Source organism: Pseudorca crassidens, chromosome X (assembly GCF_039906515.1).
Source record: "Pseudorca crassidens isolate mPseCra1 chromosome X, mPseCra1.hap1, whole genome shotgun sequence".
NCBI lineage: Eukaryota > Metazoa > Chordata > Mammalia > Artiodactyla > Delphinidae > Pseudorca > Pseudorca crassidens.
In genome coordinates, this window is record NC_090317.1 from 94,804,417 (window position 1) to 94,928,202 (window position 123,786).

Here is a 123,786-nt window from a genome sequence, read left to right on the forward strand (position 1 = left end):
ACATTCTACAAACTTCCTTGACTAGGGTCTTCTAAAATGTCAAGATCATGAAAGTAGAGGCAAGACTGAGAACTGTTCCAAATTAAAGGAGTCTAAAGAGACAGCACAAGTAAATGCAACATATGATCCCGGACTGGGTCATTTTGCTAGAAAGGACATTATTGGGACAATTGGCAAAATTTGAATGGAGTCTGAGGATTAGATCACAGTTGTGAGACAACATTAATTTTCTCATTTGGGGGGGCTGTATTGTGGTTTTGTAGGAGAATGACATTGTTCCTAAGAAAGACACACTAAAGTATTTGGGGGTCGTGGTGATGGGACATCGTGCCCACAATTTATTCTCAAATGCTTCAAGGAATAAAAGGTTCTTTGTATGTACTTGTAACTTTTCTGTAAGTTTGAGACTGTGTAAAACAACATAGTTACAGAGAAAAAACCACCTCCACTTTTTCCTGATTTGAGATTCACCTTTTATCACATGGTAAATTTCCATATGCAACTGAATCAATTTATGCAATTCCATTCCATTGAGCTGTGGATTATATAGTTCATGAATTAATGCCACTCTGTTTTAATCATAGGACCTTTTCTACTGTTAAAAAACAAAATTCAACTGAGTAAATTTAAAGATCTAATCGGCTTTATTCAATGGTTCATGAATTGGGCCAATATTATAAAATATTGGCTGTATTCCCTGTGCTGTACGATATATCACTGTAGACGAGAGATTTTAATAAAGTAGTAGGCTATAGAATAAACATACAAAATGAAAGTCCTCCATTAAAGAAAACAATATTATATTCAAATATATAATGAAACAAAAGACCTCATTCACAATAGAAAAAAAAATACCTAGGCATAAAATTAACAAGACACATCCAAAACCTATATGAGTAAAATTACAAAGCAGTCTGGAAATACACAGAATTCTACTTGATTGAGTAGAAAAATATATCATGTGCTTGCATAAAAGGAGTCAACATCATAAAAATGCTCGCTCTTCCCAAGTTAATTTTATAAATTTAACAGATTCCAGTAAATCTGTCAGCCCCCTTTAGGGGTTGCCTCAGCTGTTGAAAGCCGCGTCACCATCCCCAGGCAGCCCACTACCAATGGAGGATGAGGCAGGAGTACAAAGGCCTGGCCCCTGCTCCAAGGGGGAACAAGTATGCAGGGCCATTCCAGTCCCAGAATTCCCTGCACAGTTGGCTGAACCTTCCACTGGGACTGAATTACAGGTCAACTTCTCTAACTTCCTGCTTCCTTCCTTTCCCATCTGCAGTCCTGGATCCTGAGAGCACTCCCTAATAAATCTCCTGTTCACTAACCTCTGTTAAAGTGATAAACACCCTGATGCCTTGATAGCTTATGTGAGCAAACTGATACCTAACTCAGTTCAGGCAGTTGTATCCAAGAAATGGAAATTCAAGAACAACGAATCACAAACAGTCAGCTAGGCTTTTCCAGATAGGCAGCTGCTTAAGCTCTAGCCAATCAAATAATTCCCTTGCTTTGCTTCCTTCTCTGATGTGTAAAAGCCTTGCGCCTAGCTCCTGCCATCCAAGTGCCCTCCAATCACTTTCAGTTTGGCGCTACTCCATGCGAATAGATTTTTGCTCAAATAAACTCCTGAAAATTTTAATGTGCCTCAGTTTATCTTTGAACACCTCTATTTCAGAGTCTGTTTCCTGAGTAATCTAGACTGTGACCGAGGCTGTTGGATTTGGCTTGATCTGTGAGGACAGAATCCTCAATTCTTCATGCTTTGGGCACAAAGCTGGTCTCTACCCCTGAAGAAAATTATCTCAAACTCATTATGATACCACTTAGGTTCCTGAGGAACGGTAAATTCCTGCAGTGTCTCTAGGTTGCCCCCTCTCATAGAATATTTTTCTTCCCTTGTAGATGTGGGTGTCTGACTTAAAAAACATGATGATGCTATATATCTTCTGAAGAGCCCCCCACCAGCCTCGGCTGTTGGTCCACAATTCTGGCTGCACTGCCACAGACAGATGGATCTCCATGTGTACTGCCAAACACCATATTCATTATGTAATATATCTACTTAAGATATATTATTTTATGTGAATAGTTATAATATATAATTAATTAATATGGCCTACATTAATATATGTATATGTAATATATAGTTCTATGATTATATTCAGTCTATTACTATATATTTCAGAGGTATGCTCGGGTTTTCTACCTTCTGTATTACATTTCAGGTTTTTGTAGTAGACTGCCCAATTCCCGCTTCACTTATTTTTACAGTTGTTCGTAGTTGAAGCCCCTAATGGTCACAACGTCCACAGTGAAGAATACTTTTTTCCTTCTTTAACACCTTGATTTCAATCATTTTGTATAAAGTGAATGTCTATTGCTTAGAAGAGTTCAAGCAGCTCAAGCTCCAGCTATTAGCATCATTTTGTAATGTGTAACCCTCTCCACCAGGAATATGTCTTGCTGTGATAGCCGTCTATGAGGGGAGATTATTCAACACAGGACTACAGAAAGATAACCAAAGGATTGATTCTGCATCCGTGACCTCACACTATGAAATGAGAATCATATAAATAAGAATAATTAATTTATTCAACAACGAATAGTTAGTATATGGTGGGGCTCTAATACTCATTTCTAATTTCTTCTTCCCCAAAGAATCGGTGAAAACCCTTAACACGGTGTTCTTGGGAAATGTTCTGAGCTTCTCTTCTTCCTGAGCTGAATAGTTTGCAGTTTGCTCTTCCCCTGTGTGTCCCCTACAATCCTTGTCATGTCATCTGATACATCACCCTTTGTTTAGGAAACTTTATTGTGATTCACAGAAATATTCTTAGTCTCGACATACAGTCGTTGTAAAAAAAAAAACACTTTGGGTCCAGTTGGTTTAGCACTTATGTTGCAGATAAGATTTGTTTTTCTTCATCAGGCTCTGCAACATGTCTAGGTATGACCTCTGTCTTTCTGAAGCCTTGGAGCTTGGTGTTTTGGCCTGAGGCCATATGTTCTGGGGCCCACCCCTCTGTGTTGTGCCCCTTTGTCCCAGTCCTGTCCTGTTGTGGCAATGCGGTCATAGAGGAAAGAGCCATCCTCTGGTTCCTTGGGCAGGAAGAGTCATTTCTCTTTCCTCTCAACCTTGTGTCTATGAGCCAGCTCAGAACATCCATCTCACTGCCAGCCTGTTAAGGGCAGTCGTGAAGACCCACCTGTCCTCTGCCTTGTTCTCTGCCAATTCTGCTTTGATCCAGTTCCTGACCAGTCCCCTGTCCCTGGGGCAGGTCTTTCCTTTGGCATCTCAAACCAGCCTGTGGACTTTTGAGTTGAATCTCAAGCTTCTAGCCCAAAGTCCCGTGAAGGGCTTTGACTTTGAATGAAGCTAGGCTCCCCCAACTCTCTGGCTGCTTGAGGATGTGATTCCCCTCTAAGCAAGTCCTTGAGGCCAAAGGTAAGGTCTTGGCCCATCGAAAATCCCCTACTGCCTTTTTGTTGTCCCCAAGGAGGGGGTTTAGACGCTCTCAGATTAGGATCCAAGCTGATGATGGATTTTTCACTGGGCTGAACCAGAGGCCCTATAATATTTAACCATTGTTGTTAAAATTCCTATTTAACATTGTTAAAAAGCAGCGATGGCTGAGACCCTTTCATCATTTGATACTTCCATGTATATTTTAAAAAAAAAGATTAACAGAGAAGTTGGGAAAAAGAAACTGGTAAACTCTAAAGAATCTAATTTTAAAACAAAATTTTCTATTTCCTGTCAGGCTTCCAGTGTTCAAAAAAAAAGTGAAATGTACAACTTAGATAATATCTGGTGAACTCTGTTCTGCACAGACTGCCTCTTTATTGAAACCTCCTGTGGCATCATAAGAGACTCACCTAGACATCTGTTAATGAAAAGCTGGACTGGCAAGAAAGAAGTAATAAGGACATTTTATCTCTTTGGCAGTCTTCTAATAAAAAAACATGAAAGGAAAGTAAGTTCATTTTAATTGATGAAAGAAACACGGATTTCATCAAGTTGGAAAAGGCAGATAAACACTGCTCGGGGCAAACAGCATTCCTCTGTGCTTCTTGTTTAAAGATGCTGAGCATCGCTCTACTGGATGAATTAGGTTCATGATAATTATCTGTTTTCATATTTGGTTTTCCTAGGATTAGCATCATTTCTGATCGATAAGGGAATATATCCAATGATGAGCACAGTGCCTGACACAGAGCTGGTGTTCAATAAATCATTCTGGAATGGATGAATAAAAGAAAATGCAAGATCTCTTCCTGCAGGAATTTATTATCTACTTGGGAAGAGAAACACACACACACACACACACACACACACACACACACACACACACACACACGATGCTTCCTATCATTTTCTTCATTGTTAATATTTCACTCTTATCTTATTTTTCATTATTAGTTTTGTAGTGTTTGTAATAAGTCCTAAAGGTGGTCAAAAATGTTCTCTGTAGGGCTTCCCTGGTGGCGCAGTGGTTGAGAGTCCGCCTGCAGGGGACACGGGTTCGTGCCCCGGTCCGGGAAGATCCCACATGCCGCAGAGCGGCTGGGCCCGTGAACCATGGCCGCTGAGCCTGCGCGTCCAGAGCCTGTGCTCCGCAACGGGAGAGGCCACAACAGTGAGAGGCTCGCGTACCGCAAAAAAAAAAAAAAAAAAAAAGTTCTTTGTATCCTGGACTGTGTCCAATTTTTCCAAGTCTCCAGCCTCAAGCTTTCCTCCCAACTCTGCCTGGAGTGCTCATCTTCCTCGGCAGTTGATTAACTCCTCTTCATCCTTCAAGGCTCAGCATAGTTGATGTTCCATAAATGCTTGTATAATGAACAGACATCTTATCATTAAGATCACCTTGAGATAGGTCAGGGGCTCTGGACCGTGGAGCTGGTTCTGAAACTGATGGGGAGCAGAGGCCTGGAGAAGAGTGGAATGTGTTCAAGGTGTGTGGTCCACAGACAGCAGCACTGACATCACCTGGGGCTTGTTAGAAATGCAGCTTCTCAGGCCCCATCCCAGACCTGGGTGATTTGTACCCACATCCAAGTTTAAGAAACACTGCTTTTAGGGAGGGCTTCCCTGGTGGCGCAGTGGTTGGGAGTCCACCTGCCGATGCAGGGGACACTGGTTTGTGCCCCAGTCCGGGAAGATCCCACATGCTGTGACCGCTGAGCCTGCGCGTTCAGAGCCTGCGCGTCCGGAGCCTGTGCTCTGCGGCGGGAGAGGCCACAACAGTGAGAGGCCCGCGTACCGCAAAAAAACAAAAAGGAAACACTGCTTTTAGAGGCTTCATTTTGCCGCATGATGCCAGGGGAGAAGATGGACCTTGGCAGTTACCCCACCTAGGAGGCTGAGGACCCTGAACAGGCCTGGACAACTGCCCAGATGTGTCTCTAAAGGCTCCTGTTCCCTCCACAACCAAGGCTTGAGTTCAAGCCATTTTTGGCCTCGTAGAGCACAACGTAACTGATTACTTTTGTCTGGGGAAAATGCTGTTTGCCAGTGAGTTTTCTCCGTAAACACCATGGAACTGCAGTTCCTCTCCTGGCCTTGCTGCCCGTTGAATATCGAGAAAGGATAGTCAACCTTCATTGGACTCAAAGTTTTATATGCCCAGGCCTCTGGCTGACTTTGCATTGCTGGAACCAAGCAAAGGACATTCCAAGCAGATCTCACAAGCATCCTTTCCACGCATCCCGTCCCACCCTCCTGGATGTGTGATTCTCTTGCAGGCTAGGTAAGGGGACAGAGCGTCCACAGCTAAGGAGCCCACAACTTCAGGGACCTGTGGATGGAAGTGGATGAGTAAGACTTGACAAGGAGGAGGCCAGCACAGGCTGCCTGCTGGGTGAGGCAGTGGGGATGTGGGCTCAACATTCAAACACAAGAACTCAAACACAAAAGCGTGAGAGATGGAAGTTTCCAGAATTTAGCTTAGAGTTGGACCAAGACTTTCTCTGCCACCAGTGACTTCTTAGTCACAGACATGCCCAAACCCTCTTCTAGCCTGAGGGCAGCAAGAGCTCAGAATTCTTTGGCAGCAAGTGGATACATGGACTGGGGTGGGATGAGATAGAGGTGTACTTCAGGCTTCATCAATTCACCAGACCTGGAGCCAGGCCCCCATCAGGCCCACAGCTTCCCTATTCTGAACAGAAGCACTTCACAGTTATTTCTTGAAAAAGCCACACTACACTGCTTCTTTCTGCTTTTGGTTCTCAGAGGTGGCTTTCCGGGTGGTATGAAGAAGTACACCTCTGTATTACTTAGAGCTGCCTCAGCTTAAACATCTGTCATCTCGTTGAATCATCCTGCGTTTGGCAAAGCCCAGGCCCATGTCCCAGGGCCATAACTAACTCCCCTTGCTGATTCAGGGAGGCCTCTGAATTCTACCCTGACCATCCAAGGCCTCACCCTGACACCACCAATTTCCTGGCTTCCTGCCTCGGCAGCTCCCACAAGGGACACACGGGGTTGCTCAAGGAGCCGCTGGCTGTTTTGATCACTTGCAAACATGAGACTTTTTAAGATAAACTTTAGGTGTTGCATTTGCAATACTAGGGAAGAACCTGCTTGAGTTCACCGTGGGCATAAGGGCAGGGAGAGTGGGGAAAGAAGTGGGTATTCGGAAGCAGGTGAGAGGGGTTGGCAATCCCACTCAAGTATATGCCAAGGTAATGGCAATACTGTGTGGTAGATCAAGGTGGGTCTTGGAATCTTCCTGGCTTTTTAGAAAAGCATTATTTCTGGCTTTTAATCTTGCCTTTGCCCCTCGCTAACTACTTTATCTCACTTACCTCATCTGTAAAATGGGCTGTTGTAAGGTTTAACTGGGAATTACGCATGTAAAATGCTTAGTACGGTGCCTGGTACCAGAAAAGCCCTCATTTACTGTTTGCTATTCCCTCTACTGCTCCTTTCCAGGGAGTCACTGGGGTGCTGGAGGAAGACACCCAATCTGCCATCCTCCCAGCCCCCAAGCTGAACAGCGCACCAGGGATGCTGATGGGAAAATACCGTGCAGCGCAGAAGGCCAAAGGGTGGTGGTTCCGGGCATGGACTCTTGGAGGCCCTAAGTGACCTCTCTGCTCCGGCGTCCGCCCTCCCCAGGTTTGAGCGGCGGAGCTCCGGGCGGGGTCGGGGGCGGTGCGCTCCAACCAGGCCGGCGCGTAGGCGGGCGGGCGGGGCTCCGCGACCCGACGCCCTCGGCCGGCAATATAGCCGCTCGGCTGAGGCGCTGGTGCGCGGGGGCAGCGCAGCGGGCGGGGGCCGCGATCCAGACACCGGAGCAGCTGGCACCGAGGTGGCCCGGAGAGGGACGAGCAACATGAGCAGCAAATGCGACGTGGTCGTGGTGGGGGGCGGCATCTCAGGTCAGTGGCGGCTGCGCGCCCTCCTTCCTCCTCCCGGGCTCCGACAAGTGGCCGCCCAGGGAGGCACGCAGGGCGGCAGTGGGGCGGGGTGCCGCCAGGAGCCCCTAGACCCTCCGTGCGCCCGAGGGGATCTAGAGGGTCCCGAGCGCGCACACGGAATCCTCCCTCGGGGGAAGGATTTGGTGCGCCCCTGGACAGAAGCCGAGGGCTGGAAATGTGTTGAAGGTCTGGGGCTGGACTTTGAACTTTCCCCCGGACAGCTGCCAAGCCTGAGCTAGCTGGAATTTTCAAATCGCGGGGGAAGAAAATGGGCAGGGGACAGAGCCTTACTAGGGGGTGGCATAAAGGTCAGTCACTTTGTTGCAGCCTGACCTGGGCACTCTACATCCTTACGTGGAGCAGGCGCGCACCACTGCGTGTTGTTATTCTGGAACCAGGAAAACGACCTTGAACAGCTCCCAGTTCAGAAAGGATTGGACCCTGGGGCAGTCGATTACCAACGACCCTCCTCACCCTGATTCTTTGTGGTTCCACGATTGCCATGTGTCTGCCTGGGGCTGCAGGGCCTTCTTGTCAAGTGCCTCTTCTCCTCTCATTCCCTCCTCCCCCCACTCAGTGGCGGTGGCCAAGAAGCCCAACAGGGATGGGGACAGAAACTACCCTCTTAGACACGGGGGGAGAAGCAGGGAGAGGGGCCGTGCACACAGCAGGGCCCCCAAAAAAACAGAAGCCAGAAGAGGGATGGGGTCAGTGGGGGAACCCACCCTCTCAGGAGGGTCAGGCTGATCCTATGGGATGGAGTCAGTGGAACTAAGCAATGCTTCCAAAACAGCCTGGCTAACAGACCCCTGGCGATGCTTTGACCGAACCCGCAGGACCTCCTGGTGCTTGAGCCGTAATTAGGACACCTCCGCAACCCGTGAATGTGTTGGCTAAAATGTGCCCTAACCAGATCTCAGGAGCGGGGCTCCACCTTGTTCCCTGTGGGGCGGGCAGGGCAGAGGTGCTCTGACTCCCTTGTGCCAGGTGAAGAAACCAAGGTGTTGGACGTTGGGTGCTGCTCTTCCACTCCAGCCTACCTCACCTTTGAGTCAGATCTCAGGGGTTACCACTTCTGTCTGCCCGGTTCCTCCTGAGCTCACCCATGCCAGGCTCTGTGGCCGGAGCTGCAGGTACACAGGTACATAAGCACAACAGCATGCTGCGGTAGGCTAAGGCTATATAGATGCCATTGTCTTTCAGTATTTTTGACATCTTCTCTCCTAGAAGAACTTGGACTCAAAATCATATCTACCTAGGTGTTTTAGAAAATATCGCTAGGTGCGCCTCCACGCTGCCTTGCACAGCGCCCCATCTTAGGGAAGCTGAAGCCTCTCTTTCTAGGTCCCCAAAGTCCTTTTCTTGCCCAAACTATGTCTAACGGGTTCAGATTCTTCTGTTTTCCCTCTTATTTTGGCCTTTCTGATTCATACTCCAAACCTTCAAGCTCACTCAAATTATTCATGTTAGACTCGTATAGGAAAGATAGATAAGGTTTTAGCTATTTTTTCCAACAGTGATGAATCTCTACTCTGACCCCCAAACTCTCCAAACAAGGGACTGGTGAGTAGATCTGCCTTTTCTCAAGAACCTTACATAGAATCGGCATTGTTCTACATGAGGATAACACCAACTAGTCATAGCTAGGTTACAAGGTTCTTGTGAAAGGTGAGTGAAGCAATGTGTGTGAAAATGGCTTTGCAAAGTCTGACATATGTATGACACAAGGTCTTGCAAGAGTTTTGCTCATTTATTCAAACAGTAGGCATTAGGGCCAGCTGCGGTAGAGGATGCAAAAATGGGTCACATTGTTCTCGTCCTGGAAGATTTGTCCATTCAGGAAGGGAGGTGAGGTATCCAGGCAAAGACAATACAAGGTAGAAAGCGGCAGGTGTCACAAGAGGGGTCCACTCATTAATTCATTATCCATTCATTCAAGGAACATTTGCTTCCTGTCCCACATCTTATCCCAAAGGGAATGAAAGGTGAATTAGGCAGAGCCATTGCCCCTGGGGTAGTCACACGCTGAGGCAGAAGGCAGAGTCATGAACAAGTAAAACTAATGACCTATGATAGATGCCTTAGTAGCAGGAAGTTCTAGGCAAAGTGCGTGTCCAACTCTGCCTGAGAATATCTGGGCAGACTTCACAGAGGAGGTGACACTTGAAGTCGATCTTAAGGAATGGATAGGAATTCACCAGGAGACTAGATGAAGAAAGTATTTGAAGCTAAAGAGCAGCTTATATAAAATCACAAATATGTGAGATGTTCTCATGCTTAGGAAACATAAGAACTTCAGTGTGGAGTGTTGGGGGGACTTGTGAGAGACCAGGCTACGAAGGTGGGTTGGGAGCCTTGTATGTCATCCCACAAAGATTTAGTTCCTTCTGAGGTCAGTGAACAGCCACTGATGATTTTTCATTCACAGAGTGGCATGTGTCAAGTGACAGGAATATGGTGATGCAAAAAGAAGAGCAGACTTGGGGGAAAGATGCGACATCTAGAGTTGGAGGTGCTGGGTGAATTCCCAGGGAGAGATGTCTAGCAGCTGGAAGTGCAAGGAACAAGTTGGGCTGACAGAGTTGTGTGACAGAGACATTTTAGTTGAAGCCACTTAAGTCCATGAAATGACCCAAACCAAGAGCAGAAAGAGAAGAGAGGATGCCTGGGACAGAACTGGACAAGGGCGTGCTTCCCTCCTCCACTGGGAGGAAGATATTGCAGTCATTCTTTTTTCTTTTATAATAATAATCTTTTTTAAAAACTAATTTATTTATTTATTTATTTTTGGCTGCGTTGGGTCTTCATTGCTGCGCGCAGGCTTTCCCTAGTTGCAGGGAGCTGGGCTACTCTTTGTTGCAGTGCGCGGGCTTCTCATTGCAGTGGCTTCTCTTGTTGTGGAGCACAGGCTCTAGGCACACGGGCTTCAGTAGTTGTGGCACGCGGCCTCAGTAGTCGTGGCGCACAGGCTTAGTTACTCCGCAACATGTGGGATCTCCTTGGACCAGGGATTGAACCCTTGTCCCCTGCATTGGCAGGTGGATTCTTAACCACTGAGCCACCAGGGAAGCCCTACAGTCATTCTTTATAGTTTGATGAGAGAGATAGGAAACTGAGAAACTGAAAAACACTTAGTTAACCTCAGATCTTAGCTCAGATGTCATTTCCCCGGGGCAGCCTTCCCAAATCCCTCTAAATGGGATTAGATGCCTTTGTTTAATTTTCCTCTGCCATCTTGTTCTTTTCCATGAGTTTTTCATTGTTCATATATTAATGTCATTTCTTGTTCAATATCTTTCTCCACTAGGCTGTAAGCCTCTGGAGCCCGGGGAGGTGTTTCTTTTTCTCCCTGAGAACCTCTAACCCCAGCTCCAGAGCTCTGCCTGGCCCAGTTAGCACTCAAAATGAGTTGAATTAATGAACTTTAACTTTACACCAACAAAGCAGCAGTTGATTGGATCTGATATTCACATCCATTCACTACCAATCCTTTTGCATGTCCTGCCAAATCATATTGAGAATGGGAAAAGTGGTAAAATCAGAATTTGGGGATTAGTCGGTGACTGACACAGTGGTTTAAAAGAGTCTGAATTAGGGGCTTCTCTGGTGGCACAGTGGTTGAGAGTCCGCCTGCCGATGCAGGGGACACGGGTTTGTGCCCCGGTCCGGGAAGATCCCACGTGCTGCGGAGGGGCTTGGCCCGTGAGCCATGGCCGCTGAGGCTGCACATCCGGAGCCTGTGCTCCGCAACGGGAGAGGCCACAACGGTGAGAGGCCCGCGTACCGCAAAAAAATAAATAAATAAAAATTAAAAAAAATAAAAGAGTCTGAATTAGACTCTGTTTTTTTAACTTTGTTAATTATTAAACTTGGGACATTCTGGTCATTCTGGTCATTCTCTGATAGTTTGCAAAGCTGTCAGCAAATTTTAATCACTCCCTTTGGGATAAACAGGTGTACTGGGGGTACAGCTGGTTAATATGTAACTTTCTTTTTTAGTGTTTGAAAAATTCCAAGGCAACTATAGAACAGCTTTTTGTTTTTGGAAATGTGTGTGGTATACAAGTGCACGCCTCCTGAAATCTCTTTCGCCGGAGGAGCAGCTCATCTCTGGAGACTTGGCAGAGTAAATGGCATTTCCCCCATGGGGCTGGACAGCAGCATGTGGTTTCTGTTCCGAGTCTTGGTTTTAAAGTTTGGTTTGGTAGAACCATGGAAACTATCTTTTGCAATTCTGGAATGACTCTTGCTCAAGCCTCAAAATAAAAGCTAAAAAGGGAAACTTGAAGCAGAAAGGAGAACTTTTTTTTCCCCCCAGGCTTGAGAGAGGAGATCTGGTCATGTGAGGGTGGCAGGCACTTGGCTAAGAGTCTGGAGGAATCAGAGCCAGCTTTCCAAGTGGTAACCAACACTTGGGAGGTGATCTGCGCGGCCAGGAGGGCCAGCTTGTTGCTGGTTGGCAGGAGTGGCCTGGGCGGGGGCGTCAGAGAGGGCTCACGAAGGATCATGAGTTGAGGGACGCAATAGGCAGACGTGGCCTGTATGTTAGTGGCAAAAGCCCCACCTCACCTTTGATGAAGAAAGATGGAGAACTTCCCTGGACTCCTATGACCCACCTGAATGTTCTAAAAAATAGTAATCGGGTAGAAGTGCTTGGAAATTTGTATATCCTGGTCAAGGACAGGATATAGAGAAGCAGTATGGCAATGTTTAAGCAGCATACATCAGACATCAAACAGACTTGTTATGAATCCCACTTCCTACACTTACCTATTGTGTCACCTTAAAATTTCCCTCACCTCTCTGCTCTTCAGCTGCCTTATCTTTATTTTTTTTAATTTATTGTGTTTATTTATTTATTTATTTTTGGCTGCGTTGGGTCTTTGTTGTTGTGGGCGGGCTTTCTCTAGTTGCGGCGAGCAGGGGCTACTCTTCGTTGTGGTGCGTGGGCTTCTCATCTCGGTGGCTTCTCTTGTTTCGGAGCATGGGCTCTAGGTGCACAGGCTTCAGTAGTTGCGGCACACGGGCTCAGTAGTTGTGGCTCGTGGGCTCTAGAGCACAGGCTCAGTAGTTGTGGCACACGGGCTTAGTTGCTCCACGGCATGTGGGATCTTCCCGGACCAGGGCTCGAACCTGTGTCCCCTGCATTGGCAGGCGGATTCTTAACCAGTGCACCATGAGGGAAGCCCCCAGCTGCCTTATCTTTAAAATGAGACTCCTAATGCCTTTATCGGCAGAGAGGTTGTTGCTAGGATTAGAAAGAATGCACATGAAGGACTGTACACAGCGGTCATTATGGTGTCAGCTTGTACCTTTTGAAAAAGACATCTTTTTTAGCTCCTAGGGTTTTTTAATCTGTGGGAGCAGAGGCAGGCACCTCTGTGTAATCACATCTCCCTCTTTACTAACCAGTCATTTTTCTTGCTGTGAGGCATTTATAAGGTGGCAACAGGATGCAAGGTATATACGCGGGCATGGTTCCGGCCTCATCCTGCCCCACCCCCATCCCTTCATTCCCTCTGGTGCGGAGCCTGAAGAGCTCAGGCTTACCTTGGGCTTCAGAGCCACTAAACCCACTGTGTTCCTCTTCAGAAGACATTTTAAAAGCACTAGATCTGTATCTCATCACTACCCCAGCCTGGCTGTTATTCCGATTCTGTCCTGGTCCTCATTTTCAGCCACCCGACTCCTGTCTTAATTATAAGCAATAGTAAATGGGACTATTATTTATGTCTTTAATAATATTAATTATTTAATAATAATAAAAGAACCAGCATTTTGCGTGTTGTCTATATGCTAAATTGAGTAACAGTGAGGTGATCCTAGTATTAACATCTGCTGAGCACCAAATGAATTCGAAATCTTCGCGTAGAAATGTGTTCTGTGTTTAGAATTTCTGACATGTTTATCTCTTAAATATATATTAAAAATAATTGGAGTTTAAGATTTTTCTTTCAGTTTAGCTGCTGACTTTCGTATATCGTCTGAGTTCGTAAATCACATACAAGCCAAGAAAGTAGGGCTGCGAAGCAGCATCCCTGTGACAAGATAATATTCCATGAGTGTGTGTGTGTGTGTGTGTGTGTTAGGGTGTGTACATGCACAGCCACTAGCCATCCCCTCAACCCAAGGTTTGACAGTGGAGTCGACTGGCACACTGCCATTTCAGATCCATTAGTGGTTAGTGGCCATGTTGTCAGCCTGATTAAGAATAATAGCCAAGGTCTACGGTGTGCTTGCCAGATGCCAAGCCCCATTCCAAGCACTTCACATGCATTTTCTCTTTTAACCCTTTAAACTGCTTTTTGAAGTATTATCCCTACTTTCTAGATGAGAAAACTAAGGCATGGAAAGGTTACCAACTTTGCTTAAGGTGGCACAGCTGGTTAGTGGTGAAATCACAATTAACGCCATGCTCTTAACCTCTATGCTCTACCACTGCTGATTTCTTCTGCTCCCAGAGAAAATGTCACTGCAGGAGCAGTTAGTTCCAGCCTCTTAACCTTTGCCCATCATCAGAGCAGCCATTTCCTCTGTAACAATAACTTAGAATTTGTTTTGATACAATTTGTTCACGCTGGAACAATAGAAAAGACATACACACTGAGTAATACAACTGATATGTATGGCATCAAAGTTTGAAAGTCAGCTGGTTTAACAGCTCATACAGCTTAATATTAAAAAAACAAACAACCCAATCCAAAAATGGGCAGAAGACCTAAATAGACATTTCTCCAGAGAAGACATACAGATGGCCAACAGGCACATGAAAAGATGCTCAATACCGCTGATTATTAGAGAAATGCAAATCAAAACTACAATGAGTAGTTGACCTCACACCAGTTAGAATGTCCATCATTAAAGAGTCTACAGACAATTAATGCTGGAGAGGGTATGGAGACACTGTTGATAGGAATGTAAATTGGTACAGCCACTATGGAGAACAGTATGGAGGTTCCTTAAAAAACTAAAAACAGAGTTACCATGTGATCCAGCAATCCCACTCCTGGGCGTATATCCAGAGAAAACGCTAATTCGAAAAGATCCATGCACCCCAATGTTCATAGCAGCACTATTTACAATAGCCGAGACATGGAAGCAACCTAAGTGTCCATCAACAGATGAATGGATAAAGGTGTGATATATATATATATATATATATATATATATATATATATATATATATCTTATTCAGCCATAAAAAAGAATGAAAATGCCATTTACAGCAACGTGGATGGACCTAGAGATTATCATACTAAGTGAAGTCAGACAGACAAATATCATATGATATCACTTATATGTGGAATCTAAAAAATGATACAAATGAACTTATTTACAAAACAGAAATAGACTCACAGACATAGAAAACAACTTATGGTTACCAAAGGGGTTAGCGGTGGGGAAGAGATAAATTAGTAGTTTGGGATTAACATATACACACTACTATATATAAAATAGATAACCAACAAAGACCTGCTGTATAGCACAGGGAACTATATTCAATATCTTATAATAACCTATAATGCAAAAGAATCTGAAAAAGAATATATATATGTGTATATATATACATATATATATATCTGAATCACTTTGCTGTACACCTGAAACTAACATAACATTGTATATTAACTAGGCTTCAATTAAAAAATGGTTAAGAGAGGGCTTCCCTGGTGGCACAGTGGTTAAGAATCCGCCTGCCAATGCAGGGGACATAGGTTTGATCCTTGGTCCGGGAATATCCCACATGCCGCGGAGCAACTAAGCCCGTGCGCCACAACTACTGAGCTTGCGCTCTGGAGCCTGCGAGCCACAACTACTGAGCCCACGTGCCTAGAGCCCGTGCTCCTCAACAAGAGAAGCCACCACAATAAGAAGCCCGTGCACCGCAGCGAAGAGGAGCCCCCACTCACCACAACTAGAGAAAGCCCGTGTGCAGCAACAAAGACCCAATGCAGACGAAAATAAATAAAAAATTAAAAATTTAAAAAATGGTTACAAGAAAAAAGAAAGAAAGAATATACACAGATATATGGATTATCACTGAAAAAGAAATCTGCTTTTTTTTAACATCTTTATTGGAGTATAATCGTTTTACAGAGGTGTGTTAGTTTCTGCTGTATAACAAAATGAATCAGTTATACATATATATATATATATCCCCATATCTCTTCCCTCTTGCGTCTCCCTCCCACCCTCCCTATCCCACCCCTCTAGGTGGTCACAAAGCAGCGAGCTGATCTCCCTGTGCCATGCAGCTGCTTCCCACTAGCTATCTATTTTACATTTGGTAGTGTATATATGTCCATGCCACTCTCTCACTTTGTCCCAGCTTGCCCTTCCCCTTCCCCGTGTCCTCAAGTCCATTCTCTACATCTGCATCATTATTCCTGTCCTGCCCCTAGGTTCTTCAGAGCCATTTAAAAATCTGCTTTTAAATGCAACTGATAGGGCAAAAAAAAGAGAAAGAAAATCAGCTGTTTTGATGATTTCTGCATTTTTGACAGTAAATACGCAGGTGGCCTCTGACTCAAATTTATCCTATGAACTTGAAGAGATAATTTAGCTTCTAACTTATTTCTCTAATATTTTGGGCCTCAGTAGCCTTTTCATGTTCTATGGACATGGTAAAGTCAGTATAATGTTCCCGTGTCAAGTATTTCTCCAGATATCATTTACCATGTTTAATGTAAATTACCTGTTTAAGCATCTGTGAACCCTCACTTGATCATAGCCTGCTCAAAATCAGGGACTTTGTACAATATATCTCCCTATCTCTGGTGTTTAGCAAAGAACCCAGCTCACCCTAGCCCCCAGAAATTGATAGAATCCCTTGATCAGGATCGTGGGTCTTCTCAGGCTTTGGACCCAGAGAAGGTAAGCCTTACAACAAGAAATCTGTTGAAAGAATGGACCTAACCTTTCATTTCCTGGAGGAAGCAGGGTAACACAGAAGTTAAATGCAAGGACTCTGGGAGCCTAAGACTTGGGTTCAAATCCTACCTGTGTCCCTAACTATATAGCTTGGGTTAGTAACCTACTTCCACAGCCTCCAGATTTTCACTCATTAAGTGGAGTGATGGTCCTGGGGCTAACTTCTGGAATGCTCAATCAATATTAACTCTGCTGTTTTTACAAAAGTCAGCAGGCAGTACTTAACTGAGGGGATCCTGGAAACGTATAAGATCAAATGCACTTGTAAGTCCAAAAAGTGAGCCAAATTGAGAGGCCCTGTTCAGAATGAGTGTTTTTGTCCCCATAACAGAATACTTTGGAAGTTTGCTGAGGTGAAAAATGCAGCGTTAACATTTGGCAAAGGCCCCAAATTTGTTGGGCTTAGCGTTTTAGGACTGTTTCTGAATAAAAGTCATTATTTCCCTTGAGAATGGTATAAAATTCTTTCCTGACTTTGACCATCCAAATCCCGTAAATTCCTCCTGAGCTAAAAAAATGTTTGCTCTAGGGAATTCCCTGGTGGTCCAGTGGTTAGGACTCCATGCTTCCACTTCAGGGGGCACAGGTTCAATCCCTGGTCTGGGATTTCAAGTTCACAAAATGGGTCCATCTTCAGTCTCCTCTGTTAACTCAGTAAACAAAGGCACTACAGAAAACCAAGTTCCTACCCTCAGAAAACTTAAAATGCAATTGGAGACACAAGAGCAGCACATATAGGCAATAAGAAAAGATTAGAAATAATAAATAATTGAGTTCTGGGGCCTTCCCCAGCGGTTCAGTGGTTAAGACTCCGCGCTTCCACTGCAGGGGGGGCGTGTTCGATGCCTGGTCCGGGAACTAAGATCCCACATGCCACGCGGCGTGGTCAAAATGATAATAATAATAATTGAGTTCTGTACTGGGGGAACCCAAGAACTAAGTTAGATAGAGGAAATCACTGAAGACCCCAGGAGTTGGAGAAGTTCTCCTTAAAGGAGTGGAATTTGAACAGTTCCTGAAGAACAGTTAAGGTTTGGGGTCGGTAGAGAAGAAGAGAGAGGCTTTAAAGATGGGAGGAATAATAAAGAGGCAAGTCTAGACTAGTAGGATGGGGAGATAATGGGTAATAAAGTTAGAAGGAGGAGGGCAGTATCAAGCAAGGAAAAGCAAAGTGAGTTGGTTACGTTTTTCTGTGGTTGGAAAGAAGGAAGCATTGACCATTTTTACTATAAAGATAAGATGGGCAGTTGTGTGCCTGATAGGTGAAAGAGGGCAACCCTAGAGCCAGGGCAGCCAAAAGATGGGTAGTAATTCAGGAATAGGTTGAGAGGTGATCAGCTGTGTATAATGGATTGAGTTATCCTGAAGCTCAAGGAAGGTTGCAGGAGAAAGGGAGGGGAGACAAGAATGGAAAGAAGTATTTCAATGGTACACTCTCCTTTTTTCTATTTTGCTGAGAACATGCCCAGAAAAGAAGTATCACAACAAATAGTATTTCCCCCCTGAAGTTTTATAATTGAAATGGAAGGACTTGACTGTATTTTTAAATTTCCTTTTTTTAAAAAATAAGATCAAAGAGGTTTTCTTCCTAAGGGTTGTGACCCAGCTTACTAAATGACAAACACACATCTTGGGCAATCTCAAACACAAACTGAATAGTTCATCCTGTTTTGTAACATAAAAGCTGTCATTGAAACTTGTTGTTTTGTGAGAGAGAGGGCAAAATCAGAAAGCAAGTTCAGGTAGTTTTGGCCTTTCAAATGTTAGTTATGTTACCACAGTCTTCTTTTAATGGCATCTTAAATGTCATGTTCTAGTTAATTTCAACTTCATGTCAGAAGTTTACACTCTTGATCTCATGTCATCTCATCCCTTACCTGGGCCATTTTTCACTCTGGACTCATCATCATCATCAACATTTATCAGAATTCCACAACAGTGAAGGTGTCCTTCTAGGTCCTTAGTTTTATTTGCTCTCCTTCCAGCCTGAATAATCCCCCCTTTTCGTTTACCTTGCAGACATGTCCAATGATTCTTTTATAGTGAATTTGGAATCCTGACCTCATCTTTTGGAATTGGAGCTACTTTTTATTCCTGTGATCCCAGTTGTGTTTCTGTCTTAAATTGTTTCTTTATAATTATGTTTAATTCTATCTCCCTTCTTTGGGTTATTTTCCAGTTGAAGCAACACGCTCTTTGGAAAAGTTTTGTTATCCAACACGGCTCCCTTTCAGATAACTTAGGGTAAAGTGAAGAATTAATAATCAAATTAATAACCAAAGTTCCCTCGAAAATTTTTAGGACGAAAGGCCACTGATATAAATGAAAGATGAAATCACATTCCTTCTTGGTTATTTACAGCTTAAGGAATTTTTTTGGAGATGTGGGAACATTTTTTTAATAAGGTGAATTGCAGAAATAATATATATTTATTGTGAAAATCTGTAAGTTACAGAAAGAGACAGAAAGAAAATGAAAATCATCTATAATTGATTCCCCCCCTACACACAAAACAGCCACTGTTACTATTGTCACCTATATTTTCTTTTTGCAAACCATCTACTGTATTTACTGCACTCGCTGGTAGTTCTTTTTAAATAAATAACATATTATGAATGTTTAACCATGTCTTAAATGCTCTTCTTCTATACGATCTTGATAACTTTATATTATTTCATCTGATTATATTTATTTACCAATCTTCTATTGCTGAACATTTGTGTTGTTTCCAAATTTCTGCTATTTTAAACAAAGCTATTATGAATATCCTTATACCCAAACCTTTGTGCATAACTCTGATTATTTCTTTAGGAAATTCCTAGAAATAAGTGTTGGGAATCCTTTTAAGGCATTTAGTAATGATTACAAAATTGTCACTCCAAGAAAGTTTCATCAGTTTAAGGTGGAATTTTAATAATGGGCTTCTTAGTTACTTCACTAGGAAACCAGTATTTTTCCCTCTCTGACACAGCACAGAGAAAACCATCATTCTTCACCAGCTCAGTGTTGTAATTTAATGAAATTGTATGTGCTAGGTTTTGTAAATGATCTTTAGTCTTGTAAAATTTCAGTGGTGGCAAGTAATTCTTGCTCTCTACGACATGCAGGCAAACCACTTTTGCAATTAATGCTCTATGCCTACCATGATTTACTAGGTCTTTATATATTTTTATAGCGCTTTATAATTTTTTGAATACCATTATCCTGTGCTTCTAGAAGTTTGAGATCATTAATTAGATAATTCTGTTGCGTTTCAGTGCAGAAAAGAAAAAAGGATAGTCCTGTAGCAAACCATTTTCTATGATTATTTTTACCCGTCTAGATAAGACATGAATATAGCCTTGGTCCACAGTCTATTGTAAAAGCCGATCAACCAGCTGTTTCATGTTTTACATTTTAATTTCCTCTCTAGTTTGCATTCAAATCCTATGATAGATTTTGGTTTATTTAGGAGTCCTATAAGATACAGTTGATTGTTTTCAGAATAGCCCTTTTATGCTATGCCAGTTAAAGAGAAACAGCCCTTGTTAAGTACTGATGATAAGCACACGTAAAGGCATACACTCAAATGAGTTATCCTCATTTCATCAAACATGTTTTCTTATTTTGTTGTTTCTGCAGGGGAGAAAAAGAAGTCAGGTTTGCCCATTCGTTGATTGATTCATTCATTCAATAAACCCTTATCAAGTGCCTTATTTACCAAGCATTGGGCTAGGCGTGGGAATATGCAGATGGGTAATCCATGTTTCCATCTTTGAAGGGTACACCAAGCAGAGGGAGGTGCATGCAGCCACATACAGGTGAATTCTCTGAGGGGTGGTGTGTGCTGAGAAAGATAAGTTCATCTGGTTCTGATGACACAGAGGCGAGGAGGATGGCATCTCACCTCAGGGCCTCAGAGGACCCAAAGGAAGACTTGGTGATAGGATTTATTAGAGAGATAATTAGCCAATTCAAATATTCTGCCATAAAATATAGCGTTAAGTGGTTGAAATTTAAATCTACATTCTAATATACGCATGGCATTGAAATTTCAGGTTTGTTCTTCTTGCCGTTGGCCTTAAAATGGCAATGTAGTGGATGCTGTAGTGGGCTGCCCAAGCCCCCTTTAGGACAGTTATTCCCCCATCTGCTGAGAGTGTTGGCTGCTGCTTTGTTCACAGCTGAGTCCCTCTCTGGAAATTGCCCTTGACTGGGGGGAGCTGACTTCCTGCAACAGATGTGGGGATATAGAGGCCTGGCCCCCTTGCCTTGCCCCTGGCCATCTCAGCTGTGGAGCCCCCTGTAGGATTGACTGAGGCCTATGTTGTGACTGCATTTCAGTTCAACTTCTTCTTCTGTCCAATCCTGCTTCACTTACATTTTTACCCGTGTTGAACCCTGATAAAGCTTCTATATGCAAATCAGGTTCAGAAGCTTCTTGCCACAGACCCTAATTTAGTCAGACAATAATTGAACAGCATTTTTGTTCTGCACATCACAAGATGTTCTAACCACGAAGCTTCAGTCAGTTGGAGGTGGAGGCCATTAAAGGATTTGGCCCTTTCCAGGATGCAAGATGCTAACAGGGCCGGGGAGGGTGGTAAGCCTCATCAGTTCTGGATAATCTCTCTTAGGTGTCCTGAGAGTCCCTGGAACAGGGGTGGATGGTGGAGGCTGACCACTACACTGGCCCATACAAGCTCTGGGGAATTCAATTCTTCTCTCACCACTCTGTGTGCTGATTTACAGGTGAGATTCATAGGCTCTGATCTGGACTTGCTACAGATGTGGATGTCTTTCTTTATTGGAGAAATTTGTGGCAGTGCAGCCAAGGCATAAATTATGAAGCAGACACCCCTAGTCTGTGAAGACGATTCAGGTCAGGAGCCATCCATCTCTCCCAGGCTACCATTTTGGATCCAGCTCAGATTCTGGGTTATTGGCAAAATGGTGCTGTTGGTGTCAACCTCTGTTCTTCCCCTAATACTACAACCATTTCATGCAGCTTCCTGTAGGATTTCTTATAGGGAATTGTAGATACTGAAAGTGATTCTAGAAATGGATGATGGAATCCCAGAAGGAGAAGAGAGAAAGTGAGGCTGTGAGGGAGCTGTTGGTAGGATTTGAGTGGAAAGGTTCATAGATCGAGGGTCTTGGGTTAAAGGACATTGATGTGAGATGGATTTGAACGAGTGAACTAGAAGGATAGACGATCGTGATTGCAAGGGAGGGTGCTGTAGAGTTTGGACAGGTAACCTTTTGACTGTATTTCTTGGAAATGACCATTAATAGCATTTAAATGAGTTGCAACATTTTGAATCACCATGTCCAGAGATAGTATTCTCTGTGTGATTCACCAAACAATTTAAAGGCCAGAAAAATGAATGCCTTTTAAAAAAAATAGTAATCTGCTCTTGGTTTTACAACTGGGCAGAGGACACAGCTATTCATTAAGTCCAAGTTTAGGGATGACTTAAGTCTAAATTTAGGGAAGGCCCATCTGCTGGATTGAGAAAGGCAGGAATCCTGTGCTTTGGGTCCTGAAGATTCTAAGCAGAGGTCTTTGTTCAAACTGCATGCACATCACTGAAAGGATAACCCCTCAAATGCTGATTGTGTGTGACTGATGGACACAGAATAGGGAGGGGACCCAAAGCAAGGTGCCCAAGGTCTGGCAGTGCAGAGCAACAGGGAGACAAAGAAAGACTTTCCCTACGAGCTTACTTATTTGAAGATGATTGGAAAAGCATGGAAAAAGGCAAGGGCTATATATAATTCAGCATTACATAAAGTCCAATAGGAACAACACATTGTCACATTCCACGGCAAAACAGAGAGAGGAGAGAGAGAGAGCCGGTCCTTCCCATGCCCCGCCAAACCAAAGATTATAGAGCTAGACTGTTAGTATTATGATGACATTGACACTTTGAGGATTCTGTTCTCTGATGGAAAAAGATGAAGCACATTACTTATGGAAATGTCTGTAAAAGGAAATTGTGGGCTAGTTTTTAATCCTGTGATTCAGCCTCTTCTGTTTACTATCTACTGAGAAATCTTGTCTGGCAGCATGCCAATCTTTCTGTCCATCTGCTGCTAGCCTTTGATTGAGAAAACATTGAGGGCCTTCTGCGTGCCAGGTGCTAGGAATGAACAATCAGGAGACAGTTCCAGTTTAACACAGGCGCGCACACACAAGGAATCACGTTAAATTACATTTCTTGTGCCTGTTTATTGTTGATGCATGCACAAAAATGTCGAAAGAAACCTCCGTGTACCTTTCAAGAGATCACCCTTGGACCAAGTTAGAATAGATGCTAAGATAACTTTGGTTTGGGTTTCCAGGTGTTGTGTCCTCTGTTACCTTTTTTAGTCTTACTCATAGATGGTGTGATACTTCTGGGCTTAGGAGGGGTACGGAGAACATCACAAATGCCTTTTCTGTCGTCAGAAATCGGGTTGCATGCGGGAACGGCCACAATCTGAAAGGAAATCACATGGGTCGCCCTAGTCGATAAAAGGCAGAACATCCAAAATACACTGCCTGTGATCTGCTTTTCTCCCCTTGTTCCTTTCTCTCTGATTTCGTGAAGAATATGTCCAGAGGGAAATGAGTTTTCTGTAGATAAATCAGTCTGCTGGTCCACAATATTGCGCTTCTAGTGGACAGGTCTGAGAAATGCGGAAAAGTACAAAGAGGTTGAGCTGACTGCAAGGCAGGCGAGGCAAAAACATTTTATGTGCAAAAGAAAAATCATCTGGGGCTTATGCTTGCTTTATTTCTGGACTTTATTTGTGAACAGAATACTATGAGAAGCTGATGGAAATGAGAGAGCATTTTTTTTCTCCTGTGTTCTTTTAAAAGGTGTATTTCAGTAAACAGATATTTTTTAAATATGGCTTCCTTTCCCATAGATGAATTCCTTTGACAGGAATTTATAGGTTTAAAGATTGCATGAGAGCAAGTTTAAAACCAATCTCTAAAATTCAAAGCATTAGTGAATTGTAAATTTCCAATGAATATATGTGTGTGTTAAGATATTTGAATACTTTTTCATAGAAAAATAGGGGTTTTTAAAAGTATGAGCAATTAGAATTTAAACCACTCTTCAAATCATGCATTCTATATATAAATTCTTGGCATTATTTTTCAATATTTTTTAAATACAATGGATGAAGACCTCAATGACAATGAAAAGTGATGCCTGCATTTTTCAAGCTACAAGTAATTTGTAAAGTGAGAGCTTATTCAATCTTGCCACTAAAACCTTTGCATCTGTGTGAAGAACACGTGCAAAATATAGTAACAAAAATACAGTATCTGCCTGGTATTTCTAAAGGACCTTGGTTACATATAATTCCGTAAATATAAGAAAGGCAATATTAGGGGTTTTTTCCCTCCACAAATATATCCTTCCTATAAGGTGGTATGTGCAGTATTGATTTGTACAATTTTACATGAAGCGGAAAGTCAGAAATAGATGGAGCGTGGAAACACATTGAAAGCTTTTATTTCTCTCACACTGTTACTTGTCTGGTTGAGTATTGTTTCCTCTGTCTGGCATCTGAGCCTTGTGGTACAGCACAGTATAAGGGTGTTTGGGTCCTATAACCTGTTATTTAACTAATACTGTTTTCTAGAAGAATTCCCACTAAGATTTTTCAGCTTCTCGTGCTATGTGTTAACCAGGCATTTTAAACCATCACTTCTCATCACTCCCATGATCCCACCGTTTCATGCTTCCCTCCTCTTTCTCTAGCTGCTCCTTCAGCCTCCTGTGCCAGCACCTACACGCTTCACCTCCAGTGTTCCCTGTTTTGGGAAACAGAATCACCTTCAGACCAGTTTTCAAGTCAAGACCCTTGACACTGGTAGCAGACATTGGAGGGGTCCCGCCATCTCCCCTCGGCACCCATTCCCATATACAGGGACCTACGGCTACTGAGTGCTGCAAGTCTATGCCTGAGGGCTTTCTCTGGCCACTGGAACCCATAAGGGCTTCCACTCAGGACAGGCCAGCAGTGGGGCGGGGTTAATGCCCCCAGGAACAGCCGTCTTCCTAAGACTGACATGATCAACCAATCCCCTCTTAGTTGGAATCACTAAGGTATGTTCTGCACAGTCTCCCAGAGGTCTCGAGTGGGATCAAGCCCCAGTTGCCCACAATAACAGCCTGCTAGATGCTGTGTCTTTACTGCCTACCTTCCCTTCCTTGTTTCATCTCCCCAGAGTCCTACCGGGGCTTCTTTTAGGTCACCTCCCAAATAAACTAGTGGCATCCAACTCCTTGTTTCAGGGTCTGCTTTTGGATATTAGATACTTTCTTCTTTTCTTATTCCTAAAGTCCTAGTTGCAAAATATAGCTTGGATCTGTCCACCTCACCGTCTCCGTGTCCCTCCAGACCTGGGGTTCCACACGTGGGACCGCTATAGTTCTGAGTCTGCTCGTTTAAGTCCCGTCATTTGGTCCAGCCCTTCTCCAGTCCACTCTTTTTCTTTTTCCTTTTTTTACTGTGAAAAAATATATATGTAACGTAAAATTTACCATTTTAAGTGTACAATTCAGTAGCAGTAAGTACATCTATATTGTTGTGCAGCCGTCACCACCATCCATCTCCAGAATTTTGTCATCAACCTAAATTGAAACTCTGTCCCCATTCCTCTCTCCGCTCAACCCCTGGTAACCTCCATACTACTTCCTGCCTCTATGAATTTGACTACTCGGGAACTTCATATAAGTGGAATCATACACTATCTGTCCTTTTGTGTCTGTCTTCTTTCACTTGGCATAATGTCCTCAAGGTTCATCCATCCAGTCCTTTCTTACACTAAAGGAAGAATAATTTGTTTTTAGTGGGGAAAGCACAAATTTGATGTTTCTAAGTTACAAAAATTTATTGTCAGAAGTGATGTAAACAAAGTTGTTCAATGACAAAAGCTAACTACCCATCGGCCTTTATCCCATCCCAACCCTTCTGAGGTGACTTGTGTTGACAGCCTGGCACGTATCCTTCCAGACTTTTCTCCTGGAAGGATCATCTTTCTAAAATATAAATCTCATGAGGTTACTTGTGTGCTTCAGACCCTTTAGCAACCTTCCATTAAACCCAAGATCAAGTCCAAAATGATGACTGTGGCCCAGACACACTGCAGACCTGAGCCCTCCCTACAATGGAAGCCCAATCTCCCATGACTTCTTCTGTTCACTGTGTAGCCACACTGGCCCACCTTCAACTTCTCAAATAATCTACCATGTTCTCTATGGTCTCTGGCCTTTGCACTTGCTCTTCATATGGATCTCTTCCTAGCTCTCCTACTGTTACTGAAAGTGGGGTCTGGCTGCTCACCTCTCGAAAGCCAGTAAAGAGGTAAGGTTGGTGGAAAGGAAAGTTTGCTTTATGTCGGAGGCCGGCAAGCAGGGGTGGGAGGGAAGGGCAGAGTCCTGTCCAAAGGCCGACTCCCCCACCACTGACAATCAGGGGGCAAGAACTTTTATAAGCCGAGGGAGGGGGCCACATGCAGAAACAGCACAGTCAGCTCTGACAGTCATCTTGAAATTGGTCATGCGGTGGTCTGACCAGTGTGGTCTTGATTGTTTTAAGTACAGTTAGTCTTTAGTTCCAAGGTCGGTTTGTTCATATATCTTTGAGGCCAGCTCTCAGAATTGTGGCTGCTTATGTCATGGCTCCAGTCTGGTCATCATGTGGTTAACTTCTTCCACCTGTTGGGGGTTTGGTATCTATAAGACAGCTCAAAAAATATGGCTCTGAATATTATCTATAGCCCTTGAGGAGGAACTTTAAAGGTCCTTGACTATTTTTAATGACTAGACTATTATTAGTTAGTCTTGTTGGACTGTTTTCCTTTGTTTCTGCATTTTCTCACTTCTCTGACTAAACTTATTCTTTGGCTAAAGTTTTTCCACAGACAAAAGGCAGGTCGAGGACATGGGGGTCATGGACCATGGGGTCCTGCTCCGTTTTCCTCCTTCCTACCTACGACTTTGGTGACTCTTGATCATCTTTCAGAGTTTATTTTAAAACTTACTTTTTAGGGTGAGGGTCTCCTTATCTGATAGCTTTTCCCACAAACTACACTGCACCCCCAGTTCTTCCTTCCTGTGGCACCTTGTCTTATACCTTTCCTGCCCTCCCTGGGATAAACTCCAGGAGTGCAGACACTCTGTCTTTTTCACCACCTAGCACAGTGCTTGCACCTAATAAGTTCACAGTAAATATTGATTGGCTAATTAAGCCTTTCTTTGAGAACCAAATTTAGAACTTTGGGTTTTAAATTTCATTTGGACCCCTCTGTGTTATCCCTCTTTTCTGAGTTACTTTAATGTAGTTATTATGATGGGTTAGTAACTATTTTTTCCCCAAGTAACAGGGTTCATTTTTTTTCCAGTTATACATATATGTGTATCTATTCTTTTTCAAGTTCTTTTCCCATTTAGGTTATTACAGAATATTGAGCAGAGTTCCCTGTGCTAGATAGTAGGTCCTTGTTGGTTCTCTATTTGAAATATAGCAGTCTGTACGTGTCAGTCCCAAACTCCCAATCTATCCCTCACCCCATCCTTCCCCCTGTAACTATAAGTTCGTTCTGTAAGTCTGTGAGTCTGTTTCTGTTTTATAGACAAATTCATTTGTATCATTTTTTTTAGATTCCTCACATAAACGCTATCATATGATGTTTGTCTTTCTCTGTCTGACTTCACTTAGTATGATAATCTCCAGGTCCATCCATGTTGCTGCAAATGGCATTACTTCATTCTTTTTAGTGGGTAAATAATATTCCATTCTATACATGTACCACATCTTCTTTATCAATTCATCTGTCAATGGACATTTAAGTTGCTTCCATGTCTTGGCTATTGTAAACAGTGCTGCAGTGAACATTGGGGTGCATGTATCCTTTCGAACCATGGTTTTCTCTGTATATGTGTCCAGGAGTGGGATTGCTGGAACATACGGTAGTTCTATTTTTAGTTTCTTAAGGACCCTCCATACTGTTCTCCATAGTGGCTATACCAATTTACATTCCCACCAGCGGTGTAGGAGGGTTCCCTTTACTCACACCCTCTCCAGCATTTATTGTTCGTAGATTTTTTGATGATGGCCATTCTGACTGGTGTGAGGTGATACCTCATTGTAGTTCTGATTTGCATTTCTCTAATAATTAGCGATGTTGAGCATCTTTTCATGTGCCTCTTGGTCATCTGTATATCTTTTGGGGAGAAATGTCTGTTTAGCTCTTCTGATGATTGGTTAGTAACTATTAAACCACTGGCAAAATTATATTTTTAATGAAGGGAATGTCCTCGTTTTCCCTGAGTCTTCTTGTCCCATTTTCAACATCCATGTGCTCAGCACTTATTTGATGACAGCTATGACTCTAATCTACCATAATATAGGCCACAGTCCCTTATCTGCAATTCCCAAACACCCAGAGCTCTGAAAATTGAAAGTATTTTCAGGAGCTTTCAGTAAAAGCTGACCAGAACTGATGTGTCTGGTTTGCTATTAGTCATATGTTTTACTGCAGACATAATAATGCAGGTGATCTCAGAGTGGTTGTCCCAGTTGTCATTAGGACTATTACATAATATACACCTACGTACTGTTTTGTCACTCTAAAATCTGAAAAATTCGAAGTTCTGAAATGCATTTGGTTCCCAGAGTTTCAGAACAGGCCTATCTTTAAAAATATAAACTAGGGGGCTTCCCTGGTGGTGCAGTGGTTAAGAATCCGCCTGCCAATGCAGGGGACACGGGTTCGAGCCCTGGTCTGGGAAGATCTCACATGCTGCAGAGCAGCTAAGCCCGTGCGCCACAACTACTGAGCCTGGGCTCTAGAGCCCTCATTCCACAACTGCTAAGCCCGTGTGCCACAACTACTGAAGCCCTCCCACGGGCCTAGAGCCCGTGCTCCGCAACAAGAGAAGCCACTGCAATGAAAAGCCTGTGCATAGTAACGAAGAGTAGCCCCCACTCGCCGCAACTAGAGAAAGCTCTCATGCAGGAACGAAGACCCAATGCAGCCAAAAATAAATAATAAATTAATTAATTTAAAAATATATATATAAACTAGGAGGATGGTATACTTTGGAAAATATAATACTAAAAATGAAACAGTCATACATTTATTCTGTTCATCATGAGGTTTTAGTTTGTTAGTTGGTGGGTTTTTGCTAAGGAACACAATTAGTTCATCGTTCTCAGAAACGACCTGAGTATTCCCACCAAACTTTTCAGCAAGAATTCAACATGTAGGAGTACCAACAAAGTTTCCAATTTTAAGCTTTCAGTACTTTGGTGGCAGTGCTTCCATGGCGTCTGCTGTTCTGTCCCTCTGAGTAGGGCCATCATGCTAACTGAACCCCAGAGGACAGTAGGGTTCCCTACTCACCAAAACTTGGCTGACTCTGGAACCTTCCATCTGCTAGTCTCTGCCAGCTCTAGTGTCCCTGCTCTGATCCCCTGAAGCCCTTGCTGCTGTTTCCATGGACTGGACACGCTGCAGTCGCCCCATCCACAGCACTGCACTGGGAGGTGCTCCTTCTACACCTGTAGGCTGAGGTCTCAGAATCCTCTGGTTGGAACCCCAGGGAAGACAGTGGCTCCAGAGACCCCTGCTCCAAAGGCCACCACATTTCCCATGCAGCCTGGTATGTAAAGATGGGCTGTAGTTATTATGGCAGTTGAAGGAAACTCGGCATTATTTGTAAAACCGAGTCAACAAGATCTAATTCTAAATCTATTTCTGTTTTTTCTTTTAATAACTTGACCAATTATCATCATTCTAGATCTTTCTAGTGGGGCAAGATATGGCTATTGTTTGAGAAGGGAAGAAAGGGTAGCATGTATCTTGGCTTGGGTTCCCCTAGAAGCTGACCCTAAGACAGAATGTGAGTGCAAGTCATTTATTTGGGAAGTGATCCCAGCAAACCCCAGAGGGGTTTGGAAGCCTAGAGGAGGTAAGGAAGTCAAAAAGGATGAATTTTCAAGCCTGTTTCCACTGTGAGTGACTGGAGCTCAATCCTGCTGGGGACCCCGGGGGAGACAGTGGAGGATACTCCTCATTTATCCCCACTGAGTTGTGAGGAAGAGTCAGTCAGGGGCTTAAGTAGAAACGAATGAGGAGGGGACGTAGGGGGGTGGGGCATGGACAACACCTGTTACAACATCTTTCATTAAAACCTCAACATATGGAATATTACTCAGCCATAAAAAGAAACGAAATTGAGCTATTTGTAATGAGGTGGATAGACCTAGAGTCTGTCATACAGAGTGAAGTAAGTCAGAAAGAAAAAGACAAATACCGTATGCTAACACATATATATGGAATTTAAGAAAAAAAAATGTCATGAAGAACCTAGGGGTAAGGCAGGAATAAAGACGCAGACCTCCTAGAGAACGGACTTGAGGTTATGGGGAGGGGGAAGGGTGAGCTGTGACAGGGCGAGAGAGAGTCATGGGCATATACACACTAACAAACGTAGTAAGGTAGATAGCTAGTGGGAAGCAGCCGCATGGTACAGGGATATTGGCTCGGTGCTTTGTGACCGCCTGGAGGGGTGGGATAGGGAGGGTGGGAGGGAGGGAGATGCAAGAGGGAAGAGATATGGGAACATATGTATATGTATAACTGATTCACTTTGTTATAAAGCAGAAACTAACACACCATTGTAAAGCAATTATGCCCCAATAAAGATGTTAAAAAAAAAACAAAAAACCTCAACATAACTTTAAAAAGGAATGATAATAATTGTAAACCTTATCGAGTTCTAAAATTTCATCTTCTTAAAGTTTTTAAATGACAGCTTCGTTGATATATACAATTCACATACCATACAATTCACTCACTTCCAGTGTACAGTGTAATGGTTTTTAATATATTCACAGGGTTGTGTAATCATGACCCCAATGTAACTTTTGAGTTTTTTTGGCCCCACAAAAGGAAATCCTGCACCCATTTGCAGTCATTCTCCATTCCCCATCACCACCACCACCATCACTACCCGCCTACCCTCAGCCCCTGGCAACCACTAATCGACTTTCTATCTCTGGATATTTGCTTGTTCTGAACATTTCATATAGATGGAATCATACCATAAATGACTTTTATGTCTGGCTTCTTTCACTCGGCATAATGTTTTCAAGGCTCATCCACATTGTAGCATGTATGAATACTTCATTCCTTTTTATGGCTGAATAATATTTCATTGTATGGATAGACCACATTTTGTTTATCTCTTCATTAGTTGATGGACATTTGGGTTGTTTCCACTTTGGGGCTATCGTGGATAGTGATAGTGCTGCTATGAACATTCATGTACAAATTTCTGTGTGGACAAATGTTTTCATTTCTCTTGGTTAGATACCTAGGAGTGGAATCGCTGGGTCATATGGTAACTCTATGCTTAACCTTTTGAGAATCATCTTCCTAAGATTTTTTAAAATTTATATAATATATATCATTTATAATGTATATAATTTAACATATATATAATATATATAACATATATATTATATATATAACGTGTTAACTTCTGCTGTACAGCAAAGTGATTCAGTTATATATTCTTTTTCATATTCTTTTCCATTATGGTTTATCACAGGATATTGAATATATTTCTCTGTGCTGTATATACGGTAGGACCTTGTTTATCCATTCTATGTATAATAGTTTGCCTCTGCTAATCCCAAACTCCCAATCCATCCTTCCCCTACCCCCCTTGGCAACCACAAGTCTGTTCTCTATACCTAAGATTTTAAAATGTCATCTTCAGTGATTTTCTGGATACAACGTAGTGGATGCACCTAGAAAGATGGTATTTTGTGTTGCCTTCTGGGAAGAGAAGTTGACTGTATTAGTCCAGGAAACTGGAAGGAGACAGGAGGGGCTTGACCAGCTAAGCTGCCTGCTTCTCCCGTATGCTTTTCCCAGATGGTTGGGACTGGAAGAGATAGATCCTTGGGGCAAAATGCCCCAACATTCACAGGAAAACCCTGACCAAAGAAAATACTTACTGGTGTATTTAAGTATATGCTTATATATAAAATGTGTATATTTACATGAATATATTTATGTGTATATTTAAGTATTATATTTAACATATAATAAGTATTTTCCTTAGTAGCAATTTTCCTATGAACGTTGGGGCATTTTAGTTGGCCTGTGAGCCTGGAATACAGATCTTGATGCCAAATTCAATCCCTTAATGGGTGAGCGATAATTGCATTGTATTCGTCAGTTTAGAAAGCACAATATAAACAATGTCATTAAGTTCCAAAATTTACAGGGTAATCTAATAAAGATGTATTGGTGGTGTTCAAAGAAAAAGCAATTAAGGGAAACAGCTCCTGAGCCTTGAAAAAATAATGTACATCCTTCGCTCTTTTCCCCACTGTCATCATTAGGTTGTAATTGAAGTAAATTTCATAAAACTTCAAGTAGTTGAGTTTATTTTTATTAGATTTGATATACAGCTTTGGGAAAGCACTTTTGTCAATTTACTTGCATACAATTTTTTTCTGAAATAGGGAAGGTTAGTGACAATATAAAGGCAGACTGATTTACAGAGAAGTTTTGCAATTATGTAACTCTAAGTGCTTAATTTTAGGTCTCTAAAAAGTATAAATTTATAACAAAAAGTCAATCATTTATACAATGAATCCTGGAAATAGCCCAGTAAATGAAACTACTCATCACAACTAATAATTTTTTTTTACTAATTCTGGATGAATTATTATCATAAGTTTATTTTCAAGTCTTATCATCCAAAGACAACCACTCTTAACATTTGGGTATATTTTATTTCAGCCTTTTTTCATGCATTTTCTCTGTGTGTGCGTCACACATTTATATTTATAGTCATAGAACAAACACAATTTTATATCTTTTCACCTGATATTAAAACATAAGCATTTTCCACATTATTACAGTCTTTATGAACACAATTTAATATCAAATAAGCTTACCATAGCTTACTTAACTGATACCAGATTATTGGACATTATGTATTATGTGTGTGCACTGTTATTATAAACGACACTGCACTAAAGATCTTTAGGAATGATATTTTTCCACATTTGATATTATTTCTTGGAATTGAATCATAAAGTAATAATTTCAAATTTAAAGATATGGATACTTTAAAGTTTTTGACAGATACTGCCAAATTGCTTCTCTCAAATGTTTTACCAATTACTATTCTAGCCAGCTTTGTTTCATCACATTGTTGACAGCCTTTAATATCATCCTTTTTTTTACAATCTTTCTCAGATTGCAAGTGAAAATGGTATTTCTCAGTTTCTCAAATTGAGAGGTGAAAATGGTTGTTTTTAATTACTAGAAAGTTGAACATTTTTCTTGTGTGTATTAGTCAATTACATTTTCTGGGAGGGCTATTTTTATTTCTCTTTTTTCTTCATTTGTGGTTAGAATCTGGGGTGGAATCTATTCTTCTTTTTGAATAAACCAGTATTTACATGTTTCTTGGTTACAGTTAAAAACTTTAACCAAGATGTTTAAATGCTCTTTGAGAACGATTATGCCCTTCTAATGCAGGTAGTCTTCTGTGAGCTTCTCGACCCCTTCCAATGTACAGATTTCACACCCAGGTGTCTGGCCAAAAGCCACGGGATGATTCTGATGCTGCAATTAAAATGGTTTAGTCCAATAAGTAGACTTCCTTGAACATGTTTTCCTTGTGGTATTATTCTATGCAAAACTTGTATTGTGATTCTGCTACTTTTACAAACCCCCAGGGGAACGTAGCAGTTTCAAACTTCACCTGTGCTAAGATGACTCCCAAATCACTTATGTATTTCCAGCCAAGGTCAACAGATGGGAAAATAGATAACTATTGGCTTTGTAGTTGGGTCAGTCATGAGAGACAGAAGGAACTGGGGAAGTGTGAGATACAGATGGACATAGTAAGACTAAGCTAAGAACGTACATGGAGACCCACACAAGGATATACACAGAGTAGAGGAGCCCCAGAAATAGACTCATTGAATCAAACAGAAATTCAGCTGGACAAGGGGGCACAGAAGAACAGAACATCACAGCATAACTTTCTAGATTGAGAATTTTGTTACTAAAGGCTGTTAAATGTATATTTGCAATTGTGGGTGTAAGTGTTGACATTGGCATTTTCAGTTCCATTTGCTCCTTTGTCTAGGAGGAATTTGTCAAGGATCAGAGGACCCCCAGGTCTGGATTACACCTCCTTTTAACAAGATGGAAGCCACCTCTAATGAGAGGTGGTTTCACCTTTCAACTTGGAATGCAGATTGGTATTACAACTTGGTGCTATGCCCAAAGCTTGTGAGTACAGAGTTTGTTTAAGGTAGTTAAACACACACACACACACACACACACACACACACACACACAATTTCAGCTAGAGCATAATATTAAAACACATTTAATGTATAAGAAACTTCTGTAAGTAGCTGGTACAACATAGACCAGGTACCTTTCTGTTCCACAACCTAATGGTGCAGACTTAAGATTTAAATGCCCCAGAGGAATTCATAATTAACAAAGCCTTTAAAATACCTTTTTAAAATATCAGATGCTCAAGTGATCTTCGGCTGAGGAAATAGTTTAGTTTTCTGATGGGTGCCCAGACTATGTTATTGATTAAAGGAAACTCTGTAGCCTTTAGATGTGAGGCAGGCAGGTTGTGGAGCTGACATTGTACTGTTGATATTTGGAGACCTGTATGAATCCTTCTCCAGGTGGAAGACTCCATTTCTATGTTGACACTTTTTTCCTTGCAAATTTTTTGGAATAAGTTTGTAATTAAAAAGATATTTGGAACAGAAAAGTTGGGGTTGAAAATTTTAAAGGGCACTTGTGATCAAATGGTCACACTGACATTAAAATAAATTTTGTGATACATCAGATTTTGAGTAGATATGCATTCTGATGAACCCACTAGAGTAAGTTCTTTGCAAAATGAGCCCCTGTTCATTCTTTGCAGCTGAACTAGTTGACTTGTCTGAGTTGTTTCATGCCAGCAACAAATATTTATTGAGGCTGTCTACATGTCAGATATTCTCCCAGGTTCTGGGAATAAAGTAGGAAACAAAACAACTAAGACCCTGCCCTCACAGAGCTTATAATCTAGTGAGGAGGATCACACAGTAAATAACCAATAAATCAACCAAATAAATACCTACCTACATACATACATACAAAGTACTACCAGTGGCAAGTAATCCATGAAAAATAAAATAGATGGTGTGATGGAGCAGAGTCAGGGAATACCTCTTCCTTAGAGGTGAGGTATAAGCTGAGATCAGAGATGTTGAACATGTAAATATCAGGGAAAAAGGGTATTACGGGAGATGGGAACAATTGATGCAAAGCCCCTATGGTGGGAACAACTTTGAAGTGTTCAAGGAAGAGAAGGAAAATCAGCATGGCTGGAGTGGGATGAAATGGGTACTAAGGCAAGATACGTAGGCAAGAGTGAATTCATATGTGGCCCTGTAAGTTAAGTAATGAGGTGGGATTACCTCTTTGCAATGTAAGTCGCTGGAAGATTTGAAACAGGGAAATGTCTTGAATTTGATTTTGCTTTAAAGGATATTCTACCCTATGTAAATTGAAAACAGAGAAGTAAGAGTGGAAGCAGTTGCAGTTGCAAGGCTATTGCAATAGTCCAAAGGAGAGATGCTTTCATCTTAGACCAAGGTAGTAGCAGTATGGGTTCTAAGAAATGGTTGTATTCAGGTAGAGTTGACTTACTGATGTATTGATTGGAGGGTGGAGTGGCCAGGGGGAAAAAAGAACAAGGATAATTCCTGGATTTGGGCCTGAACAACTGGGTGAAGTGTGGTACCATTACTGAGGTGGAAAAGACTGCAGAAGAACTGGTTTGGTGGAGGGGACTCAAGACCTCTGTTTGAGATATGTTAAGTTTGAGATGATTATTAAATAGCTGAAGGCACAATTAAGTAGGCAATTTCTATATCAAGCTTGAAGCTTCAAGTCTATAAGATTGAGTGAGATCACCCAAGAATGATTAAAAAAAAAAAAGAGAGAGATCCAAGAACTGAGTCTTGGGGCTCTCCAACATTTAAAAGCTGGGAAGAGGAGAAAATCCAGCAAAGGAGTCTGAGAAGAAGCAGAGTTAGAGAGGAAGAAACCCAAGGAAGTGTGTGGCCCAGAAACAAGTGAAGACAGTGGGTCAAGAAAGAGGACAAGGGAGTTCCCTGGTGGCCTAATGGTTAGGATTCTCAGCTTTCACTGCCTTGGCCCAGGTTCGATCCCTGGTTGGGGAACTGAGATCCCACAAGCTGCACGGCGCGGCCAAGAAAAGAGACATTAAGGCAGATCCTACAGACATTGTAAAGAGAGAGAGAGAGAATAAGAAGGAGGACAAGAGGAGAAGCTGCTAAGAGAACAATTAATCTAAGGACCCAGACTGGACCACTGGGTTTGCAATATGAAAATCACTGACATCCTTGACAAGAGTAGTCTAGGTGGAATGGTAGGGATGAAAGCCTGACTGAAGTGAAGTGGAGAAATAGAGGCAATGGGTGAAGATAACTCTTTGAAGAAGTATTATGAAGAGATGCAGAGGGAAGGGGTTGCAGCTAAAAGGAGATATTGGGGCAGTTAGGTTTTTTGAAGATGAGAGATACCAGAGCAGGTTTGTGTGTCGATGACAGTGATCCAGGAGAGAGGGAGAAATTGATGATGCAGGAAAGAAGGTATATGATTAGAGGATCAAAGCCCTGGGGGGGAATAGGATCCCAAGAGAGTGGCGAGGGTTGACTTCCTTAAAGAAGCCACTTCACTTAAGTCATAAGACGTAGAGAAAGCAGCACATGCAGGCACAGGTGAAGGTATATAGCTGGATTTATTATGGAAAGATGATATTTTTATTTTCTCAATAAAAAATGAAGCAGAGTCATCAGTCGAAGAGGGCTGGGGGCAGGGGAGATGGTGTCATGGAAGTTGAAGAAGAAAAGGCATGAAATAGCCATTTTGGACAGTGGGAAATTACATACTACGGTTCAAAAACATTATTCATTTAATTGCGTGAAGGTATCTGTCAAATATAATAGTCTTAATTTTAGAAAAGAGATATTAAAATATTCTCCCCGAGGATGATTAATCAAAAGCTAACTGCTGGGCTTCCCTGGTGGCGCAGTGGTTGAGAGTCCACCTGCCGATGCAGGGGACACGGGTTCGTGCCCCGGTCTGGGAAGATCCCACATGCCGCGGAGCGGCTAGGGAGCCTGTGCTCCGCAACGGGAGAGACCACAACAGTGAGAGGCCCGCGTACCGCAAAAAAAAAAAAAAGATAACTGCTTAGATTGCTCCAAGTCCATGATAAAAATGTTATCAACAGAGAAAAAATTGCTTTACCTCTTCTGCTATGGTCAGTGGGCATTTGTCCAATCTATGATACAATTTATCCATTTGTTTTGTTATAGGTTAAAAAGAAGGTGGTTTAAGACCCAGTCATTTTTTGTGTGATGCACAGTTTGAAGAAATAATAAAACCTGGGATGTTATGCCAATATTGTAAGATGTGGGTCTATAGATAAATCATCTATACTGAATCAAAGGTTGATGAGACATGCTATAAAAAGGCTTGAGTTGCCAATAAGTATTTGTGGGGAGGTAGAACTTAAGGAAGCAGAGGCATGATTAATTCCCTGGCAGGCCCAGCCTGCCTATCACTATATGACAACAGCAGGCCCAATATATGCAAGTAATTTTGCACACATAATCTTTGTTTCAACTCTGCCTGCAAGGTACATCCCTGTTTTACAGATTGGAATTAGGAGGAGTTCAGAAGTTATTTGCCCAAGATTCCACAGTGCCTAAGAGGCAAAGTGGGGTCAGAACCTCATTCTTCCAATTTCAAAGCCAAATACTTCCTAAGATGTTGGATCCGTTCATTGAACAGATATTTGTTGAGTATGTACCATGCAACAGGCAATGTTCTAAGAGCCTTATATATTTTGCCTCAATTTCTTTTCACAACTACTTGGTAAGGTAGGGAGTAAATACTTCCACTCTTTTACAGGTCAGGAACTTGAGGTTTAAAGGAGGGGATAAATTTAATCACCTAACCAATGGTAGACCCTGAATATGAGAGATGTCTAATTTTTCAGAAAGATGAATGTTTCCTTTTTGAAGTGATACAAAGCCAATTTCACACAAGGAATTAATTAAGACAATTGGATTGGTAAGGGTTGGGGCCCATTGCTCAGAATGAAATCTAGATGTTCTGACTAAAAGCACCTCAATTTGTTTTTGATTTGGGGTAACTGAGTAGATGTCCTAAAGTGAATGAGGAAACTGGATCCCAGCTACAGATACCCCTGAGATAATTTGCCCAGACAGCAACAGATATTCTGTTTTTCTATACATTTTGGCACTAGCGTTCATTTTTGTGTGGCAGGTCCTCTTCTGATATTAACCTAACAACTGAGTCCAGGACCTCTCACTGAGATTTAGAGTGATCCTTTTTTACTCTTTCTGAGAGTATAATTTTCCCTAAAAAGAATTGAACCTTATGAACATACAAGTAACTTCATCTGAGTTCCATTTGAGGCCCTGTCTGCACAAACATCGACAGCTTGTTTTGGCTTTCCGGAAGCCTTTTATCAAACCACAAGGTGGCTTTTGGCCAGACATGGAGAGCTTTCAACCTGTCTCCAAACAGTTGGTATGAAATAACAGGAAAAGCCTCTTTCCAAAAATAATTTGAGTGAAAAGTTTAAAATTATAGAGCTCCCAAAATATTCTTGGGGATTTAGATGCAAATTCTGCCTCAGCCTACCTTCTCCTGGCCCACCACGTTCTCCTCATTTCTTTTTTTTTTTTTTTTTTTTTGCGGTACGCGGGCCTCTCACTGCTGTGGCCTCTCCCGTTGCGAAGCACAGGCTCCGGACGCGCAGGCTCAGCGGCCATGGCTCACGGGCCCAGCCGCTCTGCGGCATGCGGGATCTTCCCAGACCGGGGCACGAACCCGTGTCCCCTGCATTGGCAGGCGGACTCTCAACCACTGCGCCACCAGGGAAGCCCTGGTCTCCTCATTCTTACTGTAGGTGCTCTAATAAGGGGTAAATTATTCATTGCTATGGTAACTGTGACTCAGGGCTCATAACACACCTTGGGGGAGACAGTTGGGTAGGGCAAATTGTCTAGAGCCTGAGCTATATTTGGGGGGATGAGATGGTATTAAGTGAAATTTTCCCAGGAGAACAAAGGCCTGGAAACACTAAACAGTGTGGGATATGGAAAGAACCACAGGGGGAGGGGATTCAATATTGCTAGAGTATAAGGTACAGGGTGGGGAGCAGAAGGATAAAGCTAGAAAAGTTGGCAGAGGTGAAGTCACGCTGGATCTTTAGGGCATTAAGGGTAAGATGGGACAAGGGATCAGGAAAACTCAAGGATAAATTCCAGGTTTCAGACACAGACTCCCGGGCAAATGACTGGGCCCAAGTTACGAGTCAGAAAAAAACCTGGGAAAATGGATAGGATATGATCATTCATTAGTTTCAGGTTTGTCAGTTATCCCTACATTGTAAATATAATGAAAACTAGGAATTTCCTTACTGGTTTGATGAAGAGCCCTGCTTTGGAACAGGAAGAGCTGCCATCTTTGAAGCCATGCAAGGAGCTGACGAATCAGTAAGAACCCAAGAAAATGGTGACCTCTGCTGAAGCCGTATCCCTGTTAATGAGATGAGGTCCAGATAGCTTAGAGCAGAGGTTCTAAACTGGTAGCCCATGGGCCTTCCTGCAGCACTGCATATCTTGAAAGAAGAAGAAAGAGGGAAACTTCTAGTTTCTTACACTGTTGTTTCACCATTTTTCACTTGGTGGAACTAAGTACACTTCCAGCCTTCCCAGGAAGCTCCCTTTCCAAATATGTATATTACAGTCACCCTCTTCCCACCCCTGTGGTGCCTTGCCTGTTAGGCTTCGTTCTTTTCTAGAAGCACGTTAGGCTTGGATATCAACTCCTTGATAACTTGCGCTTAAGGACAGTAGTGTGGTTGAGAATGTTTGATTTGTAGGGAGGAAGAGAGGAGGGTTTTTTTTTGAGAGGGGATTCTGTGACCAACCCACCACCAGTTGTAGCCACAATGGCTACAAATTGACCAAATGGACCAGTTGCTTTAGGTAGTATTCCCCAAAATATGTAAGGAGACATTTCTGCCCTTGAGAAAATCACTTCCATCTCCTGTCCCCCAATAAGTTATAGAGACTAAGAAATGATGTAAATAGTATATAGTAACTCCTGATGGAGGTATGCAATACGTCCAGCTGGATAGAAACCAGTTTAACTTTGTGTGTGTGTGTTTATTTTTATTTTATTTTACGGCAGCTTGGTAACATATTACTAACAACCATTGTTGATACAGAAAATGTCAGCAAACATTTGTACTTAAACAATGCTTCATTCATCTTTTTTTTTTTTTTGGCTGTGTTGGGTCTTTGTTGCTGCACGGGCTTTTTCTAGTTGCGGCGAGCGGGGGCTCCTCTTCGTTGCAGTGCACGGGGTTCTCATTGCAGTGGCTTCTCTTGTTGTGGAGCACAGGCTCTAGGTGCGCGAGCTTCAGTAGTTGTGGTGCACAGACTTAGTTGCTCCACGGCATGTGGGATCTTCCCGGACCAGGGCTCGAACCTGTGTCCCCTGCATTGGCAGGCAGATTCTTAACCACTGTGCCACCAGGGAGGCCCCATTCATCTTTAAGTTGGGCAAACCTTAAGTATTTTGCAATTAAAAATATGTATAATCTAAGAAAACCCACCTATTATTTCAAATAATCATCTTCATAATTTTGATTTTATAGCCATTTAAAAAAATTGATATATAATTGACATATTAGCTTTAGGTGTACAACATAAAGATTCAATATTTGTATATACTGTGAAATGATCACCACAATATGTCTAGTTAACATACATCACCACACATAGTTACAAATATTTTTTTTCTTTGGATGAGAATTTTTAAGGTCTACTCTCTTAGCAACTTTCAGATATACAATACAGTCTGATTAACTATGGTCACCATGTTGTACATTACATCCCCATGACTTATTTATTTTATAACTGGAAGTTTGTACCTTTTGACCACCCGATTTAACTTTTTTTTTCCAGAATTTTTTATTGTGAGAATTTTCAAGGAATTATACACTCATATACCTACCAACTAGATTGTACAGTTAACATTTTTGCTATATTTGCTTTGTTCCGTATTATCCATCTATCCATCCCTCTCTTTATCTGTCAATCCCTCTTTTTTTGATGCATTTCAAAGGAAGCCACAGACATCGGGACCTCCTGCCTCTAATTACCTTAGCACGCCTATCCTTAACCAGCTTTGTTTGCATCTGCATTTTCTTGTCGTACAACAAGCACAAAAATCACGTGTTTTTTTTGTTTTTTTTGTTTTTATCACAATGCCTTTATTATAACAAAATTCACATGTTTTTTATTAACACCTATTGATGTCACTCAAATTTCATGCTCCGCAGGGCAGACTTTGGGCTAATGCTTTGGAGTTATGAAGACACCACCTATGTAATGAAATTCCAGGTTAATTAAAATTGTTGTCCTGTCTCATGTAGATTAATCACAGAATGGAAAGGGGGTTAATCACTATTTTACAGATGGGGAAAGTGAGGCCCAGAAAGGTGGGGACTCTTGTTCAAGGTCATAAAGCCCATTAGACCTATTTGGCATAGAGCTTTTCTACAGAATGACAATGTTCTGCCTTGTCCTTGAATGAGGCTATGTTTTTCCTTTTACTCTGGTCCTTGCACACCGCTGACTGCCTTGGTCTTTGGCTCACAAGGGTGTTTCAGCAGCAAAGTAAAACTCCTGGGCCAGGCTCCAAACTAGGCTCCCAAATGACTGCTTTGTAACTTCATTTCTTCCAGTTACTTGTCACATCTCATCCAGATTTCTTTTCCTTGGCAATGTCCACATTTTATTCTGTTCTTCTAGAATTCCAAATTAATCATCTCATTTTTGGTGAAAGGAGATGTTGAAATGAAGAAGTGTTCAAAGTATTCTACAGCAGGCCTGTGACCCTCTTCTGGGCATTTGTAACACCCAGCTCTTTCAGAGACTAAGATCTAGGGAGTGGGTGAGCCAAAGGGGGAATGGATCTCTATTTTATATTCTACCTTAAAGATGTTTGTGATTCTAAAAATCATGTTGGTAAAATAAATAAATAAATAAAAATAAAATAAAAATCATGTTGGTAATCCATAGGAGGGCAGAGATATTTCACCCTTAAATCACAGTCAAGGAAACTATCGTGGCATCATATGATTATTTTCGATACTTAAAAAACAGTATTCTTAAAGGAGTGTGTGTTTATTTATATATATTCCATTGAATTTCCAAAAGGTGAATTAAACGATTAGTTTTATATAACAATTTTTAAAATGAAGACTATAACACACAAATTTGGGAAAGACAAGGCTGTAATTTCTGGGTTTGCCTCCTTTTTTTTTTTTTTGCTGTACGCGGGCCTCTCACTGTTGTGGCCTCTCCCGTTGTGGAGCACAGGCTCCAGACGCACAGGCTCATCGGCCATGGCTTACGGGCCCAGCCGCTCCGCGGCATGTGGGATCTTCCCGGACCGGGGCACGAACCCACGTCCCCTGCATCGGCAGGCAGACTCTCAACCACTGCGCCACCAGGGAAGCCCTGGGTTTGTCTCCTTTTTTCATGGGAGACCATACTGAGGTCAAGCAGAAACAAATTTTGTCTACCATGATTATAATACACGAAAGAGAACCCACTCCTTTCACACGACAAAAAAAAGACAAGAGCTTGGCTATGAAACGAGGCTCATTATGATTGCTGACATTTTAGGGAAATGCAATAATTTACATGTAAAGCGTGATGAAACAATTTTTATGGTTTTAAATGTATTTTGAAAGGCCTTGGAAGGCAGTCTCATTGTAGTATCTCAGAAGCAGCCGCATCTGGAGAAAGGTTTCTATGGCAACTCATGAAAGCTTGATTTTTTTTTCTCCTTTTCAAGAGCATAAATTATCACATGGCCTGAGGCTTCAGCAAAGGTCTTCTTTATTTTAGAAGCTATTGCCATTTGTTTTTGTGTTGTATATTTTGACTGTCTAAGAGAAAACAGAGCAAAGGGCTTCCAAGAGGGCTTGGAGTCTTTTTCATATCTGGGGACAAGATGTGAATAACATAATTCTAGACTTTGCTTCTCAGTGATCAAAGTGATAGTACATACACATTGATATGTTTGGTTTATATCATGTGTTGTTTCAGTTTTCAGGAAAGTTGTGATCGGTGCGTTCTCAGGGAAGAGGAGTTAGCCTGGACTTGAGGAGGAACTGTTTGGCCAAAGCACCTCTTTTTTTTTTTCTTTCATAATTGAGATTTTATTGGTTGTTTTGAGGATCGGTACACAGACATTTCACTTTGTACACAATTCTCAACATACGTACCAAAAACCTAAAAAATCATGTAGTTGTGATTCTTTTCTGAATAGTTATTCCAGTGACTTTCCAGCTTAAAATTTGGGGGCAGATTTTCCATCACAGGATATCAAGTACCAATATCTTCAAATATTGATATGCTGTTACATCGTTAAGTCCCACTAATTCACAATTTAATATCACATACACTACATACTCAAATTGTCAATCGTTCACAGCACATTAACAGTTACTAGAAGAACTGGACTACCACGACCAAAGATGTTACAGAGTGCACAAAATTCTGCCCAGGAGAGCCAAGACCAAGGGGTCAGTGGTTTGCTTGAGGAAACAATTCTACCAAAAACAACGTGGGAAGAGAAGTAATTTAAAGTGTTTAAGACATTAAATGCACAACTGACTCCAAACTGCCATTTAGTGTGCTTTGTATTATAGGATAGAAAAGCTACCCTCCATCTGTGGAATGTTAAGCTGACACCCAAGACAATCAAAGCCTCCCATATTCAATATCCCACTATTTTCTGGTTGTACCAAAAAATAAACAACCAGCAAATGATTTCACCTCTTAAAAAAAAGCATTTACACTTAAAAAATGGGATGAGGTGGGATTCCTTCCTTTTTAAAAATGTTTCTAGAGCTACTAAAAAGCTTGCGTTTACAAAATAGTTGATAAAAATATTCCCCTGGATTGTACAAGAAGGGAAACAGGGACCACTGATAGGACCAGGTGTGTGATATTAATCAGACTTGGTCTCTTTCTCTCCTGCTTCATCAGAAGCTGGGCTCTCCTCATTTTTAGTTTTTCCATTTTCTGCAGGTCTTCTTTAGTTTCTTGGTTAGCCACTTCAGCCTGTTTTCCCTTGCTCCCCTTTTTCCCTTTTGTTTGCACTTTTTTGTCGGAAGATTTATCCTTTCCTGCCGCCTTTTTTGGCTTCGTTTCCACTTTTGCAGGAGTCGGTTTAGCTGACAACCTCGCCGATCTCCTCTTGGGCTCCTCCTTCGCCGCCCCCTCGGCGGAGCTGACCTTCCTCTTGGGCATCGTGGCGGCGGGGCGGGCGCGAGCCGGGTGCCTGCGGGCCGCGGCGCGCCGAGAGCCTTCGCGAAGCTAGGCTGCTTGGTCGCTGCTGCGACCCGCGGCGGGGGCGGTAGGAGAACCGGATGGAACCGGATTGGGAGCCCGCCCCCTCCTCCCCCCTTGTCCCCCGCAGCGAGCTCCCTCTCCCTGTCGGCCGGGCCCCCCCCCCCCCCGCCCATTGGCTACGGTGCCCACTGCGCCGCGGCCCGGGCCCCGAATAGGTGAGGCGGGCCGTCACTCGACCACTGAGCCCCGCCCCCGCTCTGGGCGCCCCTACCCGCCCGCCGTCTGGCAGGGCCCCAGACCCAGGCGAGGGGGCGGGGCCCAAAGCACCTCTTAATGAGTAGTTCAATGGCGGTATCCTAGAGGGCACTGCGACGCTCTAAATGTCTTCAGAGCTCCCTGTAAATGTCTTGGTCCCAGGGTTTTGGGCACTGACAGACTCCAGGTGGTTTTTATCAATATAGTCTTTCCAAGAAAGTTAATAAAGAAATATTCTATTTTTAAAACTCGGCATGCTTTGAGAATTTTTTTTAACAACATTGGCCCTTGTATGTTACAGGAAGTAATGTGACTAATGAAGAACACACAGTTCACAAAAACAGAGCCGGATTTTAGACCGAGCTCTGCCATCGCTAGTTGTGTAACGCTGAGCAAGCTCTTGAATCTCTCCCAGACTCCATTTTCTAATCTGAAAAATTGGAATAACAGTGAGAGCCTGAAAGGCTTATTGTTAAGAACTTAATGTGTGTGAATATTGGAAACTGTAGTGCTGTACAAATATAAGGTGGTTATTATAATTGGTTAGCTGGCTTTCTTTCCAGCTCTTTTTCTTTGAAGAAGTCAAGGGTATCCCTTTACCATTTCCGGTGTGACGAGAAGAAATCAGTTTCAACGTGTGTCAATATTTTAGCTTCCTATACTATATTAAATATATTATGTTTATATAGACACCATTTCAGCCATTTGTTTATTTCTTGACTAAGTAATTAAATGTCATCTTTGCTGCAGGGTATTAAATGAATACATTCAACAAACATGTAAGTGCCAACTGTGTACTGGCATCGAGGACACAGACTAGATAATTAAATTCTTATCATTCAGGAAATAAGTTTTCTGAGTTTCAAGGCCATGGCATAAGCTTCAGGCTGATGCCATGAAAGAGGGGTTGTAATCCAGCCCACACTGCTAGCCAAGCACCGATGTGAGCTGCATTCACCCGAAGAAAGGATGCCTTTTTGAAATTCACCTGCCATGAGTGTGTGCCTTTGTTACGGAGTCCAAGCTCGCTCTGCTCACCGCTCAACTGGCCAATAAATCGGGAGACAAGATGTTGAGGCAAAGGAATAGCGACTTTATTCAGAAAGCCAGCAAACCAAGAAGATGGCAGACTAGTGTCACAAAAGAACCATCTTATGGGGTCTGGATGCCAGTTTCTCTTATAGAACAAAGAGGGGGAGGAGGTGAGGAAGTAAGGTTAAAAGGCCATTTGCAAATATCACCTGGAATGGCCAGCCTCAGGGAGGGAATGTGTTAATTTCTTCTTTCTTGCAGCCATTCACAGGTGGACAGGGTCAGGATGTTTCCTTGAACAAAGGCACTTTGGTTTAACATTCACAGAGAGGGGCAGGGTTCCCTGAGGCAGGCCATTATGTATAGACAGTATCCTTTTAGTGAACAAAAGCAATGGGAAGCAAAGGTTAAAGTAAAAGAAACAGATCCAGCATGCAGTCAGATTTTGTTCTTCCCTGTAACACCTTCCTGTCATTTACACAAAGGTATGGAATGTGCTAGCAGTGACCCTGATGTTTATGTGGTTCGTGATGTTCTATGGAAGGCGTTCAGTGTTTCACCCTTTAGTAAAGGCTGCTGGCCATGTTTGTTATCTGGAGTCAGATTGTCTGGATTTGAATACTGGCTCTGCCATTGGCCAGCTGTGTGACCTTGGGTATATTACTTGGCCTCTCTGTGCTTCTCTTTTTACATCTGCCCACTTCATAGAGTTGTTAGGAGGATAAATTCTTATATGTAAAACATTGGGAATAAAATGTTCCTGTTTTCAGTGATATCTTTACCTGCCTCTACTCTGTGTTGAAGAGTTCAACAATCAACGTCTGAATTCTACCTACAAATGCCGCTCTCCTTTAATGAGTTTAATCTCACATTGGTGATATTTTTCTTTTTACCCCAGACCCTTTTGTTTGTGTGTGCATGTTTGTGTTAAATAACTGAAAAGGCATTCTCTGTAGAGACATCAAAGAATTCCAATTCTTTGATCAGAAGGTCACTTGGTTGTTTCTAGAATTTTCTCATAAAACCATTTGCTTTGTCAGAAGTGACAGAGGTGATGAGGGCTGTTTGCATACTTTTGGCTTTTATCCTTTCTGAGGGAGTGCTTATGTGGTTTACCAGTGTTATAAGGGTAGAGATGCTTTGAGGTACAGTGAATTTTTTTTCTCAGTTTCGGTTAACACGGTACTTTTTTTTGGTAACTTTAAACTGAGAAAAAGTCTTTATGTAATATTGAAGTACTGATGTTTCATAATGTTTTCAAAACAATTAACTTCGCATTTGAAAATGCTGACAAATTCTGTTAAAGATCAGGTTTTGATAGGAAGGACATGAGACATATCGACAAAGCAAGAAGAGGCCCCTTTGTTACCTGCACTGTGTACTTTTCAGTCTCCTACAGTATGTTACTCTTCGGCCCTTTTCCGTGGCACAAAACTGGAAGCACAGAATGTTAATAAAGCTGCAAACCACTGATGTTTAGGTATTTTAAATAACTTGAGTGTCTAATCCAAATTGAAGTATCCAAATAATTTAATTGAAATAGTCATCACTTTGATGAAACATTTTCCAAGTGAATTACCTGGGAAGGGAGATTAAATATTTTGATCATTTCATGGCATTAGGCTTCAGTCTACCATTAGTAAGGTGCGCCATGCTTTGCTTATCCATCCGAAGGAGACTCCCTGAGCCAAAATACTACGGATCCTGCACCATTTAGAGGTAACAAATGAGATGATCTTATCAAGGGCCTGTCAGGGACACATAGGGGCTGCCTCTGAAGTTGCCAAATGATCATTGTGAAATGATCCTGCATGTTAAACTCAAGTTTAATTAGCTTTTTAAAAGTAGGAAGTCATTATATGCTTGTTTCTAAATTAGTTGCAAAAATTAAATATCTGTTTAAGAGAAAAACTGATATTTTAAGATTCTTCTATTTAGATGGAGAGCAGAATGTTTTAAAACACTTTGCATCAATCAGTGTATAGATTACTGCATTTAAAATTTTTCCTTTTTGGTCCGTGGGTGGTGGCTAAGAGTTCAGGTTTGGGGCTGAACCCTGACCCTGCCATTTACTAATTGTATAAGCTACCGCAAGTCAGTGAATGTCTCCAAACCTCCATTTTTTTCTTTTTAAAATGAGGATAATAATACCTCTCAGCACTGTGGTGAAAATCCGATGAGCATTATGTATGAAATGCTGTTTCTTCACACAGCAAAGCAATCCTCAATGCTTTATGATGGTGGCTGCTATTACTGTGGGGTTTTTTTTTTTTAGCTGTTATTGCATTGTGTCAGGAAATGATTGCCTGTTTCAACTGTGCCAATTACACTGTCTAGTGTTCTTAGGGCAAATGTAATTCTGCTACTTTATGATTTGTTTTTTTCACAATAGTATTGCATTTTAAAATTCCCAGACTTCCCAGAGAATGTACCATCTCTCATATTTTTGTTCTATGGCAAAATGTGTTAAAAGTTCCAAAGGGGGCTTCCCTGGTGGCGCAGTGGTTAAGAATCCCCCTGCCAATGCAGGGGACAGGGGTTCGAGCCCTGGTCCGGGAAGATCCCACGGAGCAACTAAGCCCGTGCGCCACAACTACTGAGCCTGCGCTCTGGAGCCCGCAAGCCACAACTGCTGAGCCCACGTGCCATAACTACTGAAGCCTGCACGCCTGCAGAGCCCGTGCTCTGCAACAAGAGAAGCCACTGCAATGAGAAGCCTGCGCACTGCAACGAAGAGTGGCCCCCGCTCGCCACAACTAGAGAAAGCCCTCACCCAGCAACAAAGACCCAACTCAGCCAAAAATAAACAAATAGATAAATTTATTTAAAAAAAGAGTTCCAAATGACTGACATAAACATGAACTCTTGGGAAACAACCCTGTTGTAAGCTGGGGCACTTCTGGATACTTCATTGTTTGCTTATTCTTTGATTAATCAAACCATTAGTCCTTTTGCCAGTCATCACTAAGGAATCCCTTGAGATCTTAACAATCTTATTTTATTTATAAAAAAAGTTTTATTGAAGTATAGTTGATTTAGAATGTTTTGTTGATTTGCAATGTTATGTTAATTTCTGCTGTCCAGCAAAGTGATTCCGTTATACATATATATACATTCTTTTTTTAATATTCTTTTCCATTATGGTTTATCATAGGATATTGAGTATAGTTCTCTGTGCTATACAGTAGGACCTTGTTGTTTATACATCTTAACAATCTTAATCAGCTCCGGGCCAGACTCCAACTCCTCAGTTTCTTCTTCAGTTTCCTAAAATTCCCTCCTCCTAAACTTGCAGGGACTTTCTTAAGCCATTGGTATTTGCGTCAATTATTTTTCAAATCAGTTTTTGTCAGTTGATATCCAACAAGCATGAGTGAGACAAGTTGTGAGGTATTTCTAACAACATATTCTCGTATTGCCCTATTTAAAGATATTTTTGTAATTTCTATTTATGCCTTTTTAAGGCACATGAGCATAAAGAACTCTATTCAATGATTTGATAAGACCCTGGCTTGTTTTAGTAAATGTTTCTGTTTAGCATCAGATACTATTGGGTAACTGCGCTTACCCAGTAGTACCTTTTGTGGAATATAAAATGCTAGCGTAGGGGCTTCCCTGGTGGCACAGTGGTTGAGAGTCTGCCTGCCGATGCAGGGGATACGGGTTCGTGCCCCGATCCGGGAAGATCCCACATGCCGCAAAGCGGCTGGACCTGCACGTCTGGAGCCTGTGCTCCGCAACGGGAGAGGCCACAACAGTGAGAGGCCCACGTACAGAAAAAAAAAAAAAAAAAAAAAATGCTAGTGTATATGAGTGATGTTGTGTTTCGTTCTGAGCCCTTTTGTTTAAGCCTCAACATGCTCAGCAAGTGTATCTGAATTCCACGATAGCAGCTGTTACTATGGCTGCATGTTATTTCATATTTCATTGGTTGAACTGATGCTTGATAAGAGAAACAGCATTGAATCATCTGCAATTTTGACTCTAAATAGAAAGGTTTTCTCTCTCTCTTTGTTTTTTCCTTATAAAGGTAAAATTAGGAAACTGGAGTTAAAAATCCAAGCCCTGTATTTCTAAATTAGGGTTCTGCAGTGCTTGTGCACATTGCTCATGGGGCTGTGGACTTTGGCACCATCACCCCACCACCAACTGGAAGTCCCGGTCTTGCACCCAAGGACAGGGATCGGAAGATGGATTAACTCAAATAATGGAATTTCACATTAGCCTCTTTATTTTTTTTTTATTTATTTATTTTTGGCTGCGTTGGGTCTTCGTTGCTGCACACAGGCTTTCTCTAGTTGTGACGAGAGGGGGCTGCTCTTCGTTTCAGTGCGCGAGCTTCTCATGGCGGTGGCTTCTCTTGTTGTGGAGTATGGGCTCTAGAGCGCAGGCTCAGTAGTTGTGGTGCGCGGGCTCAGTAGTTGTGGCTCACGGGCTCTAGAGTGCAGGCTCAGTAGTTGTGGCGCATGGGCTTAGTTGCTCCGCGGCATGTGGGATCTTCCCGGACCAGGGCTCGAACCCATGCCCCCTGCATTGGCAGGTGGATTCTCAACCACTGTGCCACCAGGGAAGCCCCACATCAGACTGTTTAAAAAAAAAAAAAAAGGTTTCTTCTTTTAGGGCAGCTCAGAGAGGGGGAATGAAGCCTCGGCTTTTCATTGTGGCTTTTACGGTAGGCTCATATCTTATGTTCCATGGATTCTTATCAAACCACAAGATACAAGTGTGTGTGCTTTTTTTAGAATATTCTACTTATGTAATATGTATGTATTTATGTATTTATTTTGGCTGCTCTGGATCTTAGTTGTGACACGTAGTATCGTTGCTGTGGCATGCGGACTTCTTAGTTGTGGCGTGGATGCGGTATCTAGTTCCCCAATCAGGGATGGAACCTGGGCCCCCTGCATTGGGAGCGCAGAGTCTTACCCACTGGACGACCAGGGAGGTCCCTACAAATGTGTTTTAAAAACACGTTGGTCCAAACAAAGTGAAAAATATCTTTTGAAATGTAATCTCTCCCTGAAACAAAAATTGAGAGATGCGGGCTATGAAAAGGATGGCTCTGAGGCCCCGTGAAAAGCAATACTCGTAGTGGTTATAGAAACGGACACTGGAACGAAACTGTCCGGCTCTGCTGCTGGCTCGTTATGTGACTTTGGACACCTCTTTGTGCTTCAGTTTCCCCAGCCATAAAATAGGAATATCAATAGTACTTTTTTTATTGGATTGCTGTGAGAATTCACTGAATTCTCACAGCATTAAAAATATACATTAAAACACTTAGACTAGCATCTCAAATGTTGTGAGCACTATATGAATATTAGCTATTTTTGTGGGAATCATTTTTTTTCACACTAGTGTGATCTAAAAGTCCCAGAACTATTATTTTTAAAAGACAGGATAGAAACTGTTTCACTTATCTGTAAGGCACAGCATCTTGTCATTTCCTTGATTTTGTTTGGTCTCATAAAGCAAACGAGTAAGGTATTTGGAACTGAGCAAATTCAGTTTATTGTGGTAAGAGCACCAGAGTTCTCTTGTCTGAGAAAACTCTGTAAGTTAAAGATGCAGAATTTTAAGATCTGTGAGGTCAAAAACTACATTCAGGATGTACTTATACCAAAAACTACATATTCGAACTCTACGCTAAGCTTTATACTTTATCAAAACTCACTGAACCCATTGGGTAAGGTTTATTGTATGTAAATGTACCTCAATAAAACTTTTTTCTTTTTTAAGTTGAACTCATGGTGGTGGAAATGTAGTAGGCATACAATAAGTATTTTTGACGACATTAATAATTAAATGAATGAATGAATGGAGTCATTTCATTCTTCAGTGATGGATCATATGGGGAATTAGGACAATTAAGTGGGTTGAATCTTATGTCCTTGGTTTTGAAACTTTACATCAACTTCTAAAAGTTCGGTTTTAATAGTAAAGCTTAGGTCCTTTCACATGTTTTGAAGGCAGACTCTACCCCCCACTCCCCAATTTACCGGATTTTCAGATTTGCCTTGAGAATGAAGTCAGTGGCTCCATTTCGTCCTGTGTCTGCTGGGGCTTATACATTTCTCTTTTGTGTGGCTTTGTGTTTTCTTTCATGTTGTCAGACACATAATCATGTAATTTAGTCTTTAAAGATAGACATTTTGATATAGTGACCAAAGAAGTTTTTTTGTTTTTGTTTTGTTTTGTTTTTTTGCGGTTCACGGGCCTCTCCCGTTGCGGAGCACAGGCTCCGGACGCGCAGGCTCAGCGGCCATGGCCCACGGGCCCAGCCGCTTCACGGCATGTGGGATCTTCCCGGACCAGGGCACGAACCCGTGTCCCCTGCATCGGCAGGCGGACTCTCAACCACTGCGCCACCAGGGAAGCCCCAAAGAAGTTTTTAAGATTTGAGACCTTTACCAAAAATGAAATCCCTTTTATTCTTTCTAGAAATAGCAGTTGGTTTCCCAGACTTGGACTCTGGATCTCTATTGAGAAACCCTAGCCACCTGTAAGTTGAATAACTTGAGCGTGATGATAAGCCATGTGTATGAGCTAACATGGACTTTTCTCATTGGCTGTTAACATGAGGAGCTGATCTGGAGTCCCTGTAAAGTGTTTGATTCTGATTTTTTCTTGTATTTTCTCCTAGGTATGACAGCAGCCAAACTCCTGCATGACTCTGGCCTGAATGTGATTGTTCTGGAAGCCCGGGACCGTGTGGGAGGCAGGACTTACACCATCAGGGTAAGACAATAATGATGGGCTGGAGAAACGTGACACTGAAGCTGAGTTTCTTGTTTCTTTCTGAAGGTCTTGAACTTCATTTGACTCTTTTTAAGAGAGTGAAAATTACTCTCCACAGCCTCTCAATTTGCTTCCTTTTCAACCCTTTTCTTCTGTCCCTTTTCTCACCTCATGATACTTGGCACTTGCCCAATAAATGATTGCACCAATAATTAGGTGTTTGAAATACATTAGTGAATAAAACAAAGACCACTGCCCTTGTGAAATGTCTGTTCCCTTTTTTTTTAGTCAGAGAACTATATAGTCAACAAACAAACAAAAACAGAAGATGAGGACCTGATCTGGTGTCCCTGACTGTTAGGAATCCAGTTATGTTTGGACATGTTCAAACATAGGAAGTTTTTCTAGTCACTCTTCTTCAAAGGTTGGTCCTTAGTTGTTTCAAGTGAAGCTAATTCATAACCATATAGAAAACTTCCTACTGAACATAAGAGCAGTTTCAAAGGTTTGAATTAGGACCAAATATTCCCTAATGCTATCTTTCAAATGTCTGGATGAGCAAACCACAAAGGAAGTGGTCATTTCCTGGATGGACTTAGAGTTTATCATACTAAGTGAAGAAAGTCACACAAAGAAAGACAAATATCATATGATATCACTTATATGTAGAATCTTAAAACAATGATACAAATGAACTTACAGAACAGAAATAGACTCACAAACATAGAATACAAATTTATGGTTACCAAAGGAGATAGAGGGGGGAGGGATAAATTAGGAGTTTGGGATTAACAGATACACACTACCATATATAACATAGATAACCAACAAGGACCTACTGTATAGCACAGGGAACTATATTAAACATTTTGTAATAACCTATAATGGAAAAGAATCTGGAAAAGAATATATATATATGTATATATACACATATATACATATATATATACATATATATATATAACTGAATCACTTTGCTACACACCTGAAACATTGTAAATCAACTATACTTCAATGAAAAAAAAAAGGAAAAGAAGTGGTCATTTCCTTTCTCGCTTTTCCTCTAGTATTAGGTGCCTCAAAATTAGCCTGAAATGCTAAGTAAAGAGAAATTCATCCATAATTCACAGCTTACAAGTCTAAGCCACTAAAACCCAAAGCACGTTGTGGTATGTATTGAGAATGATGGGGTTCAGAAGTCTCTTGCCTATTTCAAGGTCAATCAGTTTTGCTTTACATTAAGGAATGATTCTATAACTGTTAAGTTGCATGACTGAAGTAGAGTTGCTAACAGAATCCAGTTTTCTATGGATACACCTCAACGTGTGTCTAGAACCTATGAAATGCCAATTTGCTTATTTCAGGGCTGTCTTTTTTTTTATCTTACGAATAACATTTTTACATATATTTATTTTTATTTTTTTTCCATGGGAAAACAGAACCAAAAAGTTAAATATGTGGACCTTGGAGGATCTTATGTTGGCCCAACTCAGAATCGCATCTTAAGATTATCCAAGGAGCTAGGATTGGAGACCTACAAAGTGAATGAAGTAGAGCGTCTGATTTACCATGTAAAGGTAAGCCTGGACCAGCCTTTGAAGGATTTGAAGATTTCTCTATGGGTGTTTTCCATATATGAATTCCAGATCCTCCCCTCAGACAATCTCCTTCATCCTTGAATGATGTATATGTATTTTATAAGTATATTTCAACCATTCTGAGAATTTTTTTTTTTTTTTACTGTTATCAAAGGAGAATTCTAAACCTATTTGGGAAGGTTATTGATGAAGTGGTATTGCCCATTTGGTGAAAAGTTTAACAAAACCAATAGAGAAAAAAACATTTGTGATTGATTTATTAAATACCTCTATTAAAATAACGGGCTCTTTCATGTGATACAAAAACCTGTGTATAGTTTTACTAATGCTGCCCTAGACTTCACATTATAGAGTATTTGCAACATGTCTAATGTAATATTTTGAAATTTGGTCATCATGTCCTGTATATAGGCTAAACTCACTCTCTTAGAGATTTACATAAAAGTAAGTCAAGTCTCAAATTCCATCTTTCATGGGGAAGCTCCATTGATCTCTCCCAAATTCCTGTGAGTTTACTGGGTTTCAATTCCCATGATCATTTGTAGCTCATGGTTCTTGCTTCCATGATTCTTATGCTCATTCACATTCATGGCCAGTGACTCTCTTCTTTCCTTTGTTCTATGTCAACCTGGGTTCAAATTCATCTCTTTCTCTTGATTTTCTTCGGACCACCCCAAGCATTTGTGTACAGCAAAATTGACTGAAGTTTTGAACAGTGTGGGTAAGGGGTTCAATTGCAAAAACATAGACAACTTAGAATTGAATACTGGACGTTCTAATTCTAATAAGCTCTTCAAACAGTGTGCCCCTGGGGATTTCTCACTGGCCACATTTCTCTGTGGATTCCAGTCTCCCACCATGTTTCTGCCTTTAGACTCTTCTGGCATCTCCCTGATCCTTGTTTTCCCAGCATCATTTTCTTGGTCCACAATGTCACTGATGTTCTCTGACAGGCAAAGACTCACCTACCCTGGACCCCACTCTGAAGTCCCACGGAAGGACTGGCAGAGGTTTTGAATTTCAGTCTTTCCTCTCTCTCCCTCACTTGCTTCCGTAAGTGGAAGCGAGCAGTATAGAGCCAAGTTCCTCACCAGAAGAAATCATCCCCTTAGGAGACAGAAGAACTCGCAACAGTCAGTTTTGATATACATAACAGTGTTGACACCTGGATATTATTTGTGGGTGATAATATCAAGAAGGACAAATAATAGACTGTACATTGTCAGTCGTTTAATAAAACAGGAAATAAACATCTATCTGATTTGGTATAATGCGGGTAACATTTATACCTAAATGTTGATGTTCAGATTTTGTTTTATGAGCCTTTCACCTTGCTTCCATATTTGTCTAGTGGAAAAAGAGACACATGAATTAGAAATGAAAAAGTAGCATGGCGATAGAGTGATTTGTTGAACATCCATCAGCAGCACTTAGTAAGCATTCTTCATTGCGTTCCTTGCTTTTATATGTAGCTCATCTTGACTGATTTCTTCTGTCTTTCTTGTCCTAACCTTTAAGACTTGCAGAGACTGAATTCCCAGAACACTACGATCTCTTTTAGGTTTCTCCCGACAAAGGAGATGACTAGAAATTATATTCACTTTTCTGTGTGTGTGTGGGCAGGGTTTCTTGGCAGTCAGGAGCTAAGTTCAGGACGCTTTGCTTATCTGGAAATCTTATGGCCGACATTATGTTCCTTGTTTGAAAGAGATGGCTCAGAGTTATCAACTGTGGAAACGATGTAATACTTGAATTTTTCAGAGTGATGACCGAATAATGCTGCTTTCTTAAGCTATTTCGTATAACCCACGTGCAGCTAAGAAAATATAATTAAGCAGTATCTCTGACTTGATACAGAATAAATATATATGCCGACATTGCTTTGTATGAAATTCAAAATAAATGTTATTGCTTTTGAATTATTACAAAAGGAAAGCATGTTTACTGTAAAAATATAATAAGAAAATGTGGTAGAGAAAAACAATTTAAAAAACCCTCCAATAATCCTATCTAGAGAAAATCACTCTAAAATATTCTTTTGGTACCTAGATTTTCATGTTCCTATATTGCTATTTTCTGACTTCTGCTGTACGTGTTTGATATACTTACTTACTCTCTAATTAATTCTCATCCTGACACGATTGAAACACTAATGAATTTATGAAACAAAGGTTTTTTTCAGTCTTGATAAGGGTGCTAATTTGACCTCCTCGTGGCTGTATTCAGTGAAGTGCTACACGATAATAAATAATAATAAAGACCTTAGAGCTAAGAAGTCCTCCCCAAACTAAATATTTGTTCTCCACCATCATCACCTCCATGTCTTTGCTCATTTGTCATTTTTATTATTTTGAACCTGTAAAAAGCATCTCAGATGACTCCATCCATTTCTGGGATTATTGAGCAGAACTGATAGCTGATCTGCTACTACATGCCGAAGAACGTAGTTCAAAAAGTTGTCTTCTCTGTCATGGTAGGCAGTACTTTGGCCATTACTCTCTATTACCTATTTCAATAACTACTGTTCCCAAGTGCAAATACTGTTCCCAAGTGGTTCATGCAAATATCTAGTATATTTCTGCCTTGTTTCTTCAGCGGACCTGCATGTATTTCTCAACCCAAAGCCTGAGCACATCAAGAGTATCAAGTGTGTTACTTCTCATATTGTCAGATCCTGCAATTCAAATCAGCCTGCTCAAAGATTCTGTTTTTTTCAGTTTCTTACATGGTCGTTAAAAGAAGACAGTGTTTTACGTGCAACCTTAATAACATTAAGCTAGGGAATTTGGATATGATGGTTGGAATTGAAACTGGTGAAATGGAGCTACTCACAAAAGGGGGCAGGGCGGTGCTAGAGCAGCCCATGATAGGATAGCTATCCAAAGGAAGGGTGTGTTTCCCAAGAAAGGAGGACTCCCAGTGTCACCAGTTCTCTGATAGTTCTGGAAGAAATGGTCTGTTGACAGATGGGATGTGCTCATGCTGGGCCCATAACAAGCATGCATCAACCCCTGGTGTGCTGTGATGTGCAGGGCGTTTTGCTGTCTGCCTCTGATCTGCCAGAAATGTTTCTATCTACTGAGTGGCATTCATTTTTAGTACTACAGTGGATCTGTCTTATGTTGCTAAAATGTGGTTTTCCAAAACCTTGTTTGTGATTCAAAGATGTGATACTGAGCTATATTGGGATTTAATTATCAGTGGGAAAAGTGATCGCTTCAGCTCAAATCTATATAAGTTAGAAGGTGTTTTCTGCACTTCTCAAATCAGTGATGCAGTCCTTCGTGCTTAACAATTATCGTGAAACATCTACGGAAGTTTTTAATCTGTTTCACAAATCATCATGCTAATTTCTGCTAGGATAGTTTAGAAGGCAGCTGTTTACATGCCTTGAAAGTGACTTGTGAAAAATGTTCCGTTTTAGGGACTATCTCATAATTAAAAAGAAAAAATATAAACCTCTTAAGGGATCTTGCTATATTTTAATTTGTGCCTCCTCCTCCTTCATCATGTGTGTGTGTGAGAGAGAGAGAGAGAGTGTGTGTGTGTGTTTGCATATTCACATGTGTGGTCGTTTTGTTGTTGCTTGTTTTTTGTTCTTTTGGGTTCTTACTTGGAAGGAGTTGGAGAAAATTCTGAAGTTTGGTACAATTTAGGCTATTGGCAGGTAGAGTTCCTCTGTCTCAGAAGCTTTTATAAGTCTGAAATTTGGAACTAGTGTCTAGTTAAAGTATGCATGAAACTGCTTTAGGCCCAAAAGCTTAACTGTTAGGAGTTTGGTGAATGTAAAGATGTAGCGTGACTTAAATTTAAGAGCCCAACTTCACACTGATCATCATTTCCAAATTTCAGCTGTGGGGAGAAAATGAGAAAAAAAGAAAAATGCTCTGGTCTTACTTCCCAATGAGCAGAAGCCAAGCTCACTGTCAAAGTCCCTTTTGTGTTGTATGTGGTCAACCTCAGGGCTTGAAGAGGCCTATGAATGAGGAGCCATCTCTCAAATATATTGCCTACTACTTGTTGCTACAACTGCTATTGCGCAAACAACCTCATGGAACAGGCGCCATATGGCAGAGCCCCTCAGTTTGGTGAGAACTCTGAAAGCCAGTGGAAAATACAGAAAAAAAAAAAGCACATAAAAGCATACAGTGGGGCTTCCCTGGTGGCGCAGTGGTTGAGAGTCCGCCTGCCAAAGCATGGGACGCGGGTTCGTGCCCCGGTCCGGGAAGATCCCACATGCCGCAGGGTGGCTGGGCCCGTGAGCCATGGCCGCTGAGCCTGCGCGTCCGGAGCCTGTGCTCCGCAATGGGAGAGGCCCCAACAGTGAGAGGCCCGCGTACCGTACCGCAAAAAAAAAAAAAACCAAACCACTAACAACTCCAACAGTTTCTCTTAGAGCTTCAAGGTTGGTAAGTACTTGGTCTGCCTTTCCCAATCATCCAGGCGACAGTTTTGCAGTGCTTTACCACTTTCTCTACCTTTCAATCCTGTGCCATTTCTTTTCTGGGCACCTGCATCCTGCCCACTAAGCTAATGGCACACAATTTAAAATTCTGTCCTAGCATCACTCCACTTCAAGGTATCATCAAATGATGATTCCAAATAAAGAACTCAGGGATAATGGATCAGCTTGGATGAAATTGGCACTAAACGTTAAATACGTTTAAATAAAGATTTAAACAAAGAATTAGAAGAATTATGACTCTAGTAAAGAATGTACTACAGACCTTTTTTTAAAAAAGCCTTTATATGGTAAAAAATATATATAATCTATAAAATCAGAATGTGGAGAAGGTGAGAAGGGAAGAGGTATAAGAAAGGTGAGGGCTACTGAAATCTTCCTTCATAGCACGAAATCAGTATATACCAAAATGATACTTGTAGCTAATAAAAAAACAAAGGCTCAGATCTCTTAATGATTTTTATGATCTTTTGACTTTATGCTACAGGGCTCTTTCTCTTGGGTTATGCAACATTTATTTGAAGTTTAGCTCTTCCTTCAGTTCCTTCAGTTTATGTTTCTTCCATTAAATTTAAGTACATTTATGTCAATGAAAGCAACAAATATGATTTGATTCTCAGATACTCGTATTTCTTTCTTTGCCCTTTCTTTCCTCCTTCCTTTCTTCCCTTTTTGTTTCCTTCCTGTTTCTCTCAGTCATCCATTCATTCGCTTGTCCATCCATATCAACCATCCATCTATCCATCCAGCCATCCAGCCATCTTTCTATATTGTAGATGCTTACACAGAAGTCTGGGATGTAATGTTATAGCTTTTTTTTTTTTTTTTTTTTTTTTCTGCGGTACGCGGGCCTCTCACTGTTGTGGCCTCTCCCGTTGCGGAGCACAGCCTCCGGACGCGCAGGCCCAGCGGCCATGGCTCACGGGCCCAGCTGCTCCGCAGCACGTGGGATCCTCCTGGACCGGGGCACGAACCCGTGTCCCCTGCATCAGCAGGCGGACTCTCAACCACTGCGCCACCAGGGAAGCCCTATTTTTTTTAACCTGAATGGTACGATTTGAGGTAATTTGTTGCCTTCTTCATTGTATTTTTGAGTACTGCTTGAACTTTTTATGAAGAGCTCCTCTCATTTTTATTTTAAAAAATGCAATTAGAAAAATGTCTCTACGTTTTTTCATATTCTTTTCCATTATAGTTTATAACAAGATATTGAATATAGTTTCCTGTGCTCTACAGTAGGACCTTGTTGATTATCTATTTTGTATATATTAATGTGTATCTGCTAATCCCAAACTCCTAATTTATCCCTCTCCACTCCTTTCCCCTTAGGTAACGATAAGTTTGTTTTCTACGCACAGACTCTACTTTTGATAGTTTATGGTCTATGAGAAGAGGTTAGGCCCAGTGTTTCCAGCAGATATCTGTGATTCTCACCTGCCTAGGCAGCAGTCTCCTGGGTGACATATCTATTGACAATAACCAAACTGCTTCCAGCCAGGCTTAGTGACTGAGCTTTGACCCTTTGAGTGTAGACAGTCTAGATCCCAAAGCAGCTGTTTGAATGCAAACCCTCAAAGACTCTTATCCTGGTATTACTGGGCCACAGAATTTTCGCAGTGTCTGCTACAGACACACACACACGCACACACACACTTCATCATTGACTTTTTTTGTGACCTTGGCCATGTTATTTATGCTTTTTACCTTGATTTCTCCATTTGCAAAAGATGGACATTTGTACCTGTCCTGCTGAGTGCTTTAAGATTTTAAAGAGAAAGAGAACAGAGACACTAACATTATTTTCACCAAGAAGCCTACTGTGACACACTGAAGATACTAAGGATGTTTTGATAGAGCTTGTTTCCTTTCCTTTCGAAAACAAACTTTTCTAATAGGCTCTGAGGAGCCTTACTACCAAGTAGAAATTTAAATGGTGAGACACCAGATAGGATAAAGCTTTACAAATTCTTTTCAAAAGAGAACCAGGCCAGTAAACTCATCCTGAAAATATTTTCGTGGGCTCCTTACACTCTGAAATATAACTTCTCTCACTTTAAAATCCAGTCTTCTCTTCTTTATTTATTTCCCATATTACTAATAGGCTAGGACGTCAGCGTTTGGATGCATCGAGACTCACATGCCCAGACGGAGTAAACAGCTAATAAAAAAGAGAAATTAAAATCCCCTTTTTCAGTTGTGTTACCTTCTAAGTTTCCTTCCGCTCCATTCTTCAGATCCTGGCATGTGGGACCATGGTTATTATTTGGCCCAATTGAGACCCTTTCCTTTGGGTTACTAAGGGGCTTTCCTTTGGGTTACTAAGTGCTGATGGTGTAGAGCTGTCAGGAGACAGTGGGCATGTCAGAGTTTACTAATGCCTAAATAACCTAAGTTCACAGAGTCAAAATACATTCATTTTCCCCCTTTTGACAAATATGTGAAATCTGGACTACTCATTAAAATAGCTTAAAGCAGCACTCTCCGGTAGAAGTATAAGGTGTGCCACGTATGCCATTTAAAGTTTTCTAGTAACCATATTGAAAAGTAAAAAGAAAGAGGTGAAATTAATTTTAAGAATATATTTTATTTAATCCAGGATATCCAAAATATTATTATCTGAACTTGTAGTCAATATAAAACATTATTTAATAAGATATTTTACATTCTTGTTTTGTATTAAGCTTTTGAAATTTGTTATGTATTTTATACTCATAGTACATCTTAATTTGGACTCGCCCCATACTAAGCACTTTATAGCCACATATGGCTAGTGGCTACTGTATGGGACAGCAGAGGCGTAGAAAGTTAGCAAATGCTATGGATTTTTGCAAATGTTTCTAATCCATCTTCAGTTTTTTAACAACCTGTCTAAAACATATGTCTAGATCTTATAACATAAACCCTACATTATGGCATAGATTAATTTTACTTATTCTAGCAACTCCAAATATATGGCATCACAAAGAACTTGGAAGTAAACAAAGAGTGAAATTCCTTATGTGCCTGTTGCTTCTTAAGGGCAAACCAGCTTAGAATCCCTTTTTAAAAACTCTCCTAGGGGGCTTCCCTGGTGGCGCAATGGTTGAGAGTCCGCCTGCCGATGCAGGGGACACAGGTTCGTGCCCCGGTCCGGGAAGATCCCACATGCCACGGAGCGGCTAGGCCCGTGAGCCATGGCCTCTGAGCCTGCGCATCCGGAGCCTGTGCTCCGCAACGGGAGAGGCCACAACAGTGAGAGGCCGCGTACTGCAAAAAAAAAAAAAAAAAAAAAAACAACTCTCCTAGGTGCCCAGGAAAATGCCATGTCCCTGAGATTTTCATGCATAAGGCAGCGAGCAAGTTGGAATTAAACGAGGTCGAGGTGGTCAGAGATACTGCCAGAGAGTGCTTTGGACACTTCTCAAAACCTTGAAGGACATTGCTAAATAAATGTAACGGACTAACTTCGTGGAGAGCATAAATACTTTTTGTATGATGGCATTACCTTAATTTTATTTTAATAAAGTTTTTAAATTGTCCCTGATTATGACTGACACTGGAGAAACCACAGAACTGGCCCAAAGTGTTATAAAAGATTATTGGCTTAAAATATAGTTAAGGAAGATTCCCACAAGTAATGAGTTGTAGAGAAGATAAGGCTATAGTTCAGTGGAAGATGTTTATTTATTCATTTCATCTTTTAGCGCACATGCTCCGTGCAGCAAAAGGACTGCAAAGTGACCTGGAGCCTTTTACTTCTGACATTTACTGTTTCCTCTTTTTTAAATTGGCAAATGTTAAGGGCAGCTGCTACAGACAGCATCTAGTCATGTGCAAACCAAGAAAAAAAAAATCACAATTCATAATCACCTATAGTTCAGGCTCTCACAGTGAACCAAACACACATGTGCATTGTGGTTCCTGGAAACTCAGTTCAAAATTGAATTTAATAGCAACAACAATAGCCAACACCGTTTGAGATTGAAATATGTGCAAAGCACCCGTGTAAGCATCTGATATGCATTATCTCAATCCTCAGAAAAGCTTGATGACCGTTATTACCTCTTATTTACAAATGAGGGCACTGAAACACAAGGTATTTGGGTGATTTGCTCAAGATCCCTCAGTTGGTAAGTGATGGAGTGAGGACTCCAACTCTGATCCACCTCACTCCAGAGTTTGTGTACTTGGTTCCTCAGCTGAGCTGCTGACTGACACAGAAATCGTACCTAAGAGTGGGGGGAAGTCTCAAGAAAAACAAGGAAAAGGGTAAGGGTGCTGAGAATTGAACTGTGGACTCAACCCTCTTCTTTCTGCTCAGGTTCTTGCCCCCTAATACTACCTTGCTTCTGTCTTATGCCTCATTGCTAATTTTTTTAATCCCCATTTGACCTCCTGAGACCCACCTGATCTCCTAGTGGCATTAGGAGCCCACGGAGGCCACCGACATGAACTTTCCCATTTGGTTAAATAAAGGGCTATTGAGAGATATTGAACTATCTCATTTCATTCTTAATCCAGGAATTTTTAAAAGTATTAAAGCTGCTCATTCTGGTAAGACTGCTGGAACTCTGTTATATCAGATAAATGTGAGAGTAGACAGCCATACACATATCTCACATTCATTTCATTTTCCCACTGCAAACTGTAAACATAATATAGTTAGAAGAAGCATTGCTTTAAGTACAACTTCATGCTTAGGCAGAAAAGAGAAGATAAAACAATATATTTAAGGGTGAGCTATGTAGAGTAGATGTTTTGGCAGTTGAAGGGGGTCATTATGATACCTAATGACATTGATCCTTTGGATTAGAAAGGATGAGAGTCTATCTAAAAACAACATGTTATTTTGAGCTGCTACCTCTCTTTCTAAGGCCAGTGTAGTTGTGCTGCTGCTATTTTAGGGACCTCATATTTCTCCATTGTTACTTCTAGGCATTTCTCCCAGATCATTCCTTTTTTTTTTTTTGTGGTACGCGGGCTTCTCACTGTCGTGGCCTCTCCCGTTGCGGAGCACAGGCTCTGGACGCGCAGGCTCAGCGGCCATGGCTCACGGGCCCAGCCGCTCCGCGGCATGTGGGATCTTCCCGGACCGGGGCACGAACCCGTGTCCCCTGCATCGGCAGGCGGACTCTCAATCACTGCGCCACCAGGGAAGCCCTCTCCCAGATCATTCTTGACATCTTGTCTATATATCCAGGCTGGTTTCTTGACTGTAGACCCCTGGGAGAAAAAAAAAGCAATAAAAAATAAATTAGAAGAACGAATGAAACTAAATTTTTATTATGGCCTACAAGTACCTAGGTGATAGCCCCTTCCAACCTCCTGACCCAGCCCACTCTAGTCCAGGCACTCTGGCTTCTAGTGTGTCAAGTTTATTCCTATTCCAGGGCTTTTTCACTTTGAAACATTAAAAATGGCCACATACAGAATCTAAAACAACGATACAATTGAACTTACTTACAAAACAGAAACAGACTCACAGACTTCAAAAACAAATTTATGGTTACCAAAGGGGAAATGTGGGGGGAGAGATAAATTAGGAGGTTGGGATTAACATACACACTACTATATATAAAATAGATAAACAACAATGTCCTACTGTATAGCACAGGGAACTCTACTCAATATCTTGTAATAACCTATAATGGAAAAGAATCTGAAAAAGAATATATATATATATATATATATATCAATCACTTTGCTATACACCTGAAACTAACACAACGTTGTAAATTAACTATACTTCAATTTTTTAAAAGTTAAAAAAAAAGATGGCTAGATGTTCTTTGACATCCCTCCTATGGGAAGGGAGAGGGGGGTTCTATGCCCCCTCCTATTGGGAGGGCTCTGTAGCTGATTTGACCAGTAGAATATGATGGAAGTGATGCCGTTCCAGTGTTGGGGCCCAGGCCTTAAGAAACTGGCAAATCCACTTCTCTCTTGGAATAGGCACTCTTGGAGCTTTGAGTTACATCATGTATGAAGTCCAAATACCCTGAGACCACCATACTGGAGAAGCTACATATGCTTACTCTGGTCTCCTGTCCCAGCTGAATCCGGCCTTCCAGCCTTACCTATCAAGGCACTAGACTTGGCAATGAAATTGTCTTGGACGTCCAGCACAGTCAAGCCTTCAAATGACTTCAGCTCCAGCCTGTCTCTGATACAGCCACACTAGGACCCTCAAGCAAGAACTGCCCAGCTGAGCCCAGTCAAGCCATAGAACTATAAGAGATAATAATAGGCTAATGTTTTAAGACATGGACTATTTCTTTATGCATCAATAGATAATCAAAACATACTTGCTATTTCTTCCATTTGGAATGCTTCTTTCTCGGGTCTCAGGTATCCCCTCCTCAGAGGCACCTTCCCTGATAACCCCACCTTAAGGAGTAGCCTCTTCCACCCCACCTAATATTCTCTATCCCTAATTTATCCCTTCCCTGCCTTATTGTTTTTTCAATGCACTTACACATGCTTAACATAATATATATGTATTCGTTTTTCGTATGCCTTCTCCTGGTAGAATGTAAGCTCCATGAAGGCAGAAGTTTGTTTCTATTTTGTCCTCTGAGGTACCGCCAACACTTGGATGAGGACTTTGTGCATAGCAGGCTTTAGGTAAATGTTTTTTGCCTGAATGACTGAAAGAATGGGTCTTTGTCCCTATGTGAGCCTGTCCCTTTTAGAGTACAATTGGGCGGACTTTGATTTGGTATTGTTCTTAGGGGCAAAAGTGAAATATTTTAGTCACAAGTAATCTAGTCTTACAGATAACAAGTGACTACCTCATCTGATATCAAGAAACCAGGAGACCCCCACCCCATCTCAACATGTACACCACCAGCTTCCACCAAAATTCCACAACTGAAGACTACTTTCTTTGTCCACAATTAAGTTACAAATAAACTTACAAATACAGAGGTAAACAAAACAAATCCTTGCCCTGAGGGAGCTTACATGTTAGCTGTGTAGGACCAGGAGTAAGTAAACAAAAAAAAATATAGAGATATATATTTCTATATTTTCAAAATATAGAAAACCCAACTTATATACCTAAAATAAAATTGGAATTAGCCATATTTGATTTTATATTGCTTTTAACTTGCAGTAACTGACACAATCAAAAAATATGATAAAGGGCAAAATAAAAAAAGGTGTAAAATATGGATTTTCTTAAAAGTGAAGTTAATTTAGATGTACCAAAAATTCATATATTCTTTTGTATGAAACTTTAAAAAAAATGCTCATTTTAAATGTAACACTCTCAGCTCTAATGGGTATATGAATTGATTTTCAATTTTAGAGTTAAAAATCGGTTAACCACCAAGTTGTGGAATTATGCAAAAAGCTTTGGCTTTTAAAATCTGTTACTTTTCCCATGTCAAGATTTAATCATTTCTACAAAGGCTTTAAACTTTTTAACCAGATCTGCTAAATCTCCCATATACATTAAAGCGATGTGTAATAAAACATCTGCTCAGCCATATTTGAAAAAATATATATATATACACACATACATATATATATGTTATCGGAAAGTCCCAAGTGCTACAAAGAATGGGAGGTGTGGGGATGTGAGAGAGTGGGATCCAATATCAAATAGAATAGTCAGGTAGGGCCTCCCTGAGGAGGTGACATTCTAACAAAACCTAACTCTCATCTGTAGGGTTTGCATGATGTAAATACTTCACTGTGGCTCAGGTCAACCTACCAACTTCTCATTAATTAATACAGAGTTGGGAAGAGAGGAGCACAATCGATTCTCCTGAGTCAGCATTCACAAGCCCCCAGCGCCACACTGGAAGGTCAGAGGACCTATAGGCAGTTATAAGAACATTGGCTTTTACTCTGGTCATATGGGAATCCACTGGAAGATTTTAAGTAGAGAAGTAACGTGATCTGACTTTTGTTTTAAAAGTTATATTCTACAGAAGTTCACTCATGAGCAAATAGATACTCTGTGTGTTTATGTGTGTGTGTGTAATATGTAGCCACACATGTACATATATGCACATGAGCACATGGTTATATGTATATTTCTTCTTCATATATGTTAGTTCCCCAACCACCACTCTGCTCTTGCTTTGGGGTAGATACAAAAGAAGAATTCACATCCTTTCCTGCGAAGGTCTGATCCTCTTTCTTCATTGAGGCATTTAACCAAGAGCCTGCTGAAATAAAAATGCCATATATTATCATGGCTTTTAAGAATATGTTGCTTATTCACCCTTAGAGCTTCTCATAAACGTGAAATCAGGCACACATTGTGAAGCCTTAAGTTGTAGTCACAATTAGTTATATTACTTCATTTCATTAATTGGTGATGAAAGTATTCTTAGGATTCTGCTCTGTCCTCCAACTCTGAGGCTCATAGCATTCTATCCAAACGGATTTATGTACATTTAGGAAACATAAGGGCATAAGGGTTGTCAGCAGACATTCAATAACTTTGAAGGGGAACATTTTGAAACTATACTTTGGCCAGTCTGCATTTCTCATTTCTATGGTCACGTTTAAATTTACTTTCGGTCACCGTAAATTAGCTAGCACCCTGTGGGCTGCTTTGGAATTTAAAGCAATCATATGAGACAGTATCCCTGAATGGAATTTTACAATTGAAGCTATGCATAAGAATGGTGTTAGAGGTATTTTAGGAACCTTCTAAGTTAATAGATTAATTTCGAGTGAGTCTAAATGATACAGATCAAAGGAAGAGAAAATACTTGTATGGTGACAGGCTTCCTGAGCATAAATACATAGGCTTGAAGATGGAAAAAGTGAGATGGCTGAAAATAATGTCCAGAAGAAGAAAGAAGTAAATGCTTATAAATTTCACAGAAGACATGAATATATCTTAAATACAGTACATCTTAAAGAGTGTCTCTCCTAGCTATGAGAGAAACAGCCTTTGTCTCAGTGGTCTTTTGCTAATATCTTCCACCAACTTGAAGATGTGTTGGCATTATTATATTAAAGTTCCTCATAGCCTTGAAAATATATTTTTTGGGGGGAAAGTCAAAGATAAAACAACCAGCCCATCTGTAATAATATAAAGATTGGGATAACATAGGTTTAGAACCCAGAGGACCTGGATTTGAATTTCTGACTCACTACTTATTAGCTGTGTGATTTGAGGCAAGTTTCTTAACCTCTCTGAGCCTCTATTTCTTAATCTAAAAAATGAAGATAATGATAACACCTTCCTCATAGGGTTGTTGAGAAAGAGAGAAATGAATTAAATATGTAAATTCCTTGAAAGAATCCCTGGTACACAGCAAACATACAGAAAGTGCTAGCCATGATGATGATGATGGTGGTGGTGATGGGATGGTATTTATGATGTTTGCCTGTCACAATCCTTATTTCTCTTAGCCACCTTCTTCTTGCTCATGACTCATGAGTGGAATTCCCCTAGAGGTTTTTTTTAAGCATATAGATGCTCATCCAAAGTACCCCTTAAGTGAATTTCTTTGAAAACTCTTCCTGAAATGAATTGTTTCAAATAAGCAGATGCCTCTGGGATATTCCTTTCATCTCAGTCCAGCTGGTAAAGTTTGAATTTCCTTACAGTGTCTTCAGAGTGTATGTGAAATTCACAAGTTGCCTGTTTGCCAGACTTGCCTCTTTCTTCATCTGAATCTCACTCCAGGTTTCTCCTGCCAGGGCTCTTCTCTGCTAGACTCCAGAATGTTTTTCTAATTAGAATCTGCTCAGCATCCTTCTTACTGCCTCAACAAGTGACTCCCTCAAATCAACACTATTCTGCCACCAGGGATTAATGTTCATAGCAGCAAAGCTCATTTGGGGGCCAAGGCAACCTTTCTATTTATGCATAAAGTCTCTTTAGATTTATTCCAAAGTGGAGTTCGTATTTCAAAGCATTGAATTTGAAATCTGGGAATCTTCTGACTCAACTAAGTGAATCATCATTTTGGTCTGTACCGTTAGAGATAGTAAGCATTTTCCCTCACACTGTTTATGGAGTGAAAAGTTGGTGTCTTTACCGGCATTAATCGGTGGCCGACTTTGGAACTGGGTGAATTATTCAGTGGAAAGTAGAATACATGTTGTGTTGGAAACATTCAAGGATGTGAATTTCCATCTTGTGAGGACCTCTCCATAGAGAAAGGCAGACTGACTCTGGAGTCACAGCCCTTTGTTAAAGTCCTGGGCTTTCAGTAAATTCGCTATGGACCCCGGGTATGTCATTTACTGCTTCCCTCTAGTCTATTATCCCTCTAGTCTGTAAAGAGGGACTATTATCCCTCCAGTGTTGTCATGAAAATTAAATATGATAATATATAAATGACTTTATAAATATCAGGTACTTTTACTATTCTAAAAAATCTTATGTGGTAGAGAAACCCTTCAGGAGGGAAATTTTTTTTTGATAACTTGCTTTTTATTTTATTTATTTAAACGTGCTTTTTAGACACAATTTTTGTAGACCTAGATCATCACATTTCCTCAGATTTCAAAATGATAGTCTGCTAACCCAAAGAGGATAATTACTGACATCCGAGGAAAAACGCATTATGAGAAAAATCGTTTCTTTTAGAAGTCTTAATCTCTCTCTCTTTCTCTCTCTCTCCCCTTTGATGTTGTCTGTGCCTGAGTTACAAAGAGCTTTTTCATCTTCTCATTACTCTGTATAGTTTGGGGACATCAAAAGCATTCGGATAATATCTTTGAAAACGCACCTGTCGTCTGGCACCTGTGACCCCAGTGAGGCTACAGTTGGACTAGGAAAGGGGTGCAGTTGTTTGGGATTAGTTGAGCTGCTCTCTGAGGCTGGAGTTCAGGGTCCAGGTCTGGAGGTTCAGAGAGTACTTGACAGAGAAGGTGACTAGATGAGCACCTTCCCTCACAAGGGTGTACTGGGGTGAACAGTTGGGATTGATTGTTTCTGCTGGTAAATCCCAGCATGCAGAGTGATGTTGTAAGGGCAGGAAGCTTTGTGTCTTCTGCTACAAAATCATCCATGGGCTCACACAGTGGAATTCCCCTAGAGGGCCCCGGGGAGATGTGTTTGGAAAGAGACATTGTATTTATTAAAAGTATAACAATAGCATCCTTCTAAGCACTTTACATATAGTATCTCATCTAATCCTTGCTTCAGCCCTGGAGGTAGGTATTATTATCCACATTTTATAAATGATGAAAGTGTCGGTGATGTAAAGTAACTTACCTCTAAGGTCACAGAATCAGTCTGTTTCTAGAGCCAATGCTCTCAACCTCTAAATGACAGTTGGTGAATAAAAAAGAATGAAATAATGCCATTTTCAGTAACATGGATGCAACTAGAGGTTATCATACTAAGTGAAGTAAGTCAGAAGGAGAAAGACAAATACCATATGATATCACTTATATGTGGAATCTAAAATACGACACAAATGAACCTATGTACAAAACAGAAGCAGACTCACAGACATAGAGAACAGACTTGTGGTTGCCAAGAAGGAGGGCTTGGGTGAAGGGTGGAATCGGAAGTTGGGGTTAGCAGACGTGAGCTGTTATACATGGAATGGAAACGACAAGGTCCTACCGTGTAGCACAGGGAACCATATTCAATATCTTATGACAAACCATAATGAAAAGAATATATAAAAAAAGTATGTGTATGTATAACTGAATCACTTTGCTGTACAGCAGAAATTAACATAACATTGTAAATGAACTGTACTTTAGTTTAAAAAAATTAATGAGAGTTGGCCATACCTTTTGTGGAAAGAAACGTGTAGGGACAGTAGTGATGATATTAGTCGGTATTTACACATTTGCCATGGGCGAGGCACTCTTTTAAGAGACGTATATGCATCATCTCACTGCTTGCCGGCAGTGACCCTATGACATTGATTCTATTAACAGCCACGTTATACAGAGGTCAGACAGTGGAAGTCATTTGCCTGAGTTCACATGTGGTTACCTAGTGCTGTGTTGAACATCACAAGCTGTGCTCTCGCCTCTAATCGCATGTATGTGGGTGCAAAAATGGATCCTTTTCAAATGACTTCTGATGTCTGAGTATTCTAAAATAAGGGTTGGCCGTGATTATGATTAAGCCAGTGTCCCTTTTTTGCTAAGACTAATTGTGTTAGGTTTTATTTCTTTACTATCCTACAATTCAGTCACCTATGATCTATTTTTTACTCACCACCCCTCTGACGCCAAATGTGTGGGGTTTTTCCCATGCCAACCAATTCTTTAGCTCTCTGGACATCAACTGGGTAACCTACAGTTAAATTCAATTCTGACACTACCTGAAGTTAGCGTAGGCTCCACAAATTAAGAGCTCAGTCCCACAAAACTGCCCCCACTTCAGATGCCAGTCGAAATTTCCAGGCCTCGCCTACTTCTGACTGACAAGCTAGAAATCAAAGGTTTCCCATGACATACTCTTCAGGTTTGAAACTTTGCTAGAACAGCTCACAGAACTCAGAGAAAACAGTTTACTTACTACTACTGGTTTATTATAAAGGACACAGATGAACAGTCAAATGAGGATGTGCATAGGGTGAGGTCTGGAAGGGTCTTGAGTACAGGAGCTCCTGCCCCATGGAGTTGGGGTGTACCACCCTCCAGGCACGTGGATGAGCTCTAGTTCACTGACCCGGAGGCTCTCTGAACTCCCTTGCTTAGGGGTTTTTATGGAGGTTTCATTTTTGTAGGCATGATTGATTAAATCATTGGGCACTGGTGATTACATCAAGATCCAGCGTCCCCCTTCCTCCCTGGAGGTCCAGGGAGTGATTAGTGGTTGGTTGCCAAGGGAACCAACCACTAATCACGTGGTTGGTTCCCTTGGCAACCGGCCCAGATCCTGGAGCTATCTAAAGGCCCATTAAGAGTCACCCTCATTAGCATAAACGCAGGTTTGCTTGCAAAGGGTTTGTTACGAATAACAAAGACACTCCTCTCATCCCTATCATTCAGGAATTTCCAAAGGTTTTAGAAGCTCGCCAGGAACTAGAGACAAAGATCAAATATATATCATCACAATGTCACACTATTGAAGAAGTGTTGACTTAAAAAAATGCATAACGTGAGAGTTGTGAGTTAAGTTTGATATGGGGCAAAATGAGGACTGCATCCCGGGAGACAGCGTTCCAGATAACTCTGAGAAACTGCTCCGAGGAGGTGAGCGGGGCAGCCAGGATATAGAGACGTTTTGCAACAAAGGGCAGGTAGTCAAAAGATTATTGTTAATTAAAGAAAACCAGATATCTCAAGTTAAGGAATTTGGCGCTTTTCTGTGTATGGGAAGATGCAAGAGTCTGGGCTCACTGAAATCATTCCTTTGATATGCACCTCAGCTATCTGGGGCCTGTATATTCATATGCTGAGTTTCCTCAGGGCTCACCTCAGGGAGTGGCTGCAGTCTGATGGCTGCTAGATGGCATGTATTCTTTTCAGCCCTGAGTTTCCTCAGGGCTCATCAGCTCACGTTGGAGGGCTGCAAATCATTGGTGACTGTGACACCCTTTGTTTATTGATATGGCAGGAAATATTCCATTTATAAATATTCCATCCCATTTATAAATATTCCATTTATCAGAAGTAAAATTTTCCAAACCGTAACATATCTATATGAGCATGCAATTTTACAACTCTTTAATAATGGTTATTTTAACAAGCATTTTATCAGGTTTTTTTTCTGTGAAAAACCACATTGGATTTATTAGTTAAACTAATATTAGAGCTGGGGAAACTATCTTTCGTGTAAATTATTTATGGAGGATTTTCTGAAGTCTTAATGAGAGTAAAATGATCTTTTCTCTAATTTAAGTTTACATATAAGTCAATGCAGCTAGCAGCACATGTAACAATGCATAGAAGGGAAGATTTCAATATTTAGACTTGTTTAAAATTTATTGGAATTTGGGGATCATGTGGATTTTAACTCCCAGGTCCTTTCCTAAATAACTCAAAACATACAATAGTAATTATTTTTGTAAGGTCCTTGGAAACATTTTTCCGATGGCAAATTCACTCTTGCTGCTAGCACAAAGCTCCGTGTGAACATTAATGGGATTTTTAAATTATGACCTGTGATGTAAAAGTGAGCTTTGCTTTGTAGGCCGTCTGTTGCCCGAAAACTGGGTTTGCCTCTTGGTGGGTGTCAGTAGATACCCTCTTGGTGGTTGAGCCAATAGACACAACCAAGCCAAAGCGAGGGAGAGGGAAGGATTTATTATTACTTGCAGCAAGTAAGGAGAACACTGGGGATCTTTCCCAAAGCAGTGTCTCGCCAACAGCAAAACTGGGGAAGTTGTGAGCTACAGGTATATGCATAGTCATGAGGGGGCTTGAGCAGAGGAGAATTCAGCATAAAATTGGGGCAAAGGTCTACAGAGTACCAGCTTTAGTTGATTGAAGTCAGGAGGGTCATCATCATTCCAACTTCCACCTGGATGGGGGTGTTAGTTCCTGCAGAACTCAAAGGTATTGCTATGTATATCCCTTGAGGGAGAACCAGGACCCTGCCCCAAGGCTGCACTGTTGTTTCTTGACTACTCCTCCCTTGTTTCTACATCCCTTTCCTTCCCTGATTAGCAACTGTTTGAATCTGCCCTTTGGAACTCAGGCAAGGTCAAGGAGGCTGAATGAAGCCCATTTCCTACAAACAAGAAAAGGGAGACACAGGAAGGGTTTGTACCCGGGAGCCCCACAGGGTCCTGCTCAGTTTCACTTAGATTTGATTACAGACTTTCTCCTCTCAATTTCCCCCTGTCAATCTGTTAAACTATGTGAATATGTTTGTAGCAGCCCTGGTAATATTTCTCATTTCCTTCAGCAAGTCTCCGGTGAGGATCACAGAGAGGATTGGGACCTCCCCACTAATCCTCTCCAAAGAAAACACCCCTATTCTCAAAGGAGGCCCCGTTGTGCCTGGTTCTACATGTTTTCCATGAGGTTTGGGCCCCCCCTAGAGCCCAGGGATTGCGAGTCTTTAGACATTGCTGCAGTCTGTTGTGCCCATTCCACTGAATGGCTGCTGTGGTGGAGTTTCCCAGGAAGCCAACTCTGAGATGGAGATGGGCATGCAGGAGCGTTATTAAGAGGTGCTCTGGGCATCGACAGTTGTAGATAAGAGGGGAGAGAGGCAGGAGTTGGCAGAGGGAGAAGTCAAACTGTTGCAGGAAGGAAAAGGTGGGGTACAAGAGGAGGGTCACGTCCCAGGTCTTGGATGAGTCCCTGGGACGGGCTGCCAAGAGTGAGTCCTTGGCTTCGAGCAGGAAAGAATTCAAGAGTGAGCCGCAGTAAAGTGAAAGCAGGTTTATTTAGAGAGATACACATTCCATAGGCAGAATGCAGTCCACCTCAGAAAGTGAGAGCAGCCTTGGGAGAAACACACTCCACAGGCAAGAGTGTAGGCCATCTCAGAAGGCAAGAAGCCCCCAAATATGGGGTGATTAGTTTTAATGGGCTGGGTAATTTCATAGACTAATAAGTGGGAGGATTATTCCAACTATTGGGGGGAAGGGGCGGGGATTTCCAGGAATTGGGTAACCACCCACTTTTTGGCCTTTTATGGTCTGCCTTGGCCTTTCATGGTGCCTGTGGGTGTGTCATTTAGCATATGTTAATGTATTACAATGAGAGTATAATGAGGCTCAAGGTCTAGTGGAAGTCAACTGGTCCACCATCTTGGATCTAGTTGGTCCTAACCAGTTTATGCCGTGTCCTCAATGGCTGTCATTCTTTTAAAGGTTGTGCCCTGCCCCCTTCCTGTCTCAAAACTGTTATATATTTTCAGTGGAAGCCTCCGCTAACTCTGCAAGGGATTCTGAAGATGGCTGACACTTCAGAACTGTCCTGAGTGGGGCAGGAGGACAAGACCTTTCTACCTTCACATCAGTCAGTCATTGGAAGTGGGCTTCCCAGAGAAGGCAGCATGACCTTGGGCAAAGTGGTTTTTCTGCAGCTGGGGTCATCTCTGAAGGGGGCTAAGAACCAAGGGCTGCCTGCCAGGAACACTCCTAGCAAGTGAAGAAATAAGACCCTTACTTCTGAATGGGGAGATGGGCAAGCTTATCACAATGTCCACCATACTGACCACTTGGGTAGACCACTCTTCTCTTTAGTAGTTCTAGACAAATCTTTACTTATTGGGGCTTTTGTAGACCTTGACACCTGGCTAACAGAATGGCTGTGGATGGAGAAGCATAGGGGCGTTTGGGGTAAGATAGATGCAGTCATGAATCCTGCTGACTGTACTCTCCATGAAATAGCTCCCTTTACCCAAAAACTGGGGGGTCCATCAAGGGGCTTTGCAATACACAGCCATGTAGCCAGGTGACACCGTGAAGCCAGCCATGTGCCGTGTTATAATTATGATGCTATAATTCTGTCTCTATGGACCTGCCTCTCCAACTAGACTTTGGAGCTCCTTGAGCCTGGGATTGTATCTTATCTCATTTCTGTGTCTTCAGAGTGTCACATGGTACCTGTCTCATATCTGTGGTCAGTATGTTTTTACTTAATGAAAGAAATTGTCCAAGTGTTCATAGCACTTAAAAGGATGATGCCTAGAGATTTTTCCTGGCCCTTTACAAGCCTATCAGTAAAACAATTCTAATTCTCTTCATCATTTAGCTAGATATAGTGTTAGTTCTAATTTAATAGTTAGATTTTGGTTAGGATTTTGCTTAGGGCTTTTAAAGTCACAAACACATTTAAGCAGACAGAGTGGAATGGCGATGAGGTGGGCCTTATTGGTGCCTGCTGTTTCCTGTGCCCTGGTGACCATCCAGATCTTGGATCTCCTGCTGCATGAGAGGTGGTATGAGCTGGGGAACAGGCTTGACTTTAAGCATGGCTGAATTTGAACCCCTCTCATTAGCTGAGTGATCCTGGTGAAGTTGTTTATCCTGACTCACTCTCCTCAATCTGTAAAATGGATCAATATACAAATGTTCATGCAGCATTATTCTAATAGCCAAAAAGCGAAAACAACCCAAATGTCCATCAACAGATGAATGGATAAATAAAATGAAGTCTATCCATACAATGGAATATCATTCAGCCTTAAAAAGAAATGAAATTCTGAAACATGTTACTACAGCCATGAATCTGGAAAACATTATGCTAAGTGAAATAAATAAGATGCAAAATCCATTTATATGCATGTGGTACCTAGAATAGGCAAATTCATAGAGACGGAAAGTAGAATGAGGAGGTTAGTGGGAGGGGGAAATGAGGTGTTAGTGTTTGTCGGATATGAAGTTTCTATTTGAGATGATGAAAAAGGTCTGAAAAGGGATCGTAGTGATGGTTGTACAACATTGTGAATGTACTTAACGGCACTAAATTGTGTACTTAAAAATGGTTAAAATGGGGCTTCCCTGGTGGCGCAGTGGTTGAGAGTCTGCCTGCCGATGCAGGGGACACGGGTTCGTGCCCCGGTCTGGGAGGATCCCACATGCCGCGGAGCGGCTGGGCCCGTGAGCCATGGCCGCTGAGCCTGCGCGTCCGGGGCCTGTGCTCTGCAACGGGAGAGGCCACAGCAGTGAGAGGCCCGCGTACCACACACACACAAAAAAGGTTAAAATGATAAATTTGTTAATTTTATGGATGTGAGTTATATCTCAATAAAGCTGTTAATAAAAAATAAGATTACTCTGTGGTGACCTAAATGGGAAGGAAATCCAAAAAAGAGGGGATATATGTATACGTATAGATGATTCACTTTGCTATACAGCAGGAACTGACACAGCAGTGTAAAGCGACTGTACTCCAATTACAAAAAATAATAAGGTTAATAACAGTACCTATTCCATAAAATACTTGTGAGGATTAAAAATGATATATGATACATACTACTCAGTATAAAATAGATTAACCAACAAGGACCTATTGTATAGCACAGGGAACTATACTCAATATTATGTGATAACCTATAAAGGAAAAGAATCTGAAAAAGAATATATATATATAAAACTGAATTGCTCTGCTGTACACCTGAAACTTAACATGATATTGTAAATCAGCTATACTTCAATAAAAAATAATTTTTAACTTGCAAAAATGATATGTGAGAAGTACCATGCACCAGCACCAAAGGTAGTTGTTACTAAGCATGACCTAGAAAATAAGCATTTGTTTTATGCAAAAGACCACATAATTCTAAAAGGCAATGGTGCTTAAGGACGGAGGTGTGCAGCTCTTTCTCTGGCCTTGAGATGGGTGCAGGAATCTTCTCTAATAATAATCCATATATATGTGTGTGTGTGTGTGTGTGTGTGTGTGTGTGTGTGTGTGTGTGTGTACAATTGGGTGAGAGCTGTCCTTTCCCAGAGGAAAAACAGAGTGCTTCTCCACTGTACATTGACCCATTTTAACAGAAGGCATATGTTTGACATTGGTCACTGCCCTCCCACCAACCCGAGCCATCCTGTGGTCAGTGGTAAGTGTTGTCAAGAGAAACACAGTGGTATTTCAGTTAATCACCATAGGACAGTGACATGACTTCACAGATGAACTCATCATGAACACCTTCTAAATACGTGATTAAAGCATAACTGCCCTCTTGGCATTGCTACTATTTGTTTTGAATATCCTCTGGCCTCTAAACATGGTTTCAGATGAACACAGCATTAGATTTTTTTTTTTTTTTTGGCTGTGCCTTGCGGCATGCAGGATCTTAGTTCCCCGACCAGGGATCAAACCTGTGCCCCCTGCATTGGGAGCACAGAGTCTTAACCACTGGACTGCCAGGGAAGTCCGTAGATTTTTATTTATGGGTAGTTGTAGATCATCAATTGTCATTGCTGTAGAGTATTCCATTGTGGGAATAGAACTCAATTTGTTAGTCCATAATACAGTTAATGGACATTTCACATTCTTGTGTATGTGTTTGGAGAACATTTTCTTGGGCATCTAGAAGTGGGTCGCAAGCTGTATACATAAGCATCTTTAGTAGATACTGACAAAGAGTTTTCCAACGTGGTTATACTATGTCACATTCCCATTAGCAGGGCATGACAGTCTGGTTGCTTCTTAATCTCACCAACACTCGGTATTATAATCAAATTCTCAACCTCAAATCCGTGCCTCTTGGGGAAGAGCCCAAGATAAGTTTCAGTTACACTCCCCGGTTTTATATATAGAATTGTTCGTATGTGTGCACTTTACTGGAGAGATTACATGGTTTTCTACAGAGTTTCAGAGGGACCCTTATCCCAGAGAAGAGCAAGGACCACTGCTTCAGGTTTTTGGCTTTCTTATAATGGTACACACAGTGTTTATTTGAGCCAAGATTTCTCTTGGGAAAGCTAAAACTGCTAGTGCTGATGCATGTTGGGTAATGTGTTGGCAGTGTTCAAAATTACACACCCTAAGAAAAAGAGGTTACATTTATTGGGATATTCTAGATGCCTGTGCTAATTTGATCTAATAAACACTTACGTGTCTACAAAATGAAAGAGTGAAAAAATTGGAACAGGAGAATAGATTTTAGCTGTGGGCGTTATTCTGCTTTGGAAACAACCTCTTAACATCAATGGTGTGTCCTGATGGTTTGACATGTGATACAGCTGGAAATGGCTAATACAAGCAGCAGAGGATTAGGGGCACAAAAGCCTGCATCCTTCTCAACACACTGTTATTCTTTGATGTAAATGTATGGGCTGAGTTTGGAAACTCTCCCCTGTGGAGGCCTCTGTCTCCATCAGCATGTGTATTTACAACAGATTATGAAAGTAAAGAGGACAAAGATATTGATCAGGTTTGGCGGGGGGCGGGGGGGGGGAAGAATTACAATTCTCAGCTTCCTAGTTAAAACATTTTAATTTTTTTCAGAAGATATGAACTTTCATTGTATTTAGAAAACATTCAGTCAGACTTCTGTCTCAGATCCTGAAGAATTCCTCTGCTTATTTTAATACTATTTGCCTTAGTCAATTTGGGCTGCTATAACAAAATACCATATATTGGTGGCTTATAAACAATAGAAATTTATTTCTCACAGTTCTGGAGGCTGGGAAGTCCAAGATCAAGGCTGCTGGCAGATTTGGTGATGCCGTCTGCTCACTGTATCCTCGCTTGGTAGAAGCTCTCCAGACTCTCTTTTATAAGGGCACTGATCTCATTCTTGAGGATTGAGCCCTCATAACCTTATCACCTCCCAAAGGCCTCCACCTCCAAATACCATCACACTGGGGGTTAGGTTTCAACATATGAATTTGGGGAGGTACACAGACATTCAGTCTATAGCACTATTCATCCAATCAATCATCTATCCTTCCATCCATCCGTCCAATCATCCAATGCTCGTCAAACACCGATTGAATATATATTACTCTTAAACATTATAGGAGGAGGCAAATGTTTCTTTTCCTGAAGCAGCTGGAGAAAAAAGGCATACTCACGTGGAACACCTTGAGAATAATATCACGATAACAATTACAAGCTGCTATGGTAAGGACTCAAAATGGAGTGAACCTTATGTTTCGAGCACTGATGGGGGGTGAGGTGAATTTCGGAAGGCTTCTTGAAGAAAGTGAGTCTTGAGCTGGGCATAGAAAGTAGTTTAAGCTTTGCACTGCTGGAGATTAGAAGGCAAAGGAGCCTTTGAAGGACAGATGCAGCAACAATGCAGTGGTGAGGATGGCCTGCTGACATCAGGGCACAGAGGCCCTGACCAGAGCACAGAGGCCATGTCCTTGGCATCCCCCTTCTTCTGGCAGCCTTGAGAACCAGGCTCAGGGGCCTGGATCTGTTCTAGTGAGCAAGAGTACATCCCTGTGGAAGAAGAGAGAGGATCAGTCTGGCCTCCTTTCTGTTCCTTGTGCAGTCCATCTCAGGATGCTTGCTGGGGCCTCTGCCTGAAGTGCTCTGCCCCCCACCCTGCTGAGTCACATGGTTTCCCCCTCTCCTCTCATCTTTTCCCTCCAATGGTACCTTCTCTGTGAGGCCTTCCCTGTCCACCTTATTTAAAATTATAATCAACCCCAAACCACAACACCCCCTCTTTGCCTTTCCTACTCTCTTTTTCTTCATGGCACTTATCACTCTCTAATATACTACATGATTTTCTTCTTTATTTTCTTTAGTGTCTGTTTTGTTTAGTTATTTTGGTTACACCTGTTAGAATGTAAGCTCTCAGGAGAGCAGAGACTTTTGTCTGTTGTCACTCACTACTGTGCTCCCAGAGCCTGGAACAGTGACAGATACGTAGGAGGTGCTCAAGAAGTATTTGTTGACCTATGTGATTTTAAAATTTCTAATAGCTGCATCGAAAAAATAAATAAACAGGTGAAATTAGTTCTTGTTAATCCTCTCGGGTAGCAATGGGGGAGCTATAGCATTATTGACATATAATAAACTGCACGTATTTAAGGTATAGAGTTTAAGATTTGACATGTATACACCTGTGAAACCATCCCCACGATCAAAGGTCTTTTTGCCCCTTTGTAATTATATATGTTTAATAGTATATTTTGTTTAACCCAATTTATCAAAAATAGTCATTTTTACATGTATTCAATATGAAATTGTTAATGAGGTATTTAACTTTTTTTTATACCAAGTTTTCAAATTCCAGTGTGTTTTACACTGTGTGTAAAGAAATATTTGTTGAATAAATGAGTGAATGAACTGACATGGAAGTCATTTGAGGATGGGCTGGACTGGTCCTTGCCTGGGATCAGGAGGGAGAGCCACGGAAAAGGTCTGGCTGGTCATTGAACCCATCATCAGCTTCGACCTGGTTTGTAAGAATCTCAAGTGGTTACTGGGTCAAAATGTCTTCCAGAGACCTTCTTTACACCAACTGAGCAGTGGCTCATGGAGCAGAGATCTAAGTAAGAGCTTGAGTTCTGAATGCACAAACCCGAGGTTAAATTCTGTTTCCCCTGACGTGCAAGCTGTGTGACCTTCGAACAAGCTTCTCAACCTCTCTGTGCTTCAGAACTCATCTGTAAAATGAAACACAATTAGCAATTTACTGACTGAGTTGTTGTGAGAATTAAATTAAATTATTTAATTAAAACCATCAGCCTAGTGTCTGACAAATGGTGTTCAATAATTATAATTAAGAGGCTGGGAAGTTTCATGATCAAGAGTATTGGCCTTTGAATGTCTGAATTGCAATCCTGCTGCCACTTAGCAGTTGTGAGACCTTGAGCAGACGATAATTATTTCACCTCTCTATGTCTCAGCTTCTCCATCTGAAAGGGTGGCCGTGAAGATTAATGAATCAATACATGTAAAGTGCACAGAACAAGGCCTGCACGGGGTAAACAGTCTCTGTCAGCTGTTGTCATTATTGTTTGTTAATATTATTCCTGCAAGGCTTTGCTTAATTTCTCAGCCAGTACCATCCCCATCTTCCCTATTTCTCCCTACATGGACGATTCTGTTGCAGGAAGGGGGACCCCTTCCAGGGCCCGAGCGTGGGCTCTTGTCTAACACCTGGAAATGAGTTGTCCAAGGAGACACACGTGCTGACAAAGCAAGAGACTTTTAGGAAGGGGTGCCTGGGAGGAGAGCAGGAGGGTAAAGGAACCCAGGAGAACTGCTCTGCCACGTGGCTCGCAGTCTTGGGTTTTATGGTAATGGGGTTAGTTTCCAGGTTGTCTCTGGCCAATCATCTTGCTTCGCCCCTAGTCTGACTCAGGGTACTGCCTGGTGGCGTGTGAATCTCTCAGCCAAGATGGATTCCAGCAAGAGGACTCTGGGAAGTTGGTCCTCTCCTCCCTCTTTCGGCCCCTCGCGAATTCACCTAGTTAGTTTTCATGGTGACAGCACCATGTTCCTTATCAGGACCTTCTGTTGTGAGACAACTCAGGCAATCGGGGTCTGGCCAAGGCGGGTGGTTTCAGTCAACGGTTCCCTAACAACTCCAGGCCTTTTCTGTGCTAAGTGCTGCTGGCTTGTTCCAAAAACATTGTCACTGTTGTCTACCCCGTCCTCCAGCTTCGCCCATGTGATGATGCAATCAGAACCCCGTGCTGGGGCTTCCCTGGTGGTGCAGTGGTTAAGAATCTGCCTGCCAATGCAGGGGACATGGGTTCGAGCCCTGGTCCAGGAAGATCCCACATGCCTCGGAGCAACTCAACCTGTGCGCCACAACTAGTGAGCCCGTGCACCACAGCTACTGAAGCCCGCGCGCCTAGAGCTCGTGCTCTGCAGCAAGAGAAGCCACCGCAATGAGAAGCTCCTGCGCACAGCAACGAAGAGTAGCCCCCGCTCGCCGCAACTAGAGAAAGCCCACACGCAGCAACAAAGACCCAACGCAGCCGAAAATAAAACAAATAAATATATTTTTTTAAAAAAGAACCCCTGTTGACCACAGGCTCCAAGTGCTTAGAAATGAGAACAGATAAACAGAGGAAGAAAGCCATTTGCCTAAGTAGAGCTTCCTTCCCTCCTCCCCCATAGGGTAGATTAAATTTCTTTTCTTCCAAACTGGAAATATAAATCAAAAGTTAAGCTTGGTCCTCCTATTTTGTTTGTGGCCCAAGCATAGTCCTTTCCAAGAGCCGTAAAAGTCATTGAGTTCTAGAGGGGCCGGATGGCCTGCTCCACGGTGAGGAAGGCGACATTCCCATGAACGGCAGAGGAGACACGGAGAGGGAAAGGTCACTGTCGAGAAGCGGGATCGAAGAAAGGCCAGGCCACCTGTTCTTACTGCAGAGACTGGGGTCAATGTGGGGAATAAGATGGCAAAAGGGCTTCCCAGATGCGACAGACTTCAGGGTGTGCAGTCTTTGCCTCAGAGAACAAGGGTCAGGAGAAGAGCAAGACGTCTGGATCATCAAAGTTGACAAGTGATGTACTTGCCGCCAAGCCAGCCCGTCTCAGAGCCCTGGCCCACTCGTTAGGGGGAGAATTGAGAGGTAGATTTCAGATGTTTTTACTGAGCCTGCCGAAGCTCTTAGGCTACAAAATAAGGCCATGTGATAATCGAGTTGGTTGCTGGTTTTCAGCAAGTCTGCTTTAGAAAGTCAAACATAAATCTTCATGCCAGGGTGTCTGATTCTAGGAATTTACCCAAAGGATATTAATCAAAAATGTGGGCCCGGGGCTTCCCTGGTGGCGCAGTGGTTGGGGGTCCGCCTGCCGATGCAGGGAGCATGGGTTCGTGCCCCGGTCCGGGAAGATCCCGCATGCCGCGGAGCGGCTGGGCCCGTGAGCCATGGCCGCTGGGCCTGCGCGTCCTGAGCCTGTGCTCCGCAGCGGGAGAGGCCACAGCAGTGAGAGGCCCGCGTATCGCAAAAAAAAATAAAAAATTGTGGGCATGGATTTATGGGTACGAAGTGGTTGTATAAACGACGGGGCGTTCGTCATGATCCCAGTACTGTTAGCAACGTTCATTTAGGGAGTGCATCCTGTTTGCCATGTATCATTTTGGTTAATTCTTACAATACCCCTGTGAGATGGGTACCATTATTCCAAATCTAAAGATAAGAGAACACAAATATTGAACAACTTGACTGTAGTCACACAGCTATCAAGTTTCCGAGACCATTTTGAATCCCTTCTTTGGTCATTTAAAAGCCACCCTGGGGACTTCCCTGGTGGTGCAGTGGTTAAGAATCCGCCTGCCAATGCAGGGGACGGGTTCGAGCCCTGGTCTGGGGAGATCCCACATGCTGCAGAGAAACTAAGCCCGTGTGCCACAACTATGGAGCCTGCGCTCTAGAGCCCATGAGCCACAACTACTGAGCCCACATGCCACAACTACTGAAGCCTGTGAGCCTAGAGCCCGTGCGCTCCGCAACAAGAGAAGCCCCCGCTCACCGCAACTAGAGAAAGCCCATGCGCAGCAACAAAGACCCAACGCAGCCAAAAATAAATAAATAGATTTATTAAAAAAAAAAAAGCCGCCCTGCATCCCTTCTCCTGTGGTTCTATACCAGCCCTTTTCAGACTTTTACATTCTTGAAAATTACTGAGAACCTCAAGTAGCTTTGGCTCAACTGACTCCATCTCTTTGTATTTTCCATATTAGGAATTGAAACTGAGGATTTTTAACAATATCTATTAATTCACCTAAAATAACAATAATAACCCTGTGACAAGTTAACATTTTTATGGAAAAAAAGTGATTTCTAAGGCAAACACATGAGTGAGTGGCATTGACTTTCATTTTTGCATATCTCTTTCACATCTGGCTTGAGAGAAGACAGCTGGCTTCTCATATCTGTGTCGGCATTCAGTCTGTTGTGATATGTTGTTTTGTCCCTGAACTGGGGACTTACTCTGATGTCATGATTTCTTCAGACGAGACAGGCCTCCCTGGACAATGTTCTAAATAGTAACAATCACTGGACTGTTTCTACAACAGCCAAATCTGAGGCACAAAACTCTCATGTTACCTTTGGTCACGTCAAATAAATTTAGACGTTCCCGCCCTCCCCTACTTATTCCCTGAAGCTTGAAGACTTGACATTTTTATGTCTCTAACAATAGTTCTTTCCTGGGTTTGTCAGAAGCTTTCTCTAATCTTATAAAAGAATACAGTTGGCTCTCCGTATTCGCAGATTCAACCAACCATGGATCGTGTATTATGTTTATGATCGTGGTTGGTTGAATCTGCGGATGCGGAACCCGTGGATACAGAGGGCCGGCTCTGGGACTTGAGAATTCGCAGATTTGAGTATCTGCTGTGGGTCCTAGAACCAGTGCCCTGAGAACACTGAAGGACAACTGTAATTGTTTTTATAAACTTAGCTAAGATGCTACCTGCTTGGACGTTAAGACACCAAAGACTGTCAGTAAATGAGAACATAAAAAGGGTGAAGTGTTTTATTCTTCTTCATCACGGTGCTCTTTACATATTGTTTGGCTTCCATTTACTCACACAGAGCCCTCTGTGGTGGTCACTTCTCACTCTGGTTTTGGCTTTAGAGTTCTGAACACACCTCCTATCTAAGAGTGTTCCTGATTTAGGAGGGCTTTGGCAGCTGGTCTCTGACACCATTGAGTTGCTGGAACGATTGCTGTTGGTGCAGCCCTCACTGTGTTTAGGACCCCATTGAATGAGAATCCCTGGGCTTCAGCTGGGGTGACGTTTCAACTGGGCTACTAAGCTGGCATCTCTCAAGAGCAAACTTGGAAGCCCCACCCCACCTCCATCGTATCCCTTCCATAAGACACGTGCTGTACAAAGACCTTATCCTTGAGAAGGGAGGGAGGGATGGTAGAGAGGTGCCCATCTCACAATGTGTCCCTGAGTTGAAGGTTAACGGGGAAGGAGAAACAGGTTACTGTTGTTGATGGGGCTCCCTGTGCAGGTCATAGTTTTCCAGGTAACTCTGCCCTCACCCAAGAGCTGTTCTTCACCTTTTCCCGAGCCAATCCGTGAGTCAGACTGGAGTTCTCAGTTTCTTAAGCGATTGTCCCTAAGTTCCCAGGAGTTGCCATGGCTGTTGGTGCAGACCTCGGCAGTGACAGAGCAGGCACCAATTAACCAAATCTGCTGGTCTCACACTCTTCTTCAAGCCATCTGCTGGTGATTTCTGGCAGAACCAAAGTGTTTGTGAAAACAAGCAAACACAAAGCTCTGAATAACTAAATTATCTGGCCGACTACCAATTTCTTCCCCTCCATTCTTGGTCCTAAAGATTTTTGCGACAAAAATGGGCTGTTCTTCCCATTTAAGGGGTGGCTATTCAACCTGCTTGTGGGTTTATCTCTTTCTGATGCCCTTTACCTGTGGGCATAATGCCACACTGAGGAGTCCAGGGAGAGGTCTCTGTATGCCGGTCTCGGATGTACTCTGCCCTTGCGAGGTAGCCTGACTTGGTTCTTCACAATGGGAGCTCCATCTCTCACCCTCTTTGTATAAATGCATCTCTGGTGTGTGGTGGGAAGCAGGGCAGGTGCTGCTGGTGAGGATCTGTGGAGGCCAAAGTAGGTGACTTGAAAACAAGGAAGTTAATAAAAGCATAGGAAACCTGCTATAAACTGAATGTTTTTGTCCCCCTCCAATTCATATATTGAAATCCTAACCCCCAATGTGATAGTGTGAGACGTTGGAGCCTTTGGGAGATGATTAGGTCATGAGGACAGAGTCCTCATGAATGAGATCGGTGCTCTTATAAACAGACCCAGAGGGCTCCCTTATCTCTTCCACTATGTGAAGATACAGTAAGAAAAGGCCATCTATGAACCAGGAACTTGGTCCTCACCAGACATCAAATCTGCCAGCGTCTTGATCTTGGACTTCCCAACCTCTAGAACTGCAAGAAATAAATTTCTCTTGTTTATAAAGCACCCAGTCTATGGGTTTTTTTTTGTTATAGCAGCACAAATGGACTAAGACAAAATCTAAGTACAAAAGATCTTTTTAGAATTCAGGACATTGTGTGCCAAATAAATAACAAGTTCAAGGTCACACAGCTGAGATGATATCCAGCATTTATTGTGAACTTACTGTGTGCCGTCAATCTACGCCAACAGGTCCTAGGCGTGCAAAAATAATAATTACAGTAGTAACAGCCGCAGTAATAGCAACAACAACATTTATTGAGAACTGACAACATGCCAGCCACTGTTCAAAGTAACTTATGTGAATCATCTCACTTCGTCTTTCTAGTACATCTGTGAGGTAGCTACTGTCATCCCATTTATACACAAGTAAACTGAAGACAGAGAGCTTAAGTAACTGAACACAACTAGTGAGTGGCAGAGCCATGACTTGATCCAGGTAGGCTGACTTGAGTCCGTGATCTTGCAGCTTAGAGTCCAATGGGTGACGCAAAGTGGTAAATGCATGAAAGCTGGTACAGTGGAGTTAGTGGCAGGTGAAAGGTAAACGGGGAGCTCTGGGACCCTGAGAAGGCCACCTAACCCAGTTGTTTATGGTAATCTGGGCATAATTCCTGGAGGAAGATGATGAGGCCAAGAGATGTTGAGTTGGAACAACGAGATTAAGCAACTCACTCGCTCGGTGTCAATCAGTTTCAGAGAGGCAGTGCTGGGGTGGGACCCACATGTGCTTTGCAGAGAATGATCCTATAGATCCATCCATAGGTTTCTACTGAATAACTTCTATGTGCTGAGCTCTGATGGAGGCATAAGTAGAGGTTTAAAAAAGTCAGCATGCAAATTGCGTGGTATGTGAATTGTATCTCAATAAAGCTGCTTTTTTTTTAAGCCAGCATACACCTAGTTGATTCTATTAAATTCAACATTTTTAAAAATAAAAGAAATGAAGGCTCCTTGGAGAAACGGCAGATCCTAGGGCTGTGGCAGAGACAATAGACAATGAGCCTGGAGAATCTTCTAGTGCCAGAAATGAAGAAAGTGCTCAAAAAAAAAGAAGGATGAAGCCATGTCAAAAGGACACAGGAGCCCCCAACGACCACAGATGGAACAATTTGAGCAAGAAAATAAATAATGTAGTATTGGATTATAACCCAAAGTATAAAGTGAATATATATAAGTCCATACTGATATAAAGAAGAGATTGAATAAATAAATAATAGGGGAGAAAGAGGCAAATATTCCCTAGAGAAGAATTTTAAAAATGTACGTGGATACCTCCCTCCAGGAAGTAGTGTTTACTCCCTACCATCTCCTCTTGAGAATGGACTGAACTTAGTGACTCTCTTCCAAGGAACAGAGCAGGGAAAGGGGGAAATATAACTTTACAGTGGAGAAAGCTGGCAGGTACCACCTTAACCAAGGAATCAAGTTAATATCAGCAGGGATAAGTCAGGTGCCCCCCAAGGTGATGTGATGAGAAGGGCACTTTCCTCTGTTGTATTCTTCCCCCAAACCCACAACCCCCATCTAAAAATGAAAAAAAAATTCACACAGATCCAGATTGAGAGACATTCTACTAAATACCTGACCAGTATCCTTCCAAACTGTCATGGTCATGAAAAAGAAGGAAAAACTGAGGCACTGTCACAGACCAAAGACCAAGGAGACTTGATGACTAAGCGTAATGTAATATCTTTTGTGGGATCCTGGAACAGAAAAAGTACATTAGTTTACAAATTGGTGAAGTCGAATAAAGTCTTAGGTTTTATAAATAGTCATGTACCAGTGTCAATCCCTGGGTTTTGAGAAATGTACTATGGTAATGCACGAGGCTAACATTAGGGAAAACTAGTTGAGAGGGATATAGACACTTTCTGTACTATCTCTGCAACTTCTCTGTAAATCTAATATTCTAAAATCAACAGTATACTTAAAGCATAAAAGAAAAGTCAACAAGTGTTGGTTGGGATGTGGAGCAATTAGAACTCTCATACATTTCTGGTGAGAATATAAAGCAGTAGAACCACTTTGGAAACTGTTAAACTCGAAAAGTTAAACATACACCCTCCATGCAGCTCAGCCATTCTGCTCCTAGGCATTTATCCAAGAGAAAAAAAATATATGTATATAAAAAGACCTGTACAAGGATGTTCATAGCAAACATCCACAATGAATGAATCAAAACTGGAAAGAATCATCAACAGAGGAGTGGATAAACAAAGCATGGTACATCCATACAATGGAATACTACTCAGCAATCAAAAAGGACTGACTGCAGCACGGATGAACCTCAAGAACGTCATGCCAAGCAAAAGAAGCCAGATAAAGGTGGACTCGTACATACTGCATGATTCCATTGTTTAAAAAATTCTAGAACAGGCAAAACCGATCTATAGTGACAAAAAACTGATCAGTGGTTGTCTTGGGCCAGAAAGTGGACAGGAATTGACTGGGAAGGGGCAAGAGAGAACTTTCTGGGGTGATGGGAATGTTTTATATCTTGATTGTGGTAATGGTTACACAGGTGCTTACAGTGTGTCAAAAAGTTCTCAAATCGTGCATTTAAAATTGTTTCTTTGGGTGTAAATTATACCTCAGTAAAGTCGACTAAGAAGTGTGATAGTTAATTTTATGTGTCTGCTTGGCTAGGCCACAAAAGACATTTGATCAAGCACTATCCTAGATGCTTCTGTAGAGGTATTTTTTTAGATGAGTTTAACATTTAAATTAGACTTTGAATAAAGCAGGTTATCCTCCATAATGTGAGTAGACCTCATCCAATCAGTTAAAGGCCTTAATAGAAAAACACTGAGGTCCCCCAAGGAAGACGGAATTCTGCTAGCAGATGGCCTTTGGACTTGAACTGCAACTCTTCCCTGGGTTTCCAGCCAGCCAGCCTGCCCTGTAGATTTTGGAGTTGCCAAGCCTCTACAATTGCCTGAGCCAATTCCGTAAATTAATCTCTCTCTCACTGCCCCCCGCCCCCCTCCTCACACACACATACATCCTATCGGTTCTGTTTCTCTGGAGAACCCTGACTAATACAAGAAGAAAGGTAAGCCTGTATGATAACTCTTCCCTGAGAATCTTAGGGCCTTGTTGGAGAACAAAGAACCATATGACCATAGGATTAATTATTAAAATAGTTTCTGTAACTACAAAATCAGTGTGAGATGAATCTTTGCCAAATGACTGAGAGTTATTGTGAGATCTTGGTTGACTGTGGACCTTGAGTTACTCCAATTTGGTTGCAAGATGATGTCAGAATGCATGGCCTGACTTCTGACTCAGGTTTTCAAATGAACCTAAAGTGGGTTTTGTGGATGTACCTGAACTGCCATTAAGTTAAGCCTCCCAGAGATGACATACAAGCTGCCATGTTAGTAATCCTTGGAGAAATATATGCCCTTTGTCTCTGTGTCGAAGCGTCCCTGCTCTTCTGGGAGAACCAGGCAGTGTAAACATGTCACAAAGAGAACCTTGAAGTTGTGTCTCTTTTTTTTGTGGTACGCGGGCCTCTTGCTGTTGTGGCCTCTCCCGTTGCGGAGCACAGGCTCCGGACGCGCAGGCTCAGCGGCCATGGCTCATGGGCCCAGCCGCTCCGCAGCATGTGGGATCTTCCCGAACCGGGGCACGAACCTGTGTCGCCTGCATTGGCAGGTGGACTCTCAACCACTGCGCCACCAGGGAAGCCCTCTTTTTTTTTTTTTTTTTTTTTGGCTGCACTGCTCGGCGTGCGGGATCTTAGTCCCTGACCAGAGATCAAACCCCGGCCATGGCAGTGAAAGAGCTGAGTCCTAACCACTGGACCACCAGGGAACTCCCTAAGTTGTCTCTTCTTTCTGCTTTGACCTTGATCTCTGGGAACTCCTGTGTTGACCTAGCATATCTGATTCCTTGGAGAAGCTTGCTCGGCCCTGTTTTGTGGCTCTTCCTACAGATACTTGCATTCCTGCAATCGGTTTTTCATCCCCTTCTAACTCGTGTAATATTTATAGTTGTCATTTTCTGACCCTCCACCATGCAGAGTCTCCTGGCTCTGAGATATTTGCAAGTATCATTGGCAAATGAGATTAGGTAACCCCACTTCTGTACTGGCATTTACATTTTACATGATAAGTGTTCCAATTTCAGAGAGAAACCTTTCTATTGTGTTTGGTGTGGCACCAAATTTCTTTAGGTAACAGGGAATTTTGCTGGAAATCTTAATGCTAAAAAGTTAAGTTGGGTTCTGAGGACACTAAGGAGCTAAAACACTTGAGTGTATATCACATATTGATAACATGATTTTGCTTACAGATATTTAACAACTTGGCATATTTAACTACTTTTCCATTGCAGTAAATGTTTCCTTTTAAAATTATCTTGTATCTCACAGGGCAAATCCTACCCCTTCAGGGGCCCATTCCCACCTATGTGGAATCCAATTGCCTGCCTAGATCTTAACAACCTTTGGAGGACGATGGACGACATGGGACGAGAGGTAAAGCTGCCTAAAGCTTCTTTGATGACATTCGTATTCTTCATGATAAGTTTAGTCCTTAAAAGAAAGAAGGTGAAGCACGTCAACAGTGCCTGGCACATTGTGTAGCACAGTAACTTGCAGTAAAGATTTGTGAGATGAATAAGTGAGTTTCTAACCTCTAAAAGAATGACATGTCCAATAGGCTGCAATTTGCATACTACTGATGAGGGGGGAGAAGATCTTCTATCATTCAGCTTTCCTGGGATGATGTTTCTAATTTAGAATATCCTCAGGACATAGCAAGTAAGGCTTCTGGTACATCTGCCTGATCTTTGTTAAGGAGTTGATTTTTTAAAAATTATTATTTATTTATTTTTGGCTGCGCCAGGCCTTAGCTGTGACACGAGGGATCTACGTTGCCACGTGTGGGATCTTCAGTTGTGGCATTTGGGATCTTTTAGTCGCAGCATGAGAAATCTTTAGTTGTGGCATGCAAACTCTTAGTTGCGGCATGTGGGATCTAGTTCCCTGAGCAGGGATCGAACCCGGGCCCCCTGCAGTGGGAGCGTGGAGTCTTAGCCACTGGACCACCAGGGAAGTCCCAAGGAGTTGAATTTCTGAATTGTTCTCTCTAAATTATATTAGTAACTTAGTAGTTGATATTTGGAAACAGCCTGATTACAACATAGCCTCCATTTATAGCACAGGAAGGGTTATCAAAAATTAAATATGGGGCTTCCCTGGTGGCGCAGTGGTTGGGAGTCCGCCTGCCGATGCAGGGGACGCGGGTTCGTGCCCCGGTCCGGGAAGCTCCCACATGCCGCGGAGCGGCTGGGCCCGTGAGCCATGGCTGCTGAGCCTGCGCGTCCGGAGCCTGTGCTCTGCAACGGGAGAGGCCACAACAGTGAGAGGCCCGTGTACAGCAAAAAAAAAAAAAAAAAAAAAAAAAATATATATATATATATATATATACACATATATATATATATAAAATATGGATTGAGTGAATAGGAAATCTACACAGACAACATGGATTGTGCAGTAAAAAACCACTATTGGGGGAATTTGGAAAACTTGCATTTTGCTTCTTTAAGTTAGAGTTTTGAATACTATTCAAATAGTTATTTAAAATGGAAAATTACATTTGCTTTTCCCCTCTGAATCGTCATCTGAATGTAGATTCCCAGTGATGCCCCATGGAAGGCGCCCCTTGCAGAACAGTGGGACCACATGACGATGAAGGAGCTGCTGGACAAGATCTGCTGGACGGAGTAAGACTCGCCATTAGGCACAGGCATTGACTGTGACTCTCTTTCAGGTTCAGTTAGCAATTCCGTTCAGCAGCTATGAACCGAGTAGCTGCTCTGTGTCTATAACGACACCATTTGGCCAGGTGGAGTGCTGAAAAATATTGGAACCATGTCCTGCCCTAAAGATGTCTATACATCAAACCTACTTCTTTGGGATAGTTTTGCATTACAAAGGTGGTATTACCCCCTAAAGTCCTTAGGACAGACCACATTGTGCCACTTCCCTTATTAAGAACAGCTTAAAGATCTCACTTATCAAGCTGTCGATGTAGGGATACTTGTAGACTCCTCCCTGGTGGTCAAGTATGGAGAGAGTGCATCAGCACATGCATTTCAAACACCTATGGGATGGAGTGGAATTCTTCAAAGCTTTGAAGAGGAACTTCTAGAGAAGTTCTCTGGATAATTCACAACTGTCCAGGAAACATGGATCACTGGACTGACTGCTTCCCATTAGGGAGAAACGTGTAGCATTGAAAGAAAGTGTTCATGAGTCATGTATTAAATTGTGGTTGGCAAAGTTGGGAACTATACATGAGCTGTGGAAGCTGTTTAGACAGACAGCGTGGAAAGGCCTCCCTGCTCTTGGACAGCAGGGAAAAAGGAAAGGATGATAAGGGTTCCATCTCAAGCACATGGTGAATTTGTGGTAAGCAAAGTAAGAAAATGGCATTGCTATGAGACTGCTTGCCCATGCTAAACAGCATTAGTTGAGAATGTGGCTCTGGGGTTGATGTCTTCATTCTCTAGGCATTGTGCGGGGCGGTGGGGGGGGGGAGTTGGAGCAATGGCAACTAAAAGTAAAAAGTTTTTAAGGATATCTGAATCTAATATATGGAAATAACCAAAAGACATAAAATGTACATACTTCTTCATACATAAATTCAACTTCTTAGAGTTTAGCTTAAAGAAGGAGAGAGAAAAGAAGAGAGGGAGAAACGGAGAGAGAAAGGGAGAGAGGGAGATTCAAAGCATTATTTTTAAAAGGAAAATCTAAATGTCCCATAATAGAAGACTGGTTAAATTAATTATGGTTTGTCCGAAAACTGGAATACTCTAAAATCTTTAAAAATCGTGTCGAAGAAGAATATTTAATGGCTTGAAAAACATCATACTATTAAACAGATAGAAAAGCAGGCTGTCATCAAGTATGTACAGTGTGATATATCATCTCATTTCTAAAGAGAAAACTGTACATTCACTGCAAGCAACGGATATCCATCAGAATGTTTTTAACATCTAATATTACAATGCAAGCAGTTATCCACGTCATTAAAATTCTTCATCAAACGTCATATTCATGGTTGCAGACTATTCCATGGGAAGTGAATACCATAGTGTGTTTATCTATTATCATTTGACGTTTCAGTTACTTCCAGTTTTTAATCATTACTGTTATTATTATATAATACTCTATGATGAACATGTGCCTCTCCTACGTCTTCAGCCTTCGAAAGCAACCAATTTTGAAAGAGTAAAACCCTTTTATTGTCACGAAATCAATGCCTATTATTAATTACATCCTTTTTAACACTTATCTGATACTATTTACCACTCTGTTTTAGAATGTAGTTTGTAATACAACTTATTTTGTTTGTAATAAAATTGCAGTATTTACTTTTAAATTTTATACATGAGATTTTCAAAATATAGTGAGTATTTTTTACCTGCATTTGTTTTATAACTCCTGTTACAAAAAGCTTTTAATAAATTCATTAGGTCTTCTCTCTCCAGAGAGCTTTGAAGCTCATTGAAGATAGGACTAATTATATTTCTTTGGTGTCACAGAGATCTGAGTTTTTCTGCCATAGTCCTTGACCTAATCCTCCCCTTAGTGAATATTCTAGGTTGTTGGCTGACAAAAGAAAGCATTCTGAGATGTTAAGAATATATGAACACAAAGTAATTTTTAAATTTTTCCTAAGCAAGATAAGCATGATGTCATTTCCTGGTTTAAAGGAAGTAATGCCCAGAATATCCAACCTACCGTGGTTCAAACTAAAGCACAATCATATATTCAAAGACTAATGTTGATCGTTCTTTCTGTTATCATTTATAAAGTGGTTTTCAAAAACAGATTAAATTTATGATGTAGTCACAGCTATGTAAATACACTTTTTAAAACCTATAACTAGAAAAAGAAATGCACCAAAATGAGTCTAGGGATTATCTTTGGGGGGGCAGAAATGTAGAAGATACTCATTCTCTCATCTTTTTACTTTATGAATTTTCCAAATTTTATATAATAAGTGTATATTTTTCATGTAGAAAACATAATAACGTTTATCTTTTAAAGAGTCAACAGGGCAAGGAACATGAAAATATTATTGCACTAGCTTCCTTGGCCTTCCATCCCTCGGATATTTTTCTTCTCATTTCTCTTCTCAGTACAGCTCCTAGAGTAAATCAGATAAAGGATTAAGAATGGCCTGGCCCTCCAGAGACAAATTACTTTTAGATCTCCCTTGATTTCAAACCAGGGTTATTTCTTTCTCACCAAATAGGCAACAGTAACAACTAGAATCACAGCTCTATTTTTATATTTAATATCGGTTATCTAGCTAGGGCAACATTAGGTTTCAGTGATTTATGACTCCCTTGTACCATCCGAATTCACCTATACAATAAAGAACAAAGAAAACGGGACATCAGGAAGCAGCAAAGGATGTTTTCACTTTGAAGTAATATTTTAAACCAATCTTTGGGTATTTGTTTTAGATAGAAGCCAAAAATTGCCTCTGCAAAGAAAGCATGAGTCAGCAATTTCCATCCCTTCAGTTATCATGAGGAATCTTGCAAAACTAACTTGAAGTCACTTCAACATATATATTACACTATATGCAGGCTTAATGATGGGGACTGTTACAAAAGTGCTACAAGTAACTGGTATGTGTGTTAGGTGCGATTCTACAAACTTCCAGAGTCAAGGTACACTAGGGTAGAGAGGTGTCCCTTGGTCAATATTTGTCCCTTCAAGGTTGTCAACTGACTGATTTTAAAGCATTTTGAGGTATTAAAAGCATGAAGTTTGAATCAGGTATGATGTGGTTTGCAGTTGTACCATTTAGTGAGCTGTGAGCTACATGTTATTAACTTCCCTGAGACTCAGTGTTTGGGTTTGTGAACTGGGGAAGAATAATGACTGTCATTTTTGTGACAAATCGATAAGACAATGGGTTTTTAAAAACCATGGAGTGTGAAAGAGTTCAATAAATGGAAGACGGTATTATTTATTCCAACCATTGTCAGCACTACCAGGTGGAAAATTCTGCCTCAGGTGTAACCAGATTAACAACATGCAAACTTTATGTCAAAGTCAAAAGCGGGATTGGTCCTAATTAAAGATATCCCAGAGTACACATTACTACTGGTGAATTTTAGGATCTGTTAGATTTCACTGAGCTGTTGGAATTGCATGAGATCATTCACTTTCTGGTGTGGCTCCAGATAGGACATAACCTCTCATCATTTACCTGCCAACCTCAAGCAAAAGTTCGTCTGTCTATACTCTATCAATCACTTTTTCCCCTCATCCATTCTTTGAGCTGGTCTTCCATTAGACAGTAAAATAACTGAATAGATAACTAATTCTGTACTTGGTACAGCACCTAGCATATCCTTTGAGCATTATGGATCATTTAAAAATAATGTTTAGGGAGTTTCCTGGTGGCCTAGTGGTTAGGATTCCAGGCTTTCACTGCCGCGGCCTGGGTTTAATCCAGTTGGGGAACTGAGATCCTGCAAGCTGTGTGGCATGGCCAAAATAAAGAAAGAAAGAAAAGAAAAGTAATGTTTAATTGATATTTCCCACCAGCCATGTATTCATTCAGACATCTAACAAGTAATTTATTAAGTGCTTAGTATGTTCCAGTCACTATTTTATTAAAGAGGATACTATGGTTAGCAAGAAAGTTAAGATCCCTGTCTCACTGATTGATATTCTAGTGGGGGAGACAGCAATAAAAAATAATAAACCAATAATTAAGATAATTTAAGACAGTGAAAATAGTTTTAAAGCTACCACACTGTGGTAAAATGATAGAGAACGCCAGGGTGCTGGGAATATAGAAGCTGGTGCTCATTTTTCTAGACATATAAGAGTTCATCTTTCTGAGGGGACAGTAGAATAAGTACAGAAGGTACAGGATGAGATAGGAAAGGTAGGCATGGGCTAGATCACTTAGAACTTTGGAGGCCTTGGTAAAAGATCTGAATCTTATTCTGGTTTTGATAGGATGCCACTGGAAAGTTTTAAGCGAGGGAATGACATGACTTAATTTACACTATAGAAAGAGCACCACAGAGGGGAGGGCAATAAAAACCTTTTGGCTTCAAGTGTGGTACACAGATATTCAGTGAGGACAAGTGGAACGAGAGAGACAAGTCTGGAGGAAATAATTCTAATCATCCCGGCAAGAGATGATGCCAATTTGGTGGTAATGAAGGTGGAGTGATGTGATGAGAGACAACAGGACTTCCTGATGGATTGGATGGTGGGAGAGTGATGGAAAGAGAGAAATGAAGGTTGATTTCTGGAGTGTTGGCCTTAGCAAGTGGGTGAATGGTGATGCCTTTTACTGAGATGGGGACGCCTAGGAGAGTAGCAAGTGTGTGGAGAGCAGTCGTAACAGCATAGCATATGGAATACATGCTGATTCTGAGCTAGGTCTTTTGATTAAGGGGAAAATATGTCTCCTATTCCCCAAATCTCTGATGTCATGTTTTATAATATTAGGTTCTAGTGACAATTTTCTGAAACTTGCTAAATTGTTCTCCACTTAGAGCCAAGTTAAGTTTACTGCTTGAATAATTTCCAGAGAATGAAGAAGATGCTCCCCTGCATTTGCCAGCTTTGCTCTTGTTTCTCCCTGAGCAGATCTTCGAAGCAGCTTGCTACTCTCTTTGTGAACCTGTGTGTCACCGCAGAGACGCATGAGGTCTCCGCTCTCTGGTTCCTGTGGTATGTGAAGCAGTGTGGGGGCAGTGCCAGGATCATCTCAACAACCAATGGAGGGCAGGTACCCATTCATACCCTGACCGTTGAAACAGAAAACCACCACTGCCTAAGTGAAAGATTGGCATCATCCTTCAGTCATGAAAGGATGGAACAGGAGGCAGGCTTGTGGCTTTTAGAGCTTAATCATAGCAGCTCAAAGTGACAGTCTGTTGTTAGGTACCCAGTGTGACAGCCCAGTGGCCAATGTCATTTTAAAATTAGGCTTGTCTCCTTTTTTTATGTTCTTTTGCAACTTTCCATTTGGATATACATCCGATGATTATTTGGTAAGTTTGTAAGAGACCAGCTGATGAACATAACTTGAGTACTTCTTGGAAAGGTGAACAGAAAACGTCAGAAACGTATTTTCAGTTTAAAACACACACACCACATGGAATTCATTCATTCATTCAGTGCCTATTTCCTGAGCCTCAGCCTTGTATAATGTGCTATGCTGGGCACAGTAGGAAATGGATTAGAGTTCTTAGCTAATCTCCTCGACAGTCATTTTCCTTTCCTTCCCTTCCTCTTCCTGCCCCCTCCTCCATCTCATCACCCTCTTTCTTCTCCTTCTCCCCCTCCCTTCTCTTTCCCCTTCTCCGTGCCCTTCTTTCTAGACCTATTTGAAATAGTCTTTTTAAAAATTAACTGAACTGAAAATTTAGGAGAAAACAGTCAGCTCAACTGTGGGCGCAATCACGCAGGACATTAGGAAGCTTTTGCAGGTGGGTGCGGTGAGGTGAAATGGCCTCGGTGGCCACAGAAACAGCAGGTACCTGACCCAGGGTGAGACAGACAGACTGTAACAGGGAGTAAGCTGGCCTGGGGATGGGTGGGTCAGCAAGATTCTGAGACTGAGTAACAAGGAAACAGGAAACAGGCCTAGGTGTGCTCGGGCAAGTGGTGGCCCAGCAACTCAACCAAAGGATGCAGGTAGGACACAGAGCAGGGGTCTCGGCCAGGCAGGCGGGACATGGGAGTCAGGCTGAGGATGTCCAGCTGAGTTTGGAGTCTGGGAGTCCATCAGAACATAGCCTGGAAGGCTCGAAAACGTGTAATTTTGTTGAAAGCCAGCAATCATTGGTTAGAAAACAATGGTGAAAGACACTACCCACAAGGGCAGCATGAAATTGTGTACCTCACACAGTAAAGATATGTGAGGAAAACTAGCAACTTAGCAATTTATATCCATTCCTATATTTCCTACCCACCTCTTGGGTCCTTTTTTCTTTCCAGGAGAGGAAATTTGTGGGTGGATCTGGTCAAGTGAGTGAGCGAATAATGGACCTCCTTGGGGACCGAGTGAAGCTGGAGAGGCCTGTGATCCACATTGACCAGACAGGAGAAAATGTCCTTGTGGAGACCCTAAACCACGAGGTGTATGAGGTAACCAAGAGCCTTAAACCAGGGAGAAGAGACCTGAGTCCCATAGATAACCAGAGCTTAAATAAAGCGAAGAATATTCTAGACTTTGTAGACAATGCCTTTGCCAAAAGCAAAAAAGCTACCTTTGGGGCTTCCCTGATGGCGCAGTGGTTGAGAGTCCGCCTGCCGATGCAGGGGACACGGGTTCGTGCCCCAGTCCTGGAGGATCCCACATGCCGCGGAGCGGCTGGGCCCGTGAGCCATGGCTGCTGAGCCTGCGCATCCAGAGCCTGTGCTCTGCAATGGGAGAGGCCACAACAGTGAGAGGCCCACGTACCACAAAAAAAAAAAAAAAAAAGCTACCTCTATCTGAAAGAAAGGAAAACAGAACCATAATATTTGGGGGTGAGGGGGGAGATTTACAAAACACATATTATCAACCCTCTGTATTGGGCTCCTACATAATTAGAAAATCAAAGAAAATATTTATTTGATAACTATCAAGTGCCTCCTATGTGCCAGGCATTATTCTAGGAGTTGGGAACATAGCAGTGAACAAAACAGATAAAATTGTCTGCCTTCATGTGGCTTACATTCTAGTAAAGGAGAAAAGTTGTAATCAGATATATAAAATAGAGACTATGCCAAATAGTAATGAGTACTGTGGAAAAAACCAAGCAGGGAAGGGGGAGAGGGTGTGCCAGAAGGTGAGGTGGGATGATTGGTCATGCAATTTTAAATAGGTCATCAAGGAAGGCCTCACTCAGAAGGTGATGTTTGAGCACAGAACCCAAGGAGATGAGGGATTGAGCCAGGTGGCTCTCTGGGGAATAGTTTTCCAGGTAGACTGAAACAGCCAGTGCAAAGGCCCTGAGGTAAGAGCAAGCCTGGCATGTTGAAGTAACAGCAAGGTAGTCAAAATGGTGGAATTAAGAGGATTGAGGGGAAGAGTAACAGAAGATGAGATCAGAGATGTGACAGGGGTTCCTTTCATGTATGACCTTGAAAGTGACTGTAAGGAACTTAGCTTTGACTCCAAGTGTGATGGGAAGTCATTGGAGGTTTTGAGCTAGGGAACAACAAGAGCTCATTTTGATTCTAACAAGTTTGATTCTTCTAGTTTCTCTTTTAAGAAGAGATTGAGTGGGGGACGAGGGTAAATGAGGGAGAAACATTAGAAAAAGAGCAAAAACAACCCACCAGCAATGTTTAACCACGCCGTTTTTCTTCCAGGCTAAGTATGTGATTAGCGCTATTCCTCCTGTTCTGGGCATGAAGATTCATTTCAGTCCCCCTCTGCCAATGATGAGAAACCAGCTGATCACTCGTGTGCCTTTGGGTTCAGTCATCAAGTGCATAGTTTATTATAAAGAGCCCTTCTGGAGGAATAAGGGTGAGTACTTTTCTTTGCTTAAAAGGTCCAAGAAACTTGGTGCAAAGTCACACATTTGCGTGTAACTGTTTTTCTTAGAATTCGGACGTAAAACATTCATCCAGGTTCTAAGGTCAATTCCATCGAGTAAAGTACATTGGCACACACTCATGCAATTAAGTTCCCTTAGAATATGATCAACCCTTTCCATAATTCAGTATAAAGTTTACTAATCCTTTCACAAAATCTTGTGAAAATAGGTTATTAACATTTTCTGATACAGGTTTTTAAAGTATGAGTTTATAAAGCCGTTCACAAAGGTGGGGATTCTGAAAATTTCCAGGCAATTTCTCACTAGTGTCAAGATTCTACTATATGAAATTAAGTTCATTTATGCGTTCATATATATTCAATAAGTGTGTGGCTCTACTGGATAGAACATTACAGGGATGCCCACTAAAATACTAGATTCTGCAATGATGGAAATGTTCCAGAGCGGCTCTGTCCAGGACAGCAGCCACTAGCCACGTGTGTGGGTATCAAACACTTGAAATGTAGCTAGTGAGACTGAGGACCTGAATTTTTCAATTTTATTTCATTTCAATTGCTTTAAAGTCAAATATAAAAAGCCACGCATGGCTATTTCATTTTAATAGCTTTAAATTCCAATGTAAAAATGCCATGCATGGCTACTATATTGGACAGCACAATGCTAGAGTCTTATCACATTGACTCTCATCACAGCTCCTTTTCTTCCGAGAGGAGTCCACGTAAGAACCGTCAGTACCTGGGACTGAGGGCAAAGGGAAGGATGGACTGAAATGAGGAGCTAGATTGCAGAAGGGAGAGGAAGGATGTGCTGGAGGCAAAGGGGGAAAGTTTCATATTCTTACCTTAGGGCGGTTCTTCCTGTATCTACCCCTTTCCACCACATTGCAGCCTCCTGATTCTCCCCCTTTGCAGGAAATTCTGTTTAGGACTGTTATTGGATTGGTGCATCAGTTGAACAAGTAATCTATCTTTCACAAAGGACGGTGCAGTGACCCACCATGGAGAGCTTGCTGGTGCTAAGCTGCTTCCTCTCGTGATCCAGGCCACCCGTTTTAGACAGCTGGTTGCTGGCAAGTGGATAAGATTTAGGACCATGGAATGGAGATTTTTTTTCTCTTAATGACTCAGAATGCCTTTATTTATGGAGAGAATCTCTAGCTTTCCATTCATGTCTGCAGACCTTTATCTTAGGTCTGCAGTGTGCCAGGCAAGTTCATTGTTAGGTACTAGTATCAAAAAGAAAACCCAAGATGCAAACTATTATATATAGAATGAGTAAACAACAAGGTCCTACTGTATAGCACAGGGAACTATATTCTGTGACAAACCATAATGGGAAAGAATATGAAAAAGAATAGATATATATGTATAACTGAATCACTGTGCTGTATGGCGGAAATTAACCCAACATTGTAAATCAACTACACTTCAATAAAATAAATTAAAAAAAAAAAACAGAAAAGCCAAGTTCTTCATCCTCAAGAAGAGGCTGGATCTGACTCGGTCCTTATTGGTAATGAGCCTTGAGTTACACTTTAAAAAATGATTGTAGACATGAGAGCCTCTTCAAAGCATTTTCAATTTCTTTTGAGAAATTGAATGTGTTTCCTCAGCCAACCTCTACTGAGCATCTATTGTATGACAGGCGCTGTGCTAGGCATTGGGAATTCAAAGGCATGTTTCCTTGCCCAGAAAATCCAGACTTGGGAGGAAGCCAGTCTTGTAAACTGATAATTGCATTACAATGTATTGAGTACACTGTTGGTGTTACCTAGGCTATTATAGAAACACAGGGGAGGGCTCCAAGACTCACATCCAATACCATTCCTGTTACATCGATAAGCAATTCAATAACAATATTTTGAAGGATTCTATAAGGGAATGAAATCTGAGGAAGTTAACTCTTGTAAGAAGTTATTTGCTTTGTGTCAGGCTTTCAACGCCATCCCTAAAGGCACTGTGGTTAATGAGTAATGCAAAAGCACAGGGCATATGAGTTAACCAGATTCAAAGGGGGTGATTTTTGCAGCCCCAAACAGCCTAGCACAGTGACTGGCACATATGAGGCACTCAGCAATCAATCAGTCAAGATTACTGTTTGTTTGTTTTGTAAGTGCAGCGTGGTTTGGACTATTAAAGAGAAGGTAACTTTTTGCCTTTTGATACAGGTAGCCCTAGCCAGTTCTTGCTGGCTTGTAGAATGATTGTCCCAGGAAATGCTTTCCAGTTTCTTAAGTGTGTAATATCTTTGTGAGTTTACAAGGAAGGGCCCCCTCTTCTTTGCTGGTCTCCCACCAAATCATCCTAAGCTCAGCCACCCTCACCATCAACACCCTGCCCTCCTGGGGTCCCTGCAGGGGCAGGGGGTGCATCACAGCCACCTTAGCTTTGCCTCCCATCCCTACTTACCTGGAGAGAGCAGGCTCTTGCCAAAGCCTTATATCTTTCAGTATCCCTCGCTTTTGCTCATCTACACCATTTCTATTTTCCCTTAAATCTAAATGATTTCAACTGAAGTTTAAAATAACAGAAGCAGTACCTGCTTTTAAAAAAAATTACAGAAGTGAACTTATTCACTATAAAACTTTCAAAAAATAAAAGTGTATGAAAAATGTCCCTCTCCAATTGCCCCTCCCCCCTTGGGGAACCACTGTTAAAAATGTAAGTTGTTTATCCTTAGAGATTTATTGTAGGCACAGGTAATATTTTCAATATATTGTACACATATATTGAAATGTATATATACTTTAAATGTATATTAAAGAATATGCATAACATTTATATGCAAATATAATTTTAAATAAATGTTATATACTTTCCCCAAACCATTTTTTAAAAAAATCATAATACACATTATACTGAAATTTGCTCTTTCCTATTAATGGTATGCCACAGACATTTCTCCACATCAGTGCATTTAAATCTACCTCATTTCAACAACTGAATAAACAGTATTTCACTGTATGGCTCTATCAAAATGTGCCCGATAGGTATGCTGATGATAGGCATTTCGATTGTTTCCCAGTTTTTGCTATTATACACTATGCTACAATAAACAGCTTCCTTCGTATTGCTCTGAAGATTTGAATAGGAGCATTTCCTTTTGATAAATTTGTAAAAGTGCAATTACAAAGTCAATTGACTTGGGTAGACCAGCTAATTAATATTTTTAACTTTCTGCCAATCAGTAGGGGAAAACGTCCCATTTATCTATAATTTGTAAGTTTCATCATGAATAAGGCTTCAGGGCTGTGTGAAATCATTTTGTAAATTATCTATTTATCCTGTGCTTATTAATTTTTTTCTGTATGTGTTGCAAATATTTTCTCCCAGTGTACCAGTTTTTTTAAATTTTTTTATGATGGTTTCATTCTCCTATGAAATGTATCTACATTCGGCTTTTCTGGACCAACAATTCTTTTCCACTGATTTTTGTCACTGGGCTCCAAATATTTTTTATAGCCCTATATTTAAAAAATTAAACATCAACTACCACTGAATATATTTATTCCTAAATTATGTACATGGACCACTGGAAAAAAGTGTATTGTTTTTCTTATAAAATATACAAGAGTAGTCATTTTTGAAAAGCTGGAATTGAAAAATAAGATTCTCTAATATCTTTCTCCACTATCCAGATGTGCAATCTAGGTGTGCACACCCCACTTTGGAGAACACAGATTTATATTCTGTAATCCTTTGGCAGCACTGTACTGTTTTAATCCCCGTAGCTTTATAATATGTTTGACATCTGGTAGGATATTCTCTCTTCATTATTTTTCCTGTAATTTTGTCCTTGGTAAATGTCAGTTATTCTTCCAGATGAATGTGATCGCCTTTTCAGAACTCCTCCTTCCACACTTCACGCTCAAAAAGCTTCTCCTGAATTATTTTATTCTGAATAGTCCTCTTTGTTACCTCCCATAGGTACAATATCTTCTTTTTTCTCCTTGAGAATGTTACTTGCCACTTTGGGGGAAATTTCTTCTACTCTTTGTCTTTTCTTCCTGAGAGTTCCTTTTTGTTTGTTAGTTTGTTTCTGCTTTTGTCTTTGCTTCTTTTGTTAAAGAATTTTGTTCAATGTCTAGATGTCCTTGAATGGCCCTTCCTTTTTAAGAGTGAGGCTGAACCAGGCTAACTGGAAGTCCCATGTGCATGGGCAGAGCTCCTGAGCTTTCTACCTACAAATGATAGAACTGCTGCTGATGCCACGTGGTTTGTTCTGGCATGAACAGGACTCTTCCCTCTGCCCCTTGTTCCTTCACTTCCGCCCAGTGCACATGCATGGTGCAGAGACCAACTTTGTGCTGTGAAGGACGTGTCCAAGGAGCCCCTCCACCCAGAAAGCAGGGCCTCCACCCCAGCCAGCCTGGTGTCCTGCATGATCCCTCTGTCCAGTCCAGCAGAACCCCAAGTGACCCCTGAGCCCTTGCTCTTTTCTCTTATCACATCCTGTCCTCTTTCTTGTCTCCTTATAACAAGGTGATTCCTTAACTAGTTCTGTTGTATTCGTAAATCTTCTTAAATTCTTCGACAAACTTTAAACATTTCTCCTTCCCCTATTTCAGTTTTTCTCAATGTTTTTTTAGCCCCAGTACACCTGAGGGGCATGCAAGTACCCCTCAATCCAGTGACTGACTAGGACTATAGATGCAAAGTGGGGAGAGTCGTGGGGGGAGAGAGAGAGAAGCAAGTGCAGGTAAAAAGGCCTACAGGTGTGTCTGCTCCCACACAGGTCGGGACAGTGCATACCCTCCAAGTTATTTCTCTGTTCTTTCTTCCTCATTTTGAAACCCACTCATTGGATTTTCTATACAACATTAGTTCCCAGGTCTTCCACCATAATTTTGTTCGAACAACCTCAATTTGCAAGTAAATGATGAAGCAGGAGGAGTGGTACACTGTAATCGGATCTTATTATAACATTTCAAATTCTGCCCTGACATTTTCACCATTGCTCTGTTGTATTCTTCTGTTGAAATTAATATATTTTGTTCAGGAGGGGAATGAGAGAAGCACTTTTGTGCAGAATGAGCTGAAATTGTTTTCCAAGTTGTTCCGGAGGTCCTGTTTGAAATGAGGGTTTGGGACTCTGTGCATTTTATTTTCTTATTATTTTTTCTATATCCAGCAAAGATATCTTTTTCTTTTTATTTATTTATTTTTATTGGAGTATAGTTGCTTTACAATGGTGTGTTAGTGTCTGCTGTACAACAAAGTGAATCAGCTATGTGTATACATATATCCCCTCCCTTTTAAGGAGGAGGGTGGAAAAGTGGAGGGACTCTGTGCATTTTAGTCATCTGGGTCCTCTATGCCCTGTCTCTAGATAATCAAGAACTAGTTAGCGTCGAATAAGTGGCTCCTCATAAAAGGTGAATGTTCAGTCCCTTCTACTTTACAGTAATAGACTAGCGTTTCTTTAACACATCTTTGGTTTTATCTGATTTCCTGTGAAAGAGGAAAGAGGGGCACACGTATTAACAGCAAGGAAAACAAGATTTCATTAAATGTTGGCCTGGATTAATTCATAATATCACGTTGCTTCTTTGCAGAGAGGGGCTTACCGTTTGAGTTTTTCACCAAATGTTGGCTCCTTAGCCTTCCTTTTGACATCAGCTTGGTTGGACTTTGTATATTTAGGGTATAATATCTTATTTTCAGCCTTTGGGCTTCTCAGGTTGAAAAACGTGTGCTTCGTCGTAACTGCTAAGGGTAGCTTGATAGGGTGATGAATGCCTTTTTCCATTTTGCTCTTCTCCAAGATTACTGTGGAAGCATGATTATCGAAGGAGAGGAAGCTCCAGTTGCCTACACGTTGGATGATACCAAACCTGATGGCAGCTATGCCGCCATAATAGGGTAAGGCATGCTTATGGTGGTGTGATAATCTTCCACGTTGACAACGTATTCCTATACTGTTAATAAATGTGCCCCAAACTGTGTTCAATAATTTTTTACCCAACGTCACTCTTCTCCAAATTCAGCAGTTGGAAAAATCTTATTGCTTTTTAAAAAATAATGTCTTCAAACAAATTAATATTTAGAAAGGAATTAGAATACCAGTAACATATGAAAATTTGTTAAACTAGTTTTCTGCTTCATGTTTAATACTAGGGGTTGATATATTCTGGTAAGCTATCTTTTGTGAAAACATGATATGAAGATTTGACTTAGGGTGTTTCACTAAGAGGGCTTCTTGTGGAGGCTGTGGAGGCATCTATGGTATTTACATGGGATGCTGAGATTTCCCAGGTCCCACTAGAGAGGGACGAAGACTAGCCCAGTTCTCAGCTTGGCAGGGAAAAGCAGCACAGATGGGGATGTCATGGGCGGTGGTTACCTGGAGAAGCCAAAATTGAGATGGCTTTCAGGATCCGTATGAGTTTATTTCAGAGAGCCAAGGGTCAAAACAGGGAGATCAAAGCTAGCTGGTAAGTTGAAGGCAATCGTAGGGCTAGAAATGGAGGCGGATTCTAAAAGGCTGGGCACTAGGGAGATACCATCTTGAAGATAGAACCAAAGAGGAAGGGCTGGATGAAAATGGAAAGTCTCAGACACATCTAAGGTAGATATTTGAGGCCCAGGGCATATTCCTGTTGAGCACCAGCTATGCAGTGGGAGATGGGTCGGTCATGGTATTATCCCAGGCAAAAATTATGGCCAGTCATCTGTTTTGAGTCCCTTGAATCCCTAAAACTAGAAGGCGCCTTTTAGTGTCAGGAATGTAACCAGGAAATAGTAAAACATGGAACATAAAATTAGATAGTGTATGATTTGTTTCTTCTGGTTCACTTTTAACTTGTACACTAGGCACATGTGTAGCTATAGAAATGAGGCCAGGATGAAAGCAGCCATTGATTTCCCCTCCTTTTTCTTGTTTGTACGTTTTAGATTTATTCTTGCCCACAAAGCCAGAAAACTGACCCGTCTTACCAAAGAGGAAAGGTAGGGGAAAAAAGTACCTCTTCTCTCTTCCCTCCCTCTCTCTCCCTCCCTCACTCCTCCCTTATTTCCTCTGCCCCTCTCTCCCTTCCTGCCCACCTCTGTACTCCATCTCCCTTTCTTTCCTACTTCTTTTCTTCTTTCTACCCACTTTCAACTTTGCTTAACTTTTAAACTTAAAGACTGCTTAATACTATGTGTATTTCCAACACAACATGTCTGTTATGTTCATTATGAGGGTCTTGTATAAAGGCACAATGCTGATAACTGAAGAACCAAGCATTCAAAATAATATTTATTGAGTTTATCGTACATAAGATACCATGCAAGGAGCTATGGAGGATACAAAAATGGATATAGCCCAGGAGCTGAAGTTTTACTTGGGGAGGAGATAACCAGGTAGACAGATGACCGCATTGCAGGGCAGTCTGCAGTACATCCTGCATGAAGGATGCATAACTATTACAGATCATAAGTACAGAAGGACTAGTTTCTCTGGAGGTGGCAATTTCTTTCAGCAATTAGTATTCACCACTACCAATTATTTATCCCCACACCACCACTGATAACATGTTTACCAACTAAGAGCCCCTGAATTACGTTATAGCACATTCCTATCCCTCACAACCCTGCACCCTCCCCCCGCACCATTAGCATGCTGCTTTATGCCTATTGCCATCACTGTGCTTGGCCAGGGCTATGGAAGTCTGACTGACCCACTCACTAAAAAAATGTCCCGGGCTCCCCTGGTGGCGCAGTGGTTGAGAGTCCGCCTGCCGATGCAGGGGACGCGGGTTCGTGCCCCGGTCCGGGAAGATCCCACATGCCGCGGAGTGGCTGGGCCCGTGAGCCACAACTACCGAAGCCCGCGCGCCGCAACTACTGAAGCCCACGCACCTAGAGCTCGTGCTCCACAACAAGAGAAGCCACCACAATGAGAAGCCTACGCACAGCAACAAAGTGTAGCCCCCGCTCGATGCAACTAGAGAAAGCCCGCGCACAGCAACAAAGACCCAATGCAGCCAAAAGTAAATAAATAATTAAAAAAATACACTTAAAAAAATAAAAAAATAAAATAATAATAATACTTTTGAAATCATTGGCCTAACTCTAAATCACCTGTAAGATCCCCTTTAACAATACTATTCTATAAAAATCAGAATGGAAATAAGTTTAATCTCATACCTTAACTGACTAATTATAACTTTTGGCTTACATCCAATTCCCCCGTAAGACTAAATTTCTTAAGAGCTACCATTTATTGAGCATTTATTACGTATGTACCAGTTATTGAGCTGGGAACTTCATATGCTCTATATCAGTGGTTCTCAAACATAATCACCTGGAAGGTTTATGAAAACACAGTTGCTGCCACTGCTGTTTCTGAGTTAGAAGGTCTGGGATGAGGTCTGAGAATCTGCATTTCTAACAAGTTCCCGGGTGATGCAGCTGCTGTTGCTGGTCCTGAGACCACATTGTTTTACCATCATTAGTGAAAAAAATCAGGTGAGTTTGTTGATGAAACTAAAGGTCAGAGAGTTTAAGTAACCTGTTCAAGATCTCATAGCATGGAAGAGGCAGAAGCAGAATTCGAAGCTTTTCCTGCTCCACTTTGCCCATTTCCTCTTAGTGGGATGGGGAGAGAAAGGAAGGTGAGCAAGAATCATGTCTCAGTCCTCCCAGAATCTCCAGTGCTTAGGAAATTGACAGCAGGTACACAACGTTTTCTTGAATGGATGAACAAATTGCTGTGTGCCCCCAGTGAGGCAGGCAGTGTATCACTTTCTTTTCTTTAAAAACTATTTGTGACCTCACAGATTTAAGATATTGGAACTAGAACAAGGTGCCTTGTTTTGAAAAATTACAATGAAATGTCAAGTGGAAGCAATAGCTCAGAATCTTTTTGAATGATGGGAATCATAGGTACATCTTTGACTTTTTCTTCCTTTCTCATTTTCACTTATTTTTCCCCCTCTCTTCCCATAGGTTGAAGAAACTTTGTGACCTCTACGCAAAAGTTCTGGGCTCACAAGAAGCTTTGCACGTAAGGCTTCCCAACCCTTCCCTAAGGGAGAGAGATCTTGCTTTGTTGTCAGGGGGCTAGCAGGGATGGGCTTGTGCAAGAAGGGCTCTAGAGCTCATGTTTTCCCTGATCTATTCTCGGAGGAGTCTGCACCAGAGTTGGTAAACTTATGAGTTGTCCCAGAGAGTATGGGCCCTGGCTGTGCTAGTGGCAGCTTAGGCACCTTGCAACACTGATGTGTTTTAGGTGGTGCTACCCTTGTCCCTGAGTTCAGAGCTCTTCCTGTAGCAGGGAAGACATGCTGATTGGCTCAAGGTGAGCCCTGTCAGCTGAGTTTCCTAGACATCTTGGCAGGTAGCCTGAGGAAGCTGTGATCTTCAAATTCAAAGTAGTTCCCCTCCCCACTGGGTGGTTAAAGGTGGGATGGGATGGGTAGGGAGGCAGTGCGGTAGGGGCATTTGGTGATAGTCAAAGGGCCCAAAGGGCCCATAACCATTAGCCATAACGACCTCCTTCATCAATATTTAAAACAATGAACCGACATTCTCGTTCCATTCACAACTGCTGGGTTTTTAATGTTTTGACACGGATTACGTCACCTTTTGAAAGCTATTATTAAATCCAGTTATCCGTGCAGCACTTGAAGACAATGGAAAAGGATGTACAAATGAGCAGTTAAAGCACGAGAAAATCTAATAAAGGGGCTAAGAATGTTTAACTTGTTAAGCCTCTTAAATCCAGATCTCTGCAGTGCACGCCTTGACCTAGTTGAACAGCTACATGGCTTCATCTTATTCCTCAGACACTTACTTTGCTCAGCTTTGCAGTGGCTTTCCTCCTCCTAGTCAAGTTGTTGTGGCTTTTGAATTTGTCATTTTTGTTCATCCTTTTAAAGCAAGAGTTACTTGTTATAGGTGAAACACACGCTCTTGAAGGTTTGGGGGATTCCTCCTCAGTAAATGAACAAGAATGATGAATTGACTGGTTTGGAGAGAAACATAATAATAATGAAGAATGTGTTTTGTTTCATTTTTTTGCTTTCACACACCTTTTAACAAGTTTAAATATAAGCATAGCCTCTGGGCGCAAGTGTAATATGAGTGAGGTGGCAAGACCCAAAGTATATACACATTAAAAATTAATCCTACCACAGCTGCTAAAATTGACTGGTCTTTCTGTTTAAATATTCGGTTCAAGATATTTCTCCCTGGTAGATACTCAAGCTTTTTTGAAGTTATGTTCTGAGACACCCTCAGGCTGAGGCAGTGCAGAGCTGAGGATTCTCCGACAACCTGTGAGATGGTTGTTCAGGGAAAACCCCAGTGGGAGGGGAAAGAAGTTGTGCTCAGTTTCCCAAAAAGTTGATTATTTTTAATATGGGAAAGTCTCTTTTCCTAAGAAGAATGTGGATGATTAGTTGCTGGTGATAAAAATGAGGTGGTCCTGGGAATTCCTGGCTGTCCAGTGGTTAGGACTCCGAGCTCTCACTGCTGAGGGGCTGGGTTCGATCCCTGGTAGGGGAACTAAGATCTCACAAGCCACAAGTCGTGGCCAAAAAAAAAAAACAAGTTGGTCATGCTGTTGTTTGCTCTTGACACAGAGATGGGCACTTGCTTTGGTGTCTGTCCTGGGAGCAAGGAAAGGTGAAAGATGAAGTCCAACCTTTCTTCTGATCAGCTGGCTGGAGACAGCCAGAGAAGGGTGCTCATGAGATGGAAGAGGGCCGGGCCTGAGGCATCAGAGCAACTTACACCCCTCAGACAGGGCCTCGTGCTTTGTAAATAGGATTCGTTACAAATGACTATCCGAAGTCCCATGTGTGACTGCAAATTTTTAAAACAAAACATCTTCTCCAAATCTATTTTTATGCTCACATTTTTCTCTTAAGACTTGCCGTGTTGATTTTATCTTTTCAAAATAATACCTGGGCTTCCCTGATGGCGCAGTGGTTGAGAGTCTGCCTGCCGATGCAGGGGACGCGGGTTCGTGCCGCGGTCCGGGAGGATCCCACATGCCACGGAGTGGCTGGGCCCGTGAGCCATGGCCGCTGAGCCTGTGTGTCCGGAGCCTGTACTCTGCAACGGGAGAGGCCACAACAGTGAGAGGCCCGCGTACCACAAAATAATAATAATAATAATAATGATAACACATGTTTAGTTATTGTAGTAAAGAGCTTGAACTTTGCAAAATCTCAGCTAATGTTTTGCCTGTTCATGGCAAAAACATATTTTTCAGACCGATAGCTGCCTGCATCGCCATCAACAGAAGTGCCTACGTCCCATGAAAACATTAATCTGTCTGTTCTAGCTTCTCTCAACGAAGTTGACTTGCATGAAAAAAATGAATCTGGTCATTCTTTTTCCTTAACAGGCATGCTTTTCTACTTTTTTCATCCTCCTTACTCCAGTAAGCATAAATCCCTTTTTAAACTTGTCTTGAAACCATTAGGCACTAAAAACTTCTTAACATGTAAGGCCAGTTTAAACATAGAGCTAGACAATTGCAGCTTATGAACAGTACCTGGGACATGAATGAACCAAGTGAGAAAACTTTCTAAGTCAGAATTTCTTAGAAGTCTATTACCAAGGACATTTACCTGCCCAAAGTCCTATCTCTAAAAACATCGGGATAATAAGGCTCTATTTCAGACAGATACTGGTTGTCCAATAGGAAGCCTACTGGACTGTGTTTGATTTATTCGAGACTAGATTGCTTCCTTTGAGTCTCCTTTGAGTTTTTGTCACTCTGCCTTGCAGCCGGTGCACTATGAAGAGAAGAACTGGTGTGAGGAGCAGTACTCCGGGGGCTGCTACACGACCTACTTCCCCCCAGGGATCCTGACTCAGTACGGAAGGTAGAGTAAAAGTGGGCTCAGTTCTAACTGAAACTCCCTGAATCTGAGTCCATAACTCTAAGAAGGTTCGTGGAGCTCTTCTCCGCTGTTCCTTGTAAATGCTGGAAAAAAAATCCCCAAATCCCCAATTTCCTTTGGATCTCGTGAATCTCACTAATGAAGTCATTATAATTCTGCATCATGGTGGTGCCCTTGACTCTTAATTCCTCTGAAGGAGCAATCCCAATCAATAGAACCAAAGAAGGTGGCAGCATAAGAATAGGAATTTAGATAGAGGGTTCACTTATATTGTCAGAAGAAGTGTCTTTATACTGAGTTTAGGGCTCAGTAGAACTTCCTCAATGGGCACTGTATAAATGCCAACATGGGTACAGCATTATAAAAGCAAATTGTGTTCTAGACTGGGGGTAAAGGGACTTGGGTTCCACCCCCTGATCCTACCAATAACCAACTTTGTCATCCTGGACGGGTCACTTCTCCTCTCTGGACCTCACTTTCCTTAGCAGGTGTATGAGAAAGCGCAAGATGGCATACAGTAGACAAGAATCAGTATGTTAACAGGAGCATAAGTTATTTTTCACATCTTCATTGAGATATAATTCACATACCATACAATTCACCCATTCGAAGTGTATAATTCAATGGCTTTTAGCATTTACAGTGTTGTGCAGCCAGGTGTGACTCATTGGTGTTTAGTTCATTGTATTCGATGACAACAACCAGGTATGAATTAGTAATATAGTAGTAATTATTATGACCATCGAAGTAATACTAAACGAAGTAATCATTTAATGCCAAGAGCTCAATCTAAACAAAATAGGAAATGTAGAGTGATGAGTAAAAGGCTGAGTATGCAACAAAAAAAGGGTATTAGTAAATGTAAATGGCTAATCAATCTGTTTGTGAAAACCAGTCAAAGAAGGATTAAAACCTGCTTGTGGGCTTCCCTGGTGGCGCAGCGGTTGAGAGTCCGCCTGCCGATGCAGGGGGCACGTATTCGTGCCCCGGTCCGGGAGGATCCCACATGCCGCGGAGCGGCTGGGCCCGTGAGCCATGGCCGCTGAGCCTGCGCGTCCGGAGCCTGTGCTCCGCAACGGGAGAGGCCACAACAGTGAGAGGCCCGCGTACCGTAAAAAAAAAAAAAAACCTGCTTGTGAGAGGATACATAATGGCTTTGGTGAGCACTTTCCTCATCTTCCTGAAGATGGTAAAATATCATCTATGAGATCATTCAGAGGGTGCCACCTGATTAGCTACTGGTCATTAAGTTAATTTTTGGATATGCTGATTGTAGAATATGTCCGTAGTAATTGTTTCATTCAGCACTTATTGGCTAAGTGCCAACTATTGGCCAAACACTCTGCTGAAAACTTCAATATATAGGCAGACCTCGAAGATATTGTGAGTTCGGTTCCAGACTACTGCAATAAAGCGAGTCACACAAAATTATTTTCTTTTTGGTTGCCCAGTGCGTACAAAAGTTATGTTTACATTATACTGTAGTCTATTGAGTGTGCAAGAGCATTATGTCTAAAAAAATTTACATATCTTAATTAAAAAATACTTTGTTGCTAAGAAATGCTAAGCATCATCTGACAATGCCGGCTTGCCACAGACCTTCAATTCGTGAAAAAAAAAAAATGCAATATTTGCGAAGCGCAATAAAGCAAAGCACAACGAAACAAAGTTTGCCTGTACCAAGATAAGCCCTCCCTGCTGTAAAGGAGCTGACGGTGTTAGGAGCTAGGGTAGGGATGGGGAGAGGAGAGAATATCAAACATTGACTCAAACATACTATGGTAAGTACTCTAAGAATAGAGGGGCATAAAAATGCTATGGGGGCCCAGGGAGGGATGGGCTAGCCTTACCTAGAGAAAGCTGAGAAGGCTTCATAATACACATACCACCTGAGAATTGTAGAAGGCAGAGAAAAGGCTATTGGGGAATGTACTCTAGGCAGACGGAACCATTTGAGCAAACGCTTCCTGCAGGAATCTAACAAGTTCATGGAATGTCTGGGGAAAAGTTACACGGCTGGGCCCTATGGGTGATTTTGAGGATAGGATAGAGAGTAAGAAAGGCAGATAGGATCCTTTGCTTCATAGAACACATTTAGGAATACAAAACTTAACCTCTCAACAGAGAAAGACCATCAGTTTTGTGATGTGATTAGATTTCTGACCACGGAGTGGCTAGTTTCATGCTCAATCCCATAAGGAGTGTCAGGAAAATGCCTTTGGAGTGATGGGGTCAGTGGGGGGCGGGGCGGGGGGGGAAGGACACTCACCTGCACTAGCCTGACCCTGACCACATGAAAGAAGCAAGATAAACCCCATCATATCAGGCATTTGTGGTGACATGGCAGCACCCTCCTTCATCTTTATTCCTTCTCAGGGCCATGTTTCAGGCTTCATGTGACTAGCTTCAATCTGTAGGATGGAAACTGAAGCAGAGCATATCTTAGTGACATACCTCTCAATCCAAGCAAGGACAACTGGCCCGCAGGGGTTCCCTTGACCTTTCGGGTCCATGACATTTGGGATACTGCAAGGAATTTTATCTTCATGGCCTAGAAATTACACAGTAAATGTTCTGCTTCCAAATGGAAGACAGAGGACAGTATTGACAGTACAACTCTAGTAAAAAAATAAACTCACATTTCTTAAGGTTTTTTACTTTAAGAAATGTGTGTTGATTTCTTAGACTGAAATATCGGGTTGGGTTTTTCTGTAAGATGTTATGAAAACCCGAATGAACTTTTTGGCCAACCCAACACTTTAGTGATTAAGTAGTGGTAAAGCACATAAGGACGTATACGTGGAAATATCCTATAATGTCTATTCCCTCACCTGCACGAGAAACGGCAGGGATTTTCCTTCCCCAGTTTTGGGGCTTTCTTTTTCCCCAAAGGAAGAAGATTTCCACGTGACAAGTGGAGGGAAGATATCTTTGCCTGTTTGAAATAAATTCTTGGTTTTTACATTTTTACATTCCAGTAGTCGGCATGATTAATTCTCTAAGCCTTTATTCTCTCTTCTAATATTTAATTCTAGGATTTGGCCAGGCCTCCCAGAGGTTTCCAATTTGGGTTCCGTCTGTTTGAAAACAGTGATTCATGTGGTGAAAGCAGCACTGTTTAATGAACGTGGAAAAAGCAAAATTACCTTCTCTTGCCGAGAACCCTTCCTGAATACGCTTAGGCTCTCCAGCCCATGCTGGCTATGAATAATTCCAGATTATGCTGTGTATTATTATCGGCATTCTAGTATTCTATAGTATCTTCTATTCTCCTCCCCTCTTTTTGCTTGATGGCAACAATAAGGGTAGGTGAAGGAAAACCCACCAATTCAAGCCAACTCATTTGGTTTTCTGTAAAAGGCCCAGTGGTATACAGTGTTGACTAAGACAGAGCCTGGATGTTAGCTCTGGACATCCACATCCATTATCTGTAATATAATGGAAACCTGGAATAGGATGAATAATGACATGTTGATGGTGCTTCCCTTATGGTATTTTTGTCAGGGTAACAACAAACTGCCCCTTGTAGAAACTAAGTGCTGTGACACTCTGTCCTTTTGTGTAGCATATGGGCACTCTTCGTTAACTAGTGATGATGATGATACACCAGGAAAAGTATATAACATAAAGACGGAGACTTTGACATCTGGTCGACCTAGTTCAAATCCTAGCTCTGCAATTTTCTAGCAAGTGGGTCTTGGCAAGTCAGCACACATTTCTCTAAGCCTCAGTTTCCTCATGTGTAAAATGGGATAATTGTAGCTATGCCATGGAGTTCTTTAAAAAGATTAAAAAAATAATTCAATAGAGGGAGGATGTAAGTGGTTAAGACTGTGGGCTCTGGAGTCAGATGACCTGGATTCAAATACCGGTTCTGCTACTTACTAGCTATGACCTAGTGTAAATTACTTCGTCTTTGTTGCTGGTTAGATTCTCAGCAAAGCAGACTCTGAAGCAAAGATGAGCATATAGGATATGTACTAGGGAGAGCCTAGGCATCAACATCTGTGGAAGGCAGAGGAAGGAAGCAGGAGCGGGCAGAGAGAGAAGTTGGGTTTCTCCCAGTGAAGTTCCAGTGAAGACCTCAGCTGATCCTTCAGGGAGCTCTGGGACTAAGATGGCCCTTCAGAAATGTCCCAAGTTGGGGCGAGGGGTCAGGTTTTTATAGCCCTGTGGTGATCAGTCACTGGATGCAATTGCTACTGGAAGGAGGCATGACCTTGAACCAGGCAATTTTCTTTAGTGGAGGCAGTTGCCAAAGAGGGCTGACATCAGAAGGCCATCTTCCTGCAGCACTTCCAGCACCTGGGAATAAGTCCTTCATGGTTTTTTTGTTTTTACTATATGATTCCATTTATATAAAATACTAGAAAATGCAAACTAATCTATAGAGACAGAAAGCAGATCGGTGGTCGACTGGGGAGGGGGGCCTGGAATGGGCCAAGAGCAGGGAAGAACAGCAAGGTCCTTCATTTTTGAAGGGGGGTCTAGGCAGGGCACCACAGTGTCCACTACAGCCTCTGTACCTCCATATTCTCACCTGCAAAATGGGGATTATAATCGTACTGACCTCATATGGTTGTGGTAAAGATTACTGCACTTAGAAGAGTGTTTGGCGCCCCCCAAAATGTTAACTGTTATAATTTAATGCAGTAAAACTCTTCACACTGGTAGAGCTAAGTGCTCAAGGAATGGTGGTTTTGGAGCCGTAGTCATACTCACAGAGCTGTTAAATGTTACTAATAGAAAAGGTTTTAAAAATTATTGGATCATGCCCCTTAGGAGATGGGGAAGCCAGAGCTCAGTGAGAGGAAGTGATTTGCCAAGTTCATTGGTGGAATGACCAGGCGGGAAACTGGGGGCACGTGTCCCCTCGCTCAAAGTTGGTGAACCAGCTATCCATGACTGGGCATATACAGTCCCTCACTTTACGTATGTGAAGCAAATACTTATTTTACCTCCATTGATGTCGGTCCCTTTACCTGTAAGCTCTTGGTGCGGGAGTGAACTTTGGCTTTTATTTCTTTTCGTCTGTGACAAAGATCATGTAAGAACTGGAGGAACTCATGAACGTTATTCCAAAATTGCCAATGGACTTCCTGACATTTAGAGTCTGAGGAAACGGACCAGCCTTGGTCTTTGTGGGAAGGCTCTCCTCTGGCTCTCCGAGACTGACCACTTTTATCTCTTTGCTTTGCTTTCAAGGGTTCTACGCCAGCCAGTGGGCAGGATTTACTTCGCAGGCACGGAGACTGCTGCACACTGGAGTGGCTACATGGAGGGGGCTGTGGAGGCTGGGGAGAGAGCAGCCCGAGAGGTAAGGCCTGGGGTCATGGGCTGTGGGGAAGGAAGCAACTCACGGGCCTGACAAACAGGTTAAATATGTCTGAGATCCTGGAAGCCAATTCCCCGTGAACCCCCATCTGAAGGACAGTGAAACACCTTTTTCACAGTAGTCACAGGTGAAATGAATACCTTAACCCAAAAGTAACAATGAGTCCAAGGTAAAAAGAGTCCATGGGGCAAAAGATCACCATGGCTATACTTGAGAGATAACCTAGGTCTAATATTATAGAACCAAACATGTTTACACTAGGATTCAGAATTCATTTATATATTTTCCGACAGTTCCTCTCATCTCATCCCTATTAAGGCGTGTTCACGGCTATTAAAATTGATGGTGAGTCTAATGGTTGGACCTTCTTATGCTGTAGATCGAAGACCTTTTGGATCTTTTCAAAGGTTCAATGGACTACACTGGCTTTTACCCTGGTGTTTTTGATGGATGTCCCAAAAGACATCGTTAGTCCTTTATTTAAAGAGTAGATTAGGAGAAAGATGGTGTCATTTTTGTTATTCACCAAGATGCGCTTTCTTTTCAGATCCTGCATGCCATGGGAAAGATCCCAGAGGATGAAATCTGGCAGCCCGAACCAGAGTCTGTGGTAGGTTATATTTTATATCATGAATTTAAATCTCTTTCCTCTAAAAACAATTACTTATGAATAGAGCACACTTGTATATATTCACAGACCTTCCCCTAAGTGATTCAACCCATGAATGTTTAAAGAGATGCCACGGGTTAGGGCAGAGGTGAGGGATTTAGAAGAACTTTGATAAAATTGCAGCTGCCACATGCCTTACAGATTATTAGGAAAAAATAAATTATTTTTTGGTCGGATGAGACATTACTCGGAGAGTTCTAGACTTATTAAGAACTCAATAAATGTCTGTTGAATAAATCTCTAACCTGGTGATAGGGGGGAGGAAATGAAAGGAAGATATGTCAGTATCCCCTGTCTGGGGACAAAGGAGTGGAATGAAATGGAGCAGATTTAGGTTAAAAATGCATTTTCAATATACCTATCATTTTGTAAAAAAACCCCAGGAAATTTTCCTGACTGGAAGGAAGTATACACATCATAGAGGACAAGGGTCCAAAAGGTCAAAGGTATTCGTCTGTCAAGTGTAAGGTTAAAAACAGTAGCCTGGCCACTCCAAAGTCATTGTCTTAGTGCTTCTGTCAGAGATGGGATTGAGGACTGAGTGGACCACAGGTGTATCCACTCAGCAAATATTTATTGTGCACTTGCTTTGCATCAGCCGCTGGGATAATGATACAGCAGTGCTTTCAGAGCTCAACATGTGGTGGGGAGAACAGATGATAACAAAAAAGCCCACGTGCCATGAAGATGACACGCTGAGAATGTAAAAAGAAGGGGTCATCTTAGTTTGGGGACACTGGAAAGGCTCCCGAAGGAAGTGAGATATAAACTGAGACTTGAAGTTAGTGGTCAGAATTAGTTAAGTAAAGGGCCCAGTGGGGAACGGGGAATGAATGTTCTGAACAAAGGGAATGTGATGTTTCATGGCCTAGAGGTTGGCAAGTGTGAGTCATGTTCGGAGAACTGGAAGAAATACAGACTTTCTGTACTGACACCAAATATTCTCTGAACCCAGGATGTCCCTGCGAAGCCCATTACCACCACCTTCTTGGAGAGACATTTGCCCTCCGTGCCCGGCCTGCTGAGGCTGATTGGATTGACCACCATCTTGTCAGCAACTGCTCTTGGCTACCTGGCCCACAAAAGGGGGCTACTTGTGCGGGTCTAAAGAGAGGGCATCTGTAACCACACCCTCTTCTGCTTCTATTTGGTGTGTGGGTTTGGGGAAGGAGTTGTAACAAAGTTCCATGAAGACACAAAGAATGTAGAGTGAAGTGGAGAGCATGACGATAAGTCAGACTTCGACCACAGGAAAACACAATATCTCTTTCTCCATTTTGATTCCTGTGTATTGTCTAGTACCTAGCTTAGCACTCTGTCTCACCCATTTCCAAGTTCACCGGTCTCAGAATCTTTACAGTAGTTAAACAGGCTTGTTAAAGGTCCTTGCTATCCTACAGTATACATTGCCCAGGCACAAAAAACTAGCTTTTTCCTACCTCTGTGGCTTTGTGCTTGTCCTTCCTCTTACCTGTAAGGTCCACATCTTCCAAGATCTCTGCATTTGTCCTTAGAATCCTGTACTGTTACAGCTGGAAGAACTTAGACACCACCTTGTCCTTACTTGCTGTTTTAGAGTTGAGCAAACTGAAGTCAGGAGCGGTGGGACTTAATTGCCCAAGGCCCACAATAAGCCACTGATATTTTGTTGACTAGAACACAGGTCCATTGCTTTATCCCATTTCCCAGGATGAATTTCCCGATCACCCTCTCTACTCCCTGCCATGGTCGCTGATCGTGTCCCCCTTGTGTGGGTTTACTCTGTACTAAGTTGTTTTGTGCTACTCAGTATATTTCCTTAAGTTTTATTGTCTTCTGCAGTGTGTCTTCAGCTCATTTTAATTTTTTTGAGGGTAGAAGTCTTGTCTTTTCTTCCTCTTGTATCCTCCCTTGTATCTGGATACGAAGGTTAATACACATTTGGGTAATTAAAAATAAAGTTGATTGACCAGATGTCTGTTGCCTTTTCTTTTTGGGTAATGACTTTCAAGGGTTTTGACAAATCAAATCAAGATCCAGTATTAGGTATATAATTGTGGCTTAAAAGCATTGAGTCAAAATTCCCTTGAAGCTCAGATGATGCGTGCATTTGGATTGTGTGATCCATCATGGGTGGTGTCTATGTGAGCAGCTGGTAAATGATTTATAATGATATCATAAGGATGCTAAAAGACAGCTCCTTGCTTTCACCCCCTCTGCCCCCGAAAAAAGGCTGTCAAAATAATTGACATGTTAATAAGTAAGATGCTTTAACTATTAAGACAATTATAATATTTCAGTTGACCTTTCATATTCCTTATCAGTGCAAAGCTTTTTACTAGGTACACTCATTAATTTAAAACCATAGTTCCACAGTCCATTAAATCTTATTTGAACTACTTTTTAAATGAGATCATCATTTCAAAGTATTCATACCTCTCAACTCCCAAGATCAGTTTTTATCAGGATATATATATATTTTTTAACATCTTTATTGGAGTATAATTGCTTTACATTGTTGTGTTAGTTTCTGCTGTACAACAAAGTGAATCAGCTATATGTATACATATATCCCCATATCTCTTCCCTCTTGCGTCTCCCTCTCTCCCACCCTTCTTATCCCACCCCTCTAGGTGGTCACAAAGCACCGAGCTGATCTCCCTGTGCTATGTGGCTGCTTCCCACTAGCTATCTATTTTACATTTGGTAGTGTATATATGTCCATGCCACTCTCTCACTTCGTCCCAGCTTATCCTTCCCCCTCCCCGTGTCCTCAATTCCATTCTCTATGTCTGCGTCTTTATTCCTGTCCTGCCCCTAGATTCATCAGAACCTTTTTTTTTTTTAGATTCCATATATATGTGTTAGCATACGGTATTTGTTTTTCTCTTTCTGACTTACTTCACTCTGTATGACAGTCTCTAGGTCCATGCACCTCACTACAAATAACTGTTTCGTTTCTTTTTATGGCTGAGTAACATTCCATTGTATATATGTGCCACATCTTTATCAGGATGTATTTTAAATCCATAAATGACCATTCTCACGTGCTGCTTTAGAAAATGAAGGTTGTTTTTCTTAGCATAAATGAAATTTAAGAAATCTCCCAGGATTAATCAATAATAGTATAGTTTCCAATTTTTACAGTGACATTTAGATTCATGAATTTGTAGGAACTTTAGAGACTAAATGAGGAGATTAAAGAACCCAATAAGACTTCTGTAACCATTTTGGTTTGGGGATCTGTCTAGAAATATAATGTATTTGGCCTAGGAGTGTCTTCTTGAGCATGCTCCCCTCGGAAGCACTCCCGCCCACCCTGAGAGTCGTCATACTACTAACTCCAGCACATACATTAAGAAAGAGTCAAATAAGGAATTCCCTTCTCCAGGAATCTCCTGGACCACTCATCCTCCAGCTGGGCCAGTGGAGAATGCTCAGTGTTCTCCCAGTGTTACGTGCCTAGACCTCTTGTCCTGCACTTACCCTATGATATTGCAATTGCGCCATCTTTTTAAATTACGTGATTTGAGGTGCCAAGTTACATTCGATATTAGTTACCAAGGTAAATCCTGAGGTAGACAAAAATGGGAAACTTTAAATGAAAGACCTAAAAACCAGTGTCTTGTCTGATGAAACCCCTCACCAGTTTTGAGTGTATGAAAAGAGTGGGGAGGGTTTTAAAAAAATTTTTATTTAAATATAGTTGATTTACAGTGTTGTGTTAGTTTCAGACGTACGGCAAAGCGATTCAGTTATACATATATATATTCTTTTTTTACATTCTCTTCCATTATAGGTTATTACAAGATATTGAGTGTATGTCAAATCTAAAAAATGATACAAATGAACCATTTTACAAAACAGAAATAGACTCACAGACGTAGAACACAAACTTATGGTTACTAAAGGGGAAAGGGGAGGAGGGATAAATTAGGAGTTTGGAATTAAAATATACACAGTACTATATATAAAGTAGAGAACCAATAAGGACTTACTGTATAGCACAGGGAGGGGGTTTTGAAGGGGTAGACTCGTGAAGAAGTCTCTTTAGACAGAGCTGCCGTGCTTTGAGTCCAACCCACCCCAAAAGGGAGGGCCAGGGTTTTACTTCTCTTCCGAAGTCTTATGAGAGGGGCTTCAAGGAGACCCCTTCGAGAGCTTGAGACACCCCAGAGGAATCTAAAGCCTTGGCTTCTGTTCAAGATGCTTCTGACTTGAGAGTGAGGGAATGCTACTAAGACTGCCAGAAAACAGAAGCTGAATGGAGATCAAAATTGACTAACCAGACGATCCTACATTACCTACTCTTTTTAAAAACCATGTGTCTGTGCCGTGTTTTGCAGAGAGCTAATTTTCACTTTTCTTCATACTCATTTTCAAAGTTTCAACTGCCTTTTTGACTATATTTTAGTTGAGGTAGCTCTAATAACTGGTTGGATCTGGTTCTCTCTTGAGTAGGTGATGAGTCTCAAGCAGTGATTCTCAGCTGAGGGTACACATCAGAATTACTGGGGTGCTTTGGAAAGACTCACATGTCTAAGCTTTACATGGAGAGTTTAATTTAGCAGGTTGAGAAGAAGACAAGTTTCTTCACAGATCTACTCTGTGAAGGTCTTAGCCAAGGGCTAAGAATCACAGGTTCAAAGGTACAATAGGGCTTGGGCATATGGAGTTGAGCTTTTCTCAGAGGCCTGCTGCTCTGTCTCCGTCCTCTGTTATATCGATGTGAAAAGAAGATGCTTATAAGATACTCGGAATAAAAGGAAACAGTGGGACTTCCCTGGTGGCACAATGGTTAAGACTCCATGCTCCCAATGCAGGGGGCCCATGTTCGATCCCTGCTTAGAGAACTAGATCCCACACGCGTGCTGCAACTAAGAGTTCACATGCCACAACTAAGGAGCCCTCAAGCCGCAACCTGGAGCCCGTCTGCCACAACTAAGGAGCCTGCCTGCTGCAACTAAGACCCAGCGCAAGCAAATAAATAAATAATAAATATTAAAAAGAAATGGAAACAGTGTTCCTCTATGAAAGTTAAGCATTAATTTGACATGTTAAAGAGTGAGACATGTTCCCTGGATCATAAGAACTGCTTGACTGGGAATCCCCTGGCGGTCCAGTGGTTAGGACTCCAAGCTTTCACTGCCGAGGACACGGGTTCAATCCCTGGTAGAGGAACTAAGATCCTAAGAAACCACAAGCTGCGCGGCATGGCCAAAACCAAAAAACAAAAACTGCTTGACCAGAGAAAGGCTATCTTGATTGGAAGGCATGGTTGTCTTAGGCTGGGTCCTCCCCCAAAACTAGAACCTCAAACAAGGGCTTTTATGCAGATAGTTCACTTTTGGAAGTGATTTCAGGGAGCAGAAGTGGGATTAGGAAGAGAGTGAAACCGGGCAGGAGGGAAAGCCAGTCCAAGGGTGAGTTATTGAATTGGTCACTGCTGTGGGCTACTGGGGCTCAGTGCGGCCAGGGACCCTCTGAGGAGCTATGCAGAATGTACCTTAGAAGAGATCACCTGAGGGAACCAAAGAAGGGTGTATTTATCTCCCACTGGCTTAAGTTTTCCTTGAACTGTTAACTCCCTTCCAGTTTTGTCCATGTATCAGAATGGCCAGTGAAGAAGGTGCTAGCAGTAACTTGCACATTTGGTTGCTGGCTGCTGCAGCAATGGCTGGAGTGAAAAAATAGGCTGGGATGTGGTGATGCCCAAGAGATGTCCTATATATAAGGCCCAGTATACAACTTAAAAGACGAGTTAAAAGAAGCACAATATGTTTTTGTTTGTTTGTTTGGTTTGGTTTGGTCCAAGGGAAAGATTCTGAATCTTGGGCGGGGGGGAAACATCTGTTTATGTGACACTCATATGGATACTTTAGTTTTAAAAGAATACATCCCAATTTGAGATCTTCAAGGCTGCATGACGGGGTGGGGGGCAGTGTCAATCCCATCTACTGATAAGGTCCCAGGCAAGAAAGAGATCGACGAAACACTGAGTGTTTGCCATGCCTGTGGTCTCCTTTTAAAAAAGTGGTCAGAAGTGGACCTTTGCATACCAGGCACCTGTTTTTGTGATCCTACTACACTGGCCGCAACCGATTGGACTAGGGTTGATTTCCTGAGTCAAAGATAGAACTCTATGAGTAGCCAGTGGCCCATGAATTGGCCTGGCCCAAAGTCTTTCTGTGGCAGTGGTGAAGATGAAGTGGACACAAGGAGGGGGCAGACTAAGGCACAGGAATGGGGTAACGATGGCCGATCCTGAGGGAGTGACAGTAGAGTGGCTGCTGTGTCACTTGACCTATTGATGCATCTCACAGCAATGACCGATGTTCCAGGACATCAAAAGACTTGACTGAACCCCAGTGGCCTGATCTCCCCTACTTCTTCACTTCCTCTAGTTTTTCTCTGGAAACTGAGTGTATTTAACAGAGATGTCTTACCTCTGCCAACATTCATCTCCCTCCTATCTGCTTCCTCTTGAACTTCAACTTCTGCGTGTCCCCAACAACCTGGTCCTCTGTCACTGTACACCTTTTAGGATCTTGTCTCCTGGACAATCTGTTAGGATCCCTTAACTTCCATCTTAACCTCGGCTCCAAGCTAAGAGGGACAAGTTCTCATTTCCACAATAAATTACATCTTGTAACCAAAGAGAATAGTCTAGAATGCTGTGTACTCTAGGAGAATGTATAGGCGACTTGGTGTGATGTGGTGGTGGGTTTGTTGTTTGTTTCCTGTTAGTTTGTCTTTTAAGTGCTGAGGAAGACTCATCTGAGTTGAAAATTCTCCTGGGGATTGATCTTAATGACATCTCAGCCTGTGGACACTAGAAACCAAGCTCCTGTATTAGAAATAGCTGATCTAATCAGACCCTGCACTTAGCCTGGGCTGCTACTTTCTGATGTGATTGTTCTCGGCATTTCTGCTGAGATCACGCAATGAATCACTGACAAGTCATACACAACTCGGGCAGAAAGACATTCCAGCCTCTGGCCTCCATCCATGATCACCTTGACCTCTTCTTTCACCTTTCTTTACATCTCTAATCCTCCACCATTCCTTCCGTAAGCATTCTGGTTCAGTTTATTCTCCTTGAAAATCCATTTCCCTGCAAGGCAAAATGCTGAGTGGCACTGAGCTTTTGTTCTTGAGTTTGACATATCCATTTTACCTCTAGGCCATTTCGTTGTATTATAGTTTCTTTTCCCT

At 41.8% G+C, this 123,786-nt stretch overlaps 1 protein-coding gene and 1 pseudogene across 1 annotated transcript; one reads left to right on the forward strand and one right to left on the reverse strand.

Moving 5' to 3' along the window:
- Window positions 1–7,201: 7,201 nt before the first annotated feature.
- On the forward strand, window positions 7,202–118,545 carry MAOB (monoamine oxidase B). Its single transcript, XM_067722178.1, has 15 exons — window positions 7,202–7,389; window positions 51,833–51,927; window positions 53,367–53,504; window positions 89,567–89,671; window positions 90,833–90,924; window positions 95,840–95,981; window positions 97,196–97,345; window positions 98,558–98,717; window positions 104,513–104,609; window positions 105,642–105,695; window positions 107,679–107,736; window positions 110,472–110,569; window positions 115,793–115,904; window positions 116,470–116,532; window positions 117,548–118,545. Exons 1-15 carry the CDS (start codon window positions 7,344–7,346, stop codon window positions 117,698–117,700), a joined length of 1,563 nt encoding a protein of 520 aa, XP_067578279.1. The 5' UTR covers window positions 7,202–7,343; the 3' UTR covers window positions 117,701–118,545.
- Window positions 42,774–43,954, reverse strand: LOC137217425 (non-histone chromosomal protein HMG-14 pseudogene; annotated as a pseudogene).
- Window positions 118,546–123,786: the final 5,241 nt, after the last annotated feature.

What these genes read in the sequence shown, in the direction of transcription:
- MAOB (XM_067722178.1), top strand. Translation starts at nt 7,344, where the DNA reads ATGAGCAGCAAATGCGACGTGGTCGTGGTGGGGGGCGGCATCTCAG. An exon ending in CAACAACCAATGGAGGGCAG is followed by an intron (nt 95,982 to 97,195) that starts GTACCCATTCAT and finishes TTTTCTTTCCAG; the next exon opens with GAGAGGAAATTTGTGGGTGG. An exon ending in TAAACCACGAGGTGTATGAG is followed by an intron (nt 97,346 to 98,557) that starts GTAACCAAGAGC and finishes TTTTTCTTCCAG; the next exon opens with GCTAAGTATGTGATTAGCGC.